Raw genomic sequence first — 107,275 nt, 5'->3', positions numbered from 1 at the left:
GGCGAGAATGCTATGGCTCTAAGAGGTGGAGCAGAGATGGCTCGTGGCAGTTCTAAATCCTGTCTCTCATGCCCCATCTGGGGGGAGTGGAAGCCAGATGTCACTGAGCTAAGGAGGAGTGCAGGTGGAGAAGGAGGAAAGTCAAGGGAGGCATCAGGCTGCTTCCAGAGGCCCGAGCCGGCTCTGAGGCTGGGGGACATGGGGCGGTTATGAAGTGAGGGCCTGCAGCTGCCAGGAGCTGGGCATAGAGGGAATGGCTCAGCCCTGATGGGTGAGGACGCGTCCTTTTTCTTCTGCGACCAGGGAGAGCGGGTGAGAGACACAGGAGCTTCTGGGAGAGGAGATGGGGCATTGGGCCAAAGGTTGCACCTGCTCCAGGGCCCGAGTGGGGGCCGCCTGCTGGGCGGGAGGCTTGGGCTCGACTAGAGTCCCCCCTGAGCAGCTGGTCTGGCTGAGGCTGGGGCCAAAGCACGCTGCTTCCTGCAGCCACTGTGAGCAGCTGGCGCTGGGTGGGAGGCGCAGATGGCAGCGAGCCTTGCCAGGGCTGAGGACACACGCGAGGAACTGGGGACCAGGGTCTGTGGCCTCAGATGGCCAGCCCTTCTCCTGGTTCCTTCCCCGCCCACCCCCACCCCCCGTTGTTTTTCCTATTAAGCTTAAAGTTGGAACAGAACCACTCAGGAATAATACTTTTGATGCAGATCCCCCAAATGTCAATATTTCCCCACTTTTCCTTCATCTCTCTCTGTTCTTTCTCACCCCCGAACCATTTGAGAGTAAGGTGCAGGCACGATGCCCCGGCGTTGGGGGTGCCATTCCTGTGGGCGCCAAGATTTCGGCCGGCACCCCATGTGCACCTGCATCTCGGCTTGATGCTCTGGTCACGGCATCCAGCCGGCTTGCGTCGTAGCCTCCAGTGACATCTTCCTGCACCAGCCATGGAGATTGCCTCATGCTGCTGGGCAGAGGCCCGCACCTGCTATCATTCTGGGGACACCTGTCTTCTGTGATTCCCCGCCCTGGTGTTGAGTTCCAGGCACAGTTTCTAGCCTTGGGGTGTATCAGTCAATACAGTAGCTCTCCAGGGTTTGTAGCTCCTCTTGGCCTGGAAAATGCAGCTCTCAGGGCGCTCCTGGAGGCCGGCACAGCTCGGAGCGCACTCGCCAAGCCCTGCTGATCCCGCGCTCACCGGGCCCTGCCATGCAGCCTGGGGAGCCTAGGCTCCTCCTCAGAGCACCCCAGCCTCCACTGCCTGGCACTCGGAGGAGCTGGAGGGATGAGCGGCCTCACTCCTGCTTCCTGGACCTGAGTGCGCCACCCTGGGCAGGGAGGAGGCCTCGTGCACCGGCCCGTGAGCTCCAGAATGGCCTTGCCCCTGCTGGTGCTCTTCCTGGTTGTGCGCAGACCCGTTCTGTAGGCTCCCCGTTCTGTTGGGGCCAGTGTTGAGGCGAGAGCATGCGCGCATCAACCCCAGAAGTACTTTTGCCTGTGGGGGGAACTATGTGGGACAAGACAGATGAAACCCCCAACAGAAGAAACTTGAGAGGAACAGGACCCCGCAGCACCCGAGTGGCTCAGTCGGTAGGGCATGTGACTCTTCATCTCAGGGTGGTGAGTTGTAGCCCCACATTGAGCCTGGAGCCTACTTAAACAAAATAAAATTAAATAAATCCTTAAAAAAAAAAAAGGAAAAGGAGCAAGATCCCCAGAAATAGGACACCTGGAGATTGTATTCGCTGGTTATGAATAAGCAGGTGGGGGGGGGGCATAAGCAGGGTCACTCGTGTTTGAACCCAGTCACTCATGCCCTCAAGGGAGGGTGGCCTCTCCTGGGGGACAGCAGGGTGTGAGGAGCCCCGTCCCAGCTGCTTGGGCACCCATCTGCCCTTTCCCAGCGACCCTTCGCCCCCTGTGGTCTTTCCACAGAGCTGGACAGCAGCCGTCTGTTCTGGCTTCTCATCTCATCCAGAAAATCCTAGGGTTTTGCCCTCGCCCCAGAGCTTCCTGGGGATTTTGCTTCTGCCTCCCTGGCACCTTCCAGAAGGCCGTCTGGCTCAGCACCAGGCCCCTGCCTGGTGACTCCATCTGTCCTTTGTTCAGCCAGATGAGGGCCTCCTGCAGGCTGGTGATGCCGAAGCCTGAGCACCACGCAAGGTGGCCCGATCAGGAGAGGATGGTTTCTGGCCCCGCGGTAACGCTGACAGCCCGAAGCAAGCTACAAACATGGGCAGGAGGAGATTCAGATCTGAGGTAGCAGTATGAGCTCGTGCTTTCATCACACAAGTGTGTGCACGTGCACACACATACAAGCACACACAGATGCAGACACAGACGGATGCGGAAATCTACGCACGCAGACACGTAGGTGTGGGCAAATGTACTTACACGTGTTTCCTAAAATCAAGGACATCCCAGTGGCAGTGAGCACACCCAGCACACAGATCTTTCTTTCTTTCTTTCTTTCTTTCTTTCTTTCTTTCTTTCTTTCTTTCTTTCTTTCTTTCTTTCTTTCTTTCTATGTTTATTTATTTTGAGAGAGTGTGAGCAGGGGAGGGGCAGAGAGAGAGGGGGAGAGAGAGAATCCCAAGCAGGCTCCATGCTCAGCACAGAGCTGGACGCCGGGCTCAAACTCATGAACCATGAGACCTGAGCTGAGATCAAGAGTCAGATGCTTAACCGACTGAGCCGCCCAGGTGCCCCCTGATCTTGGTTTCTTAATTCCATTCTCTACTGAGAGGAACCAGAGCTGTTCAGAGAGATGTCTGGCCCCAGGGCTAGAGGAGAGAAAGCGCAGGCTGAGCCTGGAGTATCTTGTGCCAGGCAGCACTTGTTCAGAGTACGAGGGGTGGGGGTGGGGGGAACATGTCAAAAGGACACTCCTGCCGGCTCCATCTGGGGCAACGTAAGCACCACCTAAGTAATGACAGCTACAGATGATAAGCTGCTGGGTGAGACAAGAATGTGTGTATACCTCCTGAGACAAACACACAAGAGAAAGGAAAGCCCAGTGATAAAGCAGAGAAGACGGACTCTGAAAAGTGCCATTAAGCCACCAGCATTGTGATGATTGAGTCACACATCGCCAGCAGAGGAAGGCTCACTGAGTGAAGTGAATGCATGCCTGGTCCCAGAGTAGCGTGACAAGGGGCCACGGGTAGCATCCCGGGGAACAGGGCCCCTCGACTTCGGGGCCAACTGTTGTGGTCACTGAGAGGACGTGTCCCTGTGGGGTCCCCACCAAGAATGCAGACCCTGTGTCTGGGCTTGAGGGAACAGCAGATGAGCCCACACTGCAGGAGGAGCCGCGAGGTTCAAGTGAACCCCACAACGTGCTGCAAGCTAACCACATGGACACAGGGTGTGCACGGCTGACACAGAGCTGCTTCAGAGAAAAGGAGACGGGATGTGAAAACCTGTGGTTTGGGTGCTTCTTCACTGTAAATTACTGGGGGGTCTGAATAGGCCCGTAGATCAGATAACAGTATTGTGTTAATTTCCTGACTTTGATCACTGTGCCATAGCTATATAAGGGAATATCCTTGTGTTTAGAAAATACACCTGCAACATTTATACATAAAAGGGGCATTGTGGATGCAGTTTATGCTCAGATGATTCAGAAAGAGACACGTACGTGCACAGTGACAGAGCCGACGTAGGACGATGGTAGCAGGCAGTTAGATGATGAGTGGGACACATGCTTGCCTGCCAGCTTTCCTACAGGTCTAAAATTATATCAAGATAAAAAGTAAAAAAAAAAAAAAATTCTAGTTGTCAAAATTTTAAGTGATCAAAAATTTTAAGTGATCCAAAATGGGGGCGCCTGGGTGGCTCAGTCAGTTAAGCATCTGCCTTTTGATTTTGGCTCAGGTCATGATCCCAGAGTCTTGGGATCGAGTCTGGCGTCGGGCTCTGCACTGAGCGTGAAGCTTGCTTAGGATTCTCTCTTCCTCTCTCTCTGCCCCTCATTTGCATGTGTACGTGCTCTCTCTCAAAAATAAACATTCGAAAATTTATGTTTGTACTGGACTGCAGTCTGTTAAGTGTGCAGTAGCGTTATGCATGAGAAGGACATACACGGCCTAACTAAAACATACTTTATTATTATTACTTTTACTATTTATTTAAATTTGAGAGAGAAGAGCATGCATGTGCAAGCAGGGGAGAGGCTGAGAGAGAGGGAGACACAGAATCTGAAGCAGGCTCCAGGCTCTGAGCTGTCAGCACAGAGCCTGACACGGGGCTTGAACTCACAAACAGTGAGATCATGACCTGAATTGAAGTCAGATGCTTAACTGACTGAGCCACCCAGGCACCCCTATAACATACTTTATTACTAAAGTATGCTGATTGTTATTTGAGTTTTCAGTGAGTTACAGTCACTGATCACATTTCACCATAATAGATAAAAATAGTAAATAAAAAAGCTTGAAATCTTATGAAAATTATCAAAATGCAATGCAGACATGAAATGAGCAGATGCTGTAATGGTGCTGATAGACTTCTTCAGTGCAGGCTTGCTCTAGACCTAAGATTTGTAAACAAAACAAAACAAAACAAAAAAAACACAACATCTGTGAAATGCAACAAAGCAAAGTGCATTTAAATGAGGTGTGCCTGTGTTGCGAGAGAGGGAGAGAGTAGGACAGATTATTTTAAGGAATCGCTCATACTATTGTGGGTGTTGATAAGTCCAGTCTGCAGGACTGGGGGCAGCTGGAGACCCAGGTTGCATCCCAAGTCTAGAGGCCCCCTGAAGGCAGAATTCCCTTCCTCCTTGGGTGACCTCAGTCCTTTTCTCTTAAGGCCTTCCACTGATTGGATGAGGCCCACCCATGTTATGGAGGGTGATCTGCTTTACTCAAAGTCCTCTGATGTAAATGTTAATCTCATCTAAACGACACTTTCACCATGACATCTAGACTGGCATTTGACCAAATATCTTGGCATTGTGGCCTGGCCAAGATGACACATAAAATTAGCCATCACATAAGTGGTCTCCTGGACTTGAATTTTTTCACTCCCCATTATGGTGTGAAGATTCACACACCATCTTTCATCTAGTTAGAGTCAACTCACATTCACTGCTGTATAATATTCCATTGTAGGAAAATGCCACCATGACCTGGCATCAGGGCCATGGTTGCTGTCACAAACAGGCTGGGTGCTCCGGGGTTTGTTTTTCTGGAGTACACGCTGGGGCTGGGGCTTAGGTAAACACCCAGGAGTGGTTTCCTGAGCTGTTGGGCCCATGAGAGGCTGAGTGATCTCAGCCTCTGATCTGATTTTGCCCCTCGCCATGTCTGCACCCCTGGCCCTCAGCCTCTCCAGCCCTTGGTGTTGCCAGATGCTTCAGGTCTGCCCTGGAATGGATGAGACACACTTCCTCTTTGCTGCCTTGGTTGGCGTTTCCCTGATGTACAAGGGGCAGATGTCTGTCTTCATGTGTGCCGGCCCTAGGTATCTCCTTGCAGGGACTGCCTGTTCATGGCTCTTGCCCATGTTTCTGTCAGGCAGGGAACTCTGTGCGTGTCCTCAGTGCAACTGTGCTCTCTTTTCCTGTTTGTGGTTCATCTTTCCTTTTCCTTGGGTGCTCTTAGCAATGGCCTGTGTGCTGATGTACGAGTGTGTGGCAAATGCTGTAGTGTCCCCTGGCCCGTGGCCATCAGCCTGGCTGCACACTGGAGTCCAGGATCCATGTGTCTTGATGGAATTAGTCTGGGATGAGACCCACCCCAATTCTAACTGAGTGGGGCAGAGAACCTCCTGTCACTCCCCAGTATCTAGAGGCTGCTGGATCTGAATGGGGAATAAAGAGAGTGAGTTTATGAAGACAGCACAGGGCCATCCCAGCAGGAAGGAGCAGGAGTAGAGGATGGGCTGGGGGAGCTTCTGGGCTTCCACACAGACTACGTTTGGATCTGAGGGTCACTGGTGAGGGAAGTGGGCCCTGGGCCCCCTCTGTGTGCTCAGCGCTTCAGGGTCTACGTGGAGGTCGGCCAGCTCCTTGGCAGCAGTCACCGCACACCTGTGTTTGCCCACACGTCCCCCAGACGCCGAGGGGCAATGAGTGTCTTTTCAGTTAAGTGAGCAGTAAATGGATCCCTTCTCACTGGGGAGGTCACTCTCGGAGGGCGCCCAATGCTGCCTGCAGCCCACTCACACTGCCACCCCTGCCCTGGGCCTCAGGGGCAGCTTGTGGACCTTGTGGTGGACGGTGGCCTGGGCTTTCGCTGCCTGGATTCCCACAAAGCTGTCCCCACACCCCAGCCCTGCATCTCTTCTCCACCCTGGGCACCTCTCCCTGCCTCCCCCCTGGGATCCCAAGAGCCCAGCCATCAGCCATCACCCCCCACCCCCACCTCCCGCCCCACTCCCTGCTGCCCCCTGGGGATCCTGGAACCTGGTCACCTCCCCTTGCCCCACCCCCCTGGGGATCCTGACAGCCCCTCACATCTTCCTTGGGGGCACTGATGGCTCTCTGAGCTCTAACCGCTTTGCCCCAGGCTGACCCTTCCGGTCGCCGTCAGGTGCCTTCAAGTGCTGTGTGGCTCTAGCTGGCCGTCCTGCCTCCACCTCAGACTCCATGTGACTGAGACCCGCCCCCCAGGTCCCCTCAGGCCTGGCCCTGCTGTCCCCACTGCTGGAGGCTCAGCTACGCCATCTGTTCCTGAGGCATGTGCTGTGGCTGAACTTACCCCAAAATGGAGCCCGACACCGCGGGTCAGAGTCACAGCCCAGAGCCTTGAAAATGCCTTCATTTCCAAAGCCCGGACACTCTCCTGTCTTCACAGGACAAAAGGGCAAACTCCTCCGGGTCCAAGGGATCACACTTTCCCTCTCTTTCCAATCACTTTAGTGTTTTCCTGCCTGCCCGCTGGGGTACCAGCCAGATGCCACCCCATGTCCTCCAGATGACTGCTTCCAGGCTTAAGTCAACTTACAATCCAGGAGATAGAAATGAAGTCTTTTTAAAGTAGCATTTATTAAAGCCTCACTAAAATATTACAGGAAATTTAAAAATGAAAAAAATTGGGGCACCTGGGTGGTTCAGTCTGTTAAGTGTCTGACCTCCTGGTTCGTGGGGTTGGGCCCCTAGTTAGGCTCCATGCTGTGAGTGGAGTGTGGAGCCTGATTGGGATTCTCTCTTCTTCTCCCTCCCCCACCCCCTTTCTTGCTTGTGTGTGTGCTTTCTCTCTAAAATAAAAAAAAAAAATAGGGGGCCTGGGTGGCTGAGTCTGTTAAGTGTCTGACTCTTGATTTCATTTTTGGGACAGAGAGAGACAGAGCATGAACGGGGGAGGGGCAGAGAGAGAGGGAGACACAGAATCGGAAACAGGCTCCAGGCTCTGAGCTGTCAGCCCAGAGCCCGACGCGGGGCTCGAACTCACAGACCGCGAGATCGTGACCTGGCTGAAGTCGGACGCTTAACCGACTGCGCCACCCAGGCGCCCCCTCTGACTCTTGATTTCAACTCAGGTCATGATCTCGTGTCGCAGCTCATGAGATAGAGCCCCGCATCAGACTCTGTGCTGAAAGTTCGGAGCCTGGAGCCTGCTTGAGATTCTCTCTCTCTCTCTGCCCCCACCCCGCTCATGTTCTCCCCCACCCCCTCCCAAAATAAATAAATTAAAAAAAAAAAGGAAAATGTATAATTTTATTTCACTGGATTCAGGCATGGTAAAATTGTGGGTGATTTTTCCTTTTATTTTAAATTCTCAGGGGCTCCTAGTTAGCTCAGTCAGTGGAATATATGCCTCTTGATTTTGGGGTTGTGAGTTCGAGTCCAACATTGGGTTTAGAGGTTATTTTTAAAAAATCTCGGGGCACCTGGGTGGCTCAGTTGGTTGGGCATCCGGCTTCAGCTCAGGTCATGATCTCATGGTTCGTGGGTTCGAGCCCCGTGTCGAGCTCGGTGCTGACAGCTTGGAGCATGGAGCCTGCTTCGGATTCTGTGTCTCCCTCTCTCTGCCCCTCCCCTGTTCACAGTGTGTCTCTTTCTCTAGAAAATAAACACTAAAAAATTGTAACAAAAAGAGGACACGCAAATGGCTGTTATGCACCTGGAAAGATGATCAGCATCACTGATCATCTGGGAAATGCAAATCGAACCTGTCACACCCGGCAGGATGGCTGTTACAAAAAGAAGGAAACGGGGTGTGGGCTGCTGGGGATGGGAAGAGCGTGGCACTTCCTCAAAGAAGCAAACATAGAGTGACCATGTGGCGCAGCAAGTCCACTCTGAGCTACGTGCCCCAAAGCACTGAAAGCGCGAAGAGGCATTTGCACACCCACTGTGTTCACAATAGCATTATGCTAGCCTGCAGGCGGGAGCACCATGGTGCCGTGCTGGGCCAGGGATGCGTGGCTCGTCACTGGTCGTCCACACAACGGACGTGATCTGGCCTTTACAAGGGGAGCCTGCCATTCGCTAAGGCATGGACGGACCTTGAGGACACTATGCCAGCTGAAATAAGCCAGTTGTGAAAGAACAGAGATTGAAACGGTGAGTCCTGGGGGCTGGAGAGGGGCGGGGAGTTAGCGCTTCAAGGGCACAGTATCACTGCAAGAGGATGAGAAGGTTCAGTGGCTGGACGGCGGTGGCTGCACCACAGTTGAATGTGGTCGGTGCCACAAGGCTGCACGCTTCACGGTTACGATGGTGATTTTATATTATGTGTATTTTACCATAATTTAAAAAAGAGAAGAAGCAGGGGCGCCTGTGGGGCTCAGTTGGTTGTGTGTCTGACTCTGGGTTTTGGCTCAGGTTGTGATCTTATGGTTCGTGGGATTGAACCCCACGTCAGGCTCCAAGCTCAGCATGTAGCTTGCTCGAGATTCGCTCGCTCTCTCTCTCTGCCCCTCTCCTGCTCTCTTTCTTTCTCTCTGTCTCTCTAAAATATTTTTAAAAATTTACAAAAAAGAAAGAAGAAAGGCAAAGCCCAAGTGCCATGCTGCTCAGAACGCAGGGACACGTTGGGTGACCAGAGCCCTGAGGCCATGTTCGAGGCCACGTTCGAGGAGTTTGATGAGGCTGGAAGAGGGCCTGGAACTTTAAAGGAACTCAGGCATTTTTGCCAGAATTTGGGGCTGGGTGGGGTGGGAGGCTGGGGAAGGATGGAGACCGAGGTAGTCCCAGACACGGAAGGACGCTCATGTGGAAGGGGCTTCCATGGTGGGTGACGTGTGGGACTTAGCTGCCACAAAGTCTGATTTCAGCTCAGCAAGAAAGAAAACTTTCTATGCATTTGGGCTCTGACCCATGTGGCACAGCAGGTCTCCTGACGTGGCCTGAGTAGGACCGGGTGCCCCACTGCAGGGCCCACCCACCACACTGGGAGAAGCCCCTGCCCGCCACCAGAACCTTCCCCCAGATGAGAAGGCCTGTGGCCCCTTCCAGGTCTGGCGCCAGCTGTGCCGGATTCCTTTGGTGACCACAGGGCCTTGGCATCTCCCTGTGGGGAACTACAATCTGAGAGTGGCCTCAGGGAAGAGGCTCATCACCCTTCCTGTCTCCCTAGGGTCTTTGGTGGAAAGAGGCTGTTTCCCCCAGGTGAGAAATGAGAGTCACCTTGGGGTGTGTTGAAGACAGCAGGCCCCCGACAGAGCCACCTGTGCTGAGGCCCACGCCAGCACTCTTGGACCCAATACCTTGACCTGCCCACACTCCCAGCCCCCCCAGAAATGTGACCTCTCACTAGCCGACCTGGGATTTCTTGTCAGCACCAGGCGCTAATCTGCCGATACACCCCTTCCCTTCCCCTGAGGAGTGCCACCTTGCCGGAAGTGACGCCTTCCTTGCTAATAATTTCCTTCTTTCTGTCCCCGCTCTGCCTTTAGATACCGATGTCCTGTGCAGCTCCCTCCTTGGGACTCCTTTGTATTTGCTGGATGGGTTGCTGCCTGATTCATGAATCATTGAATAAAGCCAATTAGGTCTTCAAATGTCCTTGAAGGAATTTTTGTTAATTTAATATCTGAAATAACGTCCTTTTTTTTAGTTTTTAAAGTTTATTAACTTTGAGAGAGAGTGAGAACCAGCAGGGGAGGGCAGAGAGAGAGGGAGACAGAGCACCTGGAGTGGGCTCTGCACTGACAGCGGACAGCCTGATGTGGGGCTTGAACTCAGAAACAGTGAGATGACCTGAGCCAAGGTCAAGGGTCGGATGCTTAACCGACTGAGCCACTCAGGCGCCTCTGAAATAACTTGTAAACCTACACTTGGGGTCAAATACTCAGATTGGGCCTGATGTGTCAGATGTGGAAGGAGTGGGCACAGGATCCTTCATTCCTCCCAGGGGGCCTGTGGCCTCCCCGCAAGTGTGGCATTGTTAGGTCACACCGTCTACTGACAACCTGCTAAGGGGGGTCCAGGAGAGGCCTGTGACCTTTAGGAGGGCCAGGGCTGTAGGTGAGTCCAGCAGCTGAGTGCAGGTTGAGGAGGAGACGGAGAAACCGGGCGCTTCAGCAGGGCCTCCTGCCTGCCCCCTGGCGGCCTCGCGCCGTCCCAGAGGGGATCCAGCCCCCCCACCCAGCCCCACCTCTCCCCCTCCCACCCCTGCTGCTCTGGTTCTCCTGAATGATCTGCTGGGTGTCTGTGGCCCAGAGCTCTGCGGCCATGCTCTCCTCCACCAGCCACGCGGCTCTGGGAGTCCAAACTGAGATGCGCATCTGGTGGAAACACACAGTGGGTGTTGGTTAGTACCAAAAAGGGTAAAAACTTTAATCATGTTTATACTGGTTACCTGTTGAAATTATAATGTTTTCGATAGATTGTGTTAAATAAAACATGATTAAAATCCACTTCACCTGCTCATTTTCTCTCTCTCTCTTTTTAAATATTTATTTTTGAGAGAGAGACAGAGCACGAACAGGGGAGAGGCAGAGAGAGAAGGAGACACAGAATCCGAAGCAGGCTCCAGGCTCTGAGCTGTCAGCACAGAGCCCGATGGGGGGCTCGAACTCATGAACCGTGAGATCATGACCTGAGCCGAAGTTGGACACTTAACGGACTGAGTCCCCCAGGCGCCTCTCATTTTCTCTCCTCTAAAGTGGCTACTGGAAGACTGAACATGCCATCTGTGTCTTGACCCCTCTTGCCGTTGGACTGTGCTGTTCTGCACTGTTAGCTCCCAGGCTTTGGGGTTTCCAGGGCAAGCCAAGTCCCCCGGGTCTGACCACTGGCTTTCTGCTTTGCTATGTAAGCACTGCTGGCAGAAGACAGGCATCCTGCCTGCCGAGAGGCGTAAGCGTGGTCAGAGTAGAAAATGCGAGGGGCGCCTGGGGAGCTCAGTCAGCTGTGTTAGACTTCGGTTCAGGTCATGATCTCATGGTTCACGAGTTCAAGCTCGGCATCAGGCTCTCAGCTGTCGGTGTAGAGCATGCTTTGGATCCTCTGTCCCCCTCCCCCCCGCCCCCACTGGGTCTCTCTCTCTCTTTCAAAATAAATAAATAAATAAACAAAAAGAGTAGAGAACAGTGAGCCACTCTCCACTGCCACTGATGCACTTTCTTGCTTCCCTGTGGACGCTGGTCTCTCTTCTCGGTGCCCACAGAGTGTGCAGGTGCCCTGCGAGCAGCCGTGGCCCCAGGTGGCGATCGTTGGGCTGTGGGTGTCCAGTACCCGTTAGAGCCGTGTGAGGCAGGTGTGGACACAGTGGATGCCCAGGTGGCTGGAATCCATGCCCGGCAGGACAGGCTCAGTCGGGAGACCTGGGTCCTGAGCGGCGCAGTCCCGGCATTGACCGTGACCCCCACAGCCCATATGTTTCCAGACCCACAGCACAGGCTGCCGCCGAGCATAGTCAGGGCTGTGGTTTGGGCTCACAAGATTCGCCCTAAGACGCACAGCCCACGCTCAGACATGAGCTCCGGGGCAGGGGTGAGTAACAGGAAATGGACACAGTGCACCACGGGGAGGTCCCCCTCCTGGCTCCCCAAAACTGTAAGGAAGCTACAACTGCTCTGTATGACTCCTCTCGTTTGTGCAGGTGACCCTCCTTCCTTAGCATTACGTTTCCATCACGGTCCTGAGGGTGGCCTGGTGCTCCCTGCGTGGTGGCCTGCCGCATGCAGCTCACATCCCTGCGCCTGCGCATTGCCCGGCTCTGGGCCATCTGTGCTGGCCAGTTGTGGGGCGCGTGTGGCTCCCCGAGGTGCTGTCAGAGCCGCTGGCCCGCAGCCGGTCTGCCCCCGCCGCCGTCCTCCCGCACTTCACTCCCCTCTGGGAGCCTGCGTGGACTGCTTCAGCACCTCAGAGCCTGCCTGCCTGCCACCATGAGGACGCGGCTGCCAGAGCACCACGGCGTGACACAGGTACGCCGCCCTCCCCCGGATGGCTCAGCGGAAGGAGCCTGCGACTCGATTTCAGGGTCGCGAGCTCGAGCCCCATGTAGAGCTTGTTTGAAAAATAAATTAAAAAAAAAAAAAAACACCAAAAAACCCTTCCCCTGTATGCTACGATTTCCCATTCATCAGTTGCCATGTTATTTCACGTATGGGTTTTTTTTTTTCTTTTTTATGAGAGCATTTTGCTTTTCACATAGCTCTGTACAGACATACGACACACATATATGCATACATGTACATTTTTCTGTCACATTCTATGCCTTGCTCTCATGCTTACAAAGATTTCCCGTTGGGGGACCTGGGGGGCTCAGTCGGTTAAGTGTCGGACTCCGGCTCAGGTTGTGATCTCACAGTTCGTGAGTTTGAGACCCAGGTTGGGATATGTGCTGGCAGCTCAGAGCCCGCTTCAGATCCTCTACTCTACCTTCTCTGCCCCTCCTGAGAGCTCTCTCTCTCAAAAACAAACAAACATTAAAAAACAAAGATTTGGGGCGCCTGGGTGGCGCAGTCGGTTAAGCGTCCGACTTCAGCCAGGTCACGATCTCGCGGTCCGTGAGTTCGAGCCCCGCGTCAGGCTCTGGGCTGATGGCTCAGAGCCTGGAGCCTGTTTCCGATTCTGTGTCTCCCTCTCTCTCTGCCCCTCCCCCGTTCATGCTCTGTCTCTCTCTGTCCCAAAAATAAATAAACGTTGAAAAAAAAAATTTAAAAAAAAAACAAAAAAAAAAACCAAAGATTTCCCATTGCTAAGGTAATATAACTATTTAGATGTATATTAATCAAGTTTTCTTTTACATTTGATACTTTTATCAACCTAGATTAATTTTAGTAACATCTCCCAGATACCTAGTAATTTACCCCAAGAACACTTATTGGGAGGGCAGCAGTTTTTGTTGCTGTTCTTACCATATTTCATAACCTTAGAATGGAATTGTGCTGTGGGCTCCCTGTCTTGCATTGGTCTGTTCTTCCTGTCTGTGGGTATCAAGGGGCCTCGAAGGTAGGAGGGCGTGTCCTCCTGATTGTGTGGTAACTGTGCGCCTCTCTGGCTATTTCCATGTGTTATTTCTTCTGGATGATTTTAAAACATGATAATATAATGCTTGTATTTAATGTAATTTATATGCTATGTGACAAGCCTCTTCATGACCCTAGAGAGAGAGCTGATAAAAGTCAAGTGCATTTACAATTAAAAACTCAATAAGAAATGTGTCTAGGGGCGCCTGGGTGGCTCAGTTGGTTAAGCACCCAACTTCGGCTCAGGTCATGATCTCACAGTTCATGGGTTCGAGCCCCGCCTTGGGCTCTGTGCGGACAGCTCGGAGCCTGGAGCCTGCTTCAGATTCTGTGCCTCCCTCTCTCTCTACTCCCTCCCCTGCTCCTGCTCTATGTCTCTGCCTCTCAAAAATACATATTAAAAAAAAGCATAAAAAAAGAAATGCATCTATTTCCTGAATAATCTCAGGTTGAAAGCCAAAAATCCCCCACGTGGGAGCACGATCCAGGCATCCCCTCAATCAAGAAGGCGATAGTGACTTTCACTGCCCTGCGTATTATTTAAGTTTTTTTTTTTTTCCCTGCAGGAACTATTCTAGAAGTCTTGAGAATAAAAATGCAGGAGATAAATGAAATCCAGGTATTAAAATCACAAAGAAGAGGACGAAGAGAGTTCCGTTCTCACAAGATAAGGCTTTGCACTAGGAAAACACGGGAGGGTGGGGATCACAGGAACGTGGCACGTCAATGCAGGGGGCCTGTGACGGGTCACATAGGCACACGGTAATACTCAGAGCCACCTCTAAACACACAGACACATGGAGAGGTAGACTCAAAAACACCATCGGTAAATGAAAGTAGGACTCAGGTCTACGGGAGGGAAGATACTGTCACCGAATGGTGCTGGATACTGAATGTCCATGTGGGAAAACCAATGAACATGTACATTTACTTTACACCAGACGCAAAAACTAATTCCAGACAGATCACAGACCCAGACATATAAGTGAAAATCGTAGCGCTGGGGCACCTGGGAGGCTCAGTCGGTTAAGCATCTGACTTCGGCTCAGGTCATGATCTCATGGTTCAGGAGTTTGAGCCCCGCATTGGGCTCTGTGCTGACAGCTCAAGCACAGCACCAGGTCTGGCCTTGGCTGGGGGTGTCTGGGGGAGGTCTTCTCCCATAAAAGGCTCCTGCCTCCTTTTGGTGACCCTCCCTTGGGCTGGCCGCGCCCTGGGGGGCCCTTTCCTCCTGCCGCAAGTGCATCCCGAGGGCCCACTTGGTGTGGCCCCATGAGGAGGTCCCACGACTCCCCTCAGCCAGGAGGTTTGCGCCCATCCGATGGGCAGCTGGTGAGCCAGGCGCTCTCGTTGTTTCAGGTCTTTCCAAGACCATGGGCAGACCACCCTCTCCTGTGAACACCGTTTCCAGACAAGCCCCAAGCTGCTTGGCCTCCCCAGGCCCCCACACCACTCCCCTCTTTTCCCCTCAGGAGCCAGCTGGGACATTCCGTGGGCACATTTTGGGGCCCTTCTGCAGGAGTGTGTATGCTTCAGGCACGGACACCCTCTACGTGAGCAATTCCCACCCTCAGTGGGACGGCTCGGTGGGTCAGGACCCAAGACTGCACAGCTGGCCCCTTCTGTGGGAGGAGGGGTCTTCACCCAGCTCCTGGGCCCCTCCTGACAACCCCTCTCCATGGCCAAGCCCCTCGTCTATAAACTTGGGGTCCACAATGCTGAGCACACAAGTGGATTCTGAGAACTTCACAGGACAAAGAGGCTTACCATGTGGGATAAGGATTGAGACAAATATGTGGATTTTATTTTGATAACAGTTCTTACAAACCAACTGTAAAAGGACATTTGGCGAAAACTGAGCGTTGACCAAGTGTTCAGCGACATAAGGGAATTATTACACGTTTTGTTAGTTTTGATCCCAGCTTTTGGTCATGTAAGATAACATGCTTTATTTTGAGAGGTGCGTATTGATATATTTAGGGATGAAATGGTGTGGTATCTACAATTAACCTGAAAATATTTCAGGAAAAATTGAACCAAACGTGGCAAAATGTTCACGGTTCACTCTTAGTATTGGATATATAGTTATTGTATTATTCTTTTATTTTTTATTATATTTTTCTAATTTTATTTTTGAGAGAGAGCACGAGTGGGGGGGTGGGGAGGGGGGGCAGAGAGAAAGGGAGACAGAATCTGAAGCAGCTCCAGGCTCTGAGCTGTCCGCACAGAGCCAGACATAGAGCTTGAACTCATGAACCGTGAGATCACAACCTAAGCCGAAGTTGGACGCTTAAACGACTGAGCCACCCAGGTGCCCCTATTATTCTTTATAAATAACATTTTTTAAAAAGTTAACAAAAAAAATAAAAATAAAAAGTTATCATTTACGACAGCACCCAAATCCAGTGGTCCCACGAATTCATGTGATAAAGATGTGCAAGACTATTGCAGAGAAGCTCAGACAACTTATGACAGCTCATTGGCTAGACTTGGGGACATGGAAAGATATGCAGACATGGGTCAGAAAGCTTAATCTTTGTTTCCATTACCTATCACAGTGCAAAAAACATCACCACTGGATGTAGTGGCTTAAAACCACCACTGCTCAAAACTGCTGGTCTGGCCGCCTCTGCCCCACCTCTGTCTCTCTCTGTGTCTCGTGCTCTTCCCGACGTGGCCCCTTGTGACATGGCCCCTTGCCACGTGTCTCTGGCTTCTCAAGGCCTGGGCCCGGAGACGCCCCCACCTCTTCTCAGGGCCAGCCTGGAGTCTGGGGGATCCTGCTTGGGTGCGGACATCCACCCGAGGCCAGAGGGCACTGAGGCCCTGCCCTGTGAGGGGCAGCAAAGGCTGAGTCTCGTGACTCAGCAAAGCCAGTGCCTCGGCTGGTGTGCTGTGGGGCGTGTGTGCCTGGATCTGCCCCACTCAGCACATGATGGCTGGTCACAGAACCTGTCCCCTTCCCCCGTCACAGAGCAAGATAAAGCTCACACTGACCTCTGACCTCGGCAGGTACGGGGCTGAGTGTCATTTGCAAAGCGCTCCTTATGTGACAAATTGGAGGATTTGTAGACTGATGTGAGGTTGAATACAGGGGTCCAGACCTTCCTCTTCCTGGCCTGTCTCCTGATCCCTCTGCTGGTATCCAGACCCTGCAGCCCAGGGAACCTGCCCGGCAGCCATGACGCTCCTGTCTGGAGGCTGGAGAAACTTTTGGCTCTGGGCCTGCAGCATGGAGCACCCCCAGCAGGGCTGGACCCCCAAATGTGGCCAGGAAGTGTTTTCTCCCTCACAAAGCCGCAGAGAACCCGGAAAGGAAGCAGGCTGTCCTGCTGGCCTTGGCCAGGACCACCCGCTGTGCAGAGCAGCTGACTCTCCGGATCCCAGGGGATCTGAGCACCCTTCACCATCAGCTTGCTCTTCAGAGAAGGGCTGGCTTGTCCCAAGGCCACCAGAGCTGGGGACAGACGTGGGAGCGGGCTATGTGGGACTCTCCATGGGCCTCCCGGCTGGGCTCCCAGGGCAGGAACAGCCTAACACAGCCACCCATCCAGCAGGTGGCGACCTGCCACACCCCCTGGGGAGGCCTCAGAAGTTGTGAGCCCTTCCAGGTGGCTGTGGTGGATACATGCCACGTCCTTCCATATCAACTGGGAACAACAAGGCAAGGATGCTACCCAAATTTAGTGAGTCCCAGGAGGAAGGGGCCACCTACGGACAGAGATTTCTGGGGGTGGGGATGGCAGGGCTGGGACACTGAGGGACAGAGGGGCTGGGGACCCACTCTACTGGCCAGAGAGAGGGAGGCGTATCCATCTTCCTCTGGGTGGTTTCTGAACAGCCCCGGACTCAAGGTCCTTTGTGTCCCAGAGGGAGGGTTCCTGGGGCCTGGAATGCCCGCACTCAGCAGAGACACAGCAGCTGGGACAGTGTCTGCTGCGCTTAGCCACAGCCCTGCCCTGAGGTGGCCCTGGGAGCCCCGAGCTTCCCCATGGCTCAGTAGGGATAAGGCGAGGAGCCTTATGGGAGGGGAACAGGAAAAGAGACCCTGGCCCTGGAACATAAAGGGCACTTTTCCTCCTGGACTGTGGGCAGCACATCCAGCGGATCCAGTCTGGGGTCCCTGGAAGAACCGGGTCTTGCTGCCCCACCGAACTGGGCCCCCAGGCCTCTTCCTCCCCTTCCCATGACCTCAGGGGGTCAGCGGAGGATGCTGGGGTGACGTTTCCCAAGTTGTTGGCAGTTGTGCGGACGTCCACCCACAGATGCAAGTCTGGAAGGGCAGAGACACGCTTCCTTTATTGTGCGTTGCAGGGCTGGCGTTGGGGGGGGGGGGTGCGGGGCACGGCCGGCGGGTCAGCGGCTCGGCCAGAGGAGGGTGTAGGCCCCGCGGCTGCAGCGGAAATCTGGCTCCGGCTGCTCGGGCTTCGGCTCCACTGACACGAGGCGCCGGGCCCCGCGCTGGCTCAGCGGGATGCAGTCGGAGACGCGGACCTCCAGGGCGCACCCCTCCCTGAATCCAGGCGGGAGGGCCGTCAGGGGAGGGGCGGGATCCGCGGCGCAGCACCCTCCCTTGTGCGCTCCGGGACTCACCCCTGGCAGTGCCCCCCACCCCCGCGCGCCCCGGATTCATACCTGCCAGTGCACCCCCCCACCCCTGCGCCCTGGACTCACCCCTGGAAGAGCCCCCCCCACCCCCGCGCGCCCCTGACTCACCCCTGGCAGTGCGCCGCCAGCACCCCCACCAGCTCCCCGACGCGGTTGTCCAGCGGCGGCTGGGAGCGGTGCAGACACACGACTAGGTCGTCCTGGCCCCGCGCGTGCAGCACCACCAGCTGGTCCCGCCCACTGGTCACGCTCAGCCCGGTCACCTGCTCAGCGAGGGCTAGCTAGGTTCAGCCGCCCACCCCCTCCCCACCCGGCTGTCCCTGCGGCCCCTACGAGCTCCACCCCCGCCCGGGCTCCCGCCCCAGGTCCGCCCCAAAGGGGAGGACTGGCCCAGGTGCTGCTCCCGAGAACTTGCTCCAGGACAGGGTGGAATGTTCTCGAAGGGCGCCTCTAACCCGGTGCCACCACTGCCCTGCGGCTCTCACCCTGAGTGTGCTGGCGTGGCGGGACGCTGAACCTTCTGCCCTCCACCCATTAATGTCTAACCGGCGCCAGCGGCGTGGCCAACGCACCAGGTGGGCCCCCACGCGGTTACAGCACCCCCTCCCCCACAGGGGCAAGAGCATGGTGGGGCAGGAGACAGGGGTGCGGGGAAGAGGGCCCCGCGGCTCGGTCCCTGCCTTTCCCGCCACCCCGAGCTGATGCTGAGTTCTAGAAAGCTCAGGTCTTCCCAGGTAGGCTCGAGGGGCGGGGCCCCGCAGAAGCCCCCATCTCACCCCCACGGGGCTCACCAAGGCCAGGGGCACGGTCCGCATCACCCGGTACTGACGGCCCGGGTCCAGCTTGTAAAGGTGCCGGTCAGTGAGCAGGAGCGCCCGGTCCTGTCTCTTGTTGAAGCGATTCACCTGCGGGACAGGTGCTTTGGGGGTCCTGTCGCGCCCCAGGGCCTCCTCTCCCTGGGCCCGGGTTTTCACGGACCGGGGTGGAGCTGACAGCTCCCGAAACCTCCACCCTGGGCTGGGCTGGGCTGCGGCTCTCCGGCCCCACTTCTCACCTTACGGACGTGGCTGGAGAAGAGCACAGTCCCAAAGCCGTCCTTCTCGCGGAGAGCGTTCAGTCGCTGGGCGAACAGGCCAGAGGCTGTGGGGTTGTCGGTGGCCTGAGGACAGATGGGGCCTGCCTGAGGGAGGTCCTTGCTTGACCAGCAGCAAGTCTGGTGAATCCACACGGCTACCCCTCGCTTTGGAAGCCAAGCTGAGTGAGGCCTTGTGCAGCCTCCCCTGGGTTCTCTGGGGGCCCCCCCTGCACGGACCGGTGCAGCCCCAGGTTCTACAGGCCTGTGCCCTCCACTGCTGCCCACCAGCCCAGAAGCTGGGATGGCAGGGGCCAGACAGGACCAGGGAAAACTTTGAGCCCCTGGCCTTCATCCCCTGTAGAATGGGGCCAGGGGCACAGCTCCCAGTGCCTGTGTGAGGGCCAAGGGGAGCCATGGCATAGGGGTGCATGAGCCCAAGAAGGGGGTGGGTGGGGGACAGAGGGTGGAGGAGACCATGTTCAGTAAAGCCCAGGCCAGCTGGTTCTGGGTGGAAAGCTGAAACTTCAGAGGCAAGGGGCTGGCAGAGGGGCATGGCCTCCAAGCCGGCTGGACAGCCAAGCCCTGGGAGAGGACACTGGGGGTGGACACCGGCAAGGTCTAGCCTTGAGCCTTTCCTTGGTGCCCAGCCTTCACTGCCCCAGCACTCACAGAGGACAAGTAGTCCCGGGCCCAGGCCCGCCGGCAGCCCCAGTCCTGCCGCAGCTCTTGCAGGATCCCCATGGCAGCCACCTTGGCTTTGATCTGGGCCATGTCTGAAGGTGGGATGTTCTTCACCAGCTGCCGGGCCCGCCACCTGAAGGGAACCTGGTGGTCAGATGGACCCCATCCCAGGTCCTGCCCCCCAGAACTCACATGCATGGCCTCTACTCCCTTCCCCCATGGGACAAGGCCCAGCCTCTCAGCCTGGCCCTGGCCACCCTGTGTTTCAGCCTCCCTGGTCTGAGCACAGCAGTTGCTGGGGCTCCCTCCCGGAGAACTCCTGCCCAACCTTCAGAGCTCTACTCAGATGCTGTTTCCCCCACTGCCTGGCCCCAGCCAGCCACCGTCCTCTGCAGGCTTCCGGCAAGGAGACCTCGGGGCTCTGCTGATGACCGTGGGGGTGTGGGGACCCAGCTAATGTGCACGGCCTCCTGTTTTCCCGCTTATGAAATGGGGCTTGCGAGGTGCAGTTGACTGGCACCGGGGGTTCAGTGGGCGCTAGCTGCGTGGGGGAGAGCGCAGGGGTGGGGCTGAGGGCTCGCACCTGCAGAACAGCAACCGGCAGGTGTCCTGGAAGGGCTGCAGCACAGCAGGGGGCGTCGGCCAGACCAGGTCCCGGCCGTACAAGGGGGGCTGCCTCGCGGCCTGGAAGCGCCTGTGCAGCTCCGCCAGGTGAGCGCGCACTTTGTGCTTCCGGAACCAGCGCATGATGGTGTAGACGGCCCGGAGACGCCGGCAGCGCCACCTGGCCAACGTGCCGCGCCATGCCTGGGGGGCCAGCCAGGCTCTCATTAGGCCCGGCCAGGCCCCCACCCCCTCCACCCACAGCCTGCTGCTGGGCAAGGCTGACCTGTCTGTGTCGCCCAGGGGCTACCTCCACCTGGCGGCAGGCTGCTTCCCAGGTGGGCACACGGCCCTGCCTGTCGGGGCCTCTGCCTGACCCCTGGGAGAGCTCCCGCTGCACACCCTTAGACGGAAGATCCGACACCCGCAGGTGTGGGTGCTTCCCCCCACCACGAGGGGCTGAGCTGAGCTGGCCCAGGTCTGACCTCCAACCCCAGGAGGCCCCAAGATGGGGGGCACCCCAAGAATACAACCATGAAAACCCAGACTGGAGCCCCACAGCAGGCAGCCCAGACTCAAACAGATGGAGGACAGGATGGATGGCACTGTGGACAGCCCTGGAAACATGGGGCCACAAGGACCCAGTGTGAGCCTCCTGAGTCCCGTTTCTGTGACAGAGGTATTGTGTCCTGTTCCTAAAAACCTCCTATGTGTTAGGAGAGAGAGCAAAGCTAACAATTATTAAATGCAGTGTGTTGTCACTGGCTGGGTTTGTAAAGATGTGAGAAGTAATAGTGGGACATTTGTGGAAACCTGAACACAGGCTGCGTGTGATTCAGATATACGGATGATGTTTTATCAGCGTTAGGTTTCTTGTCTGCTAAGGTCAGCATGGTTTGACATCCTTGTTCTTAGGATATGTGTGCTGAGATATTTGGGGGTGTCATTACTTTATAGAATTCAGGAAAACAGAAATACACGTGTATGAGTGTCTGAATGTGGGTGTGGGGACAGACGCACAGAGGTGGGGTAGGGGGCACAGGATGTAGCAGTCCAGGTGGACAGTAAGTAATCAGAGAAATCTGTTGACTTTTCAGTAGGTTTAAAATGTTAAACAGGGAGAGACACGGCGGCATCCCCATCCTTTAGAAACACATCCTGAAACGACTCTAAACAAAATGATTTGCTTGAACAGAACTGAGGTGGGGTGCAGGTGTCTGCAGAAAACCACACTGTTCACAGGGTGACACAACTGATTGCGGGGAGTAGGTGGGGGAGTTTGGAGCACCAGCATGCATGGTTTTGTCCAGGTCCCAAGACTTTTAGAATAAAGAAAAAAAAGTTAAAAAAAAAAAAAAAAAAGGAAGGTAAAAAGATGGCAGCCAGATTCCTAAAAATCTTGTTCTGAGCACCTGGATCCACCCCAGCCTGGAACCGACAGCCTCAAGGACTGAGGTGAACTGAACCACAGCCATACTTTTTGATTAAGTCAGTTTTAGTCCTGGTCTGTCTCTGGCTAAAGGGGATTCCTGTGGTGCCTGGAGGTGTGCCTGTGGGCCTGTCGGTGCACGCACACCCCCAACTCCAGGTGGTGCACACCCACCCCTCCCCCCTCCAGGTGCACATCCCTCCCCCCTCCAGGTGCACACCCCTCCCCCCTCCCCCCAAGGTGAACACCCTTCTCCCCACACTCTCCATGGTGGGCACCCAGCCAGGCACACCTTCTGCAGCAGCAGCACGATGATGGGAATGAGGCGCGCGCGGCTCTGCTCCAGTGTGACCAAAGTCTGGGGTGAGCGGATGAAGAGCTTGGTGTGGCCAAAGGCCACATCGCCCTGCAGCCCGTGCTGCTCCAGGAGGGCACTCGCGGCTGCCCTGTCGGAGCCCAGGAGGTGGTTGGGCCACGTATACTCACAGGTCATCTTGTACCTGTGATGCAGGACGGGGCGGTGGGCGCCATGCTCTAGGGACAGGTGTGGAGCCGCCCCATGCTGGCCTGTCACACCTGGCCCATGCCACCGCCCCACATGCCACTCACTCCAGCCCATGGCCACCCTGTCCTGTCCTGCAAGGGTCCTTGCTGCCAGTGTCCTGCATGTCTGCGTCTGAGGGGCCCTGGCTGCGTCTGGGACCCTCTGCCTACCCCTCAGACTCCTCACTGGAGCCCGTGGGGGACAGACACTGGGGGGATGGGGCTCCTAGTCACAGGGAGTGGTACCTGAGCAGGAACCGAGGGTAGGGCTGGCGGGAAGCAAAGCCGGCCCTCCGGACACGCACATTCTCCAGCAACCCCAGGTACTCGACCTGGTGGCGACAGTGGCCCTCGTCCAGCTTTGCGGCCACCTTGTCCTCATTGGGCTTGATGCAGCGGACGTAGAAAGGCTCCTGCCACGACAGAGGACACTCAGGGAGACCAGCGTCAGCCCCCCCACCCGGCCACCTGGCAGGTGTGCCCCTTGCCCCACTCCCTCACTGTGTGTATGGGAAGGGGCTCTTGCAGGGGAAAGGGGAGGCTGAGGGGCTGTGCCGGCCTCCCTCTTGCCTCCGCAGAGGCCAGGCTGAATGTCCACATGTTCTGTGGCTAAGCAGGCTCTGGGGTCTTCCTGAGGTCCCTTTTGACTTTGAGCTCCCCAAGAAGCTGCTTTCCTGTCCCTGTGAGTCCCGCCCATGCACTAGGCGGTGGGGACAGGAAAGAGGCTTCAAACCACGAATTTACTCAGGCTTCAGCCCAGCCCAGGACATGTCATTGGCACTGTGGCGGGTTCCTGCTGGCTGGTGGAGGTGGGCGTGGGGGTGGGGTGCAGCTCACTGCAGGAGGTGAACACCACCTTTCCCAAGATGTGCAGAAGTTGGCGGGGGGGGGGGGGTGTGCAGTTTGATGCACAGGCACAGACAGAAGGACCTGGAAAGATCCAAGGCGGGGGCAGGGGCAGGAGGCAGTACCTTGGAGGCCAGGTTTTCCACCAGGGCCACCATGGAGTTCTTGAAGAGGGTGCCGGCTGTCAGGGGGCGCTTGGTCACCTCTGTGATGTCCTGCTGCCCGTCTGGCCACATGGCCCGCAGGGTGGGGTCTGAGCTGCAAACACAGGCCACATCCCCAGCCGCCCTCTGGAGGGCAGCCCCGCCCCAGCTCTGCTACTGGTAAGCTTTGTGGCCTCCGTGTTAAACCTCAGGCTGTCAGCCCATGAGGCGGGTGTCAGACCTGGGCGTCTGAAAGCATGTCGTGCTTGAAGCCCTGGGGCTCGGCCTGCACCTCTGGCCCACACACCTGTTGTACAGCAGCCGCTTGAAGTCCTGGAACAGGTGGTCCCTGTTCTTGTCGATGAAGCCCTCCACTGAGTACCTGTAGAGGCAGGGCTGGTGAGGGGCCTCTGACAGCCCCAGGAAGTCCCCACCAGCCTCCCCCCTTCCCCCCCCCAACACCCACATAAGACTCCCCTCTCTGAGAGCCTCCCTCCAGGAATATGAGTCGGTGGTTGTGCCCACGGTACTGAACCCTGGCTCTAGTGCATACGTGCTGTGTGGCCTGGGACTAGTGACAACCCGTCTGTGCCCTGATACACATCACATGCTCAGAACAGCGCCTACTGAGTTTCTGTAAGTATCAGTGGCAGCAATTAAATGAGGAACTCCTGACTCATTGGTCTGTTTGACTGTGGCACCAAGAACCTCAGATTCCTTGTCTTGCCCTTTGATGACAAAGGCTAGAAACCACTCAGGGCCAAACTCTTGGCTCCACCTGGGGCTCCGGCAAAGGCTGCGGGCATGGGGTCTGACCTCTGGCTGCACTGTCTTCTCCGCTTCTTGTCCTTGTGAGGGACAAGTAGACACTTGTGCCTCTCCCTGTGGGCCACCTCAAGTCCCAGTCCGGATGAGGTGAGCAACAGGTAAATTTGTAAAAATAGCACGGAGATTTCTGAAGGACTCCGTGGGCATTGGTACTGAGCTTGTTGGAAACACTGACTTTGGCCCCTTTGCGCCGCACCCCCAGCTCCCAACCTGCACCTCCAGGGAGGACGCCTCCATAATAGCGTGTCCCTCCCCCAGCACCAGCATGGGGTGGGGCCTAGATGAGAGCATCTTTTAAAGCTTCCAGAGGATTCTATGGTGCAGGCAGGACTGAGAGCTCTGATCTTAAAACCTCCATTTCATGCGTTTCACTTGTGTACCTGCTGACAGGCACGTCTCAAGCGTGCAAGAAGGGGAGATGGGGTGCCTGGGTGGCTCAGTCGGTTAGGTGTCCGACTCTCAATCTCAGCTCAGGCCATGATCTCAAGGTTCATGAGTTCAAGCTCCACACTTGGCTCTGTGCTGACAGCCTGCTTGGGAAGGTGTCTCTCCTTCTCTCTGCCCCTCCCCTGCTGTACTCTCTCTCGCAAACTAAATAAATAAACTAAGAAAAAGTAAAAAAAAAAAAAAAAATGGTGAGAGGGCCTTACGTGACATCCCCTGCATAGTGCTTGATCCGGAAGTCTCGGCCAAACTCCATGGTCTTGTCTGTGGGGCAGAGCTGGGGAGGGGGCGGGCTAGGGTCAAGGCACAGGGCAGGGGTTGGCACAGAAGACCGTCCTTGAGGGGAGGCCTGGCCACCAAGGTCCCACCAAGACAGGCAGCACGGTGCCTGTGGGGCTCAGACAGGGACCAGCTGGGGACAGGTGGGGCGGGGGCGGCCGCAGGGGGCAGAGGAGCACCTGGCGGCTGGTGTAGTGTGCATGGTGGCGGTGGTGCGTGTCCAGGCTCTGCAGGAAGATCCGGTCAGTGATGGTGCCCGCGGCACTGCAGGCCTCATCCAGCATGGCCAGCACGCCACGGTGGGGCCGCTCCACCAGGTCCACGATGGTGGCGTTGTTGAAGTAGTCCACCTGCAGAGCGGCTGGCGTCTCCAAGTGTGCCCGTGAGCCCGGGCCACTCTGTGCCCCAGGGCCCCCGTGCGCACCGCCCCCCATGGCCCCCGCACACCCTTGCCGGCACTCACGCTCTGCCAGGCAATGCCCTCCCGCTCGTACTCTTCCTGCTCCTGCTTCAGGATAAGCTGGATGAACAGTTGCTGCAGCTTCTCGTTGCAATAGTTGATGCAGAACTGCTCGAAGCTGCGGGCAGCGGAGGGGCCTGCAGTTACGCCCTGCACTCGCCCTGCCGGCCCGTCTGGGGCTGTTTGCTCTGTGTAGAGCCCATGCACCCACGGCGGCCCCTCCCGGAATAGCTCCCCTGAAGTTCCCCCGAGGCGCCCCACTGTGGGGGAGCATCTCCCGCTCCAGACCACCCCCCCCCACCCCCGCCAATGCTCCAGAGTGGATTTGGGAGTCATGGCCAGGGGAAGTGAGCCCCAAATCTTGCCTTCTTGGGCACCACTGGATGGGAAGCACAGTTGAGGCACACTCGGGGGCATGAGCCTGGGGCTAGGGACCAGCTGAGACAGACAGACGCTGCACATCCTGCTCCCTAGCCCTGCGGAGCTCCATGGGACTAAGGCGGCCCTAGAGGTTGGGGTCAGAGCGTGGGATGCGGTGGTTGGGCCACCCACCTGTTCACAGGGAACACTTCGAAGCCATAGATGTCCAGCACGCCGATAACTGTGTCCTTGCCGTCACGCCGGGGGTCCCGGCCGCGGGGTTCCATGACACAGTTGATCCGGTTCACCACCCACTCAAACAGCCGCTGGTACACTGCCTGGGGGGAGGCCAGGAGCCAGCTGCTTTGAGCTGCGTCTGTCCTTGCCTCCTCTGGGAAGGCCTCCTGGGTGTCCCCGCCTCCCTCCCCATAGCCTGCCCCCAGAGTACCTTGGCACAAGCGTCCCGGGCATAGCTGGCCTCTGCAGCCGTGTGCCCCTTCTCAATGAGCTCCCTGCCTCCTGAGGCCACAGTGCGAGACAAGAGGCAGCGCATCACCGACTCCCGGGGCGTTGCCGTCAGCTCGGCCACGTGGTCCACCAACACCTCCTCGGCCACGGCCACATGCCCCTGCTCCAGCCCGCCCTCCTCCATCTCCACAAACTCGATGTTTCCCTGGTGATAGCGAGCCATGACAGTCAGGCTCCCCGTCCCAGATCCCAGAGGAGCCTGCCTGCACACCTCTACCCAGGGAGAAGAAAGGACAGGCAGGGATAGGGGTGTGGGGGGGCCTGGCTTCTGCCAGGGGAGTGGCCCCAGATGAGGGAGTGGCCCACAGCGCACAGTAGAGCCTTCTCCAAGGCTTCCCACCCAGAACATTACATCCGTGGTCCTGCTGCGTCCTTCTGCACCCTCTATGTGCCCCCTGCTCTTCAAGCCAACTCACAGAGAGGCTCAGAGGGGTGGAGCAACTGCCTAAAGCCACACAGACCTCAAATGACAGGTGCAAGAGGCATCCGCAGGATGCTCAGACACGGATGTGGCATGTTGCAGGCCTGACCCGTACGTGGGCACACAAAACCCCCAGCTCGGGGCGGCCTCCAGGAGAGGGCTGGCTATGGGGCTGGACTGCCAGAGGCCAGTCTCCTCCTCCAGGGGTGGCCCTAGGACACCACGGCCCCTCAGCCCCTAGCCGGGCTCACCAGGTGCAGAATGGCGGCCAGGATCCGGCGCACGGAGTCCACCTCCTCGGGACTGAAGCCGATCACCCGCATGGCTTCCATCACTGCCTGGTGGTGGCTCCTCTCATCACTGTCCAAGGGCTGCAGACGGAGGGGCTCAGCCTCCTGGTGCCACGCTGAGCCCGTGATGCCTCTGACTTGTCCTGCCTGCTCACCTGCTGCACCCCTCCCCACGCAAAGCCCCCAATTCCTCCCCGTGGATCCCCGTCAAATCGGGGCCTCTGTGGTCCTGCCGCCTGCCTATACCCAGTGCCCTGGCACCTGGCGCCATGGAGCCTGGGCACCCTGGTGCTCCTGCGGAGCCCCACCCCCACTCACATTGAGCCCTGCTCCCTGCCGGGTGAAGCTGTAGAGGGCGGGGTTCCTCTGCAGGTGCAAGTCTTCCAGCTGTGAGTCCTCACAGCCCCGCAGGACCTGGAGGTCAGGCACACCCCTTCGTCAGGCCCTCCGAACTCCAAGGACTCCCCCCGCAAACGTGCAGGAGGACAAAACCGAGGGAGTTCATTGACAGTGTGGACACTGCCTGAGTCCAGCGGTCAGACATGCTGTAGACACCACGGGAGTACAGAAATATCCCGCTTCAGCAGTCAGGCATGATATAAACACCACCAGAGTCCAGGAAGATCCTATCCAGGGGGCCTCACCCAGTGTAGACACCGTCCCGATGGTGTCCAGGGAGCTCCCCAGCCGCAGGGTGGGTAGGGAACTGGCGGTATCACAGCAGAGGGGAGACCGGGAGGGAAATGGGCTGTGGGTGGGGTAGTCGGAAGACCCTCCTGGGCGCCACCACACCCCTGCTTTGGCTCACCTGGTAGAAGGCGTGGAAGTTCCGTTCGCCCACGTGCTGCTTGAGGACCCGAGACTGAGGAGAGAAGGGCAGCTGGGCCCTGGCCCCACGCAGGGGACCCCTCCCAGAGCCCCCAGGGTGGTGCGGGCAGAGTGGGTGAGGCAGGCCTGGTGCAGAGGGGGCCCCCCTCAGAGCCTGGCACCTCCCAGAAAGTGCGTCCTGCCCCCGGACCCCAGGCAGCAGGGCCCACCTTCTCCAGCAGGTAGCTGTGGATGTGCCCCCCGACAGGATCTCCTTTGAAGTCGAAGTTGATGTCCATGTACTTGCCAAAGCGGCTGGAGTTGTTGTTTCGGTTGGTGCGTGCGTTCCCGAAGGCCTCCAGCACGCACGTGGACTTGAGCAGCACATCCTTGACCCTGGCGGGACAGTGGGGCCAGGCTGGAGGCCGCAGACCCGGCACCCCTGCCTGCTGCCTCCCATCTTGCGGGCTGGGAAGGCCACCTGCTAGGTGCTCTCGGAAGTGCACCTCCTTGCCTCCCAGGCACCTGCAGCCTGCAGGGAGGACAGCACACCCCGCCCTGCACCTCCATGCACCTCCAGTCCCGGGGTGGCCCAGAATTTCCAGCACTGGGCCCCAGCCCCCGGAACTCCACCTTGGCCCTCTCGACAGGAAGGGCCCAGGAAGAACTGGGGCTCTCACACAGGAAGCTGCTCCCACGTGGCCCCACCAGTCACAGCCGGTAAGCAGCGGGCAAGGAGGTGGACAGGCGGGCCCTCATCTGGGCCAGGCCCTTCCTGACCGTCCGGGCAACTACTCCCTTCTGTGGGGTCAGCCTGAGGGCCCAGCGCCTGTCTGTTGGCCCTGTGCACCTTGCCTCTTCATGTTCCTGGCGGTGGATCCCCCTGGCACTGGGCCTGCCTCCCCCGGGGTTGAGAGGGCCTGCGCGGGTCACCTGGAGCCCTCCTGACAGATGAGCCCACTGAACTCTTATGGGTCTTCCCCTCTAGGTGTTACACCCAGAGCCACCCCTTGGCCAGCTCTCCCTGCTCTCACCTCTCCACTTCTGCCCTCTGGCTGGGGTTGGTGACGGCAGCGATGTACTGCATGATGTGCTTGCTGGCCTCTGTCTTCCCTGCCCCACTCTCCCCTGCCGGGCAGACGGACAGTCAGACAGAATTAGCGGCTGCTCCCCTTGACCAGTTCCCTGTGCACCCCCCTCCACCGGGTCCGGGGAGGCTAGGCTACCTGGGCCCTGGCGACGGGGCACGTACCTGAGATAACAATGCAGGTGTCCCTGGACCGCCGCTTCATTGCCCTGTAGGCGGCGTTGGCCACAGCGTAGAGGTGGGGCGGCCGCTCATAGAGCTCACGGCCCTGGTACTTGGCGATGGCCTCAGGCCCGTACAGGGGCAGCTCCTGGTAGGGGTTCACGGACACCAGCACCTCGCCGATGTAGGTGTAGATGCGGCCCTTCTCGAACCTGGCACAGGAGGGGCCGGGCCTCAGCGCTCAGGACTGGGGTTGTACACCCAGGTGTTGGGGCCGTGGGCCGCTGTGGGGAGCCTTGGAGGGGCCCTAGACCACCCCAGGGCTGAGAGTGGGAAGCGGGTGCGGGGTGATCTGAGACTTCCCGGTGCCATCCTGCTGGAACCCCACCCCTGCTGCAGGGTCACGTTGGGGTCCACGCTGCTCTCCACGGGGGTACCAGGAATCAGGACCACCCACTTCACGAAAGGCCGATTTGCCAAGGCCACACTGGGAAAGGTGGAGCCAGGTGGTCGAGGTCAGAGAGGAGAAAGGGGCTGGGAGGCAGTGGGAGGAGACTCGGGCTGCTTCCGTCCTGAGGCCCCCGCCCAGCCCCACCCAGATGGCTGGGACTGGGGAGGAGTGCAGGGAGGGGGCCTAGGGCTGCGGCCCCTCCCCCTGCACGTCCTCAGACCTCTCAGCCCTTCCTTTCGGGACCCCCCACCAAGACCTACATCCCTCCCCCTCTTGACCTTTCTGCCCTGGGAGGCACCCGGGGCTGCCTGCTCCCCAGCGGTCTGGGACCCGCCCTGCCCCAGCAGCTTGTGGCCCGTCCCTGTCAGGGGTTCCTCTTCCTCTGCTGCCGCCTCAGTAGAGGGAGTCCCCCAGCTCAGCTCCCTCCACACACCCTCTTGTCGCCTGATCTGCCCCCTGCGAACCATGTGGCCGGGTTCAGTGCTCCATCGTGAAAATGGAGCTGGGGATGCCCTCCCGTCTCATGGGCTAGGTTGTCAGAATGAAGTGAGGTTATGCTTAGCCCTGGACAAAATAGCTCTTCTCCTGTCCTCCTCCTTCAACAACGTGTGCCGGGCGGGTGGTGCCCCCCAGCTCCACAGCCACCTTCTGTTCCCCCTGGCCGTCCAGCTGTCCGGGTCCTGGCGGCCACCCCATCTCCCTATCCCCTGGCTCCTGCAGGGCAAATCAGACCCCATGTCACTTCTAGCAGCCACGCCCTGCAGCACCCCATGCGCCCCCCTGAGCATCATCTCAGCTACACCCCGGGACAGGGCCTGCTCGCTTCCCTCGGCGGGGGGGGGGGGGGGGGGGGGGGGGTGGGCAGGGCAGGGCCCAGCACGATCCCTGGCCGGCCAGAGAGACTGTGCCCTGTCGGGGCTGGCACCTGCCGGTCCCTCCCGGTCCCTGCCGGGCAGGAGGGGGCAGAAGGCAGCCAGACTGTGTGGAAGGCAGGGGTCTGGGAAGCCGGCCCATCACTGGCTGGCCACCCTCGCCCTGGGAGGACTGTCCTTCGTGCCCGGCCAGGTCCCCCTGTAGTCACCCAGACAGTGGTCCGGGTGTGTGTGTGTGTGTGTGTGTGTGTGTGTAAGCACCACCCCCCCAACCTGGGCTGACAGGGACCAGGGAGCTTGGGGGTGGGGGAGGGGGCCCAGTGCCCTGCGTTCACCTGAGCTTTAGGTTTTCCATGAAGTCCTCCATGGTCACTTGGTCCAAAAGCACAAAGTCGGCTTTGCCGCAGTCAGGGCCTTCCTCATCCATCCTGCTGGCGGGAGGCACCCGGGCCAGGTGGCCCCGACCTTCCTGTGCAGAGGGACAGAGGGGAGGGTGCTGGGAGCAGGCCCAGCCCTCTGGGCCTGTCTCCCTGGGCGCGTGTGGTAAAGGAGGAAGTGGGTTCTGGCCCTGGGGAGGGGCTGCCCTCCCCCCTTGCCACTCCCTCCTGAGAGGGGCTTTCACCCTTGCTTCCTGGTTCCCCCACCCAGAGGGCGGTCTCCCGAAGGTGGAGGCACTGGGGGCTCTGGAAGGTTTCTGCTGACTGCCTCAGTAAGCTTGGACCCTCTGTGGTCTCTATGCCCACACCTTGGCCCAAGCAGGGGGGAGGGTCACTCGTGTGGCTTGACGTGGTCATGGCTGCCAACCCCATGTGTGTGAACTCTCAGAGCTCAACACTAGGTGCGTTTTAGGGTGGGTACCTTGTATCTTGATTAAGAGTGGGGAATGCTGAGGCCCAGAGCTTGGGGCCAGGGTCTAGAATAACATTCTTGTAATTGTGCAAGGCCACACCAGGATGTAATTGTGCAAGGCCACACCTGCTCCAGGTCAGACTGCACCACACCACGGGGCTGGTGGCCTGGGATCCTCACGCTGAGGCTGAGGCTGAGGTGCCACAGGAAGCCTGTCCCCCCCTCCCCCGGCCTATCCCTTCAGTAGTAAGTATCAGGAATAGTAGAGAGCTCTCTACAATGGGCAGACCGGCTGGCTCAGATTTGTCTCCAGCCTCCTTGACCCCATGGCATCCTCCAGGCGGACAGTTCTGTCTCCACCCGCTGGGTCATGTGGAGGCCAGAGTATCGGCCAAAATTGAGTCATCCGTGGGATGCTTTCGGGGGCCTGTACTCAACTAGTCTGTTTAATAACTGCCTTTCAATGAACCCACTTTTTGAACTCTGCAGTAACCGACATGCAAGTTAAGGGATTTTTTTTTGCCCCTCAAATTCATTAAGATGAATACAACCTAGTAAGACTGGGAAATGCTTATTCAAATGCCTGATTAAACTGGGCGGGCACCCTTGCACACCCTCTTCTCTTGGGAGCTGTTGGCCTGGCCCTTCCATCAAGACAGGCCTGGTGCTTTTGAAGGGCTTTTCCACACCAGTGCTCAGGAGAATCTTGATCCAGGATGTCACTTCCCCAATCTCCAACCCATGGGGTCCCCCGTCCCCCGGCATGCATTAACACTAGAGGAACTCAGGTGAGGTCTGAAATTCCAGGGACACAAAAACCTGAACGGAATCAATTTTCACATCACTGGATAGTTCTCTTTGGGTTTTTCCTGGTAGAAATGTCAAGACCATCCTGAGCTTGGGGATTTGGCCCCTGGGTGGAGCTTGCTATGGGCTTTATGGGCTGTCAGTGTGACCTCGGGCCTAACCAGTCTTATCTGGAGATGGGGATGACATCACACCAAGTCCTTTCCCTTCCTGGTTGCCTCCCCATCTTGGGGGGCACCACAAACCCCTTGTGGGATTTCAGCTGGGGCACTGAGCAGGAGCACAGGGGGTGTTTCACTCTTCTGACCTCATGGGGTCAGCGGAAGTTCCAAGATGCCTCCCTCAGCCAGGTCCCTCTCCTTTCCGGCCCCACCCTGGCCCCTGCTGATGCCCTTGATCTTTTTGGTTTCTCCCTGGCAGGTTCCCGGATCACTCAAGATTTACGTCCATCTGGGGTGTCTGGGTGGGTCAGTCAGTTAAGTGTCCGACTTCTGGCTCAGGTCATGATCTCGTGGTTTGTGAGCTTGAGCCCCGTGTCAGGCTCTGTGCTGACAGCTCGGAGCCTGAAGCCTGCTTCAGATTCCCAGTCTCCTCCTCTCTGTGACCCTCCCATACTCATGCTCTGTCTCTCAATAATGAATAAACGTTAAAAAAAAAAAAAAAAAAAAGATTTACACCCACCTGACTGGGGAGGGCGTACCGAACCGCAGGCTGCTGCAGGGAAGGCACCTTGTCAGCCACCGCCCACTCTTCCCCCTCCACCCCGGGGGTTTCCTCCCAGAAAGTACACTTCTGGTGTGGCCTGGAGTTACACCTGTGGGCACTGTGCATTCACACTATCAGTTAACAGACTGACCGCATGCATGACCGCACGTTTTCTGATGCAAGCCGGGCCTGCTGACATTCCTTGCCAATAGCCTCACCAACATGAGCTAAATAAACCCCTAAACCTGGGAGTGGGCAGGTGTAGTCCACCAGAGGGCCGGCGTCAGTTTTCCAAGTCAACTGCGTGTGCATCGCTCACACTGAGTGTCAGCCCACACATGGGCCTGGCCACCTGCATGTGTGTGCAGGTGTGAAGATGTGCCCCACATCCAGGTCTCACCGCGCTGGTGAGGACTAGAGGGAAGGAAGTCCGTCAAGGCAGCAGAGGCTGCTCTGAGGCTCCAGGTAAAGCTCCTGATGGTAGGGGGCTGGCGCCCCATCACCTACACAGCCATTTGCAAAGACAGGAGTGACAAGAAAGGAGACCCCTCCGGGCTGAACCACACACTGAAAAGATTTTATTAACTATCCCCATCTTCCCACACAGGAGCTGTCAGAGGGGCTGGGGTGACAATGACAGCGACGAGCCTTGTTTTGGAAGCAGACAGCGCAGCGGCATCCAAACCTGAGATCAGAGAATGCCAGTTAGAGTCGCACACCAGGCCCCAGGCCACCCTGACCCCAGCCTGGGCAGAAAACAAAAAATTCCAGCTGCCTCCATGAAAGGGAGCATGCCAGGACTCGCACCTGCTTTGAGAATGGGAGCAGCACAAGGGCATGTCTGTGGTGAGGCCACACCTTCAGGCAGGAGGAGGAGGGACTTGGAGGCCTGCTGTGAAAAATTAACTTGAGCACAGCCAGGGACTCCCAAATGTCAGTTGCCGTAGAGGCAGGGACAGAACTGGACCAGGATCCACACCCCGGGCCACACCGTGAGCTAACCAGCCCTGTGACGGGACTCAGCAGCAGCCTGGCCTTCCCAGGCCAGCACACCACCAACCCCGGACGTTCCTGGGGAAAAGGCTGCAGGTCGAATCCAAAACCACCAAGGCAATCAACACCGTGCCAAAGAATCAGGGCCTGAGGAGTCCAGGTATTAGACCACTATCGTCCAAAAATAGTCTCGTGAGCTTGAAAGCAATTAATCTTTGTGGGACTCCATCATCTGATTTTCAATATGGGAAGATCAGAATAAGTTGATGGTTTTGAACTTCTCGGGCAGGGGACTCAGGGAAATTAGTAGAGGTGAAGTGAAGACAGACCTCTCCAGCACACTCACCACTGCAGATGCCAGGAATGGCTTGGCAGCCACCGAGGCCATCTCTCAGGGCTCTTGCGTCTTGGGATTGCGGTGGCTGACACACTGGGGGACCGCGGACAGTACTGTCATGTGCTGGGCAGGGTGACAAAGTGGCCCGCCAGTTTCAAGCATGCTGATAGGACACAAAGGCCCTTTGATTACAGAGCTGACCCTTCTCAGCAGCAGCAGTCAGGGGGTCGGCATCTTCCCCCAGTCCCAATTCCCACCAGGGGAGCCGGAAGACACCCACACACAGGGAGGGCTGCGTGTTACAGGAAAGCCAAGCCTTTTACCTGCTCTTTGCCCCAGAGGGAGGCACTCCCTTGTATGTCCCAAAGCTGGCTGCTATTTGAACATCTGAAGATGGGCCAGAGTTCAGTCAACGCCTTGCTCACAGGACCGCAGAAACATGAGACTGAGTGTGTCCTCGAGGCCGGTGTGGTCAGCGTCTGCACGTGGACTGAAGAGGCAGATCCCAAGTCTGCTGAAAGCCTCAACCTTCAGAGGAGACGTGGTGTGACCCGGCCACCCAGAGGAACTATGCTGCCCTGCCATGACCACACTGGCCCATCCCTGACAGCACCCAACAGCCCTTCACCAAGGCCAGAACACCCCGGGCATTCCCCTCCCACCTAAGCTTCCCACCTGCTTCCAGATTCCACTCCTCCCTCTGGGTCTGGCATCTGGAAAAGGGCCGACAGTAAGTAGGGTGGGAGAGGCCTGCTGTGCAATCGCGATCTGCCAGTTTCTGGCTGGGCAACCCTGGACGTGGGCCCGTTCCATATTGGACCCAAGACCACCTCTCGGGGGTCCCCAAGGATTTGAACTGGGGGAAGAACAAAGACCAACAGGGGTGCCCTCCTTTAAGATGAGCACACGCTGGCTTCACCCTCCAGCAGCCCCACTGCAGAATTTCACCGTTTTTTTCCTACAACTTGTGATATCCCATCCATCCATTCATCCCACCGGGCTCGTCTGGCACTGTTTCCCACTCATCATTCCCGGAGGCTCCCCCTTTACCACTCCCTCTAAACTTCATTTCCAACTTTTGCAAGGCTTTTAAGGACAATAAAATAAAATCTGCAGCGAGCGTGAACACAGCAAACACCCCCAAATCCACAATAACTTCTGTAGATGTGAACGTTCTGTGAGCTGCATGGTCTCCAACGGTAGCCACTTGCCCAAGGTGTGTCTCCTGAGCACCTGCCAGGTGAGCAGTGAATAAAAACCCGGATTTGAAACTTTACTTCCTCTAAACTCACGTGGCAACTGCAGATGTTTACAACGTGCAGCACATCAAAAATGGAAAAAACGCGGTGATCTGTTCGAAATGTCTATAACCTTGCTCTGGATGGAGCAGGGCAAGGCCTCAAACCGTTTCCCAATGTTCTTGCAAGCACTGAAGGAATGCACGGGGCCACCCCAGACCCAGGCACGCTGGAGGCTTGCCGCTCACCTGCCCGAAAGCCCCTAGGCCTGGGGCACCGGCCCGGCCTGCACACCAGACGGGAGGGGCTACCTTCAACGCTGTCCCCCACGACCCTGGAGCTCCTGAGCGGAACTCCCTCAACTTCCAAGAGCAGAGAAACAGCCGTACGACCGGTCATTACCCAGAGCTGCCCTCCTGCCAGTCTTCCCGGCAAGTACTCCCCAGCTGCGATCAGTCTCCGGAACGGCGGGCCGAGACCCCCCGGGCACACTCGGCGGATTCCGCAAGGGCTTCCGGTGAAAGCGGGGTGGCGGGCACCGTCGGCCGGGGAGCAGCGGCGTGAGCGGCGTCACTTCCCCGAGGCAGCGCCGCGAGGAGGACACGCGGTCAGCCGGCGCCGGGACGCCGCCCCCGGCCGCGACCCCATCCCCGCGGCGCTGCCCCCACGGCCGATCCTCCTCTGGCCTTAGCAGGGCGCGAGCGCCGCCGGGTACCCGCGATGGCCTCGGATGCCCAGGCCCCCCGGCAGCCTCCTGTCGCCAGCGACACATGGCAGCGCCGAACACAAGTCAGCGCGCCGGAAGCCGGCCGCAATGACGTCACGCAGCGCGCCGGAAGTCGGCCACCGGGAGGACGCGGGCGGAAGTCGGGTAACGGCTGTCGGGGGCCGCGGGGGCGTGGAGTGGGGGGCCCGCGTCCTGTCCGCTCTCATCGGGGTGCGCACCCCCCTTTCCGCCTCACGGCCCTCTCCGCTCGAGTGGTGTCCCTGACGACTCAGGGATCCGGGGTCCCGGCGCGGGGAGGGCGCACGGCCGGCGGACAGGGCCGGTCCCGCTGGGCTGAGCGCGAGAGCGCTTTCTTTGTCGTCGCCTCCCGGGAGCGGTTTGCCCGTGGTGCGCAGCCCGTCCCGGTCTATTCTTTCGCTGAAATAAAAGTATTTCCTTCTCTTCTGCTTTTGTGGAGCGCTTGACTGGGTTGGGAGGGCCGCGCCGGGGAAGGTACTGAAGCCGGAAAGGGTGCGGCTGGTCGAAGATTGTAGGGCCTTCTCCGAGGGGACCGGGGGCACGGACTGCACGTTCGGGGGTCTGGGATCAGGGATTAGGCTCGCAAGGCGAGAACGGAGTTCTGTAAGTAAAGAAGAGCTGAGCCGTGCTCGAAACTCATTTTACTTACGGCACCTGCCAATTCCATTCAAGCACTTCAGCGTATACGAATCCCATTATGTATTTTATTAAATCTCATGAGACGGGGCAGGAGTTTTACTTCCAGATTGCTCACATGGAAAATAACATTTACCGAAAGAGGTTAGGAGGCTTGCTCATGATCTCCTGGAAGGCTAGGTTTTTCTAGCTCAAGAGTTTGGTGCTGTTTGCCTTCCGTGAGTCTGCCACGAGATAGAGAAACGGTGTAAGGGTGTGGGTGTATATGTGTGACCAAAAAAGGTGGGCTCTCCCCAGGACGGAAAGAGAAGAGCTTCTTTCTAAAATCATAACAAAATTCACTAGAGAGGAGACGATGCTCTATGGAAACTGTTTTCCAAAGAATTAAGAAAGTGCCAGTGGCTTCTGGGTGGCTCAGTCAGTTAAGCATCTGACTTCGGTTCAGGTCATGACCTCCCAGTTAGTGAGTTTGAGACCCATATTGAGCTCTGCACGGATGGCTCTAAGCCTACTTGGGATTCTTTCTATCTCTGCCCCCCGCCAAATAAATAAATACACCTAAAACAAAAAGGGTGCCGAAACATTAAATACCATAGAACCAAAGCTCACTTGAGTTGTACAGGGAGGGTGCATGAGATAGGCACAAAGGGAGACAGACCTCTCAGCATCATTTTAACGACTTATCAGACTATCGAAAAGAACTTTCTTCAAATCCACATCTCCAAAGAATAACTCCACTATTCTTCCAAGCCAACTGGGATATATGCCTGGAAAAGAATATTACCAATTTGGCTTTGGAAGAATACATAAGGAGTTACAGCCAAGGAAATGTCAACGGGGAGCTGGCGGGGTCTCTTCCACAGGAGGCCACGCAGGGTGGCTGTACTCCACAGGGACTGTCACAATCTAGAGTTGGTTTGGTCCTTTATCATTTACAGGCCTGGAAACTTGAAATTACAAAGAGAATTCACTCGAAGTGAGTTGAAATTCTTTTCTTTGCTGAGTAAATCAACCCACTGGATTTGTCATGGGCACACATGGCATGAGGTGCATGTGTCCAAGGACAACTTGGAGACCTCTCGTTAGTTATGTGCTCTTTAGTCTCATGAGGGAGATCCTGGATGGGGGAGAGGGACAAGAAAGAAAACACTGAAGTCAGCCTTCGGAACAGTGAAAAGATTCACTTAAAAAAAGGGGGGGGGGCACCTGGGTGGCTCTCTCTGTTGAGCATCTGACTCTCGGTTTTGGCTCAGGTCACCATCTCCCAGTTCGTGAGTTTGAGCCCCCAGTCGGGCTCTGCACTGACAGTGCAGAGCCTGCTTGGGATTATCGCTCTCCCTCTCTCTCTCTGCTTCTCCCCTGCTCAAGTGCCGTGTGTGCATGTGTGTGCATGTGTGTGCGTGTGTGTGTGTGCACACGCTCTTTCTCTTTGTCAAAATAAATAAACTTCAAACAAACAAAACCCACACCAATTAGCTGGAATCTAGCCAAGACATGAGTCCATAGAAAACTGTCTTTGAGAGGGTCAGTTGAAGATAAATCTTCACTTGTTCAGGGCTTTCTTGAACACTCGAGAGCTTAGCCAGGGGAGACTGTGTCTGTCTTTGTCTGGCCAGGTGCACATCATTTGTCTCATTAGAACTCGGACACAGAGAGGAATCCCACACAGTCTCTAAAGGGCCTTACAGTCTAGTAGAGGAAATGTCCTAACATTAACTCTAGCTAATTAACTCTAGCACCAGGACACACAAAGTATTCTGGGGCTGGAGGAGGGAAAAACCGCATCCAAAGATTGAGTGGAGGAGAAGATACTTGAGATGGGTGAAAATGCCCAACAGTCAAGTCCACTAGGGATAAACCTAATAGACCAGGTCTGGTTTATTAACCTGTTGCAAAGAGAGAACCCTAGAGATTTCTCCATTGTGTCTCATGAGGAGACTGGAGAGGGAATTTTGTAAGGTTTGGGGTTGCACTGAATAATTCTGAGGAGGGGAGAGGGGAAGTGAGGGCCATCTTCAGATGGTTGCTGTCACGAAGTGTGGACCACTTAGTAACTGGGTCTTAGGTATTTTTGTTCATGAGGTGGGGCCACAGAGTAGGCTATGGAGGTTACCGGTAAGAAGGAAGAGGCTGTCAGGACACTTCACAGCTGAGTTGTGACCTTGGGAGAAATGTTTTCTGTTAACACTGCACTGGCTCATCAGTGCCTATTATGAGAAACTGAATATACAAGTGGCCAGTGGCCAGACCATTTATGAAAATAGGCCCACGGCCTACAGCAGCCCACCCAAAACCAATGCCTCCTCTGCAGAAGCCCGCCCAGGAAGCCAGCTGCTCGAAGTCAGACTTGGGGTAATTCGGACTGCTGGCTCTGGTGACAACCCAGAAAGCCATACAATACCCTCTGACAGTCCAAATAAGCCAGATGGCCAGGACTCGGTCAATAACTGACATCTTACCTAATTTTTGTTCCCGGGTCTAACTCAGGACCAACCAGAGAAAATCGAACATAGGAGATGCCCCACTTCTCTAGAGTTCATCTCTGGCTCCCTCAGGCCCACAGCCCCCATCAGGGCACCCCTGAGTCCCCCTTTTCCACCATGAAGCTCTCCCCCTCCCTTGCTGCCTCTGGGCCTCTACCAGGCCAGGTGATGGAGTGACTCCCTCACTATCGCAGGCTCTGAACAAATAGCCTTTTCTTGTTCTCATTTGGTGGGTCCTCATTATTTCCCTGGGTTCAAAGAGCTCCTGGGTTGGTGAGCACATGGTGGTGCTGGTGGATTGGTGACCTGGAGAGACATGGAACCCCCGTGTGTCCGTCCCTATACCTTGGTCCAGACATCTCTTTCATCTGGAGGCTTACCTGTAGCTTTTGTCATATCCTTTTATAATAAGTTGGTAAACAGTCTGTGAACTCTTTCTCTGAGTTCTGTGAGCCGCTCTAACAAGTTAATTGCACCTGAGGGAGGGTCATGGGAACCCCAATTCATATTCATAGCCAATTGGTCAGAAGCACAGATACCACTTTGGACTCGCGGTTGGCGTCGGAAGTGTAGGGGGTCTTGCAGGATGAAGCCCTCCACCTGTGGATCTGATGCCGTCTCCAGGTGGATGGTGCCAGAGTGAGTTACAGTGGGATACCCAGCCGATGTCACAGAATTGCTGGGTGTCAGGATCTGGTGTCACACAGCTGGTGTCAGAATCGCTGCAGGAGCAGTAGCTGTTAAGAGTAAAGGAGGGGCGCCTGGGTGGCGCAGTCGGTTAAGCGTCCGACTTCAGCCAGGTCACGATCTCGCGGTCCGTGAGTTCGAGCCCCGCGTCGGGCTCTGGGCTGATGGCTCAGAGCCTGGAGCCTGTTTCCGATTCTGTGTCTCCCTCTCTCTCTGCCCTTCCCCCATTCATGCTATGTCTCTCTCTGTCCCAAAAATAAATAAACGTTGAAGAGTAAAGGAGACCCAGGAGGAGAGTGGTTTTTCCTAAAACATGGGCTACCGCAAGCTGTAGTAGTGTTATGGGCTGCACCACCCACTGAGAGTATAGAAAAAGGTACGTTAGTGGGAGACCCAGAAGACCAGACCTCCGTGCTGGGGTGGGAGCCCTGGGCTGCACTGCTCACGTTTGCGGGGGTGGGTGCCAAACGACGCAGATGGAAGACTGAAAGATCATTTCCCCCACCTCTGCTCTATATGCCAAAGGGCCTGGAATACCTTTGGGAGTGCTAGGGACCAGCTATTTATTTGGTATCTGTCTCAAATAGGGTCCAAGGGATAGGCCAGTAAAAGTAAAGAGCGCTCTGAAGAATGGGAGAATAGTAGAGGTAAGGAGGAGCCGCTATTCTGAGGGCTGGGATAAAGCCCCCGGGGGAAGGGACCTCCTTACCCCCAGGGCTGAGGTCCAACTTGCTTGGAGATAGCCTAGCTACAGCTCACCAAATGGCGGAGAAGCGCTGGCAGGACGTCTGGCAGTCCCTCCGGAGTGCCAGGAAAGCTGTTCAGGGGCGCGCCTTTGCGGCTATAGGGCAGGAGCTGGAGCAGCGTGCTGGCAGCCTGTACCGCGGAGTCGGGTGCTCGCGGAACCTGGAGCTAGAAGAAGCCGTCCTTGGTGCGGGGAGGTGGGCTCCGGGGAGGCCTCTCGTTCTGCAGCTGTCAAGGGAACTCACTGGAGCCGGGCAGCAAAGCCCCTTCCTCCCGCACTGCTTCCCAGGGGGTTTCTTCCCCGGCACACCTCTGCAATGGCCCACCTGGCAGGGGAAGAGCGCTCGGAGGGCCCAGCTCCATCCTGCAGTGCATGGAATGAGAGTGAACGCGGAGCTAGAGATAACACACTGACAACCGGCGCAGCAAGCAACATTGTAAAACATCAGTGGAAACAAGTAATGGTTTGTTTGGTATCAGTTTACATTCTAGCTGTGCTGCAAGGTTCTGAAAACATTTTTTAAACTTTTTTTTTTTTTTTTTAATTTTTGAGAGAGGGCGTGAGCTCGGAGGGACAGAGAGGATCCAAAGAGGCTCTACGCTGGCAGCACACAGCCAGATCCGGAGCTGTAACCCACGAGCCACCCACGAGCTGTGAGATCATGACCTGAGCCTAAGCTGGGCGCTTTACTGACAGAGCCACCCAGGAACCCCTGTGCTGCAAGGCTCTTTCTTGCTAGCAGCTTGGCTTAGTGGCAAAATAGTGTCCTCCTGTTGCTGGCTCCCACTTGCAGCGTGGCGGGCAAACCACCAGACTCTCCAGACTCGTCTATAAAAGGCGGCAGTTACCCTGGTGACCCTTAAGGTCATTGACTGTTACGGTGACTGTTCTGATAGGACCCAGGCGTTGCTAGTTACTGCATCCCCACCTTCCTGAGGGCTTGTCTGAGCAACACAGGCACTGCAGCAGAGGAAGTCGCGGAAAAGGGCATGGCTGAAGCAGACGGAATTTAGGCGCAGATTGAGAAAGATAAAGGAAGCGGCTTCGCCCCGCTGGCCCCGCCCAAGCCTTCCGATGGCCCCGCCCCCAGCCCCCAATCTCCGTTCCCGCCAGCCACGCCTTCCTATTCCCGTTGGCCCCGCCCACCCATCCGGCAGGCCCAGTCCTGGGTATCCTACCAGCCCTGCCCCCTTCCCCTTCCTGTCCTCACCTTCAGGCCGGCCTCGCCCCTTCCTGCCAGCCACGCTCTCCCTCCCCGCTAGCCCCGCCCCACCGGCGGCTTGCACTCAACTCACTTGGCTCGCCCCCGCCTTCCTGCCAGCCACGCCCACCCTTCCCGCTAGCCCCACACCACCCCTCCGGCCTCGCCGCCATCTCATAGGCCCCACCCTTCTCTTCGTGCCAGCCCCGCCTCCTTCCCATTCCCCCCTCTCCACTTTCTTGCCTCGTCCCTTCCCTACAGGCCCCGCTCTCACCTTCCTGCAAGCCACGCCCCTTCCAGCTAGCCCCTCCTATCCCCGGCTGTCTCGCCTTCTTCTCACAGGCCACGCCCTTCCCGTCCTGCTAGCTCCACCTCCTTTGCTTTCTCGTCCCGACTTTCCTACCGGCTACGCACCTTCCCTACAGCCCCGCTCCTCCCACCAGGCCATCCTCTTCTCCACACCTGGCCTTTAGGTTACTACCGGGCCGCCCTCCTCCTGGTAGCCCGCCCCTTCTCGCAGGCCCGACCCCTCCCCCAGCCGCGCCCTGTCCTTATGACTAGCCCCTCCCCTTTCCCCGGCCCCGCCCCCTGTTTCCATTGGGCCGGAGCGCGGCTTTCCCGAGCGCGAGGCAGGCCGGGAAATTGGCTGCCCTAAAGATGGCGGCAGAATTGAAAAGTTGGAACCACTCCTGCGGCCCTGAGGGGCGGGGCCCGGGCTGGGGGCCGGGCTGGGGGCGGGGCAGGCGCGCTCTCAGCCCCCCCCGAAGGGCAATGGGGCGGGAGAGGGGCGCGGCAGGCGCGCTCCCGCGGCCGCGAAGGGGCGGGGCGCGCCGGGAGCGTCCCCGGCAGCCCCGAGGGGTGGGGGCGGGGCGGGGCGCGGGGCGGGGCCGCGCCTCGGCCCGGAAGTGCGGGGTGCGGGGTGCGGGGCGCGGACGTCCCCTGGCGGCCGCGGCCGGAAACTGCGGCCGCGCGGGCGGGAGGCGCAGGAGCGGCGGCGGCGGCCGCGGGGCCGGGCGAGCATGTAGCGGCCACGGGCGGCGCGGGGCTCCCGGGGCGGGCCGGGCCGCGGGGGCCGCTCGCGGCGACATGGACGAGGAGGGCAAGAAGGGCAAAAAGGTGAGCGTGCGCGGGCGCGCGCCCCCCGGGGGCCGGGCGGGGGGCGAGCTGGACCCCGGGGCCGGGCGGAAGGGCCGGCGCCGGGGGTGGACCGGGAAGGTCCCCCGGGGTCGCGCTTCGGCCGGCCGGCGCGGGGTTCGGGAGGTCTGGTTGGAGGTCGGGCGTGGAGAGGTCGGGGGGAGCGCGGTCTGCGGGCGGGCAGGCGGGAGCTGGAGCGCGCGCGGCCGGGCCCGGGACAGGGCCGCGGGGGTCGGTGCGCGCGGCCGGGGGTGGGCGGCGCGCCCCCGGACAATGCGGTTAGGTGGTCCTGGGCCCGGCCCGCGCGGCGGGGGAGGAAGGAGCCACGCCTTTCCTCCCCTTCCGGCCAGTGCACCCCCCCCCTCGCCCCCAAACCGGGCTCTGCACATGGCCATCCCCGCGGGTCAGCGACCGGGGGCTGCCGCGGAGCCGGTCCCAAAGTTTTCCGGGGCCGCAGCCCTGGGGACAATGGGGGTTCGGCCAGCCCCAACAAGGGCTGCTCAGCGGACCCGGGTGGGAGCACAGGCTGCACCCCACGGGGCAGCCGCTCGCCGGCCGAGGTTTGCTCTGCCCGAGTGTAGCCGAACGATTTCAGTGACGCTACATTTGGCAGTTGTGTCTCGGACATAGTTCAGGAGGCGCCGTACTTAGTTCCTGCAGTTTTAAAAGTGTGGCTTTAATTATAGGCTGGAGTCGTTGGTACGCTCAGCGGGGTAAGCTGGAAAATGGGTCTTAGTGCTAAAGGATTTGTCTTCTGCAGAGTTTCGCTAGTGTGCACTCCGTGCGCGAGCTTAACACAGACCTTGGTGGGTCTTCCGAGCTTCGCAGCGGGAGCTGGCCCCGGCCATGACCTTCCATGACCCCTCTGCAGCACCGTGCTTTACCAGGCGCCCCGTTTTAAAAAGGCTGTATTTGAGGTCCAGTAGCGGGGGTCTTCGGGGGGTCGTGCCCAGCTTGTCCTCACTTTCTCTCCGGGCTGTGTTGTGAGCACTCTCGCTTCTAGTTTTGCAGTTCCCTACAGAGATGGTTAAGTCTGGAAAACAGCCCAAGAAAGTGATTCAGCCTGCAAGCGCCAGACTGCAGAGGGAGGTTGCCCACCTGGGGGGAAAGCTCCAGAAGAGTCAGTGCACTCCATTCTGCTGTGCTGCAGGCAGGCAGCAGGTGGGCCGGGATGCCCAGGACAGGGCCTGTCCCCAGTGCATGGCTGCCAGAGGAGCTGTGTCCCAGCACAGCACCAGTCTTGGCCTCCAGGTATATTTCACACCCAGGCCAGATGGTGCTGGCTAAGGAGAGTCACTCCCTTTGAATGGATGCTAACCTGTCTGTGATGGGGAAGCATAGGGTAGGCTGAATTCTTTCTAGAGCCTTCCTTCTAGCAGGTTTGGTAGAAACAGAATATTCAGCAGTGTTGAGAGAGATGGGAAATCAGTGAGGCATTCCTGAGCTTTTGAAATAGAAGTGACAAGCCAGCAAAACTCAAGAGTTTGGAGTTGGGGCGGTGTTGAGATTCAGGCTAGAGAGAAGGTTAAAGATGAATTTCATTGTCTCTGTTAGAGAAGATAATCTCTTGTTACATAGTTGTCCAAGTCAGGCTTCAGTGTTTCTCTGTATCCTGCCACTGCCCTACCTCTTTTTCCCAAGGGGGGGGGGGTGGGGGGGAGGGGTGGGGGGGTGGGGAGGGGTGGGGGGGCGTGGTGCCGGTCCCAGCCGGCTCTGGGACACGAGTTCCCATCCAGGCCACCACTTAGCACACTTTCTCTGTTGCTGTCTGCCAGGCATAACTGCTCTGCTCCTCCATTCAGTGTGAGGTCACTTCCAACTCACGAGATTTGGTGCTTATGTTGTTCTCGTTGGGGTAAACTAACCAGATTAATCTATTTTAAAACTGATACACAAAGTGGGGCACCTGGGTGGCTCAGCCGGTTAAGAGTCTGACTTCAGCTCAGGTCCTGATCTCATGGTTTGTGAGTTCAAGCCCCGCATCGGGCTCTGTGCTGACAGCTCGGAGCCTGGAGCCTGCTTTGAAATCTGTGTCTGCCTCTCTGTCCCTACCCCACTCGCACTCTGTCTCTCTTTCTCTCTTAAAAATAAACATTAAATTAAAACCTGATATACAGGGGCGCGTGGGTGGCGCAGTCGGTTAAGCATCTGACTTCAGCCAGGTCACGATCTCGCGGTCCGGGAGTTCGAGCCCCGCGTCGGGCTCTGGGCTGATGGCTCAGAGCCTGGAGCCTGTTTCCGATTCTGTGTCTCCCTCTCTCTCTGCCCCTCCCCCGTTCATGCTCTGTCTCTCTCTGTCCCGAAAATAAAAATAAAAAACGTTTAAAAAAAAAAAAAAAAATCTGATATACAGAACTCAATAGCTAAAATAGCAGAAGTAATGACTTCATAATTTTATGAAAGTACAATTTGGGCATGTAAATTCTCTCTTCAGGGGCGCCTGGGTGGCTCTGTTGGCTAAGCATCCAACTTTGGCTCAGATCATGATCACACGGTTTGTGAGTTCGAGCCCTGCATCGGGCTCTGTGCTGACAGCTCAAAGCCTGGAGCCTGCTTTGGATTCTGTGTCTCCTTTTCTCTCTGCCCTCCTCTGCTCGTGTTCTGTCTCTTTCTTAAAAGTAAATGTTTGGGGCGCCTGGGTGGCTCAGTCGGTTGAGCATCCGATTTCGGCTCAGGTCATGATCTCACAGTTCGTGAGTTCGAGCCCCGCATCAGGCTCTGTGCTGACAGCTCAGAGCCTGGAGCCTGCTTCGGATTCTGTGACTCCCTCTCTCTCTGCCCCTCCCCTGCTCATGCTCTGTCTCTCTCTCTGTCTCAAAAATAAGTAAAACATTAAAAAAAAATTAAAAAAAAAGAAAAAAAAGTAAATGTTTAAAAAATTTAACATAAATTCTATCTTCAAGTTAGCTCCCTCAAAAAATGCAGATTTGACCTTTATTTTTAATTTTTATTTATAGGTTTTTAAGGTAACCCTTAGGCCCATCGTGGGGCTTGAACTCATGACCCTGAGATCACAAGATGCATGCTCTACTGGCCAAGCCAGCCAGGCACCCCCAGATTTAACCTTTAAAAACATGGATTGATAGGCTTTTTCAGGTCTTCAGACCCCAGTCAAGCAGTTATTCAGGCTTGTTCTAACGTGGCCTATTTATTTCCTCGGGATGGGAATCTGTGAGCTGCCAGAGAATAAATAGAACAGAGTGGGTTTCATACAGAGTGGCCCCAGGTACAGCCCTGTCCTTTCTTGTTTTTTAATTAAAAAAAATTTTTTTTATGTTTACTCTTTTGGGAGAGAGAGAGAGAGAGAGAGAGAGACAGAGAATCTGAAACAAGCTCCAGGCTCTGAGCTGTCAGCACAGAGCCCGACGCAGGGCTCAAACTCGTGAACTGTGAGATCGTGACCTGAGCTGAAATCAAGAGTTGGACACTTAACTGACTGAGCTGCCCATGTGCCCCTGGACCAATGCCTTTATATGTTCGTCTCTCCAGCCGTCAGAGAGCCTTCTCCACGGGCGTGTGTGTGTGTGTGTGTGTGTGCAAATATTTGTATACCTGAAATGAAACTTTAAAGAAATGGTGCTTAATATAAGCAATACACTCTGATTTTTTTATTCTGTTCTCCCCTCCCTCCCATTAAAAAACTGCCAGTCACGCCTTGTCGCAGCCGGAACTGCTGAGGTGAATTAGCCAAAGGCACTTGGGGTGAATGCCTTGTTTCATCTTTCCTCTCGGGTGGTTTTCACAGTGATTCTTGTGTGACCATGTGGCGCCCTGAGCAAGGAGGCGGGAAGAGCAGTGCACGACGTGCCTGGCAGAGACTGTAGGTCAGGCGGCCAGTAGGTGAGTCCAGGGAGACCAGCAACTGTGAGGCTCATTCCTCTCTGAATCGGAGAGTGTTACACACGCTCCGCGCCCAGCGCGGAGCCTGTCGCGGGGCTTGAACTCACGACCGACCATGAGATCAGGACCTGAGCTGAGGGTCAAGAGTCCAGCCCTCAACCCACCGAGCTACCCAGGTGCCCTGAGATAGTATCCTGTATTTATTAATTTTCAACATGAGGAACGTGGAATCCCTGCCACCTTCAGTCAGATTCCGTGATCCACTGGCCACCGTGCTTTAGAGTCCGAAGGCGCCAGAACCTTGCAGGGCTTGGCTGTTACTGCTCTGAGCATCATTCGGGAGGAATGTCGTGTGGAGGAAAACATCTCTTTCAGCAACGGTACCATGATGGGCGCAGCTCTGAGGTGAGAATGCCGTCAGCCCTCTGCCCGTGAGGTCAGGGACGAGTGCCTTTTGTTCCAGTGCGCTTGGTCACTGCAGTGACCGCTGGTCTCACGTTTCTTCATTTCTGTCGGCAGCCCGGCTCTGTGGTGGGAGTCAGACTGTAGGTTTAACACACAGCATCTTCCAGTTTATTCATTCCAGCGCCTTTGACCTGCCACGTGCAGTGAGGAGAAGGGCTAAGGACACTGCACTTGTTGGGGCCATCACCTCTCACATGTCATTGGAGAAGGAGGGGGCCAGTGCCACTGCGTCGGGAGAGACACGGTGGGCAGCAGCCTGTCTCACGTGGGCACCAGTTCATGACGCTCAGCAGCGGAGGAGGTGCAGGGACAGCCTGGGCCCAGTGGGGCAGGGGGATTTGGGTCCCAGCTGCAGCAGAAGACCCCGTAGGTTTTTGTACGCCTTTAAGAACTGTTTGTTGGCACTGACCATGTGCTGGACTGGATGCTAGGGGACACATGAGCTCTGTGGCCACTGAGCTGGAGATGCGGCTCAGAGGGCAGATGAGAGTGAAGTCGGAGGAAGCTTTGATGAGTGTGCACAAGACCCCTGTTGTTATGAAGACATCAGGTGCAGGCATGGAGACAGTCTTGTACTAGAGTTCCTGTGCTCTGAGTGCAAACATCATTGGTCTTCTCCTCATCCAGCCTGTTCCCCAGCTGTGATGGGCTGGACCAGGGCCCCCCAGTCCTCATGGGGAAGCCTGGACCCCCAGCACCCCAGAGCTGGTGTATAGGTGCAGACGGGTCTTTGAGGAGGTGATGGAGGTAAAACAAGGTCACGAATGTGGGCTCTACTCCAATGTGACTGATGTCCCTATAGAAAGACAGCTGGGACACAGACATGCACAGAGGGACAACCACGTGAGGATACGGAGATGACACGGCCATCTGCACCCCCTGGAGAGGCCTCGGGAGGGACCAGCCCGGCTGCGCCTGGATCTGGGACGAGCAGGATTGGGAAAGAATAACTGTGTTGTCTGAGCCACCTGGTCTGGTGCTTTGTCAAGGCCATTCGAGACGTCAGGGTGATGTGGCCAGAGTCTGTGCTCGAACTCTGTTGGAGGGAGTGGTCTCAGTGTAGCCCAGGGGTTCTGATTGTCCCCACTGACCCCTCAGACACGGATGAGCCACTCAGTGGCAGGATGATGCATCGCACACTCGGGATGTGTAGCCCATGACAGGCTCGGTGCCTGGAGGTCTGCAGCGGGGGGCAGGCTGAGGGTGTTCGTCCTGCCCCGTGGTCTGCACAGGTACATGTCTCTGCCCTTCCCCATCTCTCAGCCCAGGAACGGCAGCTTGGTTTTAATGGTTCCGCAGGGAGCTCCGCTTTGGATTTGTCAGTGGACAAATAAAAAGGAAATCTCCCCCCTCCAGCCCCAGCCAGTGCCAGAAATGTTACACTGTTTCCTCTTGGCACTGTAAAAGTAGCAGTTTCTGGCCAGGCTGCCAAGAACTGGGGCACCTGATTGTGGGCATTAGATCCGAGCAGTGGAAACCATCCCCTTCGCCAGGTGCAGCAGGCAGTTGGAACTGGGGCTTTTGTCTGAGGCTTAGGGTGCTGGGTGTCCTGTAACTCGGGAGGCGGGAAGAACAGTGGACTTCTCAAAGAGTGGCTGGTGTGGACGGGTGTGGCGCCATGCACTCGTGCGTGATGGACTGCTCGACCTGCTGTCCCATGTGACTCTGAGAAGGAGACTTCTGTCTTTGAGTCTTTACGGTCCGTCCTACGGTTAGAGTTGCACGCGGTGTCTTTCCCCAAATCCACTCTGCCTCCTGGGTATTGTTACAGCCTCCCTGCGCTCAGGCGTGGTTCAGAATCCCTCGCTGTAGACCTGGTGGGGACACAGTTCACTGATTTCATGCCTATGTGTCAGGTCTGTCATCCTGTGTGTCACATGTCATGAAACGTCCCAGGTCTAAGTGCCAGTAGACACGTCACCATATGTGGCTCTAACCAGTTCACGTTTGGCGGGGAGCAGTGGCCGGAGCCGACCTGCCCTTGTGTGCCCTGATGTCAGACCCATTTCCGGCCCTGTTACGAGGCTCCTTTCCCCCAGCACTGAATCTTCAGCCCCCTCCGTGGAGGGAGAGTGTACAGTCCGCCCCCCAGTATTTTATTATGAACGTTTTTGAATACACTGAAGTTGAAAGATTTTACAGTAAATACCTGTCCGCCCACCCCCTAGATTCTACCGTGAGCATTTGCTGTGCTTGTCTTGTCCCGTACCTACTCCTCTGCTTCTGTCTGGACCCCCATCAACTCACTTTGTCCTCCTGATGCACTTGAGACATCATTCGCTTCGATCTGAGTATGGCAGCGTGCACATCATTAGCTAGAGTTCAGTGCTGTTTACAGTTTTTTTTTGCAGTTCTCTGTGCAACCGATATAGAGCGAAGTGTGCGTGTCAGCTAAATTTTGACAGTTGTGCATACATACAGCCCAAACCCCTGCCAAGATGTAGGCCGTTTCCCTCACTCAGAAAGGTCCCTCGTGCCATCCCTGGGGCGGGTACCGTGCCAATCATGTCCACTCTGGAAGAGTTCTGCGGGGTTACTTTCTGTTCTCAAACCTCACGCGTGGGTTTACGCAGTACACGTTCTTGTGTGCTTGGACCCCGTTACTCAGCATCATGGCTCTGAGACTCATCCATTGTGTCGAGTGGCGCTCTGTTGTGCGCAGAGAGCACAGCATGTTGATGCGTTCGTCTGCCGCCGGCCCTGCGGGTCCGTTCCAGCTTCAGGCTCTTAGGAGGAGCTCAGAACGTTTGCAAGCAAGTCAGTGCGTGGATGTATCTTGTCGTTTCTTTTGGGCAAATACCAAATGCTGGCATTGCCAAGTATATGGTAACCACGTTTTAACTTTGAGACACCGCCCCACGGCTTCCCAGTATCTTTGTCACCTAATTGTGGCAGCTACTGCGAGACTGGGCGCTCAGATCTCGGGCGATCATCCTGGGTTTGTTTTCTGTAGTTCCGTTCATTTTGGCTTCAATCTTTTTTCTAAAGGACGTACACATTCAGGATCATTGTGTCATAGAAATGACTCTTTTTCATTGTGAAACAACCATCTTTATTTCTGGTATTATTTCTCGTTTCAAAATCTACTTTGCCTGATGTTAATATAGGCACACCAGCTTGTTTTTTTTTGTTTTTTGTTTTTGTTTTTTGTGTTTCTGAAAATCTCTTTATTGTCTAGGTAAATAGAAGGGTGCTAGATTCTCATATCTGCTTCTGCATTCAGTCTGTTGCTATATGTGGTTTTGGTTGAAAAGTATGAAGAAAATCTGGCCTCACACGGATATGTAGCTGGAAAAGGAAGAAATATTTTAATAGCCTTTTCAGATAATGGTGGATTCTTTTTTTTTTTTAATTTTTTTGATTGTTTTTTTAAAAATCATTGCTTTATTAGTTTTTTAAAGGGCTCCACACCCAGGGTTGGGCTCGAACTCCAGCTCCTAGGATCAAGAGTCATACGCTCTACTGAGTGAGCCAGCCAGGTGCCCCAGTGGTGGTTTTTCCTTTTTTTTTTTTTTTTTTTATAAATATGTTTACTTATTTTTGAGAGACAGCAAGTGGGAGAGGGGCAGAGAGAGGGAGAGAGAGAATTCCAAGCAGGCTCTGAGCTGTCAGCACAGAGCCCCAGGTGGGGCTCAAACTCATGAACTGTGAGATCATGACCTGAGCTGAAATCAAGAGTCGGACACATAACCGACTGAGCCCCCCAGGTGCCCCGGCTTGTTATCGATACTATGCCAAAACTCAACAAATGGTGGTCTCCTAATGGCTAGTCACAATGTGCAGTTGGAAAGCACTGTCATAAACTTTTCATGTTCTGTGCTGTTGAACCACACCAGCTTTCTTCGACTGCACGTGGGCATACTGTGTCCCCCAGCGTGTCTATAGCTTTGTATCTAAACTGCATCTGTTATAATCCACGTACTGCTTGTGTGGTTGTTACGCCTTTTTAATCTAGTCTAACAACTTGTGCCTTTTAATTTTGCCTTCACAGGTAATGTAATTATTGATAGCCATTTCACTGTTCATTTCCTGTTTCTCTTCTGTGCTTTGATCCTCCCTTCTAGTCTTTTTTGGGATCGAGTATTTTTAGGGTTCTGTTGTATTGCTAACCACTCTAGTTTGGCCTGCTGTGGGGGCTGTAGGGTGCACAGACAGCCACAAATCACTGCCATACCCCCCCCCCCCCTTTTTTAAGTGGGCTTCTTGCCTGGCGTGAAGCCCAACACAGGACTTGAACTCATGACTCTGAGGTTGAGACCTGAGCTGAGATCAAGCAGCAGATGCTTGACCGACCAAGCCCCCAGGCGCCCTGCCATGTTCTTTCTTGTCCTGCTGCGGGAGACTGTCAACAGTCTAGCTCCTGATTTATTCCTGTACGTGTTGTAAAGCCAGCATTATCATTTTTGCTTTAAACAATTGATTTTTTCAGGGTGCCTGGGTGGCTCAGTCGGTTGAGCATCCAACTCTTGATTTTGGCTCAGGTCATGGTGTCGCGATTTGTGGGATAGAGCCCCGCGTCGGGCTCTGCGCTGACAGCTCGGAGCCTGGAGCCTGCTTTGGATTCTGTGTCTCCCTCTCTCTCTGCCCCTCCTCCATTCATGCTCTGTCTCTCTTTGTCGCTCAAAAATAAATAAATGTTAAAAAAATTAAAAAGAAAACAATTGATTTTTGCTTTTTTATATTGAAATAATTTTAATTGTGCGTGAAATTGCATAACTAGCACACAGAGTCCCTGTATACCTTCCCCCCAAACTCCCCGGCTGTTAACATTTCTAAATCGTTTAAGAATTGATTGCCGACGTGATGCCCCATGACCCTGTTGCCCTCAATGTGTGTTTCCCAGGTGCAAGGACCCTCCAACGTCAGTCAGACTGTTGTGATCAGGAAAATTAGCATCAGTCCAGTATTGCTGCCTGGTTCTCAGACCCATCCACACTTGCTAACTGACGCTGATTTGCTCTCTGGTGACACTGACCCATCACTTGCCAGGTTTCTGCATCTTAAAGTCTGTTCTTATTTTACTCACAAGGCTATAATCTTTTATTATCATTATTTACTTTTAAGTTCAAATTGTCCCAAACTCAGCCAAAGGGAGCCACTTTAGGCTGGCTCTGGTGTCCATTTATTTATCAAAGTTTGTGGATTTGAGAGTGAGAGCGAGCATGAGGGACAGAGAGAGAGAGAGGGAGAGAGAGAGAGAGAGAGGGAGAGAGAGAGAGAGAGAGAGAATCCAAAGGAACTCCGCATTGTCAGTGTAGAATCTGATGCGGGGCTTGAGCCCACACACCATGAGATCATGACCTGAACTGAAATCAAGAGTCCGGATACTAAACTGACTGAGCCGCCCATGTGCCCCTGGTGTCATTTTAGTTTTAATTGTGGTAAAAAACCCATCACCTACCTTTTACCGTTTTAACTTTATTTGTTTATTTATTTACTTATTGTTAAATTTTTTTAAGATCTTTATTTAATTTTGAGAGAGACACAATGTGAGAGCAGGAGAGGGACAGAGAGAGAGGGAGACACAGAATCTGAAGCAGGCTCCAGGCTCCGAGCTGTCAGCACAGAGCCTGACACGGGACTCGAACCCACTGTTCATTAGATCATGACCCGAGCTGAAGTCAGACGCTCAACTGACTGAGCCACCCAGGCGCCCCTTAACCATTTTTTTAAATCTTTATTTATTTTTGAGAGAGAAAGAGAGAGCATGAGCAGGGGAGGGGCAGAGAGAGATGAGACAGAGAATCCCAAACAGACTCCGTGCTGACAGCTCAGAGCCTGACACAGGGCTCAAACCCAAGAACCGTGAGATCATGATCTGAGCTGAAGGCAGACACTTAACCGCCCATGCCATCCACGTGCCCCGCCAGTCTGGTCATGTTAAGTGTGTTCACATTGTTGCATGGCTGGTGGCTTTTGACCAGTCCCCAGTATTCTATGAGCTCTCGCTTACATTTGCTACAAGATGTTCTGGGCTAATCTGCAGCTTTCCTGCCCCAGCCCAGAACCAGACATTTGTCCAGGGGCCTGGTTGTTCTCAGTGGAGGTGGTTTCTAGAAACCAAGATCTGGTCAGTGGATGTGTTCACTGCTGTGGGGGTGTTACTTCTATGAGGGGACTAGTAACCTCTTGTGGATTATTTTTCTTGACAGCATATTTTTGGAGAGCTTTCATTATGCATTTGTTACTCCTCTTTGGGGCTCGGTGGCATTTTCCCTTGGATTAATAGGATTCATAATTGAACAGTAGCCTATTTATAGAATTTTACGTTGTCATTTTGCTCCAACAGAAAATGCAGAGATTGGCTGTCTACTAACCTTTCACACGTGTGTACTGTCTCCATGGATTAGTTCCCCAAAATGCAATCGTCAGGAAGGCTTACGTACATTTGTAATTTTAGTAGGTACCTGTAAGTTGTTCCCTACAGCAGTACAGGTTTTGATTCTGGATCAGACTGTTGAATGCTTGTCAAGCCAATAGGTGGAAATGGTATTTGCTAATAATTTGGGGATTTATTTTCCAAAATGAACTTAAATGAAAAACGCACAGCTGAGAAAAAGTAGCAAAATATATTTAAGAAATAAATGGAAAAAAAATCCCATCTTCTAGAAACAACCATTAGAGCTTTTCAGGTGGCTTTCTTACATGTGCGTTCTTTTCTGTGTTTGTGCACAGTTGTATTTCTTTGGTTTCATTCATTGCAAACACTGGTTTAGTGCTCACTGAGTGCAGGGCTTTCTGGGGAACTGTCACTGCCTTCCCAGAACTCCTTCACCATCTGCCGGGGGAGCTTTTAGTGCCATGAAATAGAGAGAGTGAGTGCTGTTAGAAGGAGCACAGGGCGGTGGGTCAGGATGTGCACTTTGCAAAATGAGTGGATTCTCTGAAGGGCCCTTCTTCCATCTCCTTGCTATCTTCACCTTGTCACGTGGTCCTCTTGTTGCTGGACAAGTAGGGCCCACCCTGCCTGCCCCTGCTGGGCTGCTCCTTGGTGACCAGCACAGATTTCTGTAGCTACATCTGGCCTGTGTAGAGACAAGCAGGAGGTGGAGCTCACCTGTGAGGAGTTACTTGTCCTGGAAGAAGGTGGAGGCGTCAGGGTAACTGGTTGTGGGCATCCCTTGAAGATTCTGTTGTGTTTTAATGCCTGTTACAAAGAGACATCCGCGGACCCTATTTCTGGGGTGACCCTTCTGTGTCTGTGTGAAGTGTTATCATAAATTTGCTCCTATAGCTGAAGTTTTGCTGTAATTACCAGAGGGAGAAAACCCGGTTGCAGCACACCCTGTCAGCGGTGTTTTATCACCTGGGGCATGCAGAGAAGACACCATGCGACAGCCATGGATCTCCCGGAGCATCCTGCTTGGGAACCCTCATTTCCATAGCTCTTCCTGAGTGTCTGGATCCTACACATCATAAGAAACTCGTGCTTATCTCCTCAGTGCCACAGCATTTTGGAAGGAGCATGATTTGACTTTTGTAGGGAGGTCCTGGACGCCTGGCCCGCCTCGTGTCCCCAGTGCCTGCCTTCAGCTGTGGGACATGGTTGTCTGACTCCCTGTTTTGCTTCATCCATTGTTGGGGTTTGGCCACGGAAGGAGTGGCACCCCTTATTGGTCCCTTGTCCTGGACAGAACGAGCCCTGTGCCCACCACCAGGGGATTGCGGGGAGGGCCTCACCCAGAACCCAGACGTACTGCGTGGCCACCGCGAAGCTGCCCCTGCTGGGGCTCCCCAGCAGCCCCCACAGGGTGTCCCGCAGTTCCTTCTGCAGGGGTGTGGCCTTCCCATCACAGGCCAAGAGCCCGGGCGCCCAGTCTGAGGCCGGCAGGAGGGGGGCCGTGTACTCAGGGTGCTCCAGCTGGGCGGTGGCGCTGATGTGCAGCAGCTTCTGGAAGGTGCTCTGGTCCTTTCGGGACTCGCTGCCTGAGGCAGAATGAGAAGGGAGGGTGAGCCGAGGCTGACGCCGGGCCAGAGAAAGAGGGGGATCAGGCAGGGGACAGTGACACCCTCGCCTCCAAGTGACCCTGAACTTGGCATCATCAGGGGCAGAGACAAGAGGTCATGAGGGCCATGCATAGGGAGGGAACGAGGGGGGTGGAAACGGGGGGACTGGTCCCTGGTGGGTGGTGGGGAGCTGCTCGCCTCCAGCCACACTGGGAGGAAGCTGTGGAAAACCCACACGTGGACGAAGCCTCCTGTGTCTCCCGAGAGGCTGTGCGATGTTGGGTGTCCCCTCTGCTGTTGGTGGCCGTGGGGCCTGCCTGTGTGGGGCTGTCCGTGGTCCTGTCCAGGTGGCTCGGGGTGACCTGGGGAAGCTGGGCCATTGCCTTCGCCTTTGTCACGACCTGCCCTTTAGGCAGAAGTGCAGAAACACCTGGTACCCTTGCAGGTGGTGCTCTCTGGAGGCCATCAATCAGCCAGGACTCCCCCCAGAATGAGGCCCACCGTCACTTGGCACGTGCGGGCGTCGTGCAGCCAATGGAGAGGTCAGATGGCAACGGGCTACTCCTTGTCTCCTCCTCAGAGGGCGCACGAGGGGCCAGCAGTGGTGGCGGCACATTCAGGCCCAGTTACTTAGCCGGGTGGCGTGGGGGCAACAGCCCTGCCGTTTGGGGGCTCCATGCACTGTGGCTTCTGCCCGACTTGGGCTCTGTCATGTGTCTTGGCCCCTCTAGGGGTGACGGCCTTACCGCGTGGCAGCATCGGTGCCCTGAGCCTTGTCTGCCAAGCACCCCAGCACCAGCGCTCACGTCAGCACGGGCACTTGTGGGCGGTGGGGGGCCTGTGTCGCTGGCTCTGCTCGGCCCGCTGGCCTGTAATAGAGAGGGCCCCGCCCATGGGTGCTCTGGGCTGAGAGCAGACCTGGCCGAAATTGTCCGCGAGACAGACTCCTGAAACAGACCAGCGCTGGCGGAAACGGGACCCGTCTCGTGATTGGACGGGATGGCAGCCCCGTGAGTGTGTTGGTCCCCCCGGGACCCCACGAAGATGCCACCCGTCTCTTCTCTGGAGCCCAGTGACTCCACGCTCCCCCGAGGAGTTGCCGCAGGCGCGGGGCCGCACACAGAAGGGTAAAACGCGTGCGTCCTTCGTACTCTGTGCCGACGAACAGCAGATGGACAGAGACTGAAGTGAGAAACAAACTAGTTGAGCCGTAACATACACATAAGCAGAGTAAAAAGTCAAACAGGTGGAGAGGACAAGACCTGCGACTTCTAACAGGGAAGGTGAACATCTCATAAATAACACATGGAAGGCAGAGCAGAGGCCCGGGGCTGAGAGGAGAAACAGGCAAGACGTGGGAACAGACAGCTCGTGGAAAGAGAAACGCAAAAGGGTTTTGATGTGTGAAGACACAGCTCAGACTCCTTAGAACAGAAATGCAAACCGAGAGCACCTCTGGCCATCAGTCCCTCCCCCCCAGGTCCGCGGAAACCCCCCAGCTGACAGGGCGCCGTGGCATTGACTGAGCCAGCATCCCACTTCCGAGGACCGCCCAGGGACCTGCTGGCAGCAGTGGAGAGCAGTTTGTGCCCTGAGCTGTGCATCGTGGCCACGTGCCACGTGTAGGTGCGCGTTCCCCAAACCGCGCTGCGCCCACACGCCGGCTGTCAGGGCGGCATGACCAGAGAGCTCTATGAGCGGGCCCCAGGACGTGCGTGTGGGTGTACTCACTCTGATAGTTTGTAAGTGGTCACCTGGAGGCAAGGAGAGTGGGACTGCTTAGCATAAGCCTCATGACCGCAACCATCCAATGTTCTGTAATACTACAAATTGAATAAAAGCTTCTTAAAATGTCACTTGGAAACGAAAAGCAAAATGTGTATCAAAAATGATGTAGGGGCACCTGGGTGGTTCAGTCGGTTAAGCGTCTGACTCTTGGTTTTGGCTCAGGTCGTGGTCTCACGGTTCGTGGGATGGAGCCCTGTGTGCTCTGGGCTGGCAGTGCAGAGCCTGCTTGGGACGTCTCTCTCTCTGTCTCTCTCTGTCTGCCTCTGTGCCCCTCCCTGTCTTTCTGCCCCCACCTTCTCTCAAAATAAATGAATAAATAAACTTAAAAAAACGGGTGTAAACTAACAAAAAGGATAACCCCTCAGGGAAGAGTTATTTGAGGTAATTAAACCATGGACATTTGACACATGCCCCCAGTGGGCTCTGCACCAAGGACGAGACCTACAAAAAAAGCCCTAAACAAGTTGTTTTCTATGATCGTCTTATTGGTAATAACCTTGGTGTCATTTTGCACCTGCTGTGTGTGTTTGAGGATAAAGTGGCAGTGTGCTTGCATTCGCATCGTTACGTGTGGACTCTCGTCATGGAGGCTGGGGCACAGCCTGCCCAGGAAGCTGATCCGTGACCCTGTCATCCCAGATGGATTTGGAACTGTCACTCTGAACTCCTAAGGTCTTTAAATGCAAAAAGCTCATCTCCTCGCTCTCTGTCACCAAGTCCCCAGAACGAGCGCCAGCAAACACCTCAGTGCTTTCCTGCAGGGGCAGTAGTGCTCCCGGTGGCTCCTCCCCGGTCTGAGCTGTCCCTGAACTGTGCTCCGAACTGTCCTCCAAGCTGTCCCCGAGCTGTCTCCTGAGCTCTCCACCAAGCTGTCCCTGAGCCATTCCCCGAGCTCTCCCCTGAGCTGTCCCCCAAGCTGCTCCCCTGAGCTGTCCCCTGAGTTCTCCCCCGAGCTCTCCCCCAAGCCATCCCCCGAGCTGTCCCCCAAGCTCTCCCCCGAATTGTCCCCCGAGCTGTCCCCTGAGCTGTCCCCCAAGCTCTCCCCTGATCTCTCCCCCCAAGCTGTCCCCTGAGCTCTCCCCTAAGCTCTCCCCTGAGCCATCCCCCAAGCTGTCCCCTGAGCTGTCCCCAGGGTCTCCCCCAAGCTGTCCCCTGCCACTGGCCAGAGGGTGGGCTACATGAGCATCTGCAAGGCGATGGCCATGGATTGTCCTCAGTTACGTTGGGTGATGGTAAAGGACCAGCATTGCTGTGGCTGCTGTGACCAGAGAGAAGGGAGGATGACCGGAGCAAACTCCGGAGCAGCCTGTTTCCTTTAGCTTTGTGCTCAGCTTCTGTCATGGGGGCGGGGAGGGGGGGGTACGCCAGGTGCTCTGTGGTCGCTGTGATGAGCCCCAAAGTGCTAGGACCTGGTCAGACATTGGTGTCCACCTTCCTCCTCTCACATGTCCTCCTCCTCCTCCTCCCCCTTCCCCTCCCCTCCCTTCCCCTCCTCTCCTCATCCCCTTCTCTCCTCATCCCCTCCTCTCCTCATCCCCCTCCCCTCCTCCTTTCCCCTCCCCTCCTCCTCCTCCCCCCTCCCCTCGTCCTCTCCTGCCCCTCCCCTCCTTTTCCCTCCCCTCCTCCTCCTCCTCCCCCTTCCCCTCCCCTCCCTTCCCCTCCTCTCCTCATCCCCTTCTCTCCTCATCCCCTCCTCTCCTCATCCCCCTCCCCTCCTCCTTTCCCCTCCCCTCCTCCTCCCCCCTCCCCTCCTTTTCCCTCCCCTCCTCCTCCTCCTCCCCCTTCCCTTTCCCCTCCCCTCCTCCTCCCTTCCCCTTCTCTCCTCATCCCCTCCTTTCCTCATCCCCCTCCCCTCCTCTCCCCAAGAGTTTTTGGGGTATAAACATTCCCCAGCACTGCACATATGAACTTGACCTTGCTCTGCCTGAACTTGATGGACAGTTTGACCTCGTATGAACTTCTAGGTTCAAAATAATTGCTCCACAGAGCTTGACAGGGATGCTTCTGAGCTCCTTCCAGAATGGGAAGCCCTTCCACGTTTTCTTGTCGGAACGCTTTAAGTCCCCTGTTGGAGCCCTGCAGTTTTATGACGCTGGGTCTGCGTGTCTGGGGTCCATCTGTCCCATTCGGCCTTCGTACAAGGTCTTTTCCAAGTCTGTAGAGCCAGTGTCTTAGCACTGTCTTCAGAATTTGAGTCCCTTCCAGTCTGCCCCCCCCTTGACCCCTCCTGGGTTGTCATGCCCCTCCCGACCCCTCCTGGGTCGCCATACCCGCCCTTGACCCTATGCTCGCCCTTGTCCCCTCCTGGATCACCTACAGGCTATGGGTCTGGCGTCCGTGGCCTGTAGTGTTTCTTTCTTGTCTTGTTTTTCATGTTTTGCTTTGTGTTCTAGGACAGGGCAAGCAAACTTCAGTAAAGAGGGACTGGTAGTGCATATGTTCGGTTTTGTGGCCCAAGAGGGAAAATCACGGACACGGAGAGGGAACGGATTCCCACAACATCTTCACGGATGAAGTTCAAAGTACGATGATCGTTGAGTACAGTGTTTTTGTGTCACAGCCCTACTGAGAATGGAATTGTTTTGGGGGCTGGTGTGTGTTGTTTAATTGGGGTTCAGCGTTAGCGCCATGGGCACATTGGCCGGACGGTCCACTAGTGGGCTGGTTCCATCCACGCCCTCCCCAGACACCTGCAAGGGGCGTGTGTCTGTCCTTGTCTCTCTGCAGCGTCTGCTAGGTGTTCACTGGCCTGTTTCTTTCTCATCCAGCAGGCAACCGTGGTATGTGTGGGAGCAGGCTACCTGGCAGGTAGGCACTTCCCAGGGCTTCCTGGAGTTGTGCCTGGGTCGGGGGGCCAGCCCGCATCTGCTCTCATCAGCCAGGTGGGGACCAGGGCCACGAGGTCCTGCTTCGCGGGGGCGGCTTTGAGGAAGAAGGAGAAATCCGAGGTTAGGCAGCGTGCGGCCGCAAGTTCCTAAGGAGATAAAGGGACAGTCCAGCCAGGACCGGGTCTCCTTACAGCCAGGACCAGGTCTTCTTCCAGCCAGTCTGATCCGGCAGCCTTCCTGTGCTATGGCACCTTCTCCATCCGGGGTGCACGGGTGGTAACTGAGGCACACAGAGTGATCGCCTTGGAGCTTTGGTCTTCTCGGAATCGGGAAGTACTGAACTTTGCCACAGTCTAAATGGAATCACAGGAAATGGCCACTTTCATGGGCAAAAGGCTGTTGAAAGTCAGCACGTGGATTGGGTTCATGCTAATAACAAACCTGTTGTAATTGTTGAGTTTGACTGTTGACCAATGAGCATACGTGCTCGCTCTCACCAGATGCTTAGTTGCTAGCCTTCCCTGTCGGCAGGCTGTTCTGGAATGTTCTGTGCAAGGGCCTTCACCGGCAGCTCATGGGCTTCCGCTTTTCCACATGAGCGGCTTTGACCCCGAAGACGTTGACGGGAACTTGCTCAGAGACACGCTCTTCAGGGTCACAGTGGGGGCCCCAGCTCAGGAGCCCAGGGGGCGGGGAGGCTGAGGGCCAGGAGGCACCCCCCAGCGGTGGAGGGGGGAGCCCCATGGGGCTCTGGGTTTGCTCACTCACTCTTGTTCGCGCTGGTGCAGGATTGCAGTCATGCAGTTCGGTTGAGCCGCGGCCCCGGCTGGAAGCGTGGGGAGGCCGCCCGTGTGCCCTGCTGGACACGCTGAGGCGGTGAGGGTGTGGCTCCGCTCCTGTCTGTCTGTGCCCGCGGCTGTTCTCAGGCTTTGCGGGCACTTAGATGTGCTGCCCACCTCTCATGCTGTTGACGGAGCTGAACGGCTTCAGTGGGTTTGCAGAAGGAAGCTGTGGTCTCCATCTTCCTGTTTCTCATATGTGTCTTTCGGGGGGAGGGTTGCCATCCGAGCGTGTTTTCGTCACGATCAGGAGTGAGTGAGCAGAGGAGGGAGGAGCAAATGGCCAGTGCAGGGAGGAACCAGCGCTCTTCCCAAGTCCCTCCCTAAAGTTCCTCCCCAAAGTCCCTGTTCGGACACACCTGCTGGCCGGTCCGTGTCCCATGGAGAACGAGGTAGGTGTCGGCCCGGTGGGACTGGAGCCAGCGAGGACGATGGCTTGGGCCTGGGCCGCCCCGGGCCCCCCCACCCCTGTTTCGGGAAGAGGGGAGGAGGGTTCCTGTGGCTTCCGGGTCTGAGAAGTGGTGGCTGGTAGCGGATGGTGAGTGATGAGGAGGGGCCGTCATCATAACTCAAGAGGCAGGAGGCCTCAGGTGTCCTGTGTGCAGGGGACGGTGGTCGGCTGGGACCCAGGATCTGAGCTGGAAAGCGAATCAGGGAAAGGATGAAGAGAAAGCACATGTACATGCGTGGCCAGGATCTTGTGGGTGATGTCCGTGGGTGGCCTGCATGTCTGCAGCCATGGGGACCCAGGCCTGCAGGAGGCCTGAGGGCATGGGCTGTGTCCTATTGGCGGGAACTTAGTACTGAAGATGATTTAGAAAGCTTATCTGTTGGGGTGCCCAGCTGGCTCAGTCGGAAGGGTGGGCGGCTCTTGCTGTCGGGGTCATTAGTTTGAGCCCCACATTGGGGCTGAAAAATAAAATCTTAAAAAAAAAAAAAAGATGAGCAGTGTTGCAGCACAGGTGTGAGATGAAGGTGCTGTGTGTGTGTGTGTCTGGACGCTCACCGCAGGGGGTTTCCACTCAGCCGCGTGCACCTGGGGCAGATGTGAGTCTATCGGGGAGGAGCCGCTGACGTGCCCAGCTGGACGGAAGTGTAGCCTCGGGGCCTTCTGCCTGACTCCCGCTCTGGCTCCAGTGCCTCCTCCAGTGTTGACCACAGCCCCGCATGGCCCCTACCACCGTGCACAGCTGCCCCAGTGCCGGGCACGAACGAGGTACCCATTACACATTTGCTCAGTGCTGAACTTAAGGATGCCATGGCCTTGCACTTGGGGCGGGTTCTGTATCATTAGGTAAAGGATTAAATACAGTACGTCCTTGAGAATGCCTACACCTGCATGGAGGCGTCCCCCGTTCTCAGCGTGTCCCCTCCCTTCTGGGGCTGCTGGGGACTTTGTGCAGAGCACACTGAGCTCCGAGTTGTGCACACGCGGCCAGGTGATATGTGTTGCCTTAAGATTAATGTAGGTTCCCAGTAGAGACCACTGTCCCCTGGTTCTGTCAGAGATACACAGCAGGCATACATTTTTTATTGTGGATTTAATGCCTGTTCACCTGCTCTGGGCTGACTCCCCTGCCTGACTGCGCCTTCTCGATGTAAGAATTGTGTCATGTACCCATGGGGCCTGCCTGTTGGCCGGTCAGCACAGGCACTGAGTGTTCACCAGCTAGTACTTTCTGCTTCCCCAAGCGCTGAGGTCCTGTGCGGGGTCCCGTGCAGCAGAGGCTGATGGTATGGGGCTCAGTAGGGGGACGGTGGCCCCTGGGCAGTAGGAGGTGGCTGTCCTGGTTTCCTCTGCCTGCAGGGGCCAGACAGGTGCTGTTTATCGGCCTGCAGAAGGCCTGCCCTGAGAGCGGGCTGCAGGGGGAGGCCCGGGGTCCCTCGCAGCACAGACCGTGTGCACAGACTAACTCTATGAGCTGTGTCTCAACCTGAAAGTAACACTGCGGGTCACGTGTGATCAGTGCACCTGGTGATCTGGCCTGGGCTTCATGGCGAGAAGCTGACCTTGGCAAACCTCTCCTCTCAGAGGTCAGTTCCCATTGCTCCCAGGTGCCGCAGCTGGTTATGATCCAGGAGTGTGAGCTCTGTGGGGCTGCCAAGTGGAGGTGGTATGGGGACAGACGTCAGCATCTGTGCAGATTGTAGGTTTCAAGAAGGTTGAGGTTTTTGCTGCCTCAGTTTTTCCGCAGCCCTGGGGCAGTGCACACCTGTCACAGGGCCTGGGAGGTGCTCTGTGTTCAGAAGCCAGTGATCAGGAAGGGCCCTGATGACGAGGGTGCGGGCCAGGGCGGTGGCCACAGTCCAGTGTGGCCTGCCTGGAGTGGGGCTGGTGAGACGTGGTGTTCGCTCTACTAAATTTCCAGGATTGTTTTCAACTTGAAGTTTACTGTTGGTGTCGGGCCAATTGTGGGTGACTGTTTCCCACCGTTCCCTGTGGGAGTTGCACACAGTGCCCACCTGCTCTGATGCCCCCAGGCTTTCACCCAGAGCACCCCCACTCTCGGCCACTCCCCAAAACTGTGCGGGGCTGGAACCCCCTGTGGTCTGCCCAGACCCCAGGGGCAGGTGGGCTCCTTGGAGATGCTCTGTCTCTTTTCAGTCCGTCATGTGCCTGTGGTGGCCGTGTTCCGGTGACACCAGGCATCTATCTTGTCTCAGCTGAATCACTGGCAGGAGCTGTGCTTGTCCTTACGTAAGACACTTAGTGAGATGGAAGGTTCGAAATATAGATGAGAGTAGAGACAAGTACATGAAGCTCTGCGTGGACATCACCCAGCTTCCATGGTAGCCCTGTGGGCCTCCTTCCTTATTCTACTCACCCCTGGCAAGAGCGCTGAGGCCTTCCATGGAGGGGGCATGGGGAGTGGGAGGAGAGGGGTGCTTCAGGGCAGGGGGGAGATGCTCCAGGGGAGGAGGAGCTGCTCCAGGGCAGGGGGGAGGTGCTCCAGGGTGGGGGATGAGGTGCTCAGGAGAGGAGGAGTTGCTCCCGGGTGTGGGGTAGGTGCTCCCGGGTGTGGGGGAGGTGCTCCAGGGCGGGGAGGGGGTGTTCCAGGGCAGGGGGGTGGTGCTCCAGGGGAGGGGGTGTTCCAGGGGAGGGGGGAGGTGCTCCAGGGCGGGGAGGGGGTGTTCCAGGGCAGGGAGCGGGTGCTCCAGGGGAGTGGGAGGTGCTCCAGGGCAGGGGGGAGGTGCTCCTGGGTGTGGGGGAGGTGTTTCAGGGTGGGGAAGAGGTGCTCCAGGGCAGGGAGTGGGAGGTACTCCAGGGCAGGGGAGAGGAGCTCCAGGGTAGGAGGAGGTGCTCCAGGGTAGGAGGAGGTGCTCCAGGGCAGGGAGGGGGTGTTCCAGGGCAGGAAGGAGGTGCTCCAGGGGAGGAGGTGCTCCAGGGCATGGAGGGGATGCTCCAAGGGAGGAGGAGGTGCTCCAGGGGAGGGGGAAGTGGTCCAGGGCAGGGGGGAGGTGCTCCAGGGCAGGGAGGGGGTACTTCAGGGGAGGGGGAGGTGCTCCCGGGGAGGAGGGGGTGCTCCGGGGTAGGAGTAGGTGCTCCAGGGCAGGGAGGGAGTGCTCCAGGGCAAGGGGGAGGTGCTCCAGGAAGGGGGTGAGGCTGCATAGCAGAATGTGCTGGTGGGTGCAGGTGTGCTGAGAGGCACCGACGCCTTGCCTGCCTTTGCTGGGGGGTGGTCCTTGCCCCTCTTCACCTTTGCCCGTGAGGCTGACAGGCTGGGGAGGAGCCTCACAGCTTCAGAGGTCATGGTGGTGGGATTTGTGTGGGATTTGTCCTACGGCCCTATCCCGTGCACAGGGGACACAGAAGCAAGAGCTTGTGAGGAATGTTCTGTGGCGTCGGCCTCCAGGTGTTTCCGTGAGTGTAGGTCTAGGCTGGGCCTTGGGTCCCAGCTGCATTTGGGCACCAGGCTGCATAGGCTGGCGAGTTGCCCTCTCGGACTGATGGGACGTTGCTTCCCAGTGAGGCTGTGCGTGGGTTTTCTCTGGTTTGCGTTTCTTCGGGCTGGCTGGACACAGTGACTGTGTGAGCATCTGTGCCTAGGCGTTGAGGGGCTTTCCTGCAGAGTCACATGGAGGGAACCCCAGGCCTGTTCCTGGGGCTGCCAGGTCAGGCTGACTTGTTGGCCGCACCCCCCTTGCTCATGCTCTGTGGGTTGACTTCGGTCGTAGGGTTGGGCTCCAGGGGAGACCCCGATCGGCGTGTGGGTCGCCCCGTGCTGGTCAGTACCCGGGGTCAGCGAGGCCCTGGACGAGGGAAGGGAACGCAGAGTGCACGTGTCGAGAAGAGGAGGGCGGGCATGGGGCTGTTGTGCTGCAGCCTTTGTGAGGCCATGACACCTGCTCGGGGTCCTGGGGTGAAGTGACCTGCTGGTGTCAGGGGGTTGGGTGGCACTACATTCCTGTCTTCTGGGGGGCCCCCTTCCCGTTCTCTTCTTAGCCATGAGGTCACTTGCCTGGACAATGGGCCCTTGTCCTTCTGGGTGTCTGTGAGCGGGTAAGGGACGGGCCTGCGTGCACCTGCGTGTCTGTGATGGATGAGGGATGGCCCCCCTGTGCACCTGCGTGTCTGTGAGCGGGTGAGGGATGGGCCCCCACCCCGGTGTGCACTGGCCCTCGGCCTGTGCATTCCAGGCCCACGAGGGTGGCCCCTATGCGTGGGGACCATGCTTGGTGGCTTCAGCTTGTTAGCCGTGGGGGCAACGCAAAACCTTCAGGAATAACGAACTCCAATCCTTGCCGTTTCTGCCCGCAGCCCGGGATTGTGTCGCCGTTTAAACGAGTATTCCTAAAAGGTGAAAAGAGTAGAGATAAGAAAGCCCATGAGAAGGTGACAGAGAGGCGCCCTCTGCACACTGTGGCTCTGTCCCTGCCTGAGCGCGTGGAGCCTGACAGACTGCTGAGCGACTACATCGAGAAGGAGGTGAAGGTAAGTCTGGCCACAGGACGTGCTGCCCAGCGCTCACACCACGCTGCTCTGCCTGCTGTCCCGCCTCGGTGGCCTGTGGGGACTGTGCCCATGCTCCAGCCTCCTGCCTTCCGGCCCCATTTCCGGCTCTTTCCACCAGAGCAGCCGCCTCCTTTCTCTTGAGGGCGGGCGGGCATGCGTGTTCTGTGTGTCATGGTCACTGCCTGAACCTTGTCAAATCCCGTGCTCGCCGGGTGGACACAAGCCACAGGGGGGCCGTGGCCTCAAGGTCAGGGAGGTGTGGAGGGGGCTCCTCCAGGACCATGGCCCCCGTGCTCAGAGAGGGAGCACAGTGTGCGGAGGGGATGCATGGCGGTCCAGCCTGACCCCCAGGTCAGAAAGGCCTTGGGCCAACGTGTGTCCCTAGAGGGGGTTCCACTCTGGCCGGGCCGTCAGGTGACCAGGGAGGTGGGCAGTGTCCCCAGCAGACACATGGGACTGGGGAGGCTCAGATGTGGGGACACCTGGCATGGAGGAGGGTTTGGGCGACCCAGAGTGAAGACGGGGAGTCAAGCCGGCCTATGCACAGAGTGGAAGGTGCGTCCCCGCGGCCTGCTGTCTGCGTGCTGACCCGGTTACCACCCCGCCGCCCATGCACGGCTTCTGTCAGGGGCTCTGAGGTTCGTATACATTCGAGGAAAGGTGACCTCAAGATGGAGCCCGAGACAGGCACAAGCAAACGTGGATGTGACAGCAGCCGTGCAGGACACAGTGGGAAAGCGGAATGTTCTAGAAGAGGTAAGAGGAGATACTGCGAACTGTGAGGCGACAGGATCCACTTTTAAATAAAGGGCTGAAGACCAGAGCCTTTGGGACAAAAGGATGTCAGTGTGTGTCTTGTGGACAAAAATCAGGAGAGGCACCAGGAAAGAATAATGGGAAGATGAAGAGATAGGAAGTTTGTCAACAGGAGATGGAATGGGAGCCAGAGGAGATGAGAGGTCGGTCCAGAAGGCCCATCAGGTGTGGTGGAGGAGAGGTGGCCTCCGGACCATGAGGTGGGACCCGTGCCAGCCACCAGTGTGACCTCGTGGGACACGGGCCCCCGTTGGGAGGGGACACAGTGTGAGGGTGGAGATGTGGGCCCAGAGCCTAGGCTCCAGCCCAGGCAGGAGCCCAGACCCCTGTGAGAGTGTGTGGACTGGTTGCAGCAGCACCGGAACAAGGGACAGGCTGGTTTTGTGTGGTTGCAGGAAGAACTGGGAAGAATCGGAGCCACGTGAGGAGGGCAGAGCAGGTGCTGGGGAAGGTGGCCTGCATTAAACCACAGAGTAAGGTTGGGGATTTCTGCCGCATGTCCTTGTCCCTCTTACCATGACGACTGAAGTCCTGGGCATCATCCGTGCAGTGACAGTAAGAAAGCTCTGCAAGGTTGGCAGAGGGCAGAGCCCAAGGGGCCTGTGGGCCCGACAGGAGGCCCCTGGTTATCTCTCTCTCCACCTGAATCCCAGGCTTGGAGCCGAAGAGGCTGGCAACCCAGAGATACCCACGGGTGCGGACACACCCCAACAGAAGCCGCTCCCTATGGCCTGAAGACCAGGAAGGCGATGGTCTAGCAGGACAGACAATATCTAAGAACAAACATGGTGGGAAAGCCTGAGGCCCCAGCTCTGCCCCGCCACCGAACAAGGGTGAATGGGGGCCCGCGCCCTCCCTGGGAACAGGGACTTTCGCCTCCGATGAACCCGGGGGACACTAGGGTGTCTGGGGGCCCTGGGGGAGCCAGAGTGTCCTTCATTGCCCAGTGGGAAAGAGGAGCACCCTGGACGGCCGCCGTGGGACCAGAGCACACTCCCAGTGTGGGTGTCGTTAGAGTTCTGGAGGGGGCGCCGAGAAGCTGTTTGGGGCAAAAGACAAACCTAGAGATTTGAGAAGCCTAGCACAGCACGAGTGGTTCACACCCACACATCATCAGGGAACTTCTGATGAGCAGGGACGGGGAGGACCATGTTGTCCACAGGGAGAACGGAGGACAGCAGCCACGGGGCCCAGGGTCAAGGTGGAAAAGATGGCGGCCAGCAGGTGGACCGCCTCCTTGAGCCTCGCCACATGTAGCAGGAGGACAGGGTGGTTTGAATCGCGCTGTAGCTAGTGACTGTGCTCAGTGGCCCATCCAGAACCTTCCATCCAGAAGCCTCCAGGCCCCCGTGCTCTCCCTGGAGCGCTCTCTCCGGCGTTTGGAGAATCGACACCAGTTCCACACGGTGTCTCCCGGGAAGAATGAAGGGGACAACTTCCTTTGTGAAGGGACGAGGGGCTGGCTCAGTTTTCCGAGGGAGCCACAGCCCGAGCCCGCACTTGTATGTACGAAATGTCACTTGGAACGGGCAGGGCCGGCTGACACGAACCTGTCCCTGGGCCACATGCCAGGGCTGACTTGGCTCCCTCGCGGGACGGCGCCTTTTGGGACCACAGAGTCTGCTGCCGTGATGAGGACTGCTGTGTGCTGGCATGTTCCCGGATACTTGAGCCAAGCTAGAGCCTCCGCTTTCCGTCAGCTCCATGCGGGCATCGCGAGGCCATAGGGTGAGCTAAGGGGAGCCCCGTGCGTCTATGGGGTCCTGGGGCTCTGCGGTAAGACCGTGATCGTGCTTGGGCATGGGATGTGTTTGCCCAAAGAGCAGCTGCCAGCTGGTGCTGAGCTGGGCTCAGCTCTCACAGAGAGTCTGTCCGGTTCACTTGTGCGGGCCACGGCCATAGCCACGTACCAGGCACCAGTGGTTTTGCAGGAGCTGGGCACAAGGCGGGGCCCGGTATCCTGGAGCCATGTAGGGCCTGGAGGGCAGCACTTCTCTGCTTTTGCGAGTGGCAGCGACCTGTTCTTGCTTTGGTACTGTGGCCAGGGACAGCTGTGGGATGAATTCCAGGGGCTTCCGCGCGGCCGTTTGTGTGCCAGCAGCTCCTGCTTGCCCGCGGTACAGGGGACGTGGGTCTGGACCCTGAGGTCGCGCCCTGTGCTCACCTGGGCCCGGCCCCTGCGCGTTGTCCCAGACCTGCCTTTCCAAACCTGTGAAGGGTTTCCCGTTCCCCAGGGTGCCCCGGGGCGCCCTGGGGTGCGTCGAGTCTGCCTGTACTGTGGGTGCCTTCTCCTGGGACTGCGTCTCCTCTGGCCCCGCTTCTGGTCTGGAAGCGGCTCACGTCCTCTGTGTGGTCCGTGTCTGTGTGCTGTGCATGCGCGCTAGGTGGTGCCCTGGCTTTATATCCCCGGCTGCTTGGTGCCGTCTGACTCTGCTCCCTGAGTCCCGTCGTCCCCTCGCTCCGGGGTGTCTCATGTGGTCACCTGCACCTTCACGGAGCCCCTCGTGGTGCCGCTTCCTCCATTCCAGTGTACCTTCTAAAGCTGGGTGTCCATCTGGCCCTCCCAAGGGGCGGGGATAGCAGCAGCCTGGGGGTCCCTCTTACACGGGGGGCCCTGGCCACCACAGCCACAGTGCAATGTCGCCTTTATTGAGTGCGGCCCTCACTCTTGCTGAGCTGCTGACAGCCGGACCAGTGGCGTTTGTGCCGTGGGGAGAGGCCCATAGCCCGTCAGTGTTCAGTCTCCAGACGTGTTCTGTTGAGATCTGACTGAGGCCAGACCCCGGAGAGGGTGAAGGGTCGTGAAACGTGCCCATCCCATTTGAGGCCTGAGTGTCGTTGCCCAGCAAGGGGTGTGTACATGCCTGTGTGTGCATGTGTGTGTGGGGCGGGGCGGGGGTTGTCTGTCTTCCGACAAGTGGGGATGGGCCACTTCTGCAGGCCTGGGGCATCGAGAAGACATTTAGGTCCCCACGTGCACCTCCCTGTGTCCCCCTCCCTGTGTGAAAGCCCTGCCCTCCTGCCAGGCCGGCCCCGCCTGCCATGGGGTATTGCCGATCGAGTCCCGCACGGGGTGGACGTTGTCAAGAGGCCAGCCTGGGGTCAGCTGCAAATGGACTTGTATTGTGTCCCGTCGGCAGAGAGTTTTGGAAGCACCTTCCGTGTCTGGAGCGTGAGCTTGCCAGCACACACCGCTGTGGTCCCCGTGAGGGCGGTGGGAAGGCAGTGGGGTCAGTGGTGCCTGACACGGCCTGGCTCTATCATCTTGCCCCTCGCTGGTGCCAGGCCACCGGGCACGACTGCCAGTCAGACGTCCCCTCGGTCTGTCACGCTTCATCATCTTGGCCCTGCTGTGGTGGCACCCTGGGCGTGCTGTGGGTATGGGCCAGCTGCCGGGCCTGCAGCGGTGGCCAGGGACCTTGCAGGACCTTGGGAAGGGTGTGGTGAGAACTGGCTAGGCCACCCTGTTTCACCAAGACCCACTCGATTGCGAAGAAGGTCTTGAATGAGGACTCACCTAGGAAGGAAGTAGACTTCTCTTTGGAGATCCGCTGGCCTGAGTCTGAAGCTTGGTGGCGCTAAGAGGAAGGGAGGATCTGGGCAGCGTTGTCCTTGCCCCTCCCTCCCCCCCCCCATGCGGCTGCAGGGAGGCAGGGCAGTCCCCGCGATATCCCGCACTCGCGGAACTGGGACACGTTCCCTTCAGCCAAGCACTGAAGCTAGGAGTGCTAGTTAACACCCAGTATCATGTTGATGGTGACTCGAGACATTTCTAGCAAATGAAGTGAGTAAAGTTAACGCGGTCATTTCTTATCCTGGTAAAACATACACGACAAAATTTGTCACATTAACCACATTTGAGTGTGTGTTTTGGTGGCACAAAGGACACTCACGTTTATGTGCAGCCCCTGCCACCGTCTGTGTCTGGAACATTCTCATCTCCCCAAACTGAAGCTCCGTCCCTGTGGAACCCCAGCGTCCCGGCCCCCGGCACCCCCCATTCTGCTCTGGGACCTCCGACACGTGGAACCACGCAGTGTGTGTCCCTCCGTGTCTGGCTCGGTCCACCCGGCGCCACGTCCCCCAGTTGTGGCTGTGTTGTTGGAGGTGTCAGAGTCTCTCCTCATGGCTGGGTGCGTGCCGGCATGTATACGCACATTTTACTTATTACCCCTCATCCAGCAGGGCGGTGGGTGGTGTCCGTCTCGTCTGACCGTTGTGAATAGCGCTGCTGTGAACTTGGGGACAAATGTCTGCTCAAGTCTCTGCTGTGGCTCCGTTGTGTTAAAATGCACATAACGAAGTCTCCCACCTCAGCCGTCTGTGAGCACACAGTTCAGAGGATTGAGTACGTCCACGCTGCTCCGCAGCTGCCGCCACCGTCCGGCTCCGTCACTCTGTCCTCTCGTAAACCTGAAGCTGTCCCCGCACGGCACCTCCCTGCTCCCCTGCCCCAGTCCCAGGGAGCCCCCATTGTGTCTTCTGTCTCTGTGGTTCTGACCGCTCCGAGTGCCTCATCTAAGTGGCATCACACAGCGTTTGTCTTTTTGTGACTGGCTTATGACACCTGGCGTAGTGTCCTCACAGTCCACCCTGCACCTTATGGCAGGATTTCCTTCCTTGTTTTGTTTTCTTTTGTTGTTGTTTATTTATTTTTGAGAGAGAGAGAGAGAGAGAGCATGATCAGGGGAGGGGCAGAGAGAGAGGGGGGCAGAGAATCCCAAGCAGGCCCTGCGCTGTCAGCACAAAGTCTGACACGGGGCTCGAACTCACGAAACCCTGAGGTGATGACCTGAGCCAAAAACGAGTCGGATGCTAACTGACCGAGCCCCCAGGTGCCCCAGGGTGCACCTTCCTTCTTAGGCTAACTCACTTTCCGTTGCGTGGATAGACCCCGTGTTGCTTCCAGCCTGAAGCTCTGCGGTTCGTGCTGCTGTGGACGTGGGTGTGCGTATCTCTTTGAGATCCTGCTCTCCAGTCTTGTGGGTGTAGACCCAGGAGTGGAATACTGTGATTCGATTTTTCATTTCTTGAGGAGCCAACACACAGTTTTCCCCAGCAGCCACACCATTTCCCACCAACAGTGCACAGGGCTCCAGTCCTGCACGTCCTTGCCAGCACAGCATTGTTTTGTTTTGTTTTTAAATTTTTTTAAATGTTTATTTTTGAGAGACAGAGCACGAGCGGGGGAGGGGCAGAGAGAGGAGGCAGAATCCAAAGCAGGCTCCAGGCTTGGAGCTGTCAGCACAGAGCCCGACGCGGGGCTCGAACTCACGAACCGTGAGATCATGACCTGAGCCGAAGTCGGACCCTTAACCGGCTGAGCCGCCCGGTCTCCCCTAAAACATTTTAGAACGAGTGTGTGTCTCCCTGCAGAGCTGCCCGGCACCCGCGGACAGCTGTTGAAAGCAGCTTTTCTGAAGTTTATTCTGCTCGACTTGCACCTGCTGCTGTGTGCGGTGTGCATTTCCACCAGTTTCCTCCTCGAGGGGAGGTGAGCAGGTGATTGCCTGGCATAGCCCTGGGCAGACCAGCCTGAGCCTCCATGTTTATCTTGCTCGTGCTCAGTGACTCCGTGTTTACCTTGCTCGCGCTCGGTGATCTTCAGAGTAACCTACCTGCTCGGTTCCCCAGTCGGAGAGGGCTCTGCATATAAACACAGTTTGATTTTTTCTTTCCCAGTCTGTACCTCCAATTTCCTTTTCTTGTTTGTTGCCTTAGCTAGGACTTCCAATACAGCGTTGAAAAGCAGTGGTGAGAGGGGACATCCGTGTCTTTTTCCTGATGTAAGTGATGTTCAAGCACGTCACCATTAGTTACAATGATAGCTGTAGGGTTTTTGTTGATGCTCTGTATCAGGTTGAGGAAGTTTCTTTCTGTTCCTCCTTTGATGAGTGTTTTTGTCACGAATGGGTGTTGGATGTTGCCAAAGGTTTTTTCTGTGTCTGTTGATATGATCATATGATTTTCTGTTTTAGTCTGTTGATGTGTGATGGATTACATTAATTTATTTCTGAATTTGGAATCAGCCTTGCCTACCTTGGATAAATGCCACTTAGTCATTGTGCGTAATTATCTTTATGCCTTGTTGGATTCAATTTGCTAATATTTTATTGAGGATTTTTGCATTTATGTTTATGAAAAATACTGATGTGTAGTTTTTCTTTTCTTGTAGGATCTTTGATTTTTTTTTTTAATTTTTTTGCAACGTTTTTTATTTATTTTTGGGACAGAGAGAGACAGAGCATGAACGGGGGAGGGGCAGAGAGAGAGGGAGACACAGAATCAGAAACAGGCTCCAGGCTCCGAGCCATCAGCCCAGAGCCTGATGCGGGGCTCGAACTCACGGACCGCGAGATCGTGACCTGGCTGAAGTCGGACGCTTAACCGACTGCGCCACCCAGGCGCCCCGTAGGATCTTTGATTTTGATACTAGGGTAATGCCACCTCATAGAATGGGTTAGGAAATGTTTTCTCTGGTTTTATTTTCCAGAAGAGATTATAGAGTGTTGGTATCATTTCTTCCTTCAGCGTGTGCTAGGATTCACTCGTGAACGTGTCTGGGGCTGGTGCTTTCTGTTTTGGAAGGTTTTAAATTGAATCAATTACTGTAATAGGTCTATTATGCCTATTCAGATTATCCATTTCTCTTTATGTGAATTTTGATAGTTGGGTCTTGCAAAGAATTTCATTGTGATTTGAGAACATACTGTGTGCGGTTTGTAGTCTTTTAAATTTAAGGTGTATTTGATGGCCCAGAATGTGCTGCCCCTTGGTGAATGTTCATGTGAGCTTAAGAAAAATGTGTGCTCTACAGCTGTCCATTGAAGTCGTCTGTAGATACCAGTTATATCCTGTTGATTGAGGGTGTTGAGTTCACCTGTGTCCTCACTGATTTTCTGCCTGCTGAGTCTTTCCATTTTTTGATAGAGAGGGGGTTGAAGCCTCTGGTTACAGTTGTAGATTCATTTATTTCTCCTTGCAGTTCTATTAGTTTTTGCCCTGTGTATTTTGATGCTCTGTTGTTGGGTACATATATGTTAAGGATTGCCACATCTTCTTAGAGAACTGTTTTCATTATGTAAGGCCCCACTTAAAAAATTTTTTTTTTTTTTTAGAGAGAGAGACTGTGTGCGCACAAACCAGGGAGAGGAGTGGTGGGGGGTAGGGGGTGGGCAGGGAGAGGATCTTAAGGCATGGAGCTTGATCCCATGACCTTGGGATCATGACCTGAGCCAAAATCAAGTGTTGGATGCCCAACCAACTGAGCCACCCAAGGCCCCTTTGTGTTTTACTTTTTTTTTTTTTTTTTGAGAGAGCACAAGCTGGGGTGGGGCAGAGAGAGAGGGAGAGAGAAGGAGTGAAGCAGACTCTGTGCTGTCAGCACAGAACCTGATGTGGGGCTTAAACCCATGTACCGTGAGATCATGACTCAAGCTGAAGTTGGTCACTTAACTGACTGAGCTACCCAGAAGCCCCCCCAAGGCCCCTCTTAAATTTTTTTTAATGTTTATTTTTGAGACAGAGATAGAGCAGGGGAGGGGCAGAGAGAGAGGGAGACACAGAATCAGAAGCAGGCTCCAGGCTCCGAGCTGTCAGCACAGAGCCCGACGCGGGGCCTGAACTCACAGACCAGACCGCGAGATCATGACCCTGAGCTGAAGTCGGACACCCAACTGACTGAGCCACCCAGGCACCCCCTAAGGCCCCTCTTTAAAGGGGGTTTCTTGTAGTCAACTTAGAGTTGGATCTTGAATTAAAATTTTATTTTTAGCAAGCTCTGTGTCCAGTTGGGGCTTGAACTCACGACCCCAAGATCAAGAGTTACATGCTCTACCAACGGAGCCAGCCAGGCATTCCTGGGTCTTGAATTTTGTATTGAGTCTGACAGTCTTTGTCTTTTAATCGGTATATGCAAACTGCCACATTTAAAGTGATGATTCAGACACTTGGATTCGTGTCTATCATATTTGTAGCTGTGTATATTCACTGCCCTTGTTCTTTGCTTCTTTTCTCTGTTTTGGTTTTTGGCCTTCTATTCTTTTTCTGCCTTCTCTGATTTTATTTGAACTCTCTGAATACATTCTTTTAACGTCTCTTGCCAGGTAACCATTACATCCCTCCAATTTTGTTTGTTGGAGACAGGTTTTTTTTTTCCCCTTTGCTTCAAGGGACAGGCTCAGTGGATACAGAGTTGCAGGTTGATGGTATTCTTTCCACACCTGAGTGTTTCATTCCTCTCCTGTGGGCCTGGTGTCTGGAGAAGTCTGATGTCCTTCTTTGGCCTGTTCCTCGGTAGGGATGTACTGTTCTCCCGTGGCTTACTTTAAGTTCTTCTCTTTGTCCTTGATTTTTTATGGGGTGAATATGAAATGCCGAGGTGTAGGGTTTTTCCTTTTTCTCGCTCCTCTCTTCTCCTTCTACGTCCTGCTTGGTGTTCCCTGAGCTTTCCGAGTCCGTGGTTTGGTGTGGGGGTCGTTCGGCGTCAGATATTTCTTCTTCTTTCTCTTCTTCTCCTGGTGGTCCCGCAACATGTATGGTGCACCTCTTGTCATTTTCATACCGTTTTTTGATATCCTGTCCCATCTTCTTCATGCTTCGGCCTCTTTTTCTGCGTTCTGGCTGACATGCCTCCACGCTCACCGATTCTTCCCGTGGCCGTGTCCAGCCTGCTGACGCATCTGTCAAAGGCGCTCTTTGGTCCTCATCTCTGTTGTGGTGTTTTTGATCGTCCGTGTTTCCCATTGATGTATATTTGGAATTTCTGTGTCTCTGCTTCACATCACCCATGATGAGCGATGTCCACTTTTTCTGTCGGAGCCCTTAGCGTACGAGGCACGCTGCTTTGAGCTCTGGGTCTGGCGGTTCCTGAGAACAGCCCTGGTGCGTCTGCATCTGGCTCTGATGCTTGCCCTGTCCGTTCAAACAGTGTTTCTGCCTCTCAGCGTGCCCTGTGACTTTTTGTTGGAAGCTGGACAGGATGTATCAGGTAGAAGGAACGGAGGTAGACACGCCATGCGTGTGAGGTTGCGTGTTGATCTGGCTGGAGGTCGACGTGTGGGGGCGGGGTGCACTCTCATCCCGTGGCTGGTCTGCCTGCACCCTCCCACAAGCCTGTGCCCCTGTGCTGCCACGGCCACACATGCCTCTCACTTTGCTTCCTCTCCCGGAGAGAAGGCTGGGGGCCGGAGTCGGGGGTTCCCGTCCCTGGTGGTTCCGGTGCTAGGAAGCGAGTTCTCCTTGTGGGAAGGCCCTTGTCATGGAGAACAGAATGCTCTGCTCAGAGTTCTGAGGCGGGGAGTGTGGGAGCGTCTCCTCCACCAACAGGGTTTCCCCAGGAGCTCAGAGTGTGCTTCCTCGTGGGGGCCTCCGCTCCGAGCCGGGCCAGCAGGCCTGGTGGCGGAAGGCGGAGGCCGGGCTGTGCCCTCTGCATACCCACGCCGGCTGATCTTCCCTTCCTTTCCCTTCCTCACAGCGGCTTCTCTCCTCGCTTTCTCTCAGTACTTAGGTCAGTTAACGTCCATACCAGGATACCTGAATCCCTCCAGTAGGACCGAAATCCTGCATTTCATAGACAATGCAAAGGTAACCCCATCCCCCTGACCCTGACCTCTGACCCTCCCTCTGCTCCAGCTCCTAGCTCTGGCCTCTGACCCTCATACTGTGACACCAGCTCTTGGTCCTCTGACACTGGGCCTCCGTGGCCGTGAGCGATGGTCCTGTCCCGTCATGTTATGGGTGCGCTTGGCTCTTGGCCATAAAGACTGTTTTTGTCCGAACATGAACTTTATTCTTCCTTGTGGCCTGGGGCTGTTTCTGGAAATCACGTTTCCAAGATAGGTAAAGCACACGCTGTAGTCTGAACCCAGGCAGCTCCAGAAGCCACAGAGCTCCTGGAGCAAGCGTGGCTATGCCGTAGGGCGAGTCCCGGCCTCTACACGCTGTGGGGCTCCCGGGGCCACGGCCAGGCCTGCGCTTCTGATGCTGTGGTACCTTCCAGAGAGCCCACCAGCTCCCCGGACACCTGACCCAGGAGCACGACGCTGTGATCAGCCTGTCTGCCTACAATGTCAAGCTGGCCTGGCGGGACGGGGAAGACACCATCCTCAGGGTCCCCATCCATGACATCGCTGCCGTGTCCTACGTGCGGGACGACGCCTCGCACCTGGTGGTCCTGAAGACAGGTATGGACCTGGGAGGTGGGGCCAAGGGGTCCTTGTCGGGCGCAGCCCGCGGCCTGGTCCTCGGTAGTGAGTCTGGGAATCCGATGGAGCCCTGGAGACGGTGCCTCCAGCATCAGGTCGCTGCTCCGGCCCGCCCTGCTAGCTCTGAGGTCAGCCTTGGCCGGAGGTCAGTGACCCGAGAGACCAGGAGAAAGAGGTGCTGAGCCGGCCCCTCTCCCTGGGGGTCCGTGGGCCTGCCCCTGTGCCTGGTGCTGCCCCCTCTGGGACGCTGGAGTGTCCTCTAGGTGTGCGGGCGTGGTACAGCCACGAAGTGCGCCTCAGCTCAGCCCTCCAAATATTTGGGCTCTGCCTTTGGCCATGGCTTCTCAAAGCTGGGTGCAGAGGTGAGATCGCACCGTCACGGAGCTCCTGGTCCTTGAGACGTTCTGCGCGTGTCCTTGTAGGAGTCAAGAGGGCCCTAAGACCCGCCCCCAGGGGGTGGGCCCCCCGCCCCCTGCACCTAGCCCACCCCTCTTCTGGGGATGGGCGCCCAGTGTCGCCTGCTGGGCTCTCCCCATGGGCCGCCCACCAGGGGCTGCAGCCTCTGCCTGGTACCCAGTCCCTGAGACATGAGGAAAAAGTCACGGTCTTGCTTGAGCTGTGCCCCTCGGGGAAATCTGAGGTTGGTGCCGCGGTACCGATGTCCTGGGCTCCTTTGGGTGCTCTGGGGGCCGGTGGGGTCCTGAAGCCATTCATTTCAAGGGGGCCTGGGGGCAGGGCCTGCGGGGGGCCAGGTGGTTCACCCAGAGCACACTTTAGGCAGTGCGGGCGGAACGTTGTTTTTCTGCCCGAGGTTGGCGGTTCGTGGGGCATCTGAGAGATTTTCTTAAGAGACCGGATCCTGGTGAGGGTTCTCACACATGCCCCTGAGCATTGGCGGCTCTCGAGGACAGTCGGGAGGTTACCGCCATGAATCCAGGAGGCCTACTGTGGGGCCACCACACGGTACCTGCAGCGGCTTGTGGGGGGCTGCCCTGGGAGTGACAGACAGGCCCTCTGCTTGTGCGGCTGTGGCTTAGCACTCCTGCACACACTGCACATCACACACGTTCCCACCACACATTCACACCACACACACCTACACACGTTCACACCACACACATTCACACCACATTCACACCATGCACATCCACACCACAGACATTCCCGCAGATACCACACACGTTCACACCACACATACCATGTTCACGTCACACACGTTCACACCAGACATGTTCACACCACACACTCACACACTACATATACTCGCACACACCAGACACGTTCATACGACACACACACACCAAACATATCACAGACACCTTACAGGTTCACACCACATACCCCACACATCAGGCACATTCATACTCACACCCCTGATCTGACATACTGTGCATCGAGGTCCCCTCTGTCATCTGCTTATTCTTGCCTTAGCTGAGCGTCTGATGTTTAATGATGGGCATTATTTCAGGTTGAATGATGCAAAACTTACCATACGTAACCATTTTAATTTATAAAAATGGCGGTTTGGTGTGGCTCAAACCAGTAGAAAGTGTGGGCCCCGGATCATCTCATGCACTCTCCACATAAGCTGTGAGGAAGGTCCCGTTCTCCCGCTTCACAGATGAACCACCAGAGCACAGAGGTTGAGGGACTGGTGGAGGGCCAGGGGGGAGATGGGGGGGCTGGCTGGCCTAGGAAATGGCGCTGGAAGTGCTCCCGCCACTGCTGCCTGGTGCTGCTGTGGCCGCCCGTTTCCCTGCCTGGGGACAGACAGTCCCGCGGGAGGCCCGAGATCTGCGGCATCCTGAGGGACAACAAGCGGTGGGAAGACCGGCCTCTGAGCAGCACCTGCCAGTGTTGAGCCTGCTGGGTGGGCAGCCGGGCCCCCCTGGTTTCTTGTGTTGCGGGACATTCATCTGCGTTCATCATTAGAGCCAATTGCTAGGAAATGGGGAATGGATTTTTCTAAATGGTTTCTTTTTTTTTTTTTTTTTTTTTTCAACGTTTATTTATTTTTGGGACAGAGAGAGACAGAGCATGAACGGGGGAGGGGCAGAGAGAGAGGGAGACACAGAATCGGAAACAGGCTCCAGGCTCTGAGCCATCAGCCCAGAGCCCGACGCGGGGCTCGAACTCACGGACCGCGAGATCGTGACCTGGCTGAAGTCGGACGCTTAACCGACTGCGCCACCCAGGCGCCCCATGGAATGGATTTTTCTAAAGGGAGAGAGCGAACTCCATAGGAGACACTTGGCAAAGTGAGACGAAAACTTGAGAGCTTTCGAGTTGAAGGAAGAGAATGAGTCCGTGTGTCCCAGGCATCTTCGTCATTTTAGCGGCTGGCCCTGCAGCGAAGGCCCAAGACTGTGAGCCTGCACGTCTGCGAGGCTCCTGTGTGCGCCAGGCGTGCTGTGTATGAGGCAGCTGACATTTGTTAAGTGCCTACCGCGTGTAGCGCCCCTGGATGCCTCTTTGGGTCCAGGGTTCGCAGGTGCTGGGAGGGGGGCGTGGGGGTCACGTCTGGCTGCGGGGGCTTCCGCGCGTGGCAGGCCCGGCTCGGAGGGCGGGGGCCAGACGTCCAGGCTCACCGGGCTGGAGCGGACTGCACAGTCTCATGGAGGGGTTTCCGTGGATGTGTGAGGGCGGGTGGGGATCAGAGGCAGCAGCTGCGGGACGGCTGGTGGGGATGCTGCTGGCGGCCGGATGTGGGCTTGTCAGAGACCGCACACGCGCACTGGACCTGACTGTGGGGCCGCACACCCTGTGTCCCTGGGAACGGCCATGGAGCTACTTAGACTGTCCTCGTAGTCACAGCAGTGACAGCAAGCAAGGGAAATAGGTGTCCTTTGTGTCCCAGATGTGGTGCTGGTGTGTCACCAGTTCAATCATCGTTAAGACGTCACGTGTTCTCCGTACTTCCCGAGACCCTGTGTGTTGTTCACACTCCGTGTGCACCACAGGGTGGACTTGTCACATTGGACATGTGCAGTGCCTGGTGCCGACGTGGGGCTGTGCAGCCCTGGGGTCTCACTGCGGCGTTTGTGGGTCTTGGCCCCGCATGGGGTGCTGCCCGCCCTACTGGGCCCCGGTCTCTGTGGGCACACGTGTCCCGACTGTGGCTCCTGCCTGGTTCCTGTGTCAGGCCACGTGTGAGTCTTGGGTGTCCTCCGTGGTGAGGTGAGCTTGCCTCCAGACACCCCAGCATCAGGGAGGCTCCACCTCCCATTCCTGCTCCTGGGCCACCCAATGGGGGCCTCCCCACTGCGTCTGCCCCAGGGCACCTTTGGGGAGGTGCTCTGTGGGGTGTTAGAAATGTGGGTGGGAGCGTGTGCGGGCCGGGCCCCCTCCTGGCCTCTGCTCCTCTCATGCCCTTGGGCCCGGCCCTTCCGGCCCCCGTGCCTCAGTTTCCCTGTCTCCTGTCGGAATTGTGTTCATGCCCATGGTTCAGTGATGCTGTGAATGGAACCCCGGGAATACCTTCTTCTGTGTGGATCCAAAGCAGCCGAATATCGGCAATTTCGTGTCTCAGCCTAAGGTGCTTGCGTCATCGGTAGCGGGGATGCCAGGAGGTCCTGCAGGGTGCTGATTCTCAGTGAGCAGTGGCCGAGCAACGGCCCAGGGTGAAGGCGTGTCTCACCTGTTCCCTGCTTTGTTTAGAGGGGGTGAGGGAGGGGCATACCCGAGGCAGGCCTGTCCCTCACCTGAGCCAGGTAGGGGCTGCCCAGAGCCTGCTCTTGAGCTTCCACACCTGCCCTAACCTGCTGCAACGTTGCTTCCCAGCCCAGGACCCTGGCATCTCCCCCAGCCAGAGTCTGTGTGCAGAAAGTTCCAGAGGCCTCACCGCAGTCTCCCTGTCAGAGAGTGGAGTGGGGCCTGTGGAGGCGTGCTGCCTGGTCATCCTGGCGACCGAGAGCAAGGTGGGTAGAGGATGGGCCCTGGCACTCAGACCCGTCCCCACCAGGTCCCTGAGCCTCCTAGAGCTGGCCCAGGCCCCGCCCCAACCCCCAACCCAGACTCTGACCCCTCCCACACCCCAACCAGGCTCCTCCCAGATGCCCCCCACCCAGGCCCTGTCCACACCCTGACCCAGGCTTCTCCTACACTCCTCCGACCCCCGGGGGCTCCTCACACACCCTGAGCAGGCTCTGCCCACACCCTGACCTAGACTCTTACCACGCTGCAACCTAGGGTCCGCCCACACCCTGATCCAGATGCCGCTCATACCCCTGTCTAGACCCCGCCCACACCCTGACCCAGGCTCCTCCCACAACCTGCCCAGGTCCTACCTACATCCATGACCCAGGCCCCTCCCACATCCCAATCCAGGCTTCTCCCACATGCCGGCCCACGCCCTTCCCACAACCTGCCCTGGTCCCTCCCACAACCTGCCTACATCCATGACCCAGGCCCCTCCCACATCCCAATCCAGGCTCCTCCCACATGCCGGCGCACTGCCCTGCTTAGGCTCCTGCCAGCTACACTGAGTCTGGTGCCTTCAGGCTGTGCTGCTTTTTTATTTCAGGGGCCTCACCCCTTTTTCTCTAAGACCGATGGGGGCAGTGGTCTCCCGTACCCCAAGCTGTGCCCTGAGAGGGGCGAGTGCGGGCTTGGGGCCCCCCAGCTGCCTCAGGGCTGGCAGCCTAGGAGAGCTCTTTAGTAGTCATCAGTTTAGTTTATGTCTGTAAGACTAGTGGGGACCGCGGTGCCGCGGGAGCCTCTGATCAGTGCCCTTCCTCAGCTCTGCCCGCCTTCCAGCCAGGCAGCTCTCAGGGGGCTGTGTCCCTGGCCTGTCCCCACTGCAGGTCCCTCTAGACACCACCCCGTGACCGGGGGCAGAACTGCCCCCGGCAGGACCCACACGCCTGTGAAGCTGTGTGCTCTCCCCGAGCTCCGGGCAGCAGAGGGGACCTGGGCAGCCCCGGGCAGCAGATGGGGGCTGGCGGCTGATGCACCTGGCCCCTCGGGTCCAGAGAGCCTTCTGGACATGGGCTGGTCCCCTTGGGGACCCGCTGAGAGGTGGGGGGCCCAGGGCCCGAGAAGCAGGTGCCCGGCAAGCCGCCCAGGAGGGTCCAGCTTTGTTGCAGGTCGCTGCTGAGGAGCTGTGCTCCCTGCTCGGGCAGGTCTTCCAGATTGTGTACACAGAGTCCACCATCGACTTTCTGGACCGAGCCATATTTGACGGGGCCTCGACACCCACCCACCACCTGTCTCTCCACAGCGGTACGTGGGCCTAGGCGAACAGCCATGCCGTCGGGCGTTGATCCGTGGCCTGACAAGGCAGCCAGGTCCCCCGCCTTGGCTAGCCTGGTGGCGTCCTGCATGACTGGGGGCCATGGAACGCTCTCTCAGCCAGTTGCTTCACTGACCTCTGAACAGAGGGCCAGGAGGGGCTCGGAGCACAGGGGGCTGGAGGGTGGGTATGGGGCAGGACCCCCAGGCCTTGCTGCTCTCGGGGTGAGGGCTTCTTCCAGGACCAAGGCTGCCTGGGTGATGGGCACTTGGAAGCCGCCACGTCCTCTGGTATCTGTGGAGCATTTTCAGGTGCGCTAGAGCACGGGACGGGCTTCACCTGCACACGGCTGGCTCACTATATCTGTGTTTTGCACACCAAGGGTGTCCATTGGTTCCCACTCCCAGGGATGCCCCTTGCTTGTCCCACCCGCCCCTCTCAGAGCTCACCAGCTGCACACAATGGTGTCCGTGTTCCTCATGATCTGCATCACACGGACCTGAGGTCATCTGTCCAGTGTTTCCCGAGGAGCTGCTGTGCACCAGGCTCTGCCGGTGTGAGGGTCTCAGGCCCCCGGGGGCCGCCTCTGTCCTCGGCGAGTAGCTGTCCCCACATGGAGCTCCCTGGGTCCAGGCTGAGGGTCAGACCCACCTCTGATTGTGGCTTCTGCACCCCCGCCCCCCCCCCCCCCCCGCCACCGCGGTCGTGAGATGTGGGGCAGGTCGTCCGACCTCTGGGATTCAATTCCTCATCCAAAGGGAGCAACACAGCCTCGAGGACGCTGCTGGCGCCCCCAAGTTGCGTTTCCCTTATCCTTGGCCACTGGGGAGCACTCTTCAGGCGCCCGCTTGGTGCGTCCTCCGAGGCCAGAGCCTTGCACTCAGGCCCAGACCTGCAGCAGGTGGTGTGGCTCAGGACCCCCCAGGAGGGGCCCGCGTCTTCTGCCAGGTGCTGGGCCGCCGGTCTCCGTGCCCCCTCCCCATGTAACCGGCTGCCTCTTCCGCACTCCCTGCAGACGACTCTTCCACCAAGGTGGACGTGAAGGAGCCGTATGAGACGGAAGTTGGCACGTTGTGAGTACCCCGCCCACTGCCCCTCGCTCCTGTCAGCTGGCCGGACTGCCATGCTGGGCGCCCCCTGGCCGTCATTGGGCCCCCGTGGGGTGTGGCGGGGCAGAGGCGGGGAGCCGCGTGCCCATGGCCCCTGTCCTTGCAGCTCCTTCCCCGAGTGCGCGCACGCAGGCGGCGTGTCGCCCTTGTCCTTCTGTATGCAGACGGCGCCCCACTCCAAGACGGTCAGTGAGAGCGAGCTGAGCGCCACTGCCACCGAGCTGCTGCAGGACTACATGCTCACGGTGCGCCTAAGGGGGGCGGGGGGGGGATGCGGGGAGCAGGGACAGGGGACCCTGCTGGTGACCTCGTGTGCTTCTCTGTGTGCCCGCACCCTTAGGGCGCGCTCATGGTCAGAGGAGGGCTGCCGGGTGGGCTCCTCGTGGGTCTCAGTCAGCGTTCCCCTCCCTGTAGGAGGACGGCAGCTGCGGGGCAGGGGGGAGGATCAGCAGCTGCGGGGGCGGGGGGAGGACAGTGGCTGCGGGGGTGGACATTGGCTGCAGGGGGGGTGAAGGAGAGCAGCTGCAGAGGGGGAGAACCACGGCTGTGTGTGGGGGGGACAGAGGCTGCAGGGGGGAGGATCATGACTGTGGGGGAGGACAGCGGCTGCAGGGAGGAGGACCGCAGCTGAGTGTGGGAGGACAGAGGCTGCAGGGGGGAGGAATGCGGTCATGTGTGTGTGGGACGACCACAGCTGTGTGTGGGGTAGGACCGCGGCTGTGTGGAGGAAGTCAGCCGTGTGTGGGGGGAGGATTGTGGCTGTGGGAGGGAGGACCACGGCTGTAGGGGGGAGGACTGCAGCTGTGTGTGAGAGAGGACAGTGGCTGCTGTGGGGAGGAGCACAGCCGAGTGTGGGGTGACAGCGGCTACAGGGGAAGGACCGTGGCCGTGTGCTGGGGAGGATCGTGGCTGCGTGGGGGAGGATCGCGGCTGTGTGTGTGGATCACAGCCGTGTGTGTGGGAGGATGGTGACTGCAGGGGGGAGGACCATGGCCTTGTGTGTGGGAGGATCGCGGCCGAGTGTGGAGGGAAAGGGGCTGAGGGGTTTGTGGCGGTGCCGCTCATCCCCGCCCCCCTCCCCCCTCCCCCGGCAGCTGCGCACCAAGCTGTCCTCGCAGGAGATCCAGCAGTTCGCGGCGCTGCTGCACGAGTACCGGGATGGGGCCTCAGTGCATGAGTTCTGCATCAATCTGCGCCAGCTGTATGGGGACAGCCGCAAGTTCCTATTGCTGGGTGAGTCCCGCAGGGGTGCGGCTGGAGTGTGGGAGGCTCCATTGAGGATGGGCTCAGGGTGGGTCGGCCCGGAGGGCTCTTTCCGTTGACTGGCAGGACCTGCCCACGGGAGCCAGACTGAGGAAGCCGGGACTGTGTGCGTGGTCAGAGCAACTGCTGGGGGTGGGGGGGCTTCCTCCAAGAAGGTGGCACTTGAGTGGGTTTTGGCGGGTGACTAGGAGTTCGCTGGGCGGAGAAGCGAAGGCACCACTTCCAGGTAGAAGGACCTGCCTTTGTTGAGACGCTGGCCCTGAGCTCAGGCGGTGGGTGGGTGACATGTGGCCCTACACGCCTACTATGCACACCCTGTGGGATGACGGCCTCGGCTGTGTCTTCTGAACCCTGAGCCCGGAGAAGGCAGCCGGTGATGTGGGCTCTGCCCCCCACTGTCCAGGGAGGGTGCACTTGTTCAGGCTGCCACCTGGCACATCCAGCCCGAGCTCTCGCCGACCCCCAGCCTCCCTGCCGGGGTCAGTTACCCGTACCCCCCTCCCCCGCCCCCATGTTCCTTTGTGTCTGGTCCTCGCACGGAGGAGTGGGTGGTGCCGGGGGAGGTCCGCCCACCCTCTCTGTTCTGCACTCAGAGGCCTGTGAGCAGCCGCAGCCAGAACCAGGCAGGGATGGGAGGCCAGCCACCTGCTGCAGAGCCAGGACCTGCCGGCGCTCCCCCTGCGTCTGTTGGGCCAGGGGGGCGGGGCTGGACGTGGGGCAGGAGCCTCAGGCGAACCCTGTGTCCACAGGTTTGCGGCCCTTTATCCCGGAGAAGGACAGCCAGCACTTCGAGAACTTTCTCGAGACCATCGGGGTGAAGGACGGCCGGGGCATCATCACCGACAGCTTTGGCAGGTACCGGCGGGCGCTGAGCTCCACCTCCACCTGCACCTGCCCTGGGAACAGGGCCACGGGCAGCTCGGACGACCAGTCTGCGCCCTCGGAAGGGGACGAGTGGGACCGCATGATTTCGGACATCAGCAACGACATCGAGGCTCTGGGCTGCAGCATGGACCGGGACTCGGCCTGACCCTCTACTGTGAAGGACGCGCCCTGGGGCGCCGGTGCACGGGCCTGTCCCTGGAGGGATCCTGGGGGTCCCTTCGGTTTTGCACACGACGTTCCTGTCGAAACCCTCAGAGACCTTCAAAGAAGTTTACTGCGATGTGAACGATTCATCCGTGGTCTTGGTGTGCTTGTGATCTGGTGGGTGGGGGGCTGGGGGCCTGGGGTGGCTGCCCTTTGGCTCTTGGGGCAGCAGGTGCTGGTGTGACCCCTCACCTGAGTCCCTGGTTCCTTGGTCTCCCTGCTGTCACAGGTGGTCCCACCCCAAACCTGTCCCCCTTTCTCCACCCTGAGAGCCTAGGGTCCTGGTTTTCAGGGGGCCATTGGCACTGCGTCCTAGGTCTTTCTTGGCTGGGCCCCTCCTGTGCCCTTGGCACATGGGGAGGCAGCAGGGGTGACCCACCCTGGGGTCGGGGCCTGGAGATTGTAGTGCAGGAGGGTCAGGTGGAGAGCCCCTCCTCACCCAGGAGATGCCTCTGCCCGGGGAGACCCCTGGCAGCATGTGCAAGAAGCTCCAGGCTGAGCTGGGTGGGTGCTGGGTCCCCAAGGAGGGAGGAGAGGGCCCTCAGCTTCCAGGGAGGCAGGGGTCCCAGCAGCAGGTTGGGATGCGAAGAGGGGTCTCATTCTTGGCTCTGGCCTGGGCTGTCTGGGAGCTGGTCGTGGGCCTGGGCAGGCAGAGCTAAGGGGACATCCAGTCGGGGCCAGCCTCTCCCCAGCCCACTATGGGTCTGAGTGGCCATAGCGGGGGTGGGGGAGGTGGCCACATGACAGGCCCTGGCCTAAGTGTCCTATGTGGACGGCAGGAACGGCTCCCTCCCCTCTGCGGGCCCCGCTCCCATGTGGCCCCACTCAGCGGGTCCCTGGACTTTGGAGAAAATGTGGAGAGGCTGCATGGCCATTCCGGGCGCAGTGAGGGGCCAAGGAATTTGGGGACCCACTGCCCCAGCAAATGCCTTTCCGCAGCTGATCATCCAGAGCCCCTGGGTCTGGGGGTTCCTTCCCGAAACTCCCATCCCCAGGCCCACGCCTTCGTGACTGCCCACATTCTCTGGGCAGGTGAGGTACCCTGGACATAGATGGGCCTCCTCCCTGGGAGACGGGGGAGGACTCCCACCCTCCAGAGACACGTGGGGACAGAGCCCCACTTGGGGGTGGACACAGGACCCCCATTCTGTGGGACATGTGGGAACAGAGCCCTGACCTCTGGGGACACAGGGAGAAGACACCCACCCTCTAGGGACACAAGGAAGCCACCACCTCTGGGACATGAGCAGGTAGGACCATCACCCTTTAGGAACACAGGGGATAGACCTCCATCTCTGGGTCACTGGGGGAGGACCCCCACCCTCCGGGACACAGAAACAAAGCCCCACCTTCTAGGGACACGGCACCCTCATTCTCTGGGGATAAGGGATAGACCCCGTCCTCTGGGATGTGTAGGCAAAGATCCCTGTCCTCTGGTGACATGAGGGGAAGACCCCCACCTTCTGGGGTATATGGGAACAGAGCCCTGCCCTCTGGGGACAGAGGGAGAGGACACCCACCCTCCAGGGGCACGGGGAGGCCACATTTCTGGGACATGAGCGGGTGGGCACACCAGCCTTTACGAACACAGGGGACAGACCTCTACCCTGTAGGACTTGGGAGGGGAGACCCTCCCCTCTCCTGGGGCTCTGCATGGGTCCAGGAAGTATCTCCCCTTCACAAATGCCATGTGGCCGTAGCCTGCCCGGGACTTTGGAGCAAGAGCAGAGGCTCTGAGGAGACACCCATTTATTGAGCAGCACAGCTGGGGGTGGGGATGGATCCGTGGTGGGCGGGTGGCGGTCGGCGGCTACATGGTGAGCTCCTGTGGGAAATGCAGAAAGACAGGGCAGGCTGGGGAGGTGCCCGGTAGGGCCAGCGACAGGGGTCTGGGAAGGGGCCGGCCGCTCACCATGATGGCGTTGACGATGTCACTCTGGTTGTCCCTCAGGGCCCGCACGGCCCTGGCCCTCGACACGTTGGCCTGCGCCATCACCAGCTCGATGTCCCGGAGCTCCAGCCCTGCCTCGTCCACCTGGGCGGGGTGGGGGGAGGTGAGCAGGCAGGTTCTGGGGCTGCCCCCTCCCCGGGAAGAGCCCCGAGAGCTCCTGGCCCCCCTGTGTCCCTGGGCCTCACCTCCTCCTCCTCTTCCTCCTCCTCCTCCTCCTCACACTCGGGCCTCACTAGCGGCCCCGGCGTGGACTCGGGAACCAGGGTGGAAGGCTCCGTGGGCACTTTGAACTTCTCGGCGGCGGCTCTGTGCACCTGCTGGGACAGGTCCTCGATCTGCAGCAGGGGGCACGGCTGTCAGCCAGGCCCCCGCCCCGAGTCCCCGCCCCCACCCCGGGCCGGCCAGACCTTGGCTTCCCCGAAGACCACGTAGGTGTCCGAGGCCGGGCTCTTGAAGACGTCAGGCTTGGCGATGACAAAGAGGATGTTCTTGGACTTCTGGATGGTGATCCTGGTGACCCCCTGGATTTGCCGCAGGCCCAGCTTGGACATCGCCTGGGGGCACAGTGGGCTCAGACCCGGGCATCGGCTGGGGGGGGGTCCCAGGCTGGGGTGGGGGGGCGGCACGCCGACGGGGGAAGGGGGGCTCTGCCGCCGACTCTGGGGGACCCTCTGTGGGCTTTGGGCCCACCCTGCCCCAGGCGTACATGGGGCCCCAGCTGCGCACCGGTGTCCGGGACTGCGTTTACTTGACGGCTCGTCGGCCATTGGCTCTGAGGGGTCCCCTTAAGTGGCCGGCTCCCCCACCCACCTTTCGGGCCTTCTTCTCACTGCGACTCTGCTTGGCTTTGGCGACGGTCTCCTCGCTGCCACCGCTGGCCGGGGCCTGGGGAGGACAGGGTCTGAGCCCCTGAGTGGGGGGTGCCCTTCCAGGGGTGCGCCCTCCCCCCTGGCCAGGCACCTGAGCCGGGCACTGTGCGCCCTGCGCTCCCGACAGTTCCTGCTCCTCTGGTTCTGCCGACGACTCCCCATGGCTGTCGGAGTGCTGGGCCGATCCCTGGCCGGATCCCGGGGCCCTGGGTGGCGAGTCTGGGGAGGGGGGAGGTGTGAAGAAGGCCTCTGCCTTCTGACTTGGCCCCATGGCCCGCCCACCCACCCACTCTGGTGCCCCGCTCAGGACTGCGCTCCTGCCGTGTCCTCCCCTGCCCCCCACTCACCTTCCTCCAGGCTGTCCTGGTCATCCTGCTGCTCGGCGGCTGGGAGCCCTCGAGGGCCAGGAGGCACTTGGCAGGGGGGCGAGAGCCTCCAGGCCTGGTCTTTGGCATGGGAGTCCCCCACAGGGGCCGTTTTGGGGCTGAGGAGGGGGGAGTGGGGCGGGAGGCCTACACGATGCCCGGCCCCTGGAGGCTTTGTGGTTCCTGAGAAGGCAGCTGCCGCCCGCTGGGCTCCTGCCCGTGGTGGCTGGAGGCCCGGAGAGCCCGAGGGCTCCTTGCCCTCCACTGAGTCTTCCCTGGGGCCCTGGCAAGGGCAGGGAGCAAGGAGTGCCTCTGTGGGGACACGGGGAGTAGAGGGCTCGGGGCCGAGGACCCTGTCCCGGGGCACGCTGGGCGGGCCTCTGGCAGGGCTCTCCAGGGACTGTGCTGGGGACGAGCTGGGGGCTCCTGGTGCCACCTGCGCCCACGTTCCACTTCCCGGGCCCGGCACGGGCTCCCGCTGCAGACAGGGTGCTGGTGCGTGTGGGGTAGGCTCTTTGGGGCAGCCCCTGCCTGGCCTGGGTGCGGACCTCAGTGGGGACTCTGCACGGGAGCCCTGCCCGGCCTCCGAGGTCACAGCAAGGGGAAACCCGAGCCCCTGGTTTGCTCTTTGGCCTACCTCAGGGTGAGCGGCAGGATGTGCCCTCCTAGCCCCCTGGGGTGCTGGCTCAAGGCCCCCAGCCTGGCAATTCTCACCCCCTAGGGCCTCCTTCGGGGCTGAGCAGGGCCCAGCTGTGTGGGCAGTGCGCACACGGGCCCCGGGATGGGTTCCCTGCTCAGGTGCCAACAGGACCTCCACTGCTTCCTCTCCAGCAGAGACAGGAGTGGGTGGGGCCATGGCCTCCCCGGCAGGCTCAGGGCGTTCTAGGGCCTCTCTGGCAGGTTCTGGAAGTTCTGGGGCTGCTACGATAGGCCGAGGGAGTTCCAGGACCTCTGTGGCAGGCTCAGAATGTTCCAGAGCCTCCGTGGCAGGCTCTGGGTGTTCCGGGGCCTCCGTGGCAGGCTCAGGGTGTTCCGGGGCCTCCGTGGCAGGCTCAGGGTGTTCCGGGGCCTCCGTGGCAGGCTCTGGATGTTCCGGGGCCTCCGTGGCAGGCTCAGGGTGTTCCGGGGCCTCCTTGGCAGGCTCTGGGTGTTCCGGGGCCTCCATGGCAGGCTCAGCGTGTTCCGGGGCCTCCGTGGCAGGCTCAGCGTGTTCCGGGGCCTCCGTGGCAGGCTCAGGGTGTTCCGGGGCCTCCGTGGCAGGCTCAGGGTGTTCCGGGGCCTCCGTGGCAGGCTCAGGGTGTTCCGGGGCCTCCGTGGCAGGCTCAGCGTGTTCCGGGGCCTCCGTGGCAGGCTCAGGGTGTTCCGGGGCCTCCGTGACAGGCTCTGGGTGTTCCGAGGCCTCCGTGGCAGGCTCAGGGTGTTCCGGGGCCTCCGTGACAGGCTCTGGGTGTTCCGGGGCCTCCTGGGCAGGCTCAGGGTGTTCCGGGGCCTCCGTGGCAGACTCAGCGTGTTCCGGGGCCTCCGTGACAGGCTCTGGGTGTTCCGGGGCCTCCTGGGCAGGCTCAGGGTGTTCCGGGGCCTCCGTGGCAGACTCAGCGTGTTCCGGGGCCTCCGTGACAGGCTCTGGGTGTTCCGGGGCCTCCGTGGCAGGCTCAGGGTGTTCTGGGGCCTCTTTGGCAGGCTCTGGGTGTTCCGGGGCCTCCTTGGCAGGCTCTGGGTGTTTCAGGGCCTCCTTGGCAGGCTCAGGGTGTTCCGATGCCTCCGTGGCAGGCTCAGGGTGTTCCAGGGCCTCCGTGACAGGCTCTGGGTGTTCCGGGGCCTCCGTGGCAGGCTCAGGGTGTTCTGGGGCCTCCTTGGCAGGCTCAGGGTGTTCCGGGGCCTCCGTGGCAGGCTCTGGGTGTTCCGGGGCCTCCTTGGCAGGCTCAGGGTGTTCCGGGGCCTCCTTGGCAGGCTCAGAGTGTTCTGGGGCCTCCGTGGCAGGCTCTGGGTGTTCCGGGGCCTCCTTGGCAGGCTCAGGGTGTTCCGGGGCCTCCGTGGCAGGCTCAGGGTGTTCCAGGGCCTCCGTGGTAGGCTCTGGGTGTTTCGGGGCCTCCTTGGCAGGATCAGGGTGTTCCGATGCCTCCGTGGCAGGCTCTGGGTGTTTCGGGGCCTCCTTGGCAGGCTCAGGGTGTTCTGGGGCCTCTGTGGCAGGCTCAGTGTGTTCTGGGGCCTCTGTGGCAGGCTCAGGCTGTTCCAGGGCCTCCGTGCCAGGCTCAGGCTGTTCTGGGGCCTCCGTGCCAGACTCAGGCTGTTCCGGGGCCTCCGTGGCAAGCTCAGGCTGTTCCCGGGTCTCAGTTGCAGCCTCAGGGCATTCTGTGGTCTCTGTGGTAGGCTCAGAATGTTCCAGGGCCTCTGTGGTAGGCTCTGGGTATTCTGGGGCCTCCATGGCAGGCCCAGGATGGTCCGGTGTCTCTGGGATGGACTCAGGGTGTTCTGGGGCCTCTGTGGTAGTCTTGGGGTGCTCCAGAGCCTCCATAGCAGGCTCTGAGTGTTCTGGGGCCTCCCTGGCAGGCTCTGGGTGTTCTGGGGCCTCCCTGGCAGGCTCTGGGTGTTCCGGGGCCTCCGTGGCAGGCTCTGGGTGTTCCGGGGCCTCCGTGGCAGGCTCAGGGTGTTCCAGGGTCTCTGTGGCAGGCTCAGGCTGTTCCTGGGTCTCAGTTGCAGCCTCAGGGCATTCTGTGGTCTCCGTGGCAGGCTCAGAATGTTCTAGGGCCTCTGTGGCAGGCCCAGGATGTTCCGGGGTCTCTGGGATGGACTCAGGGTGTTCTGGGGCCTCTGTGGTAGTCTTGGGGTGCTCCAGGGCCTCCATAGCAGGTTCAGGAAGTTCTAGAGCCTCTGTGGCAGGCTCAGAATGTTCCAGGGCCTCTGTGACAGGCTCAGAGTGTTCTGGGGTCTTGGTGACAGGCCCAGGATGTTCCAGGGCCTCTGTGACAGCCTCAGGGTATTCTGGGGCCTCCATGGCAGGCCCAGGATGTTCCAGGATCTCTGTGACAGGCTCAAAATGTTCCAGGGGATCTGTGACAGGCTCAGAGTGGTCTGGGCTCTCGGTGACAGGCCCAGCATGTTCCGGGGTCTCTGTGACAGGCTCAGGGTGTTCTGGAGCCTCTGTGACAGGCTCAGAGTGTTCTGGGGCTTCTGTGGCAAGCTCAGAGCGTTCTGGGGCCTCTATGACAGGCTCAGAATGTTCCAGAGCCTCTGTGACAGGCTCAGAGTGTTCTGGGGTCTCGGTGACGGGCCCAGGATGTTCCGGAGCCTCTGTGACAGACTCAGGGTGTCCTGGGGTCTCGGTGACAGGCCCAGGATGTTCTGGGGCCTCTGTGACAGACTCAGGGTGTCCTGGGGTCTCAGTGACAGACTCAGGGTGTTCTGGGGTCTCCGTGACAGACCCAGGATGTTCTGGGGCTTCTGTGGCAGGCCCAGGATGTTCTGGGGCCTCTGTGGCAGGCCCAGGATGTTCTGGGGTCTCCATGGTAGGCTCAGGGTGTTCTGGGGCCTCTGTGACAGATTCAGGGTGTCCTGGGGTCTCAGTGACAGACTCAGGGTGTTCTGGGGTCTCCATGACAGATCCAGGATGTTCTGGGGCCTCTGGGACAGGCTCAGGGTGTTCTGGGGCCTCTGGGACAGGCTCAGGGTGTTCTGGGGTCTCAGTGACAGACTCAGGGTGTTCTGGGGTCTCCATGGCAGACCCAGGATGTTCTGGGGCCTCTGTGGCAGGCTCAGGCTGTTCTGGGGCCTCTGTGACAGCCTCAGGGTGTTCTGGGGTCTCCGTGGCAGAACCAGGATGTTCTGGGGTCTCTGTGGCAGGCTCAGGGTGTTCTGGGGTCTCAGTAACAGACTCAGGGTGTTCTGAGGTCTCCGTGGCAGACCCAGGACGTTCTGGGGCCTCTGTGGCAGGCTCAGAGTGTCCTGGGGCCTCTGTGACAGACTCAGGGTATCCTGGGGTCTCAGTGACAGACTCAGGGTGTTCTGGGGTCTCCGTGACAGACCCAGGATGTTCTGGGGCTTCTGTGGCAAGCCCAGGATGTTCTGGGGTCTCCATGGCAGGCTCAGGGTGTTCTGGGGCCTCTGGGACAGACTCAGGGTGTCCCGGGGTCTCAGTGACAGGCTCAGGGTGTTCTGGGGCCTCTGGGACAGGCTCAGGGTGTTCTGGGGCCTCTGGGACAGGCTCAGGGTGTTCTGGGGCCTCTGTGGTAGTCTTGGGGTGCTCCAGGGCTTCCGTGGCAACCTTGGGGCATTCTGGGGTCTTCGTGGCAGGCTGTGGGGGTTGTGCAGCCTCTGTGGCAGACTTGGGGGTGCCTGCAGTTCCCCTTGAGGCCCAGAGTGTACCAGTGTCTGCAGCTGGCTCCACGCCTTCCAGCTGGGCTTGGTTCCAGGCCGAAGGCTCCGGGCCTCCAGCGTGTCTTGTGTCCCTCTCCTCAGGTGCCGGCCTCGGTTCCAAGGTTGTTTGTCCTTCCTGCTGGGCTGCGGTGACCACAGGCTTGATCTTTGGGGTGTGTACGTGCAGCTTCTGAAGCCTGGCCGCAGCAGCAGGTCCCCGGCCCAAGGGGAGGCCTGTGTCCTGTGGGGGCCGGGCTGGGGCCACAGAGTCAGGGTCCTGGCCTGCTTCTTGCTTCAGGGTCTGCGGAGAGTCTGGGCTTGGTGTGAGGTCCCCCTCTTCTGGGGCAGTGCAAGGGGCCAGGCCTACGGCAGCGCCGTCCTCCAACTGCAGGGGCTGAAGCGTGTCTGTGGCAACAGGCGCTGGGCCCAGGATGGAGCCCGCCTCCTCCCCCCAGGCCTGCAAGGTCACCCAGGGGCGGCCTGGGGCTTCCTGCAGGGCAGGAGCAGGGACCGCCCCTGTCTCCTGGGCACCCGGTTCGTGGCCCTCCATGGCCCGGCCAGCCTCTCCCTCAGAGATCCCAGGAGCGGGCGGCCCCCCAGGGCCGTCCTGGAGCAGGGCGGCGGGCTGTGCATGGGGCTCCCCGCTGTACAGCCTCTCATCGTCTGCCCCCGCGTAGGAGGCAGAGTCGGGGTCGGACGAGGCCGCTGAGGTGTCGTCCCGGAAGGCGAAGGCCTCGTCCATGCCTTCGGTGATGGAGAGGTCGGACAATGACTGCAGGGAGGAGGCGAACGTGCTGTCGTCCTCGCCCTCCCCGGCTGGGTCCCCTGCAGAGTCCCGGCCGTCCTCCTCCTCCTCTTCCTCCTCCTCTTCCTCCTCCTCAGGGGCCCTCGGCGTCACCTCCACGGCCTCCACCTGGAAGAGGAGGCTGCCCCGGAAAGGCAGGAGGGAGGCGGGGATCATTGGGTCGTTGGCCAGGAAGTCCAGCTCGAAGAAGTGGCCATCCTGGCCCCAGGAAGAGCTGCTGTCTGCCGAGATGCTGGACTCCGGGGACGGGGGCCCTGGGGGCCCGGCAGGGGATGGCTCCTGCTCGTCCGCCACAGACCCCGGCGGGGAGAAGCCCCAGCCTGAGGGGACGTCCAGCCCTTCGGCGGGGACCAGCAGGCTCAGGGAACAGGACGGGGACGAGGCCCAGCTGTCGCCATCCGCTGTGATGTAAGAGCCCGAGGGCGAGGCTGGCGGCGAGTCCCCCAGCTCAGCCTGGGTGTCCCGGGCGTCCCTGCGGGGCCCCGCGCCGAGGAGCAGGGCACAGGTGGTCTCGGTGGGGGTGGAGGGAGGCGTGAAGTAGGAGTCGGGGTCTGGGGCAGGGCAAGGCACAGGAGGGTCACCCTGAGAACACAACTCGGAGGGTGGGTTCAGGCTGGGATGCCCACCTTCCCGGTCCCTGAGCTCTGGCAGGGCTGCCCTGGGTGGCAGGGGCACCCGGCGGGTCTCCTCGCCCATCACGATCCGGGGCTCCAGGGTAGCTGGAGGGGGACCCCCGGCGGGCCGGGCTTCGGGTGGCCCAGGGCTGGGGCTGCCTTCTGCGGGAACAGCCCAGGCCGAGGGGGTGCCGCGCGGCCCTGCATCCCAGCTGGCGCCCTCTGGCGGGGGCCGGGCGCCCGGCTTGCTGGGTAGGAACTCGAGGGCTAGGCCGCCAGGACCCGGGCTCAGGGCACAGTGCTCCAGCCGGTCCCCTCTAGGGGTGGAGGCCGAGGCCACATCACAGGATGACTCTGTGGGAAGAGAAGGGCGTGAGGAGGGTACAGGGTGTGGAGTGCAGGGCGGGCGGGAGAGTGACCTGGGGCCGCACCATCTGGCGTGGGGCGTGGGGCGCAGCGCAGCAGCGACGGGGGGATGGGGAGTGGCAGGAGGTCAGCCGAACACACTAATGGGCTTCTCTCTGAGGCTCCGCAGGGGTGAGGCTGGTACCCGTCTCCTTGGGTGCTGGCTGGCTGGCCCCCTGCCCTCAGTCTGTGACCTCTCGTGACCTCTAGGGAGAGGCCTCCGCATTCAACTGCCCTGGGACAATGAAGGCCTCACAGCTCCTGTGACGCGGGGGCCTGGGCCCTCTTCCTCATCCCTCTCCTCGCTGCCCCGTGGGCACCTGAGGCCAGCCTGCCTGCTTGTAGCCGGCTCCGCCCCGTACCTGCTCCCAGAGCTGACGGGACAGGCCCTGGGCTGGAGCACACGGTGGAGGCAGCGCTGCAGTGGGGACAGGCCCTGGGGGGTCACGGGGGGCTGGAAGGGCTCCCCCCCTGCCCAGGAACACACGAGTGGGTCCCCTGGCGGTGTTAGGGAGGCTGCCTCTGGGGGTCCTGCTCTATGACGCTCACCTGCGATCACCCCCCAAGTACCTCTGTGCCCTGGCTTTCTGTCTGCAAAGTAGAGTATCTGCCAGGACTAGAGAGGAAACTTTCACGAAGGGGCAGCCCCCTCCCGGGCCTACCCGTGGGCCTGCAGCCGTGGCTGAGCCCGGGGCCCTTGGGCCACACCACTGGGATTCTCAGGTGGGGGGGGACCCTGAGAAGCGGGTCCATGAGCTGGCTGCAGTGTGACAGACACCCAGGGCCTGGAGGTGGGTGTGGTGGGTGGGGTCGGGTGGAGTCGGGGCTCTTGGCACCGAGCCAGTGTGGTGCCCTTACCAACCCGCACTGGGGCAGGGAGAGGGCAGAGCTGGGCCAAGGGGGGAGGGGAAGGGAAGCCAAAGGTCAAAGGTTTTTGTAACCATCAAGGTCATCAAGCGGCCTGAGCAGAGCCAGCATGAGACCCTGGGTCCGGGGAGTCCTAGCGTCCATCCACTTTACCGGACCCCAGAAGGAGACCGGGCCCCTGGGCCCAGGACTGGTCACATTGCTGGGTGACTTCTATCCACAGCAAAGTGCCCATGGCCCTCCAGGACCCACACATGGCTGACCTCCGACTGGTCACCCTGGCTGGTCCTCCCAGACCCAGGCAGACCCCCTCAGCCTCCACCAGCAGTGCTGGCCCGGCCTCTCCGAGGATGTGGGCCTGTGCCCCGGCCCTAGTTCCCCAGACTCTGCTCTCCCAGGGCACCCCGGCTCACAGCGGCCCCTCTGCCTTCCCCAGGCTCCAGCTCCAGTCCTGCTCCGCAGACCCAGGCCTGACCAGTCACTGGCTCTGGGGCGGCCTTCAGGCATCTGAGGGTTCAGCTGAGACCTGAGCCGCCCAGGACTGCCTGACCCTGGGCTCCTCGAAGACAATGGGGTGGCGGCCCAGAGGGCGGGCGGTGGGCCCGCGAGCCCCAGAGCTGGGGGATGATCCCCACGAGGCCCCTCGAGTCTCTTCTGGCTCCTGGAGGACACCCGGGTTCCCCCCCGCCCTTCCCCGCAGTCCTGAGTTGGGACTTGCGGGGCATTGGGTGGCGGCGGGAGGGGGGGGGGGTCAGGATTCAGGTGCTCGAAAGGGCAGGACGCCAAAAGGACCCGGGAGGGGACGGGGAGGGGGCTGGCTAGAGAAGGGCGGAGAGGGACAGGCAGGGAGAGGCGGAGGGCGGCCGAGACGCACGCAGGAGCGAGACCTCACCTGTGCGGGGCCCGGGCCCGCCCGCCTCCGGCAGCAGCAACTCGGCGCGGGCAGCTTCCCCGGGCATGGCCTGACCGCGCGCTCTTCCCTCCGTGCCCGGTCTGTCCGTGTGTCCGTCAGGCCGAGCCTGCGCGGCCACCGCCCCTCGGCCGGGGGGTGGGGGTCAGCGGATGATGTCAGAGGCGCCCCGCCCGCTGGCGCCCCGAGTGAGCGTGCGCGTGCGCTCCGAGCACTGCGGAGGGCCGTGATGGGGGGAGGCGCCGGGTGGGGGTGCAGCCTCCCTCCCTTCCCCGACCCAGGCTGCGCCCTCCTTCCGCGCCGCGCGGCCCCGCCTTTCCCGCAGCATCTCCGTCTTTAACGGGAGGAGCCCGACCCCATGGAGCATCACCCCTAAGCCGGGAACTGGCGGGGGCGGGGACGGTAGCCAGAACTCGGGCTGCGGGGGCCTGGGCGCTCTGGGGGAGGCGGCGGCGCAGTCCTGGTGCTCGGCCTCCTGCGCCCCCCACCCCTTGCCTCCATCCCGGAGGTGAGCTGGAGCCGCAGCTCCACGCTGATTGGCTGGTCCTCGCCGTCGGTCTCCGTGGCAACCGCCTCCCGGCTCCATGGAAACCGGAGGGCAGGGAAACCGGTGGGAGCGCCGCGGGGCGGGCGGCCCCGGGGGAGGGGGAGCCGCGGCCAACCCCAGTTCCCGCCCCGGTCTCCGTGCCCCGCGCCGCTGGGCTCTCGGGCGGAGGAAGAGGAGACACGCCTTCCTCGCCCCGGAGGCCGCCCGGGCCACACCCCAGGGGCGACAGCGCTCTCGAGCCTCCCTGATCTGTGCCCTCACTCCCACCCAGGCCCTCCCGCGCTCGCACCCGCCCAGTGCCAGGCTCCGGCCCGGGGACACAGATGACCATTGTCACCACCCCTGAGTTGGGTGCAGGCAGGGAATCAGAGCGGCAGTTGTCGCGGGTGGGGTGGGGGGAGTGTCCCCCACCTTGTCTGCTGCTGGCGCGACCCCAGACGCAGCGTGGGGCTGGCTCTCTGCGTCCTGCACCCTGTCACCTGCTGGCAATGCCGGCGACCCGTCCCCTCGTCTCCCTCCCTCTCCCCCCCATGGGCTCCCCTTCTCTTCCTCTCCTCCCCCACACCCTTCATCCACACCTCCCAGGCTTTCCTAAGTTGGCTCCTTCTAGGGCCCTTCACCCTTTGCCTTAGCAGACCCCCTCCTAGCTCCCACTGCCCTGCAGACCCCTACCATCTGGACAACACAGATTTTCCAGAAACCCGAAGTCCTTCAGCAGTCCCGAGGGGCTTCCAGTCTGGACATAGGCGGGTCTCTCCGTTCCTCCTGACTAATCTAACAAGAAATGCAGGAAATAAGAGACAACCAAAACAGGGGCGCCTGGGCAGCACGGTCACTTAAGTGACCAACTCTTGATCTCCACTCAGGTCATGATCTCAAGCCCCACGTCGGGCTCTGCACTGATAGTGCGGAGCCTGCTTGAAATTCTCTTTCTCTCTCAAAATAAAAAACATTAAAAAAAGAGGGAGGGGGTCACCTGGGTGGCTCAGTTGGTTGAGTGTCCAGCTTTGGCTCAGGTCACGATCTCACGGTCCATGAGTTCTAGCCCTGTGTCGCGCTCTGTGCTGACAGCTCGGAGCCTGGAACCTGCTTTGGATTCTGTGTCTCCCTCTCTCTCTGCCCCTCCCCTGCCCGTGCCCTGTTTCTCTCTCAAAAATAAATAAGGAAGGGGCGCCTGGGTGGCACAGTCGGTTAAGCGTCCGACTTCAGCCAGGTCACGATCTCGCGGTCCGTGAGTTCGAGCCCCGCGTCGGGCTCTGGCCTGATGGCTCAGAGCCTGGAGCCTGTTTCCGATTCTGTGTCTCCCTCTCTCTCTGCCCCTCCCCCGTTCATGCTCTGTCTCTCTCTGTCCCAAAAATAAATAAATGTTGAAAATAAATAAATAAATAAATAAGGAAAAAATAAAATAAAAACTAAGGAAAAAGAGTATTCAAAGAAATGATAGCTGAAGCTTGTAGGCAAAGAATAGAAACATATCTTCAAGCAGCTGAGCAAATCTCAAACCCTAAGGCAACCCACGTCGGGACGCCTGACCTGTGATGTCTAGCGCTGAAGACAAAATCAGGGAAGCGGCTGAGAGACCCAAGGGAGCACCGAAGAGAGCCCCCGTTCACTTCTCCCCTCAAGCCAGCCCCTGTCATGCAGCATTTCTGCCTTTCCCAGGCCCCACCCCTCCTCCCTCCAGGTGCTCACTTGTCCTGTCCTTCCTTTGTCAACAGGCATGCTTTTCCAGGCAGGTGGGGTGTGTACCTGTGGCCAAAGCGCCTTCCTTCTCCAGCGACACTTTCTTTCAACGCTTGAGAACCCTCCTGCCTCCGGGGTGGCCCAGTCGGTTAGGCGTCCATCCAAGACTTCGTTTTGACCCGGTTTCGGCTCAGGTCATGATCTCACCACGTTTGTGAGACTGAGCCCTGAGTGGGGCTCTGTACCGAGTACTGAGTGTGGAGCCTGCTTGGGATTCTCTTCTCTCCCTCTCACTCTGCCCTTCCCCTCCTCGTGCTCTTTCTCAAATAAATAAATAAATAAAAATAAATTCACAAATCAGGAGGCAAAGATTTGCAGAGTGGATAGAAAAGCAAGACTGGGGGTGCCTGGGGGCTCAGCTGGTTAAGCGGCCAACTCTCGATTTCGGCTCGGGTCATGATCTCAGGGTTGGTGAGACCGAGCCCTATGTGGGCTCTGTGCTGACAGCGTGGAGCCTGCTGGGGACTGTGTCTACCTCTCTCTGCCCCTCCCCCACTTGTGTGTGCGTTTGTGCGCACGCGCACTCTCTCTCTCTCAAGTTAAATAATCATTAAAAAAAAGCCAGACAACTACATGCTGTTTATAATAAACTCACTTCAAGTCCAGTGACAGCTGTGCTGGAAGAAAATAACAGAAAATGACATGAATAGTAACCAAACACACACAGCACACAACCACAAGCAGGGGTGGCTAGGTCAATATGTGAGAAAGTGCACTTTGGGGTAAAGGGGTAGGCGGCGACAGACTGACCCACGTTATGGGTAATGGAGCCACACACGCTGGCTCTCGGAACCTCGGAACACATGAGGCCGAGGCTGACCGAGCTGAGAGGAGGGGGTGGGTCTGCAGGAACGGTGGAGGACTGGACTTGACCGTCAGGACCTCTAGACAGAAAAGCAGCCGGATGTAAGGGAGTCACGTCACCCGCCCGCAGCGGTCTGCGGGGTGGTACCCCCAGCAGCGCAGAGTGACCCTGTGTTCAACGTGGGAAACGTTCCCCACGACAGATCAAACCCCAGACCGTAAGGCAAACGTCAACATGTCTAAAATACCTGAAATCACAGGGTTTGTACTCAGACTGCAATGGACTCCCACAAAGTCAATCAGCAAGAGGAAAATCTCCAAACACTGGGAAGAAAACCACAATCTTATAAATGATCCTCCTCAAACTGCAAGTGCTCCAGGGCATTTTTAAAAACACAGAACTGGTTAAGCATCTGACTTCGGCTCAGGTCATGATCTCGTGGTTCGTGGGTTCGAGCCCAGAGTCAGGCTCTGTGCTGACAGCTCAGAGCCTGGAGTCTGCTTCAGATTCTGCGTGCGTGTGTCTGTCTCAAAAATAAATAAACGTCAAAAAAATTAAAAAAACACAGAACTCAACAGGATAAAAATAAAAATACGGAACATCAAAGTGTGTGGTCTGCGAGTGCCAAGAGTCATGAAGGCCTCAAAGTCATCGTAGGTCCTACCTTGTGAAACTTGGGAAGAAAGAGCAAAATAAAACCAAAACAAGCAGAAAGAAGGAAATAATAAAGTCAGGAGCAGAAATCAGTGAAATGGAAAACAGGAAAAGAGAGGGCATCAATGACACCAAGAAAAGGTTCTTTGAAGAATTGGTAAGATAGATAAACCTCTAACGAGGCTGCCAACATTAAAAGAGCAGACACAGATGACCAGGGCCAGGAGCACACCGGGGGCTGGATGGTTAGTTCCATGTCAGCCTGAAGGGGCCACAGGAAGCCCGGGTGGCAGGTGAGATATTCTTCTGGGAGCGCCAGAGTGACGCATGAAATCCCGGAGGCATGAGAAACATTAAAATCCACCAAATTCGAGCAAGCAAGATGAAATGGATAATCTGAACAGTCCTGTAACCATGTAAGAAATTACTTTTTAATTTAAAAGTTCACCCAAAGAAACTTTCAGGCCCAGATGATTTCACTGGGGAATTCTACCAAGTATTAAAAAATTTTTTTTTAATGTTTATTTTTGAGAGAGAGAGGGGGGCAGAATGTGAGCAGGGGAGGGGCAGAAAGAGAGGGAGACACAGAATCCGAAGCAGGCTCCAGGATTTGAGCTGTCAGCATAGAGACCAACATGGGACTTGAACTCACAGACCGTGAGATCGTGACCTGAGATGAAGTCAGATGCTTACCCGACTGAGCCCCCCAGGCACCCCTAAAGTAGAATTAACATCAACTTAAAGCAATCTCTGCCCAGGACCCCTCGGTGGCTCAGTCGGTTAAGCATCTGACTCTTCATTCGGCACAGGTCATGATCTCATGGTTTGTGGGTTGGAGCCCCACATCGGGCTCTGTGCTGATGGTGCAGCGTTTGCCTGGGATTCTCTCTCTCCCTCTCTCTCTGCCCCATCCCCTGCTCTCTCTCTTTCTCTCTCTCTCTCAAAAAATAAACTAAAAATTAAAAAAAATAATAAAGCAATTTCTGCCAGAAAACAGAAGAGGAGGGAATGCCTCTTAACTCGTTTCCTGAGACAAATTTATTTTATTATTATTTTTATTTGTGAGAGAGAAAGAATGAGCTGGGGACAAGGGCAGAGAGGGAGAGAGGCAGGGGGGGAAAGGCAGAGAATATTAAGCAGGCTCCATGCTGAGCATGGAGCCTGACGACGTGGGGCTCGATCACAACCCTGGGGTCATGACCTGAGCCCAAATCAAGAGTCAGACACTTAAAGACTGAGCCACCCAGGTGTACCACGAGACAGAGTTAAATACTGTTACCAAAGCAAGGCAAGGACAGCACCAAATACAAACAAAAAACTACAGCCCAATCTCTCCCATGAACTTAGGCACAAAAATTCTCAATCAAATATTGGCAAATCCAATCCAACAATGTACAGAACAATCACACACCTCTGACCAGGTGTGCACAGGCGGCTCAGCACGTGAGAATCATTCAGCGGAACACATCAAGCCCGCAAGCTGGAGAAGAGAAATTATGCGACTGTGTCAATCGCATAATCCGACAGCCGTTCCGATTGTAAAAGATTTATCAGCAAGTTAAAATTACCTCCATAAAAATCATACGCAAAAATCTTAAGCCGATGCTGGGCCGGGAGCCGGAAGACTGAACGCTAAGGCCGGGCCAGGACAAGGGCCTCCGCTGCTGTGCCCGTTTTCAACACGAGGCCGCAGATCCTAACCCCGCAACGGGGCAAAAGAAGAAGGCAAAGCAGACAGACTTCCAGAACGGAAGCACGAGGGGCTCCACCGGCCAACCTCCCCGTGACACCGGTGGAGATCTTATGGCCAACAGTTAAAGCTCCCAGAAAGGGTCTGATGCGCAAATGAAATAGCTGTTCAAGACAGAGTGCCAAGTCCTCAGTGGGGCGCGAGTGGAGTGGAACCGAGGGGCGCGAGCTCCTGCTCTCCAAGGCAGAGAATGCACCTGACATGGCCGAGGAGCACAGGGCCCCCGGTCCCCCAGCACTTCCTGGCCAGAGGCGCCACCTGCTGCAGGGGTGGGGGCAGGAGTCCCAGGCCAGTGTGACCGAGGTGGCCCCTCCTCCCTTTAGCCTCCGCGTGTGGGAGGGAGACCCTCCCTTGGGCCCGGCAGCCCCTAGAGGCCGTGGTTCCACACCAGAAGAGGCTGCCGTCCCCCGTCCGCTGAGGGCTCAGCTCCCACACTGAGGGCGTCTCTCCCAAGCCTGCCTGCCCCGGCTGAGATTTGGCCGGGCTGTGAAGTGGGTGGCTCCCAGTTTCTTCCCACAGGATCTGGCTTCACTTGCAACTGAGCAGGGGGTAGTGTGAAGCTGAGCGCCCCCTCAGGACTGTGGAGGTTGTGGTCAAAGGCCTTTGGGAGAAGACACACTGAGCCAGTGAAGACGCGGCCTAGACAGCGGGCCGGGGTGACTGGGGGCGCAGCCACGCACCTCACCGAGAAAAAGCCCCAGGGCCCTGCAGGGGAAGAGGAGCGGGCTTCCCCCAAATCATCTAACCCATCACCAAGCAAATGGGCAAGTAACGACAGTAACAAGCCCCAGAGGAGAGGGGGTGTTGGGCCAGAACCCAGAGTTGTTACAATATTTTATTTAAAATGCCCAGTTGCCAGGGCGCCTGGGTGGCTCAGTCAGTTGAGTGTCTGACTTTGGCTTGGGTCATGATCTCACAGCTTGTGGGTTCCAGCCCCGCGTCGGGCTCTGTGCTGACGGCTCAGAGCCTGGAGCCTGCTTCAGAGTCTGTGTCTCCCTCTCTCTGCTCCTCCCCCACTCACGCTCTGTGTCTCTCACTCTCAAAAATAAATTAACATTAAAAAAAAATTTTTTTAACGTTTATTTTTGAGACAGAGAGAGACAGAGCATGAACGGGGGAGGGGCAGAGAGAGAGGGAGACACAGAATCGGAAGTAGGCTCCAGGCTCTGAGCCGTCAGCCCAGAGCCCAACACGGGGCTCGAACTCCCGGACTGTGAGATCGTGACCTGAGCTGAAGTCAGACGCTTAACTGACTGAGCCACCCAGGTGCCCCTAAAAAAATTTTTTTTAAATGCCCAGTTGCCAACAAAACATTACCAGGCACAGATAGGAAGTATGACCCATGTACTGGCGAGAAAGCAGGCAACACAAACTGCCTACAAGAGCGACCGGATGCCGTATGTCACAGAGAAAGATGTGAAGGTGGTTGTTGTAAGTTATGCTCACTGCTAAAGGAGAGCATGGTTAAAGCAAAGGAAGGTATGATGATGAGGTAGCAGCAAGTAGAGAATATCCACAAGGGACAAAAATGACGAGATTCACTTTAGGGGCTGAGCAGAAGATCTGAACTGGGAGGAGAACTAGTGAACTTGAAGACAGATCACAGGAGATTACGCGAGCTGGAGAAGAGAACAGAAAAACGCACAAAGCCTCCGAGAGGTGTGGAACACATTAACCGCGCCAGCACATGCAGACCGCACACGAACCGGGGTACCAGGGAGAGGACAGCATCCAAAGAAGGCACAGCTGCAGACTTCCCAAGCTGAAAACAAAACCCTCCCACACACTGAGGGGGCTCGATGGACCCCAGGCAGGGTGGATGTGGACAGACCCACAAACACGCGTATCATATAAAAGTGTGTAAAGTCAAAGACAAAATCTTTTTAAAAGCAGCAAAAATCATTAGGAATGATAACATTGGTTCAGCAAGGCTGGAGGATTCAAGATCAGGATATAAAAATCTGTGCTGGGGCGCCTGGGTGGCGCAGTCGGTTAAGTGTCCGACTTCAGCCAGGTCACGATCTCGCAGTCCATGAGTTCGAGCCCTGCGTCGGGCTCTGGGCTGATGGCTCAGAGCCTGGAGCCTGTTTCCGATTCTGTGTCTCCCTCTCTCTCTGCCCCTCCCCCGTTCATGCTCTGTCTCTCTCTGTCCCAAAAATAAATAAACGTTGAAAAAAAAATTAAAAAAAAAAATCTGTGCTGACAGCGTGGAGCCCACTTGGGATTCTTTCTCTGTCTCTCCCCACTTGTGCTCCCCATCCTAGCAAATAACAAAAAAAAAAAAAAAAAAAAAAAAAAAAAAAAAAAAAAAAAAAAAAAAAAAAAATCAACTGTTGACCTCAAATAACCAAAGCAATCTTGAAAAAGAACAGAACTGGAGGCATCACACTCCCAGATTTCAAACTATACTGCCAAGCAAATAAGTAATCAAAACAGTCAGTACTGGCAGGATGCACAGATTAACAGAATTGAATAGAGAGCCCAGAAATAAATCCACATTTATAGGGTCAATGAACCTATTTTTTTGAGATTTTATTTTATTTATTTGCTTTGAGAGAGCAGGAGAGCTCATGCAAGTGGGGGAGGAGCAGAGAGAGGGAGAGAGAACCCCAAGCAGGCTGTGCATTGTGGAGCCCGACGTGGGCCTCGAACTCACAAACTGTGAGATCAGGACCTGAGCTGAAACCAAGAGTCAGATGCCTAACCTACTGAGCCGCCCAGGTGCCCCGACAAATCTATGACGAAGAAGGCAAATATATGCAATGGGAAAAAGTCCATCTCTTCAGCAAGTGGTGCTGGGAGAACTGGACAGCTGCAGGCAGAGGGAGGGAACCTGGACTCTTCTTAAACCACGCACAAACGTGAACTCCAAATGGATCAGACCTCAATGTGAGACCTGAAACCTTAAGAATCCTAGAGAAGCACATGGGCAGTAAGTTCCCTGACTCTGGTCTCGGCAATGGTTTTGTGGACCAGTCTCTTCAGGCAAGGGCGAGAGAAGGTGGGGTTGTTTCAAGCTGGAAACACAGAGAACTACTGAGTGGGAGAAGGCATTTGCCAATCATACAACAGATAAAGGGTTAACATCCAACTATATAAAGGACTTACACACCTTAATATAAACAACGACAAATAACCCTATTAAAAAATGGGCTGAGGGGGCACCTGGGTGGGCTCAGTCAGTTGAGCGTCTGACTTTGGCTCAGGTCATGATCTCACGGTTCATGAGTTCGAGCCCCGCGTCGGGCTCTGTGCGGACAGCTCAGAGCCTGGAGCCTGCTTCGGATTCTGTGCCTCCCTCTCTCTCTGTCCCTCCCCTGCTTGTGCTCTCTCAAAAATAGATAAAAAAAAAAATTAAACAAATAAAAGGGCTGAGGACTTGAGTAGACATTTCTCCAAACACCTGGAGATGGCCAACAGACGCGTGAACGGTGCCACACCATTGTCATCCAGGAAACGCAAGTCAGAGCCCCAGGAAGACACGACTCTCACCTGTCAGGATGGCTAGTATCAAAAAGAAAAAAATGACCAGTGTTGGTGAAGATGTGGAGAAAAGGGGCCCCTCACGCACTGTTGGTGGAAATGTAAGTTGGTGCCACTGCTGGAAAACGGTATGCAGGTTCCCCCCAAAATTATAAAATAAATTACAAATAAATCTAAAAAAAACACACCAAATGGAAGCACATTTGTAGATAAAGCAACTGTTGGTTACCACAGGAGGGAGGGGTTGGAGTGGTAAACAGATAAAGGAGATTAAGAGGGTGCAAACATTCCAGTCACAAAACAAATAGGTCACATATGTTAACACAGAGCATGAAGAATACTGTCAATAATATTTCAATAACTTTGGTGACAGATGGTAACTGGACTTATGGGGATCATTTCACATGTAAAAATATTGTATGTGAACTCATCGTGTGTGAGTTATACTTCCATTAGGAAAAGTTAATTGTGGGGTGCCTGAATGGCTGTCAGTTGAGCATCTGACTTTGATTTCAGCTCAGTCATGATCCCAGGGTTGTGGGATCGGACTCTGAGCCGAGTGTGGAGTCTGCTTGAGATTCTCCTGTCTCTTTCTCCCACCCTGCCCTTCTCCCTTGCTGTCATGCTCTCTCTTAAAAAAGAGAGAGAGATGGGGTGCCTGGGTGGCTCGGTCGGTTGGGCGTCTGACTTCGGCTCAGGTCCTGATCTCACGGTTTGTGAGTTCAAGCCCCGCATCGGGCTCTGTGCTGACAGCTCGGAGCCTGGAGCCTGTTTGGATTCTGTGTCTCCCTCTCTCTGCCCCTCCCCCACTCATGCTCTGTCTGTCTCTCAAAACTGAATAAATGTTAAAAAAAATTAAAAAAAAAGAGAGAAAATCAATTGTATTTCTATAAACTTGCAATAAACAATCCAAAATTAAAGAAAATCCCATTCATAATGGCACCAAAAAGAATAAAGTACTTAGGAATCAGTTTAGCCAAAGAAACTCAAAATTTATACTCTGAAAATTACAAAACTGTCAAAATTAAGGAATACCTAAATAAACATCCCACGTTCACGGATCAGAAGGCATCACGTTAAGATAACACTCCCCAAACTGATCTAAGGCTTCCTTGCAATCCCCACCATAATCTGAACTACTTCTTTGTAAGAATTGATAGGCTCTTTTTTTTTTTTTTAAATTTATTTAGATAGAGAACGAGCACACGCACAAGCGGGGGGAGGCCGAGAATCCCAAGCAGGCTCAGCACTATGATGGGCACAGAGCCCAAAGCAGGGCTTGAACTCGTGAACTGTGGGACCTTGACCTGAATCGAAACCAAGAAATGGACACTTAACCAACAGAACCACCCAGGTGCCCCAACAGGCTACTTCTAAAATTTATACGGAATTGCAAGGGCCCCAGAATAGCCAAAACCATTTACCTGGAAAATAGAGAATAAAGCAGGACTCACACTTTTTAAAAATCCAGTGTGGTTAACATACAGTGTTGTATTAGTTCTGGGGGTACAGTATAGTCATTCAACACTTCCGCAGATCATTCAGTGCTCAAGTGTATGGGCGGCTGCGTGGCTCAGTTGGTTTCAGGTCATGATCTTGCAGTTCAAGCCCCGCATCAGGCTGTGCTGACAGCTCAGATCCTGAAGCCTGCTTCCGATTGTCTCCCTCTCTCTCTGCCCTTCCCCCACTTGTGCTCTGTCTCTCTCAAAAATAAGCAAAAAAAAAAAAAAAAGAAAAGCATGCTTAACCCCCTTCACCTGTTTCCCTTACTCAATCCTCACCCTGCCGCTCAGTTAAGAGTCTGTTTTCCAGTTTGTCTTTTTTCCTTTGTTCATTTATTTCTTCAGTGAATGAGCGACATCATATGGTAGGTCTTTCTCTGACTTCTCTCACTTAGTGTAATACTCTCTAGGTCCATTCGGATGTCTCTGCAAATGGCAAGACT

General features: G+C 57.5%; 3 protein-coding genes, 1 long non-coding RNA gene and 1 other non-coding gene across 13 annotated transcripts; 1 reads left to right on the top strand and 4 right to left on the bottom strand.

Annotated features, from left to right (window-relative positions):
* Positions 1-15,132: 15,132 nt before the first annotated feature.
* Positions 15,133-31,349, bottom strand: MYO1G (myosin IG). Of its 2 annotated transcripts, XM_086697164.1 has the most exons (22): positions 30,612-31,347; positions 28,957-29,165; positions 28,739-28,832; positions 27,935-28,100; positions 27,706-27,759; positions 27,216-27,311; positions 26,859-26,978; positions 26,107-26,331; positions 25,851-25,996; positions 25,302-25,416; positions 25,018-25,188; positions 24,766-24,836; positions 23,595-23,669; positions 23,270-23,402; positions 22,545-22,711; positions 22,048-22,255; positions 20,307-20,530; positions 19,712-19,856; positions 19,022-19,126; positions 18,759-18,872; positions 18,076-18,230; positions 15,133-17,872 (listed from the first exon to the last, which is right to left on the bottom strand). In XM_086697164.1, exons 1-22 carry the CDS (start codon positions 30,701-30,703, stop codon positions 17,716-17,718), a joined length of 3,042 nt encoding a protein of 1,013 aa, XP_086553290.1. In that variant the 5' UTR covers positions 30,704-31,347; the 3' UTR covers positions 15,133-17,715. The 2 variants fall into 2 exon arrangements, with proteins under 2 accessions (XP_086553290.1, XP_086553291.1); XM_086697165.1 differs by lacking the exon at positions 27,706-27,759 and having other exon boundaries at positions 30,612-31,349.
* A 3,545-nt stretch (positions 31,350-34,894) lies between these two features.
* On the bottom strand, positions 34,895-41,576 carry LOC147583388 (uncharacterized). Its single transcript, XR_015248167.1, has 3 exons — positions 40,466-41,576; positions 35,608-39,806; positions 34,895-35,200 (listed from the first exon to the last, which is right to left on the bottom strand). It is a non-coding gene; the product is annotated as an uncharacterized LOC147583388 (long non-coding RNA).
* Positions 35,317-35,448, bottom strand: LOC112860228 (small nucleolar RNA SNORA9). The gene has a single exon (XR_003223600.1). It is a non-coding gene; the product is annotated as a small nucleolar RNA SNORA9 (small nucleolar RNA).
* Positions 41,577-42,657: 1,081 nt separating the features above from the next.
* Positions 42,658-85,298, top strand: CCM2 (CCM2 scaffold protein). 6 transcript variants are annotated; one of them, XM_086697160.1, is made up of 10 exons: positions 42,658-42,818; positions 65,303-65,476; positions 75,815-75,898; positions 76,314-76,497; positions 80,299-80,435; positions 81,639-81,738; positions 82,764-82,821; positions 82,964-83,102; positions 83,952-84,090; positions 84,870-85,298. In XM_086697160.1, the coding sequence occupies exons 1-10, from the start codon at positions 42,789-42,791 to the stop codon at positions 85,148-85,150; spliced, it is 1,326 nt and encodes a 441-aa protein (XP_086553286.1). In that variant the 5' UTR covers positions 42,658-42,788; the 3' UTR covers positions 85,151-85,298. The 6 variants fall into 6 exon arrangements, with proteins under 6 accessions (XP_086553286.1, XP_086553287.1, XP_086553284.1 ...); XM_086697158.1 differs by having other exon boundaries at positions 42,659-42,818; positions 81,603-81,738; XM_086697159.1 differs by lacking the exon at positions 42,658-42,818 and adding an exon at positions 60,783-60,935 and having other exon boundaries at positions 81,603-81,738.
* Positions 85,299-86,941: 1,643 nt separating this feature from the next.
* On the bottom strand, positions 86,942-96,725 carry NACAD (NAC alpha domain containing). 3 transcript variants are annotated; one of them, XM_086697156.1, is made up of 9 exons: positions 96,331-96,725; positions 92,614-94,520; positions 88,377-92,583; positions 88,121-88,248; positions 87,971-88,045; positions 87,568-87,714; positions 87,346-87,495; positions 87,122-87,244; positions 86,942-87,034 (listed from the first exon to the last, which is right to left on the bottom strand). In XM_086697156.1, the coding sequence occupies exons 1-9, from the start codon at positions 96,395-96,397 to the stop codon at positions 87,020-87,022; spliced, it is 6,819 nt and encodes a 2,272-aa protein (XP_086553282.1). In that variant the 5' UTR covers positions 96,398-96,725; the 3' UTR covers positions 86,942-87,019. The 3 variants fall into 3 exon arrangements, with proteins under 3 accessions (XP_086553282.1, XP_086553281.1, XP_086553283.1); XM_086697155.1 differs by having other exon boundaries at positions 88,377-94,520; positions 96,331-96,724; XM_086697157.1 differs by lacking the exon at positions 87,971-88,045 and having other exon boundaries at positions 88,377-94,520.
* Between the last annotated feature and the right edge of the window lie 10,550 nt (positions 96,726-107,275).

This window comes from Puma concolor, chromosome A2 (assembly GCF_028749965.1).
Source record: "Puma concolor isolate L17-30 chromosome A2, mPumCon1.1.hap2, whole genome shotgun sequence".
NCBI classification, from domain to species: Eukaryota; Metazoa; Chordata; class Mammalia; order Carnivora; family Felidae; genus Puma; species Puma concolor.
The sequence above is the reverse complement of the archived record's forward strand: the minus strand, read 5'-3'. Positions and strand labels throughout refer to the sequence as shown.

Excerpts from the sequence above, each read along its gene's own strand:
- MYO1G (XM_086697164.1), bottom strand. The coding sequence starts at position 30,703 with ATGGATGAGGAAGGCCCTGACTGCGGCAAAGCCGACTTTGTGCTTTTG. Across the intron at positions 27,312-27,705 it reads ACTTCCACGCCTTCTACCAG|GTCCTGCGGGGCTGTGAGGA; the intron begins GTGAGCCAAAGC and ends CCTGACCTCCAG. Across the intron at positions 26,332-26,858 it reads TGGCCGCCATTCTGCACCTG|GGAAACATCGAGTTTGTGGA; the intron begins GTGAGCCCGGCT and ends CGCTATCACCAG.
- CCM2 (XM_086697158.1), top strand. The coding sequence starts at position 42,789 with ATGGACGAGGAGGGCAAGAAGGGCAAAAAG. Across the intron at positions 80,436-81,602 it reads TCCTGGCGACCGAGAGCAAG|GTCGCTGCTGAGGAGCTGTG; the intron begins GTGGGTAGAGGA and ends GCTTTGTTGCAG. Across the intron at positions 82,822-82,963 it reads GAGACGGAAGTTGGCACGTT|CTCCTTCCCCGAGTGCGCGC; the intron begins GTGAGTACCCCG and ends CTGTCCTTGCAG.
- NACAD (XM_086697155.1), bottom strand. The coding sequence starts at position 96,397 with ATGCCCGGGGAAGCTGCCCGCGCCGAGTTGCTGCTGCCGGAGGCGGGC. Across the intron at positions 88,046-88,120 it reads GCGCACAGTGCCCGGCTCAG|GCCCCGGCCAGCGGTGGCAG; the intron begins GTGCCTGGCCAG and ends TGTCCTCCCCAG. Across the intron at positions 87,496-87,567 it reads TGGTCTTCGGGGAAGCCAAG|ATCGAGGACCTGTCCCAGCA; the intron begins GTCTGGCCGGCC and ends CCCCTGCTGCAG.